Source organism: Canis lupus, chromosome 17 (genome assembly GCF_011100685.1).
Source record: "Canis lupus familiaris isolate Mischka breed German Shepherd chromosome 17, alternate assembly UU_Cfam_GSD_1.0, whole genome shotgun sequence".
Classification (NCBI taxonomy): domain Eukaryota; kingdom Metazoa; phylum Chordata; class Mammalia; order Carnivora; family Canidae; genus Canis; species Canis lupus.
Window position 1 is genome coordinate 54,210,089 of NC_049238.1, and position 135,922 is coordinate 54,346,010.

The following is a 135,922-nucleotide window of genomic DNA, read 5'->3' on the forward strand; positions in this document are numbered from 1 at the left end:
TCTCTCTTTGACCATGATATCCAGAACCACGTTCATAATTGCAGCCAGGTTCTGGAAGTGCAGAACATACCAGAATGGTGATCTGGATCTGGACCCGCACATTCTAGAAATGCAACCTAAATTTATGTCCTTTTAAAAACTTCTTCTCAGACTGTTGACTCATATTGAGCTTAAAATAAACTAGAACCACTAAATCTTCTCTTCAAAGAAGTGATTTAACCTATCTTTTACTTTTGTGGATTATTTTCTGAAACCAACTAAAAGAAGCTACACAGATTCTGATTTATTCATTGCGATTCATCATTTCATATTTTTTAAAAAAACAATGAATGTGTAAACCAATGTATTCTACATTGCTTAGGGTTGTCATTTGCAAATTAAACTTGCCTCTTTGGCTTTATTCAAATCCTTGGTTAAAATGTTGACTAGGATTGGGCCAAGGGCAAATAAACCTCTCTTCAGAAGGCCAAGGATTTTTTTTTCTGTGTAAGAACCTTCAGCCAACTATGAATCCACCCACGGATATACTGTCCAACCCACCTTTCTCCATCTGGTCTCCATCATGAGAGATTTTTTCAAACTCCTGAGCTGACCTAATTAACACATTAATGATATTGTCCCTTAGCATTGGAGAAAGGCCTAGACCAACAGACATGGGGGGATTCATTTTGTGGAAGCAGTGAGAGGGGCAGCAGAATGGGCCCTGCAGAGGGAAGATCAGACTTACAAAGAGACCCTGAATGCTTCAGAGTTGGGAAGCTTTTGAAGGGAGATTGGAGGAAATTAGAACACAAGGGTGTCCCATTCACCGTTTGTCCAGGCAGGTCTCATCAGAAATACATACTAGATCTAACCACTCAGCACACAATTATCTAGTCCTTCATAGTGCTGATACACTCTGGTGTGAGCATAGTGCTCAAAGACGGCTGCCAGAACCAGAATCAACATACCTCCCTGAGAGGATTTCAGGCACATCTTAAGACTCTCTCCTAAGCCCTAGAGCCTGTGAACTTGGGTAGATGAGAAATAGTGCTAAACATCCTTAAAAGCTGGGGTGTGGGGCTCAGCTGCTTGAGACTCTGTCTCCCTCTCCATCTGCCCCTCCTGCCTGGGCACTCTGCTCTCTCTCTGACTCTCTCTCTTTCTCTAAGATAGATAGATAGATGATAGATAGATAGATAAATTTTTAAAGTGCTCTGTAAACTCTTAAGCCCAGTAATGGATGGTTCTTGTCTAGGGACTCACTGGGTAGTACTCTGAGAGATTGTTGAGCCCAGAGTATCTGGCTAGGCCCTCCATGGGGACTTCATATCACTGGAATTTGGATTGATGATTTGGGTGTTCATAATTTTCATGTGGAATATTTGTGAAAAGATAGCATCTCAGAATTCTATTCATTTCATAGCCACACCGTAACAAATTACCCCAAACGAGATGACTTAGAACAGTAGAAATTTCTTCTCTCACTGTCTTGAGGCAGAAGTCTGAAAATATGGTGTTAGCAGGGCCACGCTTCCTTTTGAGGCCCTGGGACAGAATCCTTCCCATACCTCTCTCCTAGCTCCTGGTGACTATAGACAATCCTTGGCATTCCTTGGCTTGTAGTCATATCATTCCCATCTCCGCCTCTGTCTTCATGTCACCTTCTCCTCTTGGTGTCTTCTCATCCTCTGTCTCAAATTTCTCTCTGCCTTTCCATTATAAGAATCTTGGTCAGCTGACTTAGGGCTCACTGAATGATCCAGGATGATCTCGTGTCAAGATTCTCTTGAAGACAATTAAATCCGTATATATCCTTTTTCCAAATCAGGTAGCACTCACAAGTTCTAGGGATTGGGATGTAGACATATTTTGGGGGGGTTATTATTCAACCAATTGTAAGAATCCACCTCAATTTTTCTTTTGATGGTAACAAATCACTCTCTCGACCAAGAGCGGTGATTTTCCTGCCAGAAGTCATCAAGAGTTGCAATTGGAAATGAGCAGTATATGTACTACCACCTATGGATGGAAACATAGCACAATGTTTGCTGGAATCTGGAGAAAGAACACACACATACACACAGGAAACATTTTATTTTAAGCCTCCAACATCAAACACAATCTTACTCTCTATTACCAACTAAAGGAACTATAAGTACAATTTGGGTACGTGTGTGTGTATTATGTGTTTTAAAAAGGTCATTTGATTTTTATTATTTATCCATTATTATTTATTTTTGTTGCTTTTGCTTTTATCTAATTGTATGATGCCTACCCCTTGTTTATCCTCAGATCATTAGTTGCACTCTGGTGCCTAGCTGTTCCCACACCAACCCTGGATCTTTGGTGGCCAGCAAAGAAATGATTCAGGGACCTCTTCCTCCTGTGGCTAAACTGGACTCTGCCCCATTCCTACTAGCTGCTCTTACCTATTACTGTAATTCCCCAGTGACTGCTGCTGGACAGGCTAGCACTTGAGGACCCTCAAGAGGAGATCAGGGAGCATGATAGTAATAGTTGCACAGGGTCATGGCCTGAACAGTTATGAGCTTAACTCATTCATTTGAGTAGATGTCTCTGAGCGCCTGTCCTATGCAAAGTACCATTCTAGGTCCTAGGGGATGGGAGCAGGTAAAGATGGTCCCTGCCTCAAAGCACTTAGAGCAATTTCATTACATCCTGTCTTGCAGACTAAGAGATTGAATCCAAAGCAAGGAAGAAAAAGCCATGTCACATAGAACACTGTAAATATCTCACTCTTTTGGTTCTTTACAAGCAGCATTCACACACATCATCTCGTTAGAATTAATGCCATCACTCTGGTGAGGTTGGTAGCCTCTGAGAGTTTTCAGAGGAATAAGCAGAGATGCAGGCGGTGCATCATTTGCCTCAGGTTCCCTGATGGTGGGTGGCAGGGCTAGAGTCTGAGTCTAGGAGCTCTTTTCACTCCTCTGTGAAAGTTTGTCTTTTCTCCTGTCTCGATTTCTGGGCCACTGTTAGTCTTCCTCCCTTCTCTCCATGGTGCTCCTGGGGCCCCCATGGCCTTCGCAGTTCCCTCTGCCTTCCCACTCTGAGATTCCTGGGGCTCCTTCATATCTTTATCCAGGAGCTTCGCAGTTCTCTAGTCTGATAAGTTATGCTAATGGGTAAAAATAGGTCAAACACAGCAAATTTCCAATCCTATTTTAAGCTTCAGGGAGAAGAAGCTCTAATGGAAAATGAATACGAAGACTGTTTAATGGACCTGCTGGCTGAGGATAAACTACTTTCAGCATCATGCAAACATTTATCCAGCACTTATCATCTTGGAGCAAATAAGCTAGGAAGTGCATGGAGGGTCTGATGCAGTTGCTTCCCCAGGGCCATGACACAGAAACCTTGGAGTTGGGAGCCAGCTGGAGCTCTGTGTGAGTCCCTCCTGTGAGATACTGGGCAAGCAATATGCTCTTTGAGCTTAGTATTCTGTGAAATAGAGGTAAAAATATCTACTCACGAGGTTCTCATCAGAATTTGATGGGCTAGAGTAGATAGACGTGCCTTACAGGTGTTAGGAGTTTAAATGTTTAATATGTTGGTTCCCTGCCCTCTCAGAGAGCTTACATTCCAGTGGGGTCCATAATGTCATTACCATGAATTGAGTAGAGATTAACTACACTCCAACAGTTTCACCCTTCCTGAACCCTGCAAAAGAGATACATACTCTGGAGAGGTGGTGAAAGGACAGAACATAGGTGAGAAGATGGAGCACAGGTAAGAGGGCATGGTACAGATGGGAAAATGTGGGAAAGAAGATAGAGGACAGCTGAGAGGGCAGATGAGGTACATGGGTGAGAGTAGAGTGGGGAAGGCAAGGGCACAAGTCTATGGCCCAGCGCGCAGGGTTTAGGTTCTGGGAGCTCCAGGCATTCCTTATGTTGGGCAACGTAACTCCACTCTGCCTCTGTCTTGGTCTCTGTCACTGGTTCCATCTGCATTTCTCTTAGACTTGGGCCCCACTCTAAATTCAGGATGATCTCATCTCGATATCCTTAAGTTAATTACATCTGCAAAGGCCCTTTACCAATGCCTAATGAGTGCCCCAGATCTTATTCTTAAAGCTCACTGAAGCCTGCTAAGGGAATGTAAAATGGCACAACCACTATGGCGGTTTCTTAAAAAGTTAAACATATGTCTGCCATTTAATCTAGCCATTCCATTTCTATGAATTTACCTAAGAGAAAAGAAACCAGATGTCCACATAAAGAGTTGTGCACAATGTTCACAGCAGCTTTATTTGTAATAGTCAAAAATTGGAAACAACCCAGATGTCCAACAGGCGAATGGATAAACATATTGTACTATATCCATACAATGGAATCCTACTCAGCAATCAAAAAGAATGAACTACATAGCAACATGCATGAATCTTAAAATAATTATGCTGGATGAAAGAAGCAAGAATAAAAAGAAAATAATATACCATATGATTCTATTTAATAAAACTCTGGAAATGCAAATGGATCTATAGTGACAGAAAGCAGATCAATGGGTCCTTGGGGATGGAAGAGACTGGAGGAAGGGGGCAGAGATACTACAAAAGGACATAAGGAGGGGCAACTGGGTGGCTCCATGGTTGAGCATCATCCTTTGGCTCAGGGCATGATCCCAGGGTCCTGGGATTGAGTCCTGAATTGGGATCCCCACAGGGAGGCTGCTTCTCCCTCTGCCTATGTCTCTGTCTCTCTCTGTGTATCTCTCATGAATAAATAAATAAATAAAATATAAAAAAAAAACCACAAGGAAACATTTGGGGATGATGGCTACTATGTTCACTCCATTGTTCATGGTGATATTTATGCATGTGTTAAAACTAAATCCATTATATAATTTAAATATCTGCAGTTTATGGTATATTATACCCCCAAAAAACAATTTTTAAAAAACCCACTACAGAATTTTTAACAAAAGTAAAGACACGGCCAGATTTTCAAAGGTCTTCCAAGTGTACAGAAATGGAGAAGACACCAGACATAGGAAAACAACCTAAGGCATAATTATGTATATAGTTAGGGAAGAGAGGAAGTGCTGATTCATTCAATTTAATTGCTATGTCTATTCCATTGTGGAAATATACCATAATCTATCCATTTGCCCATTGAAGGATATTTAGATCGTTTCCAATTGTTTATTATTACAAAAATGCTTTAATGAATAGTATGCCAGGTTTCTCCAAGTACTCACATGTGATAATGTCTCTAATGAAATACCTACAGGTGCAATTACTGAATCAGAGTACAAGTGCCTTCAAGTTTACTAAGTTTTGCCAAATTGCTCTCTCCAAAGTCATTGCAAAAATATGCACTCCTGTCAGCATTTTTTAATGAAAGTTCCCATTGTTCCACATTCTCAACACTTGGCATTATCAAAATGTTAAAATTTTTATGCGTGTACAATGGTATCTAATTTTTCTAATTTGCATTTCCAAGAGTTATTGGCGAGCCTGTGCATCTTATTACTCTTGGCCACTGAGGCTTTCTCCTCTTCGAATTCTATGTGTATCTTTTGTTTGTTTTTCTAGTGGGCCACTTGTCCTATTTTATTGACGTAGTTCATCTTATATTCTTGTATCTTAATCCTGTACACTGTATGCTTTGCAAAAACCTCCCAGTCTGTAGCTTATCTTTTCACTTTGTTATATGGTGTCCTTTGTTACATGATGCATTTGTGTCCTGATGCTCCTGTAACAAATTACCACGATCTTAGTGGCTTAACATAACAAATTTATTATCTTATAAGGTCAGAAGGTCAGAAATGGGTTTTGCTTAGCTAAAATCAATGTGTAGGCAGGGCTGTATTCCTTCTTCAGGCTCTAGGGGAGAAATTAGTTTCCTTGCCTTTTCTGGCTTCAGCACCCATTTCTTGGCTTGGACCCCCCTTCCTCTATCTTCCAAGCAACCACAAAGTATCTTCAAATCTGTCCCTCATTTTGACATTCTTATGACCCTCTTGCAAGGACCATGGATCAGCTTAGTTTATTAAATAGTTCACTTTCCCTATAATCTGCTATGCCATCTTTCCTGTATAGCAAGCTATCAGAAATGCATGGGTTTGTTTTTGGGCTCTCTATTCTCTTCTTTCAATTATTTATTCCTTTGCTTCTCAAAAGTATAGTCTGAGGACCAGCAGCATCAGCACCACCTGGTAGCCTGTTCAGAATGCAGAATCTCAAGCTGCATCCTGTATTTTCTCAGTTAGGGCCTGCGGTTAATAAGATCCCCCAGGGGGCACCAGGGTGGCTCAGTGGTTGACTGCTTTGGCTCAGGGTGTGATCCCCGGGGTCCTGGGATCAGCTCCCACATGTTGCTCCCTGCAGGGAGCCTCCTTCTCCCTCTGCCTGTCTCTCTTCTCTCTCTCTCTCTCTCTCTGTGTGTCTCTCACGAATAAATAAAATCTTTAAAAAACAAAAACAAGATCCCCCAGGAGATTCCTACGAGCAGTAAAGTTTAAGAAGCCTTAATCTACTCAATGCTTTGGAATCTTATGTCGTGTCAAGCATTGATATCTGGTAACTCGAGTTCCATTTTTTGTTCTTCATTAAGTTCAATTAATGGTTTGGGGAGGATTGGAAATTTTACAATAATCACAGTTCATGAACTTGCCATATTTAACCTAATTAATTTAACTTAACTTGGGGCTTCTTTTAAGTCTTTCGGTAAACTTCGGTCATTTTCTCCATAGAGGTTTTGTATACTCTTTTTGAAGCCCAAAGTCGTTTTTTTTTTTTAAGATTTTATTTATTTATTCATGAGAGACACACACACATAGAGACAGAGACACAGGCAGAGGGAGAAGCAGGCTCCATGTGGGGAGCCCGACGTGGGACTCGATCCAGGGTCTCCAGGATCACGCCCCGGACTGAAGGCGGTGCTTAACCGCTGAGCCATCCGGGCTGCTCCAAAGTCGGGTTTTTGTCCACACCAGGGCTACTCTGAGCCTCTCGCTGGGCAGGGTGTGTCTGTACTGCAGTTACTCTCTGTGTTCGAGACCCTGGGGTAGAGCCAAGGCTGTACCTGCCCTTAGTGGACTGGTTCCCACTGGGCACGCGAGGAGAGGGAAGGGGAAGCTCATGCGCAGCAGCTCTTGTTCCTCATCAGTTGTCAGGGTTGCTGGAGCAGGTGTTCAGCTCTCTTCGGACCATGGGCTCCCTCACCAGTTAAGTACTCCCAATACCTGTTTAGAAAATTTGGCACGCTCAGCGGTTGTTCCAGGCACATTTGCGGGACAGTGTGCAGAGCAAGACTGTGCAGACAAACATGTCCTGGTTGCACTTGCCAACAGAGAGAAGAGAGCTGGGTTCTTCAACCATGCATCTTGCTTCTCAGGTGTGGCTTCTGCCATTGGTTCTCCCCCCCCCCACCTCCCCACCTCCTCACCCTGCCCCCAGCACCCTGAAATGACAGGGAAAAAAAGCCACTCGGTTCCAGAAAATTTGGAGGCAAATGGAGGCTCCAAGTACCCTACTCAGGACCCTGACGTGGGAAGCATAGGAGCAGATCCAGTATTTATATACGTAATTTGCAGAGTCCTGGTCAGTTTCCAGACTGGCTGAATTTTTGATGTCCATACCGGTGTGGTACCCAATGTGCAGCTGGAACAAGCAGGATACAAAGTCCTTAAAAAAGCTGGGCTCACCCGATGCTCTAGCAGTTCCTAGGCTCGCTCTGGGGATAGCCTTGAAAACCCTCTCTGCAGGCCACTCTATGTATCAGGCTCTTTTCTGATGCCAAGGGATGAAGCCCCATTCAAAGTCCAAGGTCACAACACAGTTTTGAGAGGGATAGAATCGAGCACTCACAATATAGATACATCAAGGAGACAGAGGGAGGGGATAAAGGAATCTGGTCCCGGAGGAGAGTTCTGCACCTGTTGGCTGCAGCTCCAAGTCATCAGAGCTGCAGAAGTACTCTACCATGATTGTGAGGGCACCACAGAAACTAACAATGGTGGATTGCCATGTGATTGGTAAGGGAACCATGTGTCAGCTCCCCCACCTGCTGGGCTCTCTGTGTCCCTGTCTCTTTCCCCCAGCCACAGTGCTGGTCCCTCCCCTGTTCATAGCCGGCCTGGCTCCAGGTCCTCCTCCAAGTTGGTGGCACCTCCTTCCCACTCAGCCACTTGAGCAAACTCCAGACACCTCCTCTCCTGACTTCAGCAATTATGGCAAGGACCATTAGGCTCCCAGCAGGACTATTTTTAGAGACCCTGTGTCTGTCATGGAGACTTTTTTCCCTGTGTGAAGATATCCCTCCCTCCATCTGCAGCCACCACCACCATCCCTGCCCCCCATTAACCACCTCTCCTCTCTCCCTGACCCAGAAGGGGCCTTGGTCCACTCAGCGCTCTGCCCCCATTGCTTGAGCCCAGTGGGAGCAAGAGGAGGGATGCTGGCTTGAAGGAGATGCTTGCACTCTGCACAGCCATAGCTCCTTAATTAAAAGTGCACTGCTGGTTTATGAAAAGAAAGAAGAAGAAGAAGAAGAAGAAGAAGAAGAAGAAGAAGGAGGAGGAGGAGGAGGAGGAGGAGGAGGAGAGGATAGGGAGGTGAGAGGAGGTGGAGGGGAAAGTGGGGGTGGTGAGTGGTTGTTTTAGGTTGAGGCGAAGCCCATTCTGCTTGCGTAATCGCCGGAGAAGTCTCCTTACTCCGAAGGGAAGGAAGAAGCCAAGAGTGAAGACAGAGGAGCCTGGTGACCAGAGCTTCAGTAGCAAAGCAAGTCCAGAAGGGGTGAGAGTTCCTTGCTAGCAACTTTCTGTACAGAATTTGAGCTGGAATGTGGCTTGCAGAGATGCCACTTGAAACATGGCTAAGCTTAGCAAATCTACTTGAAGGTGCCTGGATTTCTGTGTATGGACTATACATCTTGGGATAGGAGGCAACTATTAACCTGGAATGTGGGAAGAGAGCTACTGGGATTTCAATCTGACAAAGAGCAGTGGACTCCACAGGGCAAATACTTAGAAGTGCAGGGGGCAGGGCGAATAATGGACTGGGTAGGTTCCAGCATCCTGAAGCATTGCTCCTGGTTTGATCCATGTGGATCTTTAGTACTCACCATTCTTGTGTGTGCTCTCTTTATTTTGAAACCAGGTGGTGTTGCATATGTTATTAGGACTTTCTGTGATACTTGCAATATATGTTTGAGAAGAAAGGGAAAGTATGCCTTCTGACCTCATTAAAAAAAAAAAGAAGTAAAAATCGTAATTTTAATTTCAGTTATCTAACATACAGTATTATGTTAGTGTCAGGTGTATGATATAGTGATTCAACAATTCCATACATCATCAGGGCTCATCATGACAAATGCACCCCTTAAACCCCATCACCTACTTAATGCACCCCTGTACTCCCCTCCTCTCTGATAACCATCAGTTCTCAATCATTAAGAATCTGTTCCTTGATTTCTCTTTTTCCCCTTTGTTTTGTTTCTTAAATTTCACATATGAGTGAAATCACTCTAACTTATTTTACTTAACATTATATTCTTTAGATCCATCTTTGTTATTGCAAATGGCAAGATTTCATTTTTATGGCTGAATAATATTTCTTTGTGTGTGTGTATATATATAAATGTATATGTGTATATATATATGTATATATATCTAAACAAAGCAGCAGAAGCATACACCCACACACACACACACACACACACACGCCACATACCACATCTTTATCCATTCTTCAATCGGTAGACACTTGGGCTGCTTCCATATCTTGGTGATTCTAAATAACGCTGCTATAAACATAGGGGTTCATGTATCCCTTTGAATTCGTATTTTTGCATTCTTTGGGTAAATACCCAGTTGTGTGATTGCTGGATCACAGTTCTATTCTTAACTTTGTGAGGCACCTCCATACCGTTTTCACCAGGGGCCGCATCAGTTTGCATTCCCACTAAGAGTGCGTGAGCGTTCTTTTTTCTCCACGTAGTCGCTAACACCTTTTTTTTTTTTTTTGTCTTTGATCGTAGCCATTCTGACAGGTGTGAGGTATTATGTCATTGTAGTTTTGATTTATATTTCCCTGATGGTAAGTGATGATGAGCATCTTTGCATGTGTCTGTTGATATCTGTATTTTTTCTTTGAAGAAATGTCTGTTCATGTCTTCTGCCTGTTATGTAATTGGATTATTTGCTTTTTGGGTGTTGAGTTTTATAAGTTCTTTATATGTTTTGGATACTAGCCCTTTACTGGATATGTTCTTTGCAGATATCTTCTCCCATTCTATAGGCTGCCTTTTAGTTTTGTTGATTGTTTCCTTTGTTGTGCAGAAGCTTTTTATTTTGATGTAGTCCCTCCCAATAGTTTATTTTTGCTTTTATTTCCCTTGCCTCAGGAGACATAGCTAGAAAAAGTTGCTATGGCCCATGTCAAAGAGGTTACTGCCTGTGTTCTTATCTAGGATTTTTATGGTTTCATGGCTCACATTTAGGTCTTTAATCCATTTTGAATTTATTTTTGGGTATGGGGTAACAAAGTGGTCCAGTTTCTTTCCTTTGCATGTTGCCGTCCAGTTTTCCCAACACCGTTTGTTGAAGAGACTTTTTCCCATCGAATATTCTCTGCTGCTTTATCAAAGGTTAATTGACCATATAGTTGTAGATTTATTTCTGGGCTTTATATTCTATTCTGTGTATCTGTGTGTCTATTTTTGTTCCATCACCATACTGTTTTGATTACTACAGCTTTGTAATATAGCTTGAAGTCCAGAATTATGATGCCTTCAGTTTTGCTCTTCTTTTCAAGATTGCTTTGGCTATTCGGGATCTTTTGTAGTTTCATACAAATTTTAGGATTGCTTGTTGTAAATTCTGTGAAAAATGCTGTTGGTATTTTGATAGGGATAGCATTAAATCTGTAGATTAACTTAGGTAGTATAGACATTTTAACAATATCTGTTCTTCTAAGCCATGAGCATGGGGTGTCTTTCCATTTCTTTTTTTTTTTTTTTTGTCTTTCCATTTCTTTGTGTTATCTTCAGTTTCTTACATCAGCATTTTATAGTTTTCAGAGTACAGGTCTCTCACTTTTTTGGTTAGGCTTATTCCTTGGTATCTTATTTTTGGTGCAGTTATAAATGGGGTTATGGTCTTAATTTCTCTTTCTATTGCTTCATTATTGGTATATAGAAATGCAACAGGTTTCTTTTTTTCTTTTTTTTTTTTTTTACTTCAAGGCACATTTAATTTAATATCGAGAGTGCGATACAAAAGGCCCAAATACAATGAAGGAAACACATTCCCCCATTAACACCAACGACAATGCGCTTTCAACTTGTGCCTGTTGAATGGAATGGGGATTTAATTTTACTACTGAAAAATATAACACAGTGAGTCTCATCACAGCCAATATCCTTATACAATCTAGTAGTGAAATGAATGTTTATAATGCTTCAAACAGTTTTAACCTGAAGTTTGATACCACACCTTTATGTTTGTTTGTACAGTCCTCAGTAAGATTATCTACAGCATTAGCAACCATTCAAAGAACAAACCATTGATTAAAACCACATTGATTTAAGGCTCAATCAAGTAATATAGAGCCCCAACTAAACGGTTAAACATATGAACTACTTGTCCTGACATCTATTATTTGATTCTCTCGTGACTATTAAATTGGTTATTTGCAAATAAACCCTTTAAGGGCAAAATTCACCTCATTTGAGTTTTGACCCAGAAGTTCAACAACAGTCACGAAGTCCACAGTCTTATTGGCAAACTTGAGATACAGTGTCTCTAAGTCACTGTGCTCAAGGTTAAGAGTGATGCATTTTACTGGAATTTTACACGTTCAATTCATGATTTTAAATCTCTAGGTTTTCATTCCTCCAAACTGTCTGAAGACACAGTGCGCCACAGACTTAAGACTTCTGTTTCTCCCTCTATTTTCTTCAAACAGAAACATTTCTCAAGTGTCTACATATTCTAGAAGGGGAATTTTTCGAAGGTGGCCACTTCTGTGGAATAGTCCAACGCCATCAGGCCTCTGAAGCAAGGGGAGGGGGAAGAAAAAAAAGCTGAAACACAAGGTTCATCTGGTAAGTTTTACATTAACCATTACCAGCTGGATAGTATAAGAATGTGGCTCTTTTTTTTTTTTTTTTTTTTTTTTTTTTTTTTTTTTTTTTTTTTTGCTCAGAAAGTCTGAGTCTTGGTGTGAAAACAAGTACTTGGCTGTCCCACCACAGCTTTCTCGTAGTGGGACTGTCAGGGAAGTCTTGACTGGGGAGTATGATTTGTTTACCTATCAGGCACAAACTTCCAGGCACCCAGTTCATTTTGGGCTTGTTCCAGTTTGTCTTTAGTCTCTTCCAGTTCACCTTTCATTTTTAGGAAAAACAAGTTGATCGTGGGTCTACCATTGTTGATCTCAGTTGGGCAACCCTAGGCTGCTGGACTTGCTTGAGGTACTGGATTTGAGTAGTACACTCTTGCATCTCTTGCTCCTTGGTTGCTAGTCGCACTACAAGGATGTTTTCCCTGCGGGCAGACTCTTGTTGCTTTAGTTTTTCTTCAGACTCCCTTAACCCAGTTACATCATTAGAATTAAGATCTGTGTACTTGCCCCCCAAGGCTTGGACATATGCTTCATATTGTTTCCACCTTAGAATGAACTCATCTCGTGCCATGACTTTGAAGTTTGTTTCACTCAGTCGAACCTTTTTGGGAAGAGGTTCCTCGTTGGTCATCTTGAATCCTCTCCAGACGGAGGTCGCGCCGGCGCCACCCAGTCACATAGGCCGAGGCTCCACTGCCCGCTGGCACCCCAGGCCGCACTACCCTGGCCCCCGCGCTCCTCCCGCAACAGGTTTCTATGCACTGATCTTGTATCCTGCAACTTTACTGAATTGGTTTATCAGTTCTAGCAGGTTTTGGGTGGAGTCTTTAGGGTTTACCTAGTATCATGTCATCTGCAAATGACATGCAAACAGTGAAAGATTGACATCTTCCTTGCTGATTTGGATGCCCTTTATTTCTTTTTATTGTCTGATTGCTGAGACTAGGACTTCCAGTACTGTGTTGCATAACAGTGGTGAGAGTGGACATCCCTGTCTTGTTCCTGACCAGAGAGGGAAAGCTCTCAGTTTTTCCCTATTGAGGATGATATTAACTATGGGTCTTTTGTATATGTCCTCTATGATGTTGAGGTATGTTTGCTATATCCTTACTTTGTTGAGGGTTTTTTTTTTTTTTTAATCACGAACAGACATTATACTTTGTCAAATGCTTTTTCCGTGTCTACTGAAATGATCATATGGTTCTTATCTTTTCTCTTATTGATGTGATGTATCATGTTGATTGATTTGTGAATATTGAACTACCCTTGATACCCAGGAATAAATCCCACTTGCTCATGGTGAATGATTTTTTTTAATGTATTGTTACATTCGGTTTGTTAGTATTTTGTTGAGGATTTTTGCATCCATGTTCACCAGGGATATTGGCCTGTAGTTCTCTTTTTGTGGTGTCTTTAACTGGTTTTGGTACCAAGGAGAGCTGGCCTAGTAGAATGAATGGTAACTTTTCCTTTCTCTTCTATTTTTTGGAATAGTTGGAGAAGAATAGGTATTAACCTTCTTTAAATATTTGGTAGAATTTGCCTGTGAAGCCATCTGGTCCTGGACTTGTTTGTTGGGAGTTAAGATTATTGATTCAATTTTTTGGTGGTTATCAGTCTGTTCAAGTTTTCTATTTCTTCCTGCCTCAGTTTTAGTAGTTTATATGTTTATAGAAAAATTTCCATTTCTTTCAGGCTGTCGAAGTTGTTTGCATTTGTTTTTTCATAATATTCTCTTATAATTGTGTGTATTTTTGTGGTGTTAGTTGTTATTTCTCCTCTGTCATTTGGATTTTATTTATTTGGGTCCTTTCTTCTTTCTTTTGGATAAATCTGGATAGAGGTTTATCCGTTTTATTGATTTTTTTCAAAGAACCAGCTCCTGGTTTCATTGATCTGTTTCTATTGTTTTTTCAGTTTCTATATCATTTATTTCTGTTCTAATCTTTATTCTTTCCTTCCTTCTGGTGGTTTTAGGTTTATTTTTTTCCAGTTCCTTTAGGTATAAGGTTAGGTTGTTTATTTGAGGTTTTTCTTGTTTCTTGAGGTAGGTCTGTATTGCTGTAAACTTCCCTCTTTGTACCACTTTTGCTGCATCCCAAAGTTTTGGACTCGTGTGTTTTAATTTTCAGTCATTTCCATGTTTTTTAAATTTCTTCTTTGATTTCCTGATTGACCCATTCATTGTTTAGTAGCATGTTATTTAATTTCCATGTGTTTGTGGTCTTCCCAGATTTTTTCTTGTGGTTGATTTCTAGTTTCATAGCATTGAGTTCAGAAAAGATGCATGGTGTGACTTTGATCTTTTTGAATTTTTGAGGCTTGTTTTGTGGTCTTACATGTTATCCATTCTGGAGACAGTTCCATGTGCACTTGAAAAGAATGGGTATTCTCTTGTTTTAGGATGGAATGTTCTGAATATATTTGTTAAATCCGTCTCTTCCAGTGTGTCATTCAAAGCCACTGTTCCCATGTTGATTTTCCATTTAGATGATCTACCCATCGATGTAAGTGGGTGTGTAAGTCCCCTACTATTATTGTATTATTATTGATTAGTTTCTTTGTTTGTTATTAACTGTTTTATGTACTTGGATGCATAATCATTTACAATTATTGTATCTTTTTGTTGGATTGTCCCCCTTATTATTATGTAGTGGCACTCTTTTTTCTCTTTTACAGTCTTTGTTTTAAAATCTACAGTGTTTGGGGCTCAGTCAGTTGAGCATCTAACTCTTGATTTTGGCTCTGAAGTCATGATCTCAGGGTCATCAGATTGAGCCTCATGTTGGGTTCTGTGCTGGATGTGAAACCTGCTTAAAATTCTCTCTCTCCCTTTTTCTCTGCCTCTCCACCCCTGACTGATGTTCCACCCCACACAAAAAAATCTACTTTGTTCAATATAAGTATTGCTGCTCAAGCTTTCTTTTGACATCTATTTGTGTGATAGATGTTTCTCCATCCCTTCACTTTCAATCTGCAGATGTCTTTAGGGCTAAAATGAGTCTCTTGTAGGCATCATGTGAATGGGTCTTGTTTTTTGTTTGTTTGTTTTGTTTTGTTTTATTTTTTGTTTTTGTTTGTTTGTTTGTTTTGTGTTTTTTTTTTTTTTTTTGGTATATCCTGTCACCCTATGTCTTTTGATTGGAATGTTTAGTCCATTTATATTCAAAGTAATTATTGATAGATATGTACTTACTGTCCTTTTATTATTTGTTTTGTGGTTGTTTCTGAAGATTTTCTCTGACTCTTGTTTTTGTCTCTTTCATGGTTTGCTGATTTTCTTTAGTCATATATTTGGATTTGTTTCTCTTTATTCTTTATATGTTTATTAGTGGGTTTTGATTTGTAGTTACCATTAGGTTTGTAGTTTGAACCTATTCTTTACTTGTCTCTTCCCCATGTGTTAGGTATATGTTGTTATATTTTATATCATTTTGTGAGTTTCTTGACTGATTTTTACAGAAATATTCATTTTTACTGGCTTTGTGTTTCCTACCTTTATACTGTCACTTTTGATCTCTTTTTTACTCAAGACTCCCCTTTAATATTTCTTGCAGGGCTGGTTTCATGATCATGCACTCTTTTAGTTTTTGATTGCCTAAGAAACTCTTTATCTCTCTTTCTATTCTGAATGATAGCCTTGTTGGATAGGGTTTTTTGGCTGCAGATTTTTCCCATTCAGCACTTTGAACATACCACACTCCCTTCTAGCTTGAAAGGTTTCTGCTGAGAACCCCCCTGCTAGCCTTATGGGCTTTTCTTATAAGTTACTGTCATCTTTTGTCTTGCTGCTTTTAAAATTGTATTTTTCTTTATCATTATATTTTGCCAATTTAATTACAGTATGTTTTGGTGTGGATCTGCTTTTGTTGGTTTTGATGGGAGTTCTCAGTGCCTCCTGGATCTGGATATCTGTTTCCTTCCCTAGATTGGGGAAGTTTTCCACTGTTATTTCTTCAAATAAATTTTCTGCCCCTTTTTCTCTCTTCTCCTTCTGGGACTCCTATAATGTCGAACATTATTACATTTGATGGAGTCAGTGATTTCCCTAGTCTAGGCTCATTTGGTGTAATTCTTTTGTTCTCTCTTTTGTTCAGCATGATTACTTTCCATTACTCTGTCTTCTAGGTCATTAATTTGTTTCTCTGCTTCTTGTAGCCTGCTGTTCATTCTATCAAGTGTGTTTCTTATTTCATTCATTGAGCTCTTTATCTCTGCTGTGTTATTCCTTATTTCTGTGGTAAGAGTCTCATTCATGTCTTCCACTTTTTTCTCAAATCCAGTGAGTATCCTTATAATTATTATTTTAAATTCTCAGTCAGGCATGTTACTTGCAACTGTTTCACTGAGATCTCTGGCCATGGTCTTGTCTTGTTCTTTCATTTGGGATACATTTCTCTGTCTTTGCATTTTGCCTAAGTTTCTGTGCCTGTTTCTCTCTGTTAGGAAAGTCAGCTATGTCTCTTGTTCTTGAGGGTAATGGCCTTGCAAAGAAGAAGTCCTTTAGTGCCATGCCATGTAGTGCCCCCTGTTCCCCAGGCTTGGCACTTCAGGGAGTGCTCCAATGTGTGCTGCTTATGTTCTACTATTATGTCCTGGCCACTTTATCCTCCAGGCCAGTCATCTGTGGAAGCTCTCTTTGCCTATTGAGGGAAGTGTTCAGTCCCTGGCCTGAATATGATGCATTTTAACTAGGTGTGCTTTAGTTTGTTTGTGAAATGAGACCTGTCACCACCACCACCAGAACCAAAGTTCTGCAGAACTCCCAAGTCAGGAAATGTAGGGTTGGCAGAGTGGTGGGCCAGTCTTCTAGAGGAGGGAGTCCACTGGACTGGGACTGATGCAAGGGTGACTGAGAGGGGCAGTTACACTGGGCATGGGATGGAGATGGAACTTGGTGTAAGCAAGTAAGATTGTGAGTCTGACCTTCATTTACTTCTTGATTAATGAATACTAACATCTCTGGAACAGTTTAGTCAATCAGTTGTTTTCATTATGGGCAAAATAAAATACATGTAGCAGAGAAGAAAGTCCTAGGGGCAGGTTAACTTTTTATAAGCAGTTAATCTTAATATCTTTGAGCTGCAATTATCTCATTTGTAAAATGGAAATAATAACAGGACATTCTAAAGGATTTCACAATGATTAAGATGCTTTTGACTACAAGTAATTCAATTTAAACAATAAATAAACTATATTTCATCACATAAAAAAAAAGTCCTGATATTTCTGGAGTGGTTACCTCAGTAATCAGTGACACTATCAAAGACATAATTATTTTCCATTTCTTGGTTCTGACGTTCTCTGTCTCCTTATTCCGAGGCTAATTCCCCTGCTAATTGTAAAATGATTGCTAAAGTTTCTGGCATCTAGAAACTGTTGAGAAGCACCTCCCCACTCATTAGACTTCTTTTCATATCTCACCGACTAGAATTTTTTTCACATGTCCATACTGAAACCAATCACTCTAAGAGAAATAGGATCACAGTAGTTGGTTTCAACCCACAGTAGTGGGTTATAGCTTTCTTTGAATTGTAGGCATCCGAACAAAATTAGAGCTCTGTCAGCCATAAAGAAGGGAACTGATTGTTTGGTATGCAGCAGGAGTGTCTACTACAGGGCTGTTCCAAAACTGTAATAAGATCATTTGTAGAAAGCTCTTAGAATGGTACCTGGTGCACAATAAGCTCTCAAATCAATGTGAACTAAAAATATTTTTCCTGTGCTTCATGATTAGGTTATAAATTTAGGCAAGTTTTAAAAATTTTTTTTTTTTTTTTGTTATAGTGTTGCTATGGATGTAAACAATGTGATCACAGGAGCACAGAGGAGCCCCTAACCTGGTGTGGCGAGAGGAACTGTGGGAGAGTGAGAATGGGAATGACTCAGGAAGGGCTTCTCAGAAAGAGATAGCTTTGAGCTGAGTCCTGAAAAACAAACAGACATAAGAAGACTCTTAAAAAAGAAAGGATGGAGTGGGCATGGGGCAAAGGGGCAGGGACTAGAGACTTACCTGTCCTCTATGCATCTGGAAATGCTTGGGGAGAAGGAGGCTGAGAAAACCTTTGCAGTTAGTTGGGCCCTGAGAGCAGGGTGATGTCAAAATATTAAATGTCTTAGACAAATTGATCTTGAGCATATGTCAAAGTTAATTATCTTGGTAGCAAAGAAACCAGCAAGGTGACAAAAGAGTGTGCTGTTTCAGAGAAGGGATATATAGTTAGGAGAAAGTGTCTTACATAAGTAGTCAGGTTTTAAAGGGGAAAGATTGCACCATCATTTCCTAAGGTCATAACATTATCAAGTGCATATTGACTGTGTGAAAGTGATTGAAGGAAACCTTATTTAAAATGGAGTCAAGGGGTACTTGAGGGGCTCTATGGTTAAGGGTCTGCCTTTGCCTTTAGTTGTGATCCTGGAGTCCTGGGATTGAGTCCCACATCAGGCTCCTCACAGAGAGCATGCTTCTCTCTGCCTATGTCACTGCTCTCTCTCTGTGTGTGTGTGTCTTTCATGAATAAATAAATATCAACCTAAAAAATAAAAAAAAAAGAAAAGAAAATAGAGTCAGGAAGCCAGAAAGGGGCAATCTCATCCTCTGCCATTCCCAGTCAGGTGCAGACCCAACAGGAAGAGAGTATTTGCATTCCCAACAGAAAGAAGCTTACTTTATTACCCTAGCAGGAGGAAGATTTTCTCCTTGCCTGGCAACAGCCCAGCCAATAAGAGATTGTCACAACTCAGCCAATGAGAAGCCACTACACTTCAAACTCCTAGTTTACTCCAATGGACTTTTTACTTATAACAATCGCTCCCAACTCCCCACTTTCCTCTATAAAAAAGCATTCCTCTCCTCTGTTCTCTGGACTTGCCTATGGTTTTGACATGGTTTGCATGTTCCAGATTGCAATTTTCTGCTATTCCTGAATAAACCTATTTTTCTGGTAAAATAACTGGCAGTTTTATTTTTAAGGTTAATAGTAATACCAAAGGGCAGTTGTAGCAGGACAATCTAAGATGTTACATGTGCTGACTATCCATCAAAAGAGGGGGAGGAAAAAAAAGACCTGGCACATTTAAGAAGCAAATGATACGGATTCATTGCTCTCTGCATTTGGAATAGCAAAACCATATATTCCCAGCCAACTGACAGGTAATCAGGAAATATAGTCAACTAGGAGGATGAGCAGAAGCATGGGAGTGAGGGGAAGGTCAAAGTGGGGTTTAAGTTCTCATTTTAAACAGTAGTCCCTGACGATTTGTTACATTTGGGCCACAGAGATGCAAAATACAGTTTGCTTGCTGCTTGGTTTTGGATACCATTTTTCCCTGTTGGAAATGAGTAGCAGACTATAAGGCAATGCTGACGGTGGGGGGAATCAAGGGGAAGTAGGGGAGTGGGGGAGTTGAAATTTATTTTGGAAGTTGGAGGGAACCACTGATGGGTTTTAAGCCTCATCCTCTGGGATCTAGTCCCTTTCTCCTGGGCATGGGAGTCCTATGATAACACCCAGAAAGAAGAGAAATGAAGATAAATGACATGCCCACTGTTGCATTTTTTTCTCCATTTTGATGAAGCGTTATGTCTATGCTTTCACACTCCTGCATGTAGAAATCTGATGTGTGCAATTAGCTTTCAATAAGAACCTGCAAATAACTCTATCTTAGCCAGTCTTGTCAAGTCCCTTGCCTGCCTCCTGCAGGATCAGCAACTACAGATTCCTCGCTAATTTTCTGTGGTCCAGCTTCCCTCCAAAGACAGTAGCCACTAGAAAGCACCTGGACAGTAATAGTGTCTACCTGAAGCTCAGTTTGCTCTAAGCCAGAAAGGGCAGTTCTTTCTGAATGATCTCTAAGAAGGAATGTCTTGCCAAGACAGAATGTTCCAACTCTGCTACACCCAGAAGATATAAAACCACCAATATGTTTGAGAAAAAAAGCAATGAGGGAGGGAGGGAAAGTAAATAATTTTCCACTTTGTTGGTTGGCTGGAAGTCGAGAAGGAAGCGAGAATGCCCTCTAGGCCTTCCATGGAACTGTGGGCCTCTGCCAACGCTCTGCCCCCACCTCTGCTGTGGAACCCTGTGTGGTCCCTCACCTTCTGCCACACAGTCAGCTGCCCCTCTGAGCTCCTGAGGGCACTGTCCTCTGTGACAAAGGCCCTGCTGTATTGGTAACCAGGGGCTCAGATCCAAGGCCTGGAGAAGAACTCTTCCCTCCTACCCTTCCCCTGCTTTCAATCTGTGTCTTTTGCCCAAAGGTCAGAGTAGAAGGAGAAATTGAGAAGAAAGTAAACTGTGTAGCTCAGTTGTCACAACTATGACATCACATCCCACCCTTGGGTGACTCAGGTCTTCTTGTTTTCCCTTGGGATCCCTCCAACCTGCAACGTTCCATTCACACTGGTGTGAATGTGGGCACAGGTGCTCCTCACAGTTTCCTGACTTCCCTTCATGTGAAACTCATCACTCTGTGCCAAAATTACTGGTTGTGTGTCTGCTCCACCCTGCGACCTTCTCAAGGGCAACTGAGGATTCTTATGTGTATTTGTGTTCCAGGCCCCAGCCTCGTGCCTGCACAGAAAAGGCTCTGGGAAATGTGCTCTAGAGAGTCACTGGACACTAGTGGAGGGATGCTGACTCTAGGGCCAGGACCGCCCAAGTGCCCCTGCCCTGCCTACTTGCTTGCCTGGGGCCGCAGCCAGGATATGCCAGCGACAAACCGGAAGCCAGGTTCAGAAGGCCCTGCTTGGCCTTTCCCTCCCCATCAGCTGCTGAATAACAACATAAAAGGAGAGTCTGTCTTTCCACAAGCCTCTAAATGCTGGGGCAAAGCTCTCTGTTCCTCCTATTGTTGGGGCTTTTCTGTTTCACTGCCACTTGGGAGGAGCCGGGCCATTTGGCAGGTGGATTCTTTTCAACCTTGGGCACGGCTCTGCTCTGGGTGGTGTATTTATTTGAACTCATTTAGCAAATTACACTTCCCAGAGGCCTGCAGACTTGCAACCAAGGCTGATTTCCCTGGTGAAAGCACCTTACAGGGTAAATAGCAGGGCCGGGCTCCATGAGCAGAAAGACATTTTGAAGAACAGCTAATGTTTCTTTCTGCCAAGGTAATAAACACTACTGTATACAAAAGGGCCCAGAGGGGAGGAAGAAGTAACCTTGAACTTGAGAAAAAAAAGAAAATCTCTAGAGCTTATAGATCCTGGTGGTCTCCCAAGCCAGCTCCAATCCCAGCAACGGCAGATGTGGAAGTTGAACCCAAGGCTTCTCTCATTAATGGCTGTGTGCTTCCTATGACTGCAGTAACGTCAAACCTGTGCTGGTTCTCATTTTCTCACTCCCTTCCTTCAGGCTCTCTCCTGCCTCTCTGGTTTTCACCCTCCTCTTTCCATTTTGTCTTGCTTTTATAACCTTATCCCATCTCCTTCAGCATGCACACAGAGAGACACACAGTTCCAAACAGCTCTCCTTATGCTCAGAATTTTTTGAAGTTTTATGTTCTATTTTTTAAAACATATTAGAGTATTATATTCTTCTCCATGATATATTTATTTTGAATATTATATAAATATATTTGAAACCACTGACTGGCAAATATAATTGAAATCTCAGGAAAACATTCCTTGTTCGCCCTGTGGCTCCTTATACCCCTTGGGGCACCACTGACGCTCTTGGGGGCATGTGTAGCTTGTTTGAGAAACGTAGATCCACAAATTGGTGCATTTTTCTTTCTTATTTGCAAGCCCACTAACTCACCATCAATGATATAGGTGACACGTTCACATTTGGTGTAGGTGCTATTGAATTGTACTACGTGGTGAAAAAGTTAGCAGCTGTAGGGATCATCAGGTATGGTTGGCCCCTCTGGAGCTCAGAGAAGGTAAATGACTGGTGTAAGGCCACAGAGCAAGTTGGTGGTAGAGTTGGTCCTTTCAGTCGAGACTCTTCCATTTGTCCTTATCTTCAGCCTTTCATGCTTTTGAAGATCCCATTGTGTTCTAAAATTATGTAATTCAAAATAAGGGCATAGAAGTTAATCCCTGTGCCCCCTTCTCTTCTTAAATACATTATTCTTTATCACTGACCTTTGTCCATAGACTCCAAGCAGCTTTATATCCCATCTTCAAGACTACATTTAGGTCCTAGACGAATCGAATTAATTAATAACCTGAATAAGTCTAATCACTTTCTGTGTAGGATTATCCGTTGTTGGTGGGGCTTACACTATTGGCTCCAGTGTTATTTTCAATAAGATATGCCCTTCCTCCAAAACCTACAGTGGCTCCCTGTTACCTATGGCATCAAAGCCTTCCCCACCTCCTTCACCTGCTGCTCTGGGATTCAGGGTTCTGGACTGGGCATGTTGTGTTACTGTGGAGGATAAGCCAGGCCTATTTGGCTCTTGACACATGATTTGAAGACTAAACAAACAAGGTGTTGCCAACAAGTGAAGAGGTCCTAGCTAGGAATGCAGGAAAGGGAGTAGACAGGGGTGAGTACTGCAGGTGGCCCTGGGAGAGGGTTCCTCAGCAATCTGTTTCAGTTTTCCTGTAGCCTAAGTCCACCCCATATGCTTCCCCTTCATCGTTGGCTTCTTTTCTCCCCACATGATGTGCTGGCAGCTGCCCAACCTCTGCCTGTACATTCCAAAAGTCCTCATGTCTCCTCCCAAGAGGGCCTCCTATCCTGGACTCTTCCCTTCCAATCTTCTCACTACACAACTGCCAGACATGATTCTATCTTCTTGGTTCCCTCTGCAAGTGTTTTCCACCTCTTGCTTAATCCATGAAGTCCAACTGCCTTAGTTGGACCTCCAGAGTCTTTCAGTTACCATCCTGTCTCTAACTACTTCATTTCTTGCTGTTCACATGAAGTCCTCCATGAACAAAATAAATGTTTCTCATGTAGCAGCAGACTCAGCTCCTCAGGGGTCTGGAAAATCAGAAGAGGTGATCCTCAGAGGATAATATCTTGCTTTCAGCAGGTTGATTTTCTTCTTAATTTTCTATACCAGATGGAAGAGGCGGAACGGACCAATGTAACATGCTCCCACTTACCTGACATGTGACTGTAGTAGCTAGGATAAACACCACGCTGTGATGACAAAGAGAACCCAAAACTACCATGGGGGAAGGAAGGGACACATTAACAGTCTGAGTGGCCCCTGCCTGTTGGGGTCAGCCCTGTTCCATAACCTCAATCAAGCACCTGGGTTTCTTCCATTTTTGTCCCATCTTCAGCCACAAGTCCACAGCTGCATTCCAGCCAGCAGAAAAGGGAAAAGAGAAGGCAAAGAGGGAGTAAATTCAGCCTTCCAGAATTGGAGTTTGCACATATGATCCCTGCTCATATCCCACTGGCCAGAGTCTAGTCACATGACCTCTTAGATGCAAGGGAAGCTGGGGAATGTAGTTTCTTGATGGGTACCACCTGCTCAGCCAAAACTCAGCAGGAAGCAGGAGAGTGGTCCCTAAAAGGAAGAAGGGGAGAGGAGATCTACTGGAGACTGTAGCAACCTCTGCCATAGTGATTTCTCCCCTCAGCCCTCACATCTCTGTTACACCTGTTACACAAGGGTAGTGATTTACCCTCTTTATTACACAGAGCTACCTGGGGGATAAAATGAAATGGGGTACATGAGGGCTGAGAGGAATATTTTTTAAAGGTTTTTTTTTTTTTTTTTAAAGTGCTGTGCTAGAATGCAAAATTCCATAGCCACTTAAGAAAACAGTCTGTCGGGGGCGCCTGGATGACTCAGTCAGCTAAGTATCCAACTCTTGATTTCGACTCAGGTCATGATCTCAGGGTTGTGAGATCGAGCCCCATGTCAGGCTCTGTGTTGGGTGTAGAGTCTGCTTAACTTTCTCCCTCTCCCTCTCCTTCTGTACCCCCCTCGCTCTCCCTCTCCCTCTCTAACAACAAAAACAACCCCCCAAAACCCAGAAAAACAAAACAAAACAACAACAACAAAAACCAGTCTCTGTCAATGTCATACAGTTAGACAAACACCTACCATATGATGTAGCAATCCCACTCCTAGGTATTTGCCCAAGACAAATAAAAAGTTATGTTCACACAAAAATCTGTATACAAATGTTAATAGTGGTTTAACTGTGGAAAAAATCCAAAAAGATGAAGAAACTATGACATACACCCATGGAATGAAATGATACTTTCTCAGCAATAAAAAGAAATGAGTTACTGAATATAGGAAATAAGCCAGGTAAATCTCAGTGCATTATGATAAGTGAAAGAAGCCTGACTCCAAAGGCTTCATGTTGTGTTATTCCATTTGTATGACATTCTGGAAAAAAGTAAAACATATAGGGGCAAAAAACAGATCAGTAATTGCCAGGGGGTGATTGAAGCAGTGATTGCCACCTCTTGGGGATGTGAAGAACCCTTGACCACAAAGAAGCGTCAGGGAATGGCGGTGGTAGGACTGTTCTATATCTTCCGTGTGCTGGTGCTTACACAACTGGATGTGTTTGTCAAAACTCACAACTAGGGGTGCCTGCGTGGCTCAGTTGGCTAAGTGTTTTCCTTCAGCTCGGGTCATGATCTCAGGGTCCTGGGATGGAGCCCTGCATCGGGCTCTCTTCTCAGCAGGGAGTCTGCTTTTCCCTCTCCCACTGCTGCCACTCTCCCTGCTTTTGCTCTTTCTCTCTCACTCTATCAAATAAAATCTTTTTTTAAAAAGTCTCACAACTGTACATTATAAAGGACACATTCATCAATTTATACCTTAATAAATGACCAAATCAAGTGCTATTCTAATGCAAGTTATTACTGAGAATCATCTACCTAACAGTTCAAATGACTTAAGTTCACATTTGATGAGATAATCCAGTTTATAACTTTGTTTCTTATACTTTTTTCACAAATGACTCCCATAGCAGCCCTGTGAGGCAGCAGGGCAAGCCTCTCTCCTCTTTACCAGATGAAGCTCAGAGCAGTTCAATGACTTGATAATGTCATGTAACCAATAAGTGGCACAGCTGCCATTTTAACTCAGTTTTCTAAATTTTATTCTTTCTTCTTTCAAAACCATCTCGCTGTTTAGAAGTTTTAAGTAATATCAGACAAAGAGCCCCCAAAGTAAAAAAAAAAAAAAAAAAAAAATACAATAAAAATCTACCGGTTTGAAGTGGGAACAACATCAGACCAATGGGTTTTTTGAAACTCCTGATTTGCCTTTCCCTAGCATCCCATGCAGGATCCTCTGAAGTCTTCCCGTCTCAGTGAAGACTGTTCTCTCCTCCCTGGGGACCACAGTGTGACTCAGGCAGCAGGATGGCGCCCCTCTGGCTGTGGGAAGCCAACACAGAGACTTTATGACTTCCAGAAATTGGCCCCCTTGCAACTCACCAATAGTACCCTTCCCCCAAGGCAATGGCAGTGGTGGATGCAGCCACTAGAACCCCACACCAGGACAAACAGCAGAAGAAGTAGGATGATGAGACTCACCTAATCAAGAACGACTGCCTTGGGAAACAGGTGCAGGTGCTGAGCAGTTGAATACTTCTTTGTCTTAATCTGTGCATCAGAAAGATTGGGCTGATTCATGTCTGTCTCTTTCCAGAGCTTAACAGTTATTCATATCTGTGTTGCACTTTAGGATGAAGTGTTTTCACATTGGTGAGGTGGTTTGATTCTCCTTACAGAGAAAATGATACTCCTATCATCCTTATCTGCAGGTGAGAAAATAAAGACCTGGAGAATCAAGTTAAACATAGCTGTCTGAGTCAAGCTAAGATCCAGCTAAAAATTGGTGGAGTAGGACTTGAACCCATCTTCCACAACCAAAGTCCACCATTCTTCTTCTTTTTTTCTAATCCACATTCTTTTTTCACATTGCTCTTCCTCTTATTTTTACTCCCAGCAGGCACAATACCTGCCTGCGCCAAGCACATGGACTGGGGAAGCATCATGAGCATGTTGCCAATAGTAGTGAATCCAGTGGTCTGGGTGTGCTACCAAACAGCTCCTCACTGCAGCTCTTTTTAATAATGTACTTGTCATTTATAATTTTTTTAATCCTCTTCACCTATTTTTCCCACCCCACCACCCACGTCCCCTCTGGCAACCAACCAGTTTGTTCTCTGAATTTGAGAATCTGTTTGTTGGTTCATTTGTTTTATTTTTTAGATCCCACATAAAAGTAAAACCACCTGGTACTTGTCTTTCTGACTTATTTCACGTAGCACAATACCCCCTAGGCCCATTCATGTTGTTGCAAATGGCAAATGGCAAGATTCATTCTTTTTCATGGTTGAATAATATTCCATGGTGTGTGTGTGTGTATATATATTCAAGATACACCACATATTCTTTATCCATTCATCTGTCAATGGATGCTTGGGTTTCTTCCATACCTTGGCTATTTATAAATAATTCTGTAATAAACTTAGGAGTGCATCTTTTCAAACCAGTGTTATCATTTCCTTTGGGTAAATACCCAGTAGTGGAATCACTGATTTATATGGCATTTCTACTTTTAATTTTTTGTAGAACCTCTATACTGCTTTCCATAGTAACTGCACCAATTTACATTTTCATCAGCAGCGCATGAGGGTTCCCTTCTCTCCACATCCTTGCCAACACTTGTAATTTCTTGTGTTTTTGATACTAACCTTTCTGACAGGTATGAAACGATATGTCATTGTGGCTTTGAGTTGCATTTCTCTGATGATGAGTGATGTTGAATATCTTTTCATATGTTCATTGGCCATTTTTAAATCTTTTTTTTTTTTTTGGTGTTGGGCTGTATAAGTTCTTTATATATTTTGGATTTTAACCCATATCAGATATGTGATATGCAAATATCTTCACCCATTCAGTAGGTTGCCTTTGTTTTGTTGGTCATTTCCTTTGCTGTGCAAAAGCCTTTTATTTTGGTATAGTCTCAATAGCTTAATTTTGCTTTTGTTTTCTCTGCCTGAGGAGATATATCTGTAAATATGTTGCTAAGGGTGATGTCCAAGAAATTACTGCCTATGTTTTCTTTTAGGAGGTTTATGGATTCCTGTCTCACATTTAGGTCTTTAATCCATTTTAAGTTTATTTTTGTGTATGGCACAAGAAAGTGGTCCAGTTTTCACGATACTGTTTATTAAGACTGTCCTCCCCCCATTGTATAATCTTGTCTTCTTTCTCACAGATTAATTGACCATATAAGTGCAGGTTTATTTCTGAGCTCTCTATCCGATCCCGTTGATCTATGTGTCTGTTTTTGTGCTAGTATCGTACTGTTTTGATTACCACAGCTTTGTGGTAAATCTCAAAATCTAGGATTGTAATATGTTTGGCTTTGTTCTTTCTCAAGACTGCGTTGGCTTTTCAAGGTCTTTTGCGATTCTATACAAATTTTAGGATTACTTACTCTAGTTCTATGAAAAATGCTATTGGTATTTTGATAGAGATTGCACTGAATCCATAGATTGCTTTGAATAGTATGGACATTTTAACAGCATTAATTCTTCCAATCTATGAGCACAGTATATCTTTCCATTTGTTTATGTCATCTTCAATTTCTTTCATCTGTATCTTATAGTTTTCAGAATATAAGTCTCTCACTTCCTTGGTTAAATTTATTCCTAGGTATTTTATTCTTTTTGGTGCAATTGTAAATGGGATTGTTTTCTTAATTTCTCCTCCTGTTGTTTCATTATTAGTCTATAGAAGCACAACAGATTGTTTTAGATATGATTTTGCATTCTGTACATTTACTGAATTCATTTATTGGTTCTAATAGTTTTTTGATTTAGTCTTTAGGACCTTCTATGTGTAGTATCATGTCATCTGCAAATAGTGAAAGTTTTATTTATTTCTTACCAATTTGGATGTCTATTCTTTTTCTTGTGTGACTGCTGTGGCTAGGACTTTCAGTATTATGGTGAATAAAAATGGTGAGAGCGGCCATCCTTGTCTTGTTCTTGACTTTAGAGAAACAGCTTTTAGTTTTTCCCCATTGGGGATGATGTTAACTATGAATTTTTTCATTTATGTCCTTTATCATGTTATATTTCCTCTAACTCCACATTGTTGAGAGTTTTTTTTTTTACCATAAATGGATGTTGTATTCTGTCAAATGCTTTTTCCGTATCAAGATGATCATATGGTTTCTATTCTTTTTCATTTTAATGTGATATATCACATTGGTTGATTTGTGAATATACCACCCTTGCAGCCCTGGAATAAATCCTACTTAATTGTGGTGAATGCTTTTTTTTAAAGATTATTTATTTATTTATTCAGGAGAGACACAGAGAGAGAGAGAGAGGGGCAGAAACAAAGCAGGTTCCCCGCAGGTTGCCTGATTAGGAACTAATCCCAGGACCCTGGGATCATGACCTGAGCCAAAGGCAGATGCTCAACCACCGAGCCACCCAGGTACCCAGTGAATGATTCTTTTAATGTATTATCAAATTCAGTTAACTAAATTTTTCTTGAGGATTTTAGCATTTTTGTTCATCAGGGATATTGGTCTGCAGTCCTTCTTGTATCTTTTTCTGGTTTTGGTATCAGGGTAATACTATCCTCATAGAATGAATTTGGAAGCTCTCCTTCTGCTTTAATGTTTTGGAATAGTTTGAGAATAGGTATTAACTCTTTCTTAAGTGGTTGAATTAACCTGTGAAGCTATTTGGTCCTGGACTTTTATTTGTTTTGATTATCAATTCGATGTTGTTACTAGTAATCAATACTAGTTCAAATTTTCTATTTCTTCCTAATTCATCTTTGGAAGATTGTATATTTCTAGGACTTGATGTCAATTTATTGACATAATTTTTCCACAGTATTTGATTATAATTCTTTATACTTCTATGGTGTCAGTTGTTTTTCCTTTTTCATTTCTGATTTATTTATTTGAGTCCTCTTTCTTTTTCTCTTGAATCTGACTAAAGGCTTATCAATTTTATTTATCCTTTCAAAAAAACAGCTTAGTTTCACTGATCTTTTCCATTTTTTTCTCTATTTATTTCTGCTCTGGTTATTATTATTTCCTTCCTTCTACTAGCATTGAGTTTTGTTTGCTCTTCTTTTTCTAGTCCCTTTAGGTGTAAGGTTGCATTGTTTATTTGAGATTTTTATTGTTTCTTGAGTTAGATCTGTATCACTATAAACTTTCCTCTTAGATCTGCTTTTGTTGTGTCCCAAAGATTTGGACCATGGTGTTTTTATTTTCTTTTGTCTCCATGTACTTTTTTTTTTTTTTTTTTTTTTTTTTTTTGTAATCCTTGGTTTCTTTGTTGCTACACTGATTGTTTAGTAGCATGTTGTTTAGCTTCTATGTATATGGGTTTATTCCAGCTTTTTCTTGCAATTGATTTCTCGTTCCATACCATTGTGTTTGGAAAAGATGCTTGATAGGATTTCACTTTTCTTAAATTTACTGAGACTGGTTTTCTGGCCTCACATGTGATCTATCCTGGAGAATGTTTCATGTACACTTGAAAAGAATGTGTGTTCATGAACCTCTTAAACCGATTTTTATTTATTTACTTAAATCCATTAAATCTTTTGGAGGAAGTAAGCTCTTCAAGTATTACCCTGTCCTCTACAAAATGATATTTCTTTTTTTTAATTTCTTTTGAACTGACCTCTCCGAATTCCAAATTGCAGTAATTGTTCCCTATTCCTACTCTTTCAGGTTCTATGAACAAATCATTCTAGTCAGGCCCTCCTGGTTCTCCATCACAGCATTTGATTTATTGTGGGTTCACATTGGTCCTTGCTCAAAGAAGGTAATTTTGCTGGGAAGACCTCAATTCAATGTGGTACCATATCTAGGGCACTCCAGTGCTGAACCAGGTGCTTTCAGAAAGGCTTCAGGGAAGCCTTTCAGAGGGTCTGCGAGGCAGTATATAATGATGTTTCCCTTTGATTAAGGATGTCGCTTTCTCGAAAGAGAAGGGGTGTAAACTGTACAACAGTTTGATTCTTCCAAACCTGCCTCCTGTTGCATTGCATTTCTTCTGTGTTCATTGTTTTCCCACACCTCACCCCAAATAACCCTGATCCGTTTATCCTCCTACAGGCTGGGGCAGGCTCCCTCCCAGTGCCCCTAAGAGCAGGAGCTTCCTTATTGCCTAATTACCTGCCCTACAGAAGCCAGGAGGGGACTTGCCACAGCTAGAGCCCAGCTGTAAGGAGATGGAATATTAAGACATTTTCCTTTCTTCCGAGTCCTTGTTAATTCTTCCTGGTGGTGATTAGCCAGTTATTTTTAGCTCCCTCTAAGCTTCCTGGTTAGTACTCAGGGCTGGTTTAGACAGCACAGAGGCACACTCAACATGTTAATGCTCTGATTCCATTTGGTCTCGTTGAAGTGGCACAAAACCAACTTGCAGGGTGGCCCATCCCCCAGGGTGCAATCTCCCCTGCTGCCCCTTGAACCCTTGGCTCCTGTCCAAAGGGCCTGTCACTCTGGGGCCAGGGACAAAAGTCTTACAGGAGAGAACTGGAAAATGAGCAATGTGGAAGCCAGATGAGGAGATGGAAATAGCACTGCCCTGGGAATGAGGAAACTAAGGTTTTCGTCTGGACTTTGGTGCCAGTTCGCTGTGTGTGTGGCACTGGGCGAGTCACCTGCCACCAGTTGTATGGTGCGGCTGGACCAATTGGCCCTTATGGGCTTTCCAGGATGGAGATCCTATTGATTCAGCAAGTCTGAAACCATAGATGAACATGAAGAAGCCCAAGCCTGTGTGAAAACGTCTTGAAAGTGAGATGCTTATGCCTTTTTCTCTCTTCCTTTGGTCCATCTGGCTCTGCTTTTTGAGAGCTAATTCTTACACGAAGAGTTGCTCTCATACCATGGCCCTGCCTCCTACTCCTTCCCCTCTGCATTAACCCCTGGTGTTCGTTGCCTCCCACAGAACCCCTGGAGGTGCTGGGTGAGCTGGGGAGCCTCTGTAGGATGCAGCAGAAAGCACATCTGAGGAAATTTGGGCCTCAGTGCAGTTGTGAACGAGATGGAGGAAGCCACTTGACTTAAGAGAGCAACCCCATTCTACCCCATTTAACCAGCTGAGGAATGATAAATTCTGAAGTATGGCTCTTACTATACTTCCTCAAGCAAATGTTGACTCTAAGCCAGTTCAAAGGGATGCATCCATGGTCATTTCCCCAGCAGTTCATTTCGATCTTGGTGCAGTGGCAAGGCCAGCCCTCTTGCTGGGATGCCCTTTCTCATTTGTAATGCGGATAAGAGCTGCCAGGCTAGTAGTCATAAGGACTAAATGTTATGAATTCATAGATGTAATCTGGCCCAGAGTCTTGTACATGGTAGGTGTTCCTCTGTTTTTTTTTTTTTATTAGCCCTGGTTTGAAATTAATTAATTAACAATAGCCAACTTTTCCTGAGTGTGCACTCTAGGCCAAGTAGTGTGTGGTGTACAAGTGTGTCCAGTGCTTTACAACAAAGACTGCTACACTCCATTTTATGGACTAAAATTTGAGACCGGCTGGAGGTAAGCCATTTGCACAAGCTCACAATGTAAGTGTGAGACTGGACTTGAACCCAAGCTCTCTGAGGCCAGAGTCTGAGCTCTCTGCCAAACACACACACACACACACACACACACACACCCCTCATACACAGCTCTGAATATGGAGAAAGGACTTTTTTGTACATCCTTGAGGGTTACACTCACTTTTAAAATTCCCATGAGCCCTGCACAGAGTAGATTTTAATAGATATTTTATTGCTCAGTCAGAGCTATGCCCAGTCCCTTCTCATACTTTTAACCCCTTCATAACCAACCACACATCCTGTCATTTCTCTTGTGCAGTCTCATGACAAACTTCTCTACATCCCCAACACAGTTCTGCATTTCCACCATGTCATTTTCCAGTCCATGGGTTGTCATATCTGCACAATTTTTGTGCAAGCCATGTTGGCTATGTACCTCACCAATAACGGTTCGTTGGGTTCTCTTCCAGTCAAAGCCTCAGGCTCTCCTTTGCTGCCCATCTCCCCCATCCCAATCCCTGACCCCCATCCCTCCCACGCTTCATGTTGCTGTTGGGAGCTGGGGTTGCAAGCACTTCTTGGCCTCTCTCATAGTCTTCCTTGAGGGCATACCTCTCACTGGACTGCCCTCTGGCTTCTCCATGACCAGATCATAGTATGGAAGTCACTTCTGAAGTCCCTTGAGAGCATAACAGGCAAGGGACAGTCAAGTATTACCGGCCTGTGGTTCTGAGGTGAACACTGGAGTACATGTTCTGCTCACCTTTAAAAGGTTTCCACCTCTTTCTACTAGGGCTGTGTCTCCATTGACTAGTAATCCCTCAGGGGGCAGTTAAGATACCTGTGCTAGGACAAGGACTTCAAGTAAAACAGACTGGCTGCCTCTGCAAGCCTCGGTCAGGCAGGACCAGTCCTCTCCGGCTGGGATCCAGGGTAGCCTTACCGTGCCTTACCTCCCACTTCCTCCCTCTGTACCAAACAGGGGCTCCGCCCAGCTACTGCCAGGGGAAAGATCTTGAAACTGCTGCTGTTTGCACATAGGTCAGGCCAAGCCAAGCCCAATGCATTTTTTAATGATTCTCTCCCTTACTTAAAGGGACCCCAGCTGGTTGACTCTTGCCTCTCCCTCTCTGAGTTTTGGAATGGAAGGAAACTCCTGTAAATCTTCTAATGCTTGGAACTGCTACCTACTTTACTGGAATCGTGAACAGCATACAATGCCACAGCAGGTGCACCTAGGCGTGTGGTTAAATAATAAATGCGGTCTGCTTTGTTTCCTCTTCCCCTAGCCTAGCAGGCCCCTGAGCGGCTGAGGGAGGGGCAGCAGAGCAGAAGCCAAGGGTTGTATTGCTTCAAGAGAATCAGACAGGGAGTGTTCTCACCTTGGACTCAGGGAGTACAGTGTGGGTATTGATGTACACAGTAATTTGTCCACACCTGCATGTTGTGGGGCCCAGTTCAAATACCAGTTTTCTAGCTGTGTGCTCTTGGACAGATGGCTTTACCATTCTGAGTTTGTTTTCTCAACTGTGCAGTGAAAGCACTCGTATTTTAGGGTAATTCTGATGAGTGATTAAATGGAGGGTGCCCGTGCTCCCTCTGTTAGAACTTGGCCCACTTCCCTTAGGGGATGTTGGAAAGTCTGCCTCTGAGGCCTGTCCTGCGTCAGAGAATCCCTGAGGCCAGGGATAAAACAGAGTTATGGATTACCTCACACCCACAAGGAGGGCTTCCTCAGAAAAGCAGGAAAGAAGTATTGACGAGGATGTGGAGACATTGGAACCTGTGTGCACAGTTGGTGAAAACGTGAAGTGTACAGACATCATGGAAAATGGCATGGCAGTTCATCAGAACATTCAGCATAGAATTACTGTATGACCCGGCAATTCTGCTTCTGGGTATGCATGTTTCCCCGCTACCCGAAAGATGTGTTCCTATAAAAACTTTCTTAAGCTGAAATGGCAGAAAGCAAAGAGGTAGTTACCATTAATTTATATGGAAAATTTTGTAGAATTCCCAGATCCAAAAAGTAACCTCTCTTAGGCTCCTCTGATGACTTCAGATACATCTTGCTAACAATGCACAAAATAAATCAAAACAAATCACAGATGCTCATGGACACAGCTCAAGGCTATGGCAGCTTGATGCTGAGATACTGAATGTAGTTCCCGGGGAAGGAGCTCCAAGGGGCCACCCCTGCTCCTTGCAGGTCACCTGCGTCTGTCTATAAAGGCTTATTGTAAAACAAACACTGAATGCTTTTATTCCTCTTTACCTTTTTTCATAAAAGCAAACATCTGGGATGCCTAGGTAGCTCAGTGGTTGAGCGTCTGGCTTTGGCTCGGGTTGTGATCCCAGGGTACTGGGATTGAGTCCCACATCAGGCTCCTTGCAGAGAGCCTGCTTCTCCGTCTGCCTGTGTCTCTGCCTCTCTGTGTGTCTCTCATGAATGATTAAATAAAATCTTTTTTTAAAAAAAGTAAAAAATGCTTGGAGCACCTGGGTGGTTCAGTTGGTTAAGTGTCTTTCTTCAGCTCAGGTCATGATCCCAGGGTCCTGGGATCAAACCCCACGTTGGACTCTCTAGCAGGAAGTCTGCTTTTCCCTCTGCCCTTCCTCCTGCTTATGCCCCCCCAAATTAATTAATTAATTAATTAATTAATTAATTAAAATATTTTAAAAATAAATAAATAAATATAAATAAATAAAAGTCATTCAAAGAAAAGCAAAAATCCTCTTTGGATTTCTTTGGGTTAGCAAAAAACAGGTACTAATGTAGGTCTTTTGTAAAAACCAAGTGGCCTAATATGAAGTTTGAAAAAGTGGGGCATACCTGTATACCCAAAAGAATTGAAATCAGGGTCTTCTTTAAAAAAAGATTTTATTTATTTTTTCATGAGAGACACAAAGAAAAAGGCAGAGACATAGGCAGAGGAAGAAGCAGGCTCCCTGCGGGGAGCTCGATGTGAAACTCAATCCCAGGACCCCAGGATCACAACCTGAGCTACAGGCAGATGCTCAAGCACTGAGCCACCCAGGTGCCCCTGAAATCAGGGTCTTGAAAGATTTGTACACCCATATTCATAGTAGCAGTAGTCATGACAGTCAAAAGGTAGAAGTAATCCAAATGTTGATGATGAATGGATAAACAAAATGTGGCATATGCATACAATGGAATATAAAAAGGAAAGAAATTCTGACACATGATACAGCAAAGATAAATGTAGAGGACATATGTCAAGCAATACGCCAGTTACAAAAAGACAAATATTGTATGATTCCCCTTATAGGATGTACCTTGATCAGTCAAGTAGAATGGTGGTTAGCAGGGGCTGGGGCGGGAAAGAATAGGGAATGGCTTAATTGATACAGAGCTTTAGTTTTGCAGGATGAAAAGAGTTCTCTTGATTGATGTCACAACCATGTGAATGCAGTTAACACAACTGAACTATATGCTTACAAATGGCTAAGGATAATTTCAGTGTTGTGTGTATTTTACCAGAGAAACAGACAGACAGACTGAGTTAACATTATGGAACAAGCTAATAAATACTAGAGCAGAAATAAATGATACAGAAACTAAACAACGACAACAAAAGTGATGGAGAAAAAGGGTCGCGATGGTAGTGACCAGTAACAGGTTCTTCTGGTCAGGATGGGCACATGAGTGAGGTCCTCATCATTCCAAACTGGTGCCGGTGGACTGTGGTCAGTTTTGTTGGCCGAGTTCTGACCTCACCTTCTAGAATCTGCAGACAAAACAGGATGCATGTATGTGTGAAATTATAGATCTTTCATTTGTTTTCTTTTCTCTTCTATTTACTTGAAGATAATCATAGTAATTATAATATTAAATGCTATTAAGCATTAATCTGGACTTTGTACCTATCATCACCTTCAATTTTTCCAGCAATCTAATTAAGTAGGTGTTCTTATCCTCAATTTACAAGTGAGGGATGCAGAGTTCAGGGACCAGGTCCAAATGGCATGTGTTCTGTAATCAGCTAGCTGGTGCTGGGCACATAGCTTTAGCTGTCAAGATGGTGTGCGCCAGGCACTGGGGGCACAGTGTGTCTGGAGCTTCCCTGGGGTCTCTGCAGACATACACAGTGACAGAGGCTCAAAGCAGAGTCTTGAAGTTAGGGAAGGGGCATCACAGAGACTCGGGAGCTCATGAAAAGAGAGGGCACTGAATTGGTAAATTAGGGAGAAGTGAAAGAGGCCAAAGCCCTAGGAGACAAGAGGTAAATGGTAGATTTAAATGGAAAAACTGTCTTCGTTATGGGGGAAAGGGAAGAGCAGTCACGAACAAGATTTTCAAATGTGGATAAAAGGTGATCAAGCTGGGGAAACCCTCTGGAGGGACTGCTACCGTAAGCATATTTAAACCCACATAATAAGAGGTAGTATTTATTGAGCCCTGATCGTGTGCCAGAACCCATTCTCAGTTCTTTATGCACAATGGTGCATTTAGTCCTTGCAACCGCTCGATGAGGTAAGTCCTGTCCATTGTGCTCATTTTGTATATGGAAAAATCGAGGCTCTGAGAAGTGAGGTGACTCTAGTCCTCCATCACAGAGCCAGCAGGGCCAGGACCTGAATCTAGATGGTGTGACTCCAGGATGCAAACACCCGGTTCCCACGCTGTGTGGCTTGGTGATACAAAGTAATCATCCAACCCAAATCATTTTATTTAGCCATGGTCGTAAATACCAGTGTTGTTTGGTCAGAAATTTGTATTTCGAGACTGGTTGCTGGCATTCATGTTTGGTGCACCGTACGGGTTGCAGATGAATGCGGGGGCTATGACTGGGGAGGAGGGTGCAAGGCTTGGGATGGTAATGACGCTAACTGTTATTTCAAACAGTAAATCATGACTTCAGCCCTGCCCAGCCTGTATTTACCGCAGAGCCGGCAGACATCATGAGGGCAGCTCACAGAGATCAGAGGGACCTGAATTAGGCAGGAGCGGGTTTGTTTTTAAGTGATGGAAACCCAATGCAAAGTAGCTTAAGCAAAGAAGAAAATCCAGTGGCTCATCCAACAAGCTTCAGGAATGGTCTGGAGCAGAATTAGCTAAAAAAACGCAGGAACGGTCATTGAGACTTCAGGAGGCACCGGTCTCTAATTAAGGCCCTGCACTAACCTTAGGTCACTCTGGCTTAAAATTTGGCCACAGGTCAGTTGCATGAGAATCACTTGGACAGTGAGGCAGAGGAGCATGTTAAAAGTGTAAATTTCTGGAAGGGAAATTTGAGACCTAGGAAATCAGACTCCCTGGGGATGCGGCCCAGGTGACTCTTGCAATTCAAAATTTGAGAACCAGTGGCTAGGTTACAACAGCAACAAAATGTGTCATGTGACCCGTTCCTGTGCCAGAGTGGCCCGTGGAAACCACGCTTCACCATAGTGTGCTTCACTGAAAACCGTTCCCCCCCACCCCCGGACCGTGGGCTTCCTGAGATCAGGAACCACTTCTGTTGGTACAATGCCCTCCATCATACACTCCCATTGGGCTAAACTCAGTGTCTGGTGCATGGTGAGTGCTCAGCAAATATTTATTGAGGGAGTGTGTAAGTGAATGAATGAATGAATGGCTACGATGACTTATGGTCCACCAAGTACTCCCAAGTACTTTGCTCATTTAATCCACACAATGATCCCCCATGAGGGAGGGCAGTGTAGACATTATTATTTCATTTCTCAGGTAAAGGGAGAAAGTGGCTTGCTCAAGTCATGCACAGAGTACATGATCCTCAGCTCTCATCCTGGGGTCATCCAACAGGTTCATTCAGACAGGGCTGTACAGGGTCCCATGGAGCTGGCGGCTCATCACAAAGATGTCCCCAGAAAGGCAGAGGTGCCACTCGCAGTGCCATTCCCCAGCTGATCCATGGGCCTGTTTCCAGGGTGCTCCTTTGAGTTTATTTATCTCTTCCTCGTTCAGCTCAACTTCTATTGCATGAACCCCTCTCTGCAGGGCTCAGGAAAGAAACTCAAAGGAGAAAGTAATCAGTAAGAGAAAGAAAACTCCAGTTGCCCAGAGACCTGTCAACAGGTCTGACCTGCAGATGATGGACAAAGAGCCTCACATGACCCTGAAACATCCCAAGCCCCAGTCTGTGTCCCCCGCCCCCCAGATCGGAGCTACCCCCACATCTAGCAGTGGAGGGGCACCAGCCCATGCTGCCATTATGGGGACAGCAAGTGGCAACAATCATCTGCCCAGAAGAGATGGAACTCCTAGGTGTTCCGTCATTTAAGGTGTCAGAAAGTATCCCCCTGCACCTCTATCCACCTAGCACTTCTCGGGCTCAGCACCTCCCGCGCTCCTAACAATCTGCGGAGCACAGGGGAGGGAAAATGAGAGTATAAGACTCAGAGGCTGGCCCAGAGGAGCACATAGTGTCCTCCGTGTCGGGGATAATGCAAGTTTACGGCACAATAAGAGAAATCAGAGTATGTGTTACATGCTGGTTTTAATGCCGTGGGAGATCAGAAGCGAGCTGTTTGGGCCAGAGGGCAGAGGAAGTGTCATGGAAAATGTGACTGAGTCTGGAGACAGTTGTAATTTTGAAAGGCTGTAGACAAGGGGAACATTCCTGAGGAGGCAAGAATGAGCTTACAGAGGTTCTGGCCGGCAGGAAGAGGTCAGCGAGATGGCTGTGTGCGTGTTCCTTCTACGCTGGGTGGGCTCTGCCCCTCCATAGTTTGTGCTTACATCACCTCTCCTATCGAACGGGAGACTCATGATGACTATAAAAATACTTTGAAGTAATAACCATCTCAATCATCTACTTCGCAGGAGTGTTGTTGTAAGTATTAAATGAGTTAATATAAGGAAAGGGCTTTTATTTTTGAAAGAGAGCGTGCTTGGGCAGGGGGGAGAGGCAGAGGGAGAGGGAGAGAGAGAGAATCTCTCTGAGATTCTCATGAAGCAGGCTCCATGCCCCCGCTGGTTTCGATCTCAGACCCTGAGATCACGACCTGAGCTGAAATCAAGAGTCAGAGGCTAAACCACCCAAGCCACCCAGGTGCCCCAGAAAGAGCTTTTTCGAAGTGCCAGGTTTAAATAAAGAGTAGTGACCATCATTCAACAACATTCCTGGAACATCTGCTCTGCAGCAGGCAGGCAATGTAGGAGGGGTAAGGGACAAGGTCCTTCCTCTAGAAGATCACCCGGGAAGGAGAAGAGAAAGCCAGGTAACCCAAATACGGTACAAATGCAAGCACCAACTACATGACAGAGGAAAGCACAGAGCACTGTGAGACTCAAGGACAGTCACCTCTAAGCCTGCCTAGGGGCATCCTGGGAAGACTCCCCAGAAGAGGTGATGACTCTGGACTCCAAAGTGAGAAGTTTGTCAAAGGAAGATGGGAAGAGGGAATTACCAAATACTAAGAGTACCCGAACGCAGTGCAGAGGCTGTGTGGCATGGGAATTTGACCTGGAGAGTTAGGTCAGTGAGGGTCTGAAGGACCTTGAGTGCCAAGGGAAGTAATTCCAGGGCTTAAGAAGAGGCTGGTGGAGGCTGCATCTGAGCATGCAGTGCCTTCCTGGGCCTAGGTTTTTTTTTTTTTTTAACCCAGGTAGGAAGCTGGGAGAGCCAACCCCTAACTCACTCTGAGAACTGATGAGCATCAAGCATGTGGATTCCCTTCCCACTGTGCTCCCCCACTCTCCCCCTTGCCCACCAGATGTATACAACTGCCAGGCCAGCCACTATGCTGCACAGCTTAATAGACATGTTGTTAAATCCTTTATTTGACACATCTTTATGGAGGACCTGTGATGTGCAGGCAGTGGTGAACAAGGGCAGATGAGGTCCTAAGTGCTGAGCCCAGGCTCCTAAAGATGGGACAAGAAGGGGCCTGCAGAGTGCACGCGGTGGCCCTTGCCTTGCAGCTGAGGCAAAGATAGTACCCACATCTGTGGGCAGAAGGGATGCTGCTGTGTGCAAGGGCATGTGCCTTAGAGTGGGCTGGGGTGGGGTGGGACTGGGGCTCCCTCCCACCCACCCTCTTGTGGAGGTCTGTCTCACCTATCAGCCTTCCTGTGAATAGAGATTTTCACAACTTGCAATGGAAACAGGCATGCAGTGGAGTCTGTGGGCAGAGACCTGGCAGGACGGGTGGGAACCCTGGCATGGCCCCAGGCTCCCACAAGACGGGCAGACTAGCAGCCTCAATAGTTTGTAGAAGTTTAGGTAAATATAAACTCTCTCGTTGCTGGGCTCTAGAAATCCTGATCTATCAGTGCTCTAAAACCAGCCTGCTGGTTTACACGGGCATCGTCCCGTGTAAAGGAGTGCTTTCTCTGTGAAATCTTTTAATCCTGCTGTCTCTTATCTTGCCCACTCCCCCACATTCCCACAGATTCCTAGGGAGCCCTCTCTCTGTTCTGAGGCAGATTTATCCAACCGGAACCAGCTCAGGTCCAGGAACAATTGGAAAGTAATGGGCTGGAGGGGTTGCTGTCATTTGCCCAAAGACAAAAGCTTAACATGGGCAGAGCCTGGCGTCGGGACTAAGTTCCACAGACTGTTCCTGGGGCTGCTGGCTGAGATACCCCATCCTAGCTCTCAGTTGTTCCAAGGACCTGGCCTGTATGAGCTCAGACCCTTGCTTGCCCATCACAAAATTACCCACCAGCTGTAGGTTTGAGGCTATGTGAAAAGTAGGGGGTGACATCTTGCTTGGTAACCTTGGGATTCATCCACTCTTTCTTCCCAGTAGTTTGACCTTCAGTCAACAAAAATGTTGAATATCTACTATATGCATAGGGCTGAGTTAAACACTGTGAGACGTACACCAGAGGTATACTCCACATGCTTTCTACACCTTAATCAATCAACTAAAGAATCAGAAAGTAGGTATTACAGGCTTACTCTGTGCCCAGAATCATCTAGGAACAGTGACAAATTACAATCTGCACAGAGTATGATACCATCTCATCCTCCAAGACTCTTACTCTGAGGAGATAATATATATCACAAGAAAAGGTAAATTATAAAGACCTAATGGTACTTGAGAGAACAAATCCAAAAACCACACGATGTGCACAATTCACTGCTAAATGGTAGGGATGGTCTAGCAGAGAGGAGCACTCAGGCTAGTCTTCTGGGACTCAGGAGGCCAATGGAGAGGTGGGAGTGGGGCTGGGGATCCCCAATTTCATGACTGGGGTTTTGACTGTTGGGGTTGTTGTAGTTGCGGTCCAGAGAAAAGGCTAAATCATGTGGCACGGATCACACTAAAGATCAAAGACGGTGGGGTCTGAAAATTGAATAAGACAACATCTTCTGTCCCTTCGCTGCTGAGCGAGCTGGAACAAGTGACTTAACTTTTGTCTCATTTTCTGCAAGCAAGAATAACAGTAGTTTCTACCTCATGGAGTTAGAAAGATTAAAAAGATATTTTCATATAGACATAAAGTCAGGCACTTACATATCAAGATGTTAGCACTTGTTATTATTGATAATACAAGGAGAAGTTATGGGGACGCCTGGGTGACTCAGTGGTTGAGCGTCTGCTTTCGGCTCAGGGTGTGATCCCGGGGTTCTGGGATCAAGTCCCACATCGGGATCCCCGCAGGGAGCCTGCTTCTCCCTCTGCTTGTGTCTCTGCCTTTCTCTGTGTCTCTCATGAATAAATAATTAAAATCTTAAAAAAAAAAAAGAGAGAGAGAGAAATTATGGTATTGGTTTTCTGGAAATGCAACGCAGCATACTAAGCCTTGAAAGTCCTCTTGTGTGCTAGGAAAGACATAGCAACTGCTACTGTATGTGAATTCAACTTTTTTTTTTTTAATTTTAAAAGATTTTATTTATTTATTCATGAGAGACAGAGAGAGAGATGGAGAGAGAGAGAGAGAGAGGGAGAGAGGCAGACACGAGCAGAGGGAGAAGTAGGCCCCATTCAGGGAGCCTGATGTGGGACTCCATCCTGGGTCTCCAGGATCACGCCCTGGGCTGAAGGCAGTGCTAAACCGCTGAGCCACCTGGGCTGCCCGAATTCAACTTTTTTAAAAATGAGTTTTCTTTTCTTTTCTTTTCTTTTCTTTTCTTTTCTTTTCTTTTCTTTTCTTTTCTTTTCTTTCTTTCTTTCTTTTTTTTTTTTTTTGTGACTTTATTCGATTTGGGCATATAAAACTCAAGCCACTCAAGAGAGGAAAACTGAGTGCTTCATTTATCTTAAAAACCCATTTTCTCCCATCTACCAGGTTCTGGGTAAATACACATGTATGTCCTGGGTCTGCAAGACAGGGCAGCATGGGGCACACCTGCCTTCTCAACCTGGCCGGTCTTGGCCTGGGACCTGACTCCAAGGGGGTGAATTTCAATCCTTCTATTTCTTCTCCTGGCAAGACTTAGCAGAGGAGCTCAAAGAACACTAGGTAGCTGTCTCTTACCCACAGTAAGTGGGAAGGAGCTTAGCAAGGTTACTCAAAATCCGTATTCCGCTTAACCTTCTGCTTAAACAAACTCTTTACTGGGATCTCACAGGCCCTGACACTGATAGCTCTGGAGTTCTCCACCTCTTCCCACACCAGTGGGTGTATCCACAAGAGCCTAAGGGCAGAGGGCGAAGAGGAGGGAGGGAAAGATTGAGGAGGAGGAGGAGGAGAATGTGCAGATTAAACCATTAGTCTCTGAAAAATGGGAGAGTTGCCTCTATTTGAAAATTGATTTTGATAATGGTTTGGCCAGAGTGGGGGCCCCAGAGACTCTTCTAGCCTCATCACCATAACCACGGGACAAAGGACTAGGCATGCAAGGTGCTTTCCTAAATGGCAACAGCTGTTGCTACCATTACCCAGAGGAGGGTGTTTCAGGGGGGCAGTGGCCCCCGTGAGCTCCTCCAGCCATATCGTCATGAGTGGAGAAAGGCTCCGAGTCCAGGGCCCACGCAACCCCCAAGGACAGTGGTCTTCCTCCAATGAGGTCTACCAACACGGGGAGGGACCACTGAGCTGGGCCTTTGGCTAAAAGGTCCTGAATTTTGGAGCCTTGGGAAAGGGTTCGCAGCTTCATTCAGCTTCCTTTTCAATCCTATTTGACAGGCTTTCATGGGAATTAGGATCAGGGCAGGACTGGTATGTGCCGCAGGTAGGGACTCGCCATCTCTCTGCCATGTTGGCACAGAGCCCCCATTGTGAGTGAACCAGAGGGCTGGGTCATATTGCATCCGTGGGGGTGGCAAGCTCAGTCTATCTGAGCACTCAATCTGTGAATTATCTCGAACCCAGGAGTTGTGATGTTCCACGTTGTTCTGTCAACGGAGGGGATCCCCAGTATCTAAAGTCTTTGAGGCTTTGCCCCAAAGGACAAAGAACACTTCCCTGCCTCTGAAAAAGAGCCTCCCCCAATTCAAAGCAAGGGAAGCCATGGGGACCTCCCCTGCCACGACTTGGGAAGGTCAGATCATGAACATTGGGAGAAGACAGCATTTCCCTCAGGCAGCCAGAACCCAAAAACTGAACTCAAGGGATGCCCAGAATGGAGAGCATTCCTTCCAGTCATTTCTCTGGCTGATTTGTGAAAAGCCTAGAATGCAGAGCACATTTAATGGGACAGGTGCTAGGGGCTTGAGGACAGGGTTTGAGAGGGCAGGTGCCTTAGCCCGACTGACCTTCTGGAGAGGGAGCTTTTTTTTTTTTTTTTTTTTTTTTTTTAAAGACTTATTTATTTATTCATGAGAGACACAGAGAGGCAGAGACACAGGCAGAGGGAGAAGCAGGCTCCATGCAGGGAGCCCGATGTGGGACTCTATCCGGGTCCCCAGGATCATGCCCCGGGCTAAAGGCAGACACTAAGCCACTGAGCCACCCAGGGATCCCTGGAGAGGGAGCTTTAAAGAGACAGTGAGTCAGGGCGGGCAGCAAGAACGTCTCCCACTCCCGATGTACCTGAGTGATTGTTTAATTCTTCCAGTTGTTGGGCTTGTGGGTAGCTGTGGCCCTCGGCCAAGAAGAGGCAGGGGGATGAGAACAGAGGGTGTTGCTGAGAGATGTATGGGAAGAGGCGGCCCTTGTGTCCTGCAGGCTGCACAGGGGCCAGATCAGAGCAGCCTCTGCCTGGAGGGTGGCATCAGATGGGCAGTCCGGGCTCCTCCGGCCATAGACCCAGTCCCTTCCCTCTCCCTGAGGTGCTGGGGAGGAGGCAGCCCTTCCTCCAGACCAGACCCCCCTCCCCCGGCTCCCCTTCCCCCGGGGGGTCTGGCTTCCAGGGCTGCCAAAGCAGATGAGCTCATTTCTAGAACCCGAGAGGAGGCTCTGACCCCACCTTGCCGGTTGTTGCTGGCGCCAGGCCGTTGAGCCCGGGCAGGGCATCACGCTGGCACCGGGCCAGCCTGGAATCAGGCGAATCTGCTGACTCATCTCCCTCTTCCAATCAGCCCTGGGAGTTGGCATTCGGGAAGCTGCATGGAGGAGGAGCCTGACGGCTGGTGATGGGGGCCACCGACGAGGAGTGGGGGGGCATCGGCCCTCTGCAGGAGCCGTCACCCACCTGCACCCCAGTCCCACATCCCACTGGCTGCCACTGGGTGGAGGCGGGGGCAAAAATATATGCTCACCCGAGGATCTCGGGGCTTCTTTCTCCAGCAGAAACAAGCAGAACACGGGAGCAATGTTATGCTTTGCATGAGACAGCTGGATTCCTTGTGTTGGATAATCTCCAAAAACTAGGCTTGGTGCAGGGTCAGGCCTGGCAGTGTCTTTAGGGAGAAGGGACACATGGTAGGGCTTGAAAAATTAGCATAGAGAAGTTTGAAGACTAAAACAGACGTGGCCCATCGGCCCCTCTCTGCCACCCCCAGGGAGCATCTAGATGACCGATGAATACAAGCGTTGGATGAGATAATATACGTGTCCAAAAAGGTCCAAAATAAAAGCGAAAACTCTCACCTGCCCCCACCCCCTGCTTATTTTTCTCTCCCCAAAGGCAACCACTTTGAGAACTTTCTTTAGCTTCTCTCTCAGGGGAAGAATGTTTACCGTACAAAACTACATATCCATCGGCGCTTACATGTTTTTAACACCCAAAGAGCCTCAAGATAGCACAACTCTTTGGGACACCAAGCCCGCTGCATTCTTGGGTGCTCCGAGCAAGGGCTGCATTCCCATAGCACAGAACATGCATGGTGCCCACCAGAGTTATGCAATGTGGTAGGAGTGTTGTTTCCACTTTGTAATGTACCCCACAGCTCTTTCCAGATCAACACAGAGATTTATCTCTTAAAAAAAAATCTGACTTCACAGATCCCACACTTAGAGGTACTATAATTTACTCAACCAGTCCCTATAGACGGACAATTTGTTCTTCCCTCCCCCCACCCCAGTGGCAAAAATGCTCCAATTAACATCCTTTGTGAATGTCCACAGAATAAATGCTTATCAGCAGGATTCCTAAACCCACGGGTACATACATTTCAACTTTAAAGATTTTATCTAATCAGTAACTTCTGTAAATAACAGCTACTCCAAAGGCCAAAAGAGTTTTCCTGATTGAATTCCTCCCTGAAATAAGGTGAAAAGGATTGACCGGACATTGGAATAGGACCCCTTATTACTACAAGCCACCCTGAAGGTATGTGTGCGCACAGATTGGGTGAATAAGAGGGAGGTGAACTGGATGAGGGACAAGAATGAAAGAAATCCTCCAGAATTTAAGAAGGGCTGTCATCCTAAGCACTGATAAGGAAAAGACTAGACAAAGGGTTATAAAGGTCTGCAGGTAGAGTCACTGTGCTCTAGCTACGGAGTAGCCCAGAAACAAAGTGAGAGTTCACCTTGGCTGGAGGTTTTTACAGTGTTTGCTAGGATTTCCCCAGAGGTGCCGCCGTTGGATGTGTGATTCAGTTACCAAGTGTAGCTATCTGGAATGATTCATTATTGTCTCTCGTGGTCCTGTGGAATGATGGGGTGCAGCTGGGTGCCGCTCACTTGAGGTGTCCCATGGAGGTGTGCTCGTAGCGGGGTTGTTGTTTCAACTGGAATTGCCCAAAGGACTTTGTGATCTCTCCCAGTTTCTGGTAGGTTACTTACTATCCTCTGGACGAGGGGAACCATCCCTCCTCTGGTTCCTCCAGAGGCTTGGCCATTCCTCTTCTGGTTCCTGAGGGGCCAATCCTCAACTCACAGTGACTTGGAAGAAAAGGAGGATTTATTGACAAAAGTACCTTAACTATCCAAGAGGGTTTCAGGAATAGCTGGATGTGGTTGTTAACAGAATGTTCTTAGGAATTTGTTTCTCTCCATCTCTCAAATTCCCTTTTCTCTCTCTTGATCTCTTTCTCAAATAATGCCACCAAGATCTCCAGGCTTATGGTTAGCAAGAAGCCTTTTTTCTTGCAGCAGCTTCAGCCCCATCCTGAAGCTGTCGTTGGGCTGGCTTGGGTCACAGGCATGTCCCTGAACAGATCACCATGACCAGAGAAGGGACACACTGACCAAGCCTTGATCTCACACCATCCTCTGGGTCTGGGAGGTGGGGTCAGACTTACCCAAATCATGGAGACTGAGACTCAGGCTGAGGATGAATGAGACTGGTTCCTTGAAGTGAAGGTGGGAGAAAGGAGACGTTGGAGACCACCGACTCTAGTGCAGTGATGGAATCCCTTGCATACCACCTGTGTGAACACTTAGGCGTGATCACTGGCAAGAAGCGTGCTCACAGCCTCTGACTGTGTTCCACTGCCCTAACAGCATTCTGTTCCACTATAGGGCAGCTCTGAGTATAAATCATTATAAAGTAAGATAAATACCAGCTTTCTAATGGTCCCTGTGTATCAGGCACTGGGCTGTGCACTTTATATGCACATTTCAGTTTCTTTCTATAACATCCTGTTAAAAGAGTTACTCTTATTGAACCTGCTTCACAGAAGAAGAAATTGAGACCAAAAGCCATTGCATAATTCAGATATTTCAAAGAAAAATCTTCATGGTAAGTCTCCACACGACGAAGGTCTGCCCCACTACAATTTTTACCCCATTGACCTTTTGGAGTTCATTGGCTAAGTTCTTCAAATAACTGTAGATAGATATTCCATATGTCCCCAGATTTCAGGCTTCTCTGGTAAGCATCCCCAGCAGCCTTGTAAATTCGGAATGTGAAATGGTTTGCAAAGATCGTCCTAAACCCGCTTGTCTGGGCATGCTCAGTGTCCCTCAGAAAATGTGCTTAAAACCAACCTACTCCCATTGGGGTCCCACCAGTGTAAAATACTACAGGATCTCCTTCTCAGTTACTGTACATTTGTCCATGCAACCCCAGATTACCCTCAGGACTTAAGGAGCCAGGCCTGCGGGCAATTCAGATCAAGGGTGGAGTCCTCTCCTATCCTCAGGGCTTCATCAAAGCCTCTGGGGAGTCTACTCCCAGATTTTAACAGGGCAGTTAACTTATTGAGCCTCAGGGGCAGGGCTTTACTTTCATCCTTATTCAATCACCCAGTTCGTTTGATTGGTTGTCCCAATCACTTCTGGGAATTCTCATTCTGTCCTTCCACACTTCACTCAACTGTCCCAGTTTAGGTCATTCTGAATCTGAAATTAAAAGAACATTCGACCAAAGAGAGTCATGGAAGGAGAATGCCATTGGAGGCCTTCTTAGGGACATAGTCATTGGTCAACAAATCCCACCAACTATACTCTCTCTCACCTTTAGTTCCTACTTTCTTTATAAGAGTTTAAAAGATTTTGTCAAATACCATGATGAACAAAATACTGATAAGCCATGCCCAAGGATCTAGTACCCTCTTAAAATATTTCATGTGGAAGAGAAATTTGTTTCTCATTCTTTTTTTTTTTTTTTTTTAAAGATTTTACTTATTTATTTTAGAAAAAGAAGCATGAAGTGGGGAGGGCCCAAGGAAGAGGGAGACAGACTCCCCACTGAGCGGGGAGCCTGACTCGGGCTGATTTCAGGACCCTGAGATCATGACCTGAGCCAAAGGCAGACGCTTAACCAACTGAGACACCCAAGTGCTCCTGTTTCTCATTCTTTTGTCCATTCAGTTATCTCGTATTTATTGAGCAAGAGCTCACTCTTGGTTAGCTGAGAAGCTCTGGGCAAGTTGCTTAACCCACCTGCACCTTGATTTTCTAATCTGTTAAAAACAGGGACCCTAGCTTCACAGAGTTGATGTAGAACTTGAATGAGATAACCAAGCTAAGTTGCTTAAAATGGTTCCTGGCATATGATAGATACTCAATAAGTATAAAGAGTCCTGCTATGAACCCATTAATGCTTGCTCTCTCTGGGTTCCCAGATCAGATTCCCTTTCATGTTTGAATTTTGTCCCTTGGCCCTGCTTGCCTACAGACTGCTTGCAAGTACCCTCCCCTCCAGCAATCCGAAGCTCCCGCAGGATGCTTGGCCAGTTCGGATGAAAATCTGTGCCTTCTCTTTTCTCCTCACTTTGGTTATTTGTGGTTTGATAATCTTGGTGGCATTTTTAAGCCCCTCCTGCCAGGCCTCCTGTCAGGGCTGGAAGTCCTTCCTGTCAAGTGCCTGCAGTGGCCCCCTCTGAAGGCTTTATGACAGCTGCCCACAGCCAGAAAAGTGCTTTGCGGTCTCCTGTTGTCAGCAGTGCCCTGAGGAGACTGCCTCACATCATGCAGACTTCTAAATTGGAAACCATAACTCTCCTCTCCCTTGTTTTCTGTAAGCCCTGAATATTAGGATCCAGGAGGCTCTTTCCCATTTCTTTTCTTGCAACTTTTCATGTAAATGGATTTAGGGTCTGAGCATTGGCCCACCCCAGTTCCCTACCCCACTCCCCTTCCCGGACCCACACAAACACACATACCCCTTATAAAAATTGGGGTAATTATATGATCAAAGAAGTTTCCTCTCCACCCCTGTCTTTTCATTCCTTCACATTCTTAAGGCCACCCCAGGGCCGTCATGACACCCAACCCCAGCAGAAGCCATTTCAATAGAATACATGACAAATGGTGACCCCTTGCATTGTGCAACACAGCAATATGGCCCAGCTGTCTCTGGACCTGGGTCCTCCTGTCTTCTATTCCATCTCTTCTGATGGGCTCCTAATTCTTGGTAGCAGAACATGCTGCTAGCTTAGAACAGTGCACTAAGTTACTGATATGGGTAGGTGGGGGAGAAAACCACCTTGCTGTCACAGAGACAATGAAGAAGACAGCACTTGGCATGCCCATTGCTCATTGTGATGCTTGGCCACCTAAGGGGAGGGACAGTAGGATGAACCTAAAGGATCTCTACCCCTTCCCAGCCCAAGAGCCATAGCCTCTTCGGCTCCTGAGCAACATGAGTGAGCAGAAGCCCGTGGCTTCACAGTTGGAAGTCAGGCAGACCACCCCATTTCAAAGAAGAATCTAACAAGGGGAAAGGATGCTGGACATATGTGTGTGATATGGTCGTGTCCAATTCTGAATTAATAGGGCCACCCAAGGTCCTCTCCAGAGAAGTTCTGACTCCCAGATGGCTTGGGGGGGGAGGGGCGCGGTGCGGGGGAAGGACTGGCAGCCATTCAATCTTATATTTCCCAAGTGTTTTGATTGGGCAAAGGGCTGACCCCCCCCAGCCTTGGCTCTCTTGACAGGTTCCTTTCTCGAGAGAATCATGGCCCAGGGATCTGCTCCAGGCACTCCCTCTCTAGTCACCCACTCTGAATTTTCTTTATGGTACTTCCACTGGCTAGAATGTAAGCTTCTAGAAGACAGGCCTCTGCCTCAGAGCCTAGAACAGTGCCTGCCCAACCCAACGTAGCACTCAGGAAAAAGTCTCCGAAGGAATCAGTGAATGGGTGAGGGGGAAATAGCCCAGTCCCACTAAGTGAATTGGAAGCAACTCCAGAGATGGTCTAATCTTTTCCTCTGATTTCTCTTGGAAGGAAACTAGAAGTAGTCCAGAGATTTTAAGTGACTTCTCAGATTTGACACTAGACCTGGATTTTTGCATTTTTCAAGGAGCTCTCAAGGCATACTATCCATATTTGACTTTTTACATACTCTGTGGGGAATGTCATGAGGGTGGAGCGGTGGCTGAGAGAGGCAGAGGCCGCTGCTCAGGGTCACATAGCCAGAATTTAAACCCAGGCATGTCTGACTCGAGATAGGCTGCTTGAAACCGTCAGGTTGGGGATAATGAATATGTTATGTTTGAGGAACCAAGCACAATTAACAGGGCAGGCTCCCGGGGGCCACCATTTTGAGGAGTCTGAGGCTATATCCGAGTTCAGAAGGCAAGAGTGCATGATTGATTAACCACATCTGCCATGAGCAGAGGGGCAGGAGGGCAGGGCCCGCCATCCTCAGGACTGGAAGATGTTGCAATTTTGCAACATTAGGCTCCTTATCCAGGATGCTTTCTCCCTTACTATACTGCTTCTGAAGCCAATATTTCTACAGTTCCTGCCCCAACAATGAGAAGCCTATGAGAAGGCTGTCAAGCCCTGCCAAGTTGGAAGTGAGCTGAGCACTGTTAGAAAGGAACTGAATGCATATGTGGTTATTCCAGAATCTTCTACCCATCCCATAGGGCTCAGTGTTGCCTCCATGGTGGAAGGGCATAAGTACGTTAATGACAGGAGGACAGATCATCCAAAATCACTTGTATCTACTTTTGGAGGGAGTCTGTGACCTTTTGGCCTGTAAAATACCTCACCTCACACCGCCCTGTAACAGGCACAATGATGGGCATCTGCATTGGCTCCCATCTGCCTGGACACGGTCTGCACATGGCTCCTGAGTTCAAGGAGCCTCCACCCCAGGTAGAGAACAGAGGGCAGCATAGCTGTCAGGAAGGCATGCAGTGTGCCCGGGGGCTGCTCCAGTTTTATCTCCCCCATTCTTCACAAACAGCCTATCTGTATACAAAACATATTTTCTTGGACTTCCCCTGATATTTTGGGTTGTCTCACAGCTCCATGCCTTTGCAGCCTCTCCTAGGCTACCTGGCAAACAGCTCTTCATCCTGTCTGTGCCCCTCAGCAGCTCTGAGGACCTGGACAGACTGAATTCTGCACTTCTATATCATAATAATCTCACCTGTAAAAATTAAATGAGTTGATACATAGTAAACACTTTGAAGCATGCTTGGCACTTGAGCCCTGGACATGAGTAGTCAGTGATTATTATTACTCATCCTTCAAGACTCAACTTGAACTCCACCAGGAAGTGTTGCAAAAAATACCCCAAAGACAAAAGATTGCCTGGAAAAGATACTTGAAACACACGATGAGGGACAAAGTTCCTTAGTTTCCAAGGAACAAGTACAAATCTGTATATCATCATTCCATGGAAGAAACGCCCAATAAACAGGAATGTGTGTCACAGAAAAAATATACACGTGGTCAGTAAGCAAGAAAAAATGCTTGGTTTCACTCCTCACGTGCAAGACATTTTTCACACATCAGATTGACAACATTTTTAAAGTTTGAGAACATTCAGTCCTTGTCAGCCAGGGTGGAAAAGCTGACAATTTGCATAGGTTTGAGAGGGCATATTGATTTCTGCAACCATTTTATTCATTTATTTATTTATAACAATTTATTGATTCATTAGAGAGAGAGAGAGAGAGAGAGAGAGAGAGAATGATTGAGGGTCAGGCAGAGGGAGAGAGAATCTCCAACAGACTCTTCTCTGAGCAAGGAGCCTGACAGGGGGCTCAATCTCATAACCCTGAGATCATGACCCGAGCCAAAACCAAGAGTCAGATGCTTAACCCACAGAGCCACGCAGGTGCCCCTGCAGCAATTTTAGCAGACATTCTGAAAATATTTCTCAAAACTAAAACTGCACATTTACTTTAGTCCAGCAATTTTCCCATTGACTTTGGGAACAAAGAACACCCACGTCTGTCACTAGCATATCCTGGGTTCCTAGAACTGTGCCTAGTGTACAGAAATGCTCAATAAGTATTTGTGGAATGGACACAACCAAAATGTTCATTATAGCAATGTTTGTGATAGACAAAAACAATGCAACTCTGCTAGCAGAGTGGACTTTAAGTACATAATTGGAGAAATCTACAGTTGGTAAAGCCAATGTCTTACAGTTGCATATCTGGATTCAGGGAGGTTGCTAAGATATAAGATGAAAAAAAAAAGCCACCTAAAAACATCAAAGTGCAGGGGTGCCTGGGGGGCTCTGTTGGTGAAGCATCTGCCTTCAGCTCAGGTCATGATTTCAGGGTCCTGGGATTCAGCCTCACATGGAGCTCTCTGCTCCATGGGGAGCCTGCTTCTCCTTCTCCTCCTGCCTCTCCCCTTCCTCATGCTCTCTCTCCATCTTTCTCTCAAATAAATAAATAAATATTTTTAAAAAAGAATCAAAGTGCAGAACAATAAACATTGTACAAAATCATTGGTGTTAATGAGAAAGCGTACGCATATATATATATTCAAATATTATAGTGTATGCATTGTTTTCCTTGGAAAGATACCTTGTAATCCGTTTTTAATTCCTTTGTGGAGAAGGATCAGGCACAGGGAGGTGGGAAAGGAGAGAGAATTTTATTTTTTATTTTTTTTAATTATTTATTTATTTATGATAGTCACACACACAGAGAGAGAGAGGCAGAGATATAGGCAGAGGGAGAAGCAGGCTCCAGGCACCGGGAGCCCGATGTGGGATTCGATCCCGGGTCTCCAGGATCGCGCCCTGGGCCAAAGGCAGGCGCCAAACCGCTGCGCCACCCAGGGATCCCAGGAGAGAGAATTTTAGATTCATTCTACATTTTTATATTTGGGTGGCTCAGTTGGTTGGGTGTCTGACTTTTGATTCAGCTCAGGTCATCATCTCGGGGTCATGAGATTGGACCCTGAATCACACTCCCCACTCAGCACAGAATCTGGAGCCGGATTCAGATTCTCTCCCTCTTCATCTGCCTACAGCCCACCTTGCACATGCATGTATGTGCACACATGCATGCTCTCACTCTTAAAAAAAAAAAAAAGAGAAAGAAATGTATTCTGTCTTTCGCTGCATAGATATTATAAATTATTAAAATAAATCAATTTTAAGATTTTATTTATTTATTTGACAGAGAGAGAGAGAGCACAAGCAGAGGGAGGGACAGAGGGAGAGGGAGAAGTGGACCCCCAGTTGAGCAGGGAGCCCGATCCTGAGGGGCTGGATCCAACACCTTGTGATCATGACTTGAGTTGAAGGCAGATGCTTCACTGACTGAGCCATCCAGGTGCCCCAAAATAAATATTTTTAAATATAAATATTTAAATTATAATAAATTACAGGCTAAATCAACGAGTGTGCCTTTTGTCTTGAAGTAGCTGACAGGACTCTCTAAGACCTGCCTTGTCTGTCAGCCTCCTCCCGGCCTCCCGCTCCAGCCTCCTGCTCCAGCACTGCTGGCCCAGGCCACTCCCTGCACATCCTCCACGGGCTAGCAGGCCCCTCTGCCTCCTGTGTTCCCCTTCCTCCACTTACCGTGCTCTTTAGGGCATTACCCCCATACCCCATTCCCAGGTGAGGCTAGTGCCCTTGTGGGGTCCTGCACAGTGCCTCATGCACACATCTATCCCTGTACTTCTCCACTGCCTTGAAATTCATCTGGGAGGGAGCAGTTGGAAGAGATCATCAGGACAGAACCGTACTTCACTGTCTCTGGCCTCTGCTCTCAGCACAGTGCTCCTTACATGTAAGGCTTTCAATCCATGTTGGAAAGATGCATACTGGGGGGAAGAGTCTTGTCTGGAAAATTGTGGAAAAAATCCTCTTAAGCCTTTTAATGACTAACACTAGAGTTCATACATAAGAAGAGGACAGCACTGCTTACAAAGCTGGATATTCAACCAAAGAGACCTGCTTCTCCAATAGTAGCTTTTTGTCAAGAATAATTTTATTTTTCTTTTTATTTATCCATGAGAGAACACAGAGAGAAAGGCAGAGACATAGGCAGAGGGAGAAGCAGGCTCCATGCAGGGAGCCCGATGTGGGATTCGATCCCAGGGCCCTGGAATCACACCCTGAGCCAAAGGCAGACACCCAACCACTGAGCCACCCAGGTGCCCTGTCAGGAATAATTGATCCCAGTGCTAGAAAACTGACCCCCAAATCGAGCAGTGTCTTTCTGGGTCTCCTTTACTTCTGTTGGGCTGTTCTTGCTTCTGTCCACAGGCCCATCCAGGACGGCCCTAGCAAGGTTGCTGAGTCTTAGAGGAGAAAAGGCATCTGTAGTTTATTTGTCCTGTAGCAGTTACATAGTGACAAAACCCCTACCCAGTGGTACCACCCAGGAGGAGCTGGGGGAGGTTAGAAGCTGCCCCGAGAACTGGATGATGCTGGCAAAGAATCTCTAGGTACAAATGGATTTCCAGGGAGGATAACCACTCAAGAGAGGGAGAAGGGACAGCTGGTTAGGATAGAGTGGAAAATGTTTAAGGCCAAAGGTGCAAAAATAATAGAGTTAGTTAAATTTTCAAAGCTGCCCTTAAAGCGATTCCCTGGCAATTTCATGGGACTTTGTTCTTCCATGAAGGGAAAGTCTACAGCATATGGATTGGATGAGTCAGGATTCTGAGGTCCCCAGACATCTGTACATAGATGCAGGTGCTGTAGGAGGAGGGGGGACCAAGGGTAGCGTGTGGGGAATGGGGTGAGGAGGTCAAGTTGAGAAAGGCCTATGGACCTGTCTCTCCATTTTCTTGAGCAATGTGCCATCTTGCCCCAGCTCCCTCCTAGCTCTGTTCTAGCCCTGACTTCTAAACAAAGGTCACTGTGGCTTTGGCACCAACAGCCTGAGTGGATTCAGTCACGTGGCCCAGGTACTCAGTGAGGTGAGGTGTACAGCAACAGTGAAAGCGTGTACCCTAAAGGAAATAAGTCCAACGGCCCCTGATCCCAGCTCTACCGTTCACCTGCCGTGTGACCTTGGGTGGGCAGCTGATCACTCTGTGGGTTAACTCAAAAAACTGTCTCTGAGACTCCTTCTGTGTGAATATTCTCTACCGAATTCTAAACATGACATGTTTTCCAACACTCTGAACTTCCAGAAGTGCTGGAGGTAACCCAGAGAGCATAAAGGTTTGCTGAGTGATGGAAATTCAGCAAATAACATCTTTCATCTCTCACCAGGGATTTTGTAAGCTATAACTGGACCATCTCACCCATAGGTTATGACTTAATCATATGACATTTATTAAAGGCTTGTTATATGTTAAGCAGCTGGGTTAATATTTTGGAACAACCAGTGAAAATAGTAATATTAATAGCCATATGTTGGATACTATTCTGTATGTTACATCAGTTCCAGGGAAGTAGGCATCATCATCCCCATCTCTATAGAAGAAAACAGAAGCTTTAGGAGATTAAGAGTCCTGGCCCAAGGCATACCGTGAATAAACAGCAGGGCCAAGAGAAAAACCCAGTGGTCCGACTCCAGAACCCGAGCACTTTACTAGGATTTACTGACTCTTCTGGAAATAATTATAAGAGGCTTAAGAAGAATAAATAATTGTTCCATGAACTGACACAACAAATATGCTACTGCTCTAAGCACTGTTCCCTCTTCCCTCACCAGGTTTGTTTTCCAGGCAGACTGGAACTTCCCACCAGCAGCCCCTAACTCGGCTGCTCACCTGATTGCTGTCACACAACTCGTGACAATGGCTGGATGGCCTGCCCATCTGGCAGGTTTGTTTACCCAAATGCCTGACACCATATTCATTCTCTTTATGCAGATTGTTATAAGCAGCCTTTCACAGGAAGGGAAATGGACCCATTTCACAATATTTCCCAGAATTTGCATATCACCTGCTGAGCTCAAGAAACCTGACCAAGAGGCCTCAGTTTTGTTTTGTGGTTGCTGTTTAAAGTCAAGGGCGGGATGAGCACTGGGTGTTATTCTGTATGTTGGCAAATTGAACACCAATAAAAAATAAATTAAAAAAAAATAAAGTCAAGGGCTGCTGAGCTGCTTGATCAGACAACGGGACAGATGACAATTTAACTTCCAAAGGTCTGGGTGCCAGGAACCAGGGAGTTCTTGTCTGAGCCTGGGACCCTGGGATAGAAGGGGAGTCTCAAGCCACGTTGGGTGGCCCTGGAGGCCCGTTGGTCCCTGTAGAAGGCCTGGAAGCCAATAGAGTTAGTTACCTCTTGAGAGCCAAGTGGTGGGGACAGGAGGAGAGAGGTCTGGTTTAGTATCATGAGTTTACAAACTGCTGATCTGAGGCCCCAAAACAACATTCTGCTCACAGATGTGGAGCAAAACAGAAAAGTGTAATTGGTGGAAGCCATTGGTGGTCGTAGGTAACATAGACTTTAACACATGCTCAGGGAATGCAAAGCAGCTCTTGAGAGAGAATAATAGAGTCAAACATAGAGTGGACATAAGGGCAGATCTTGCAGACTGCTGGAAGAGAAGTGCCATCTGGGTTAGTGGCCTCCTAGGAGAGACCCAGGAGTGAGGTGGTAAGGATGTCTACTGAGAGCTACCTGTTCAAGAATTCTAGAATCACCACTACTCAGAGGACCTCAGCCAGGTTCCACATTGCAGATGAGGAAGCTGAGACCCAGGAGAAGTGACTTGCCTGAGGTCACGTAGTGGAAGAGAGACTATTACCAGCCTTCCCAACTGCTGTCTCAATTGCCCTGTCTTCTACCTCCCACAGTCTCAGCACCTGACTGGCTCTCTCTCTGTGGCTTCCAGAAATGGTTTCACAGTTTCTCATTGTTTGTGTATGACTGCGGTGACCATCTTGGTATGCCAGCACTGTGTCCTAGTGATTCCACCTGAGTGGTGGGGACAGAGCTTGTCATGTCACCTGTAAGTTATTTCTCCTGTATGGAGCCGTTAGAGGGCCCATGAAGGTTTCACCTAAAGGAATGAAGGGATCAGACTGACAGGAGGCAAATAGGAGGGTCTCTGCAAGGGACAGGGAGCAGGGAAGGGTGGGCTCCCCTGGCCCCGGATGCACTCAGACAGAAAATAGGACCATCTGCCAGGAGAGGTGCAAGGCGAGCTGCCCATGAGGACAGCACTGGGTGACGTTCCCCCGAAGGTCTCAGCTCCTTCGAGACTTTGTGACAGTTTTTACATGATAAACAAGCCAGGAAACACAAGTGTTACCCCTTTCTAGAATGTAAGGTTCACACAGACAAGGATTTTTGCCGGTTTCCTCTTTCGGCACTGTAAGCCCATGCCCAGCACTGGGGCACAGCTCATGAGCTCAGTTCGGCCTTAGCCCGTTTTTGTAAACAAGGTCTTATTGGAATATAGCCATGTATGGTCAACAACTACTTTCACACGACAATGGCCGAGTTGAATCATCACGAGTGACCATATAGCCCATGAAGCCATCAATATTTACCTTCTGGTCTTTTCTAGGAAAGTTTGACAACCCTTGATCTACAACATTGCCTCCATCAGATTAAGCAGATGCTTAATCAACATTTGGTGAATGAATGAACCATTTTCTCTGTTGGTGTCACAGAGGTGCAGAGACCTTAGTTTAGAACATACAGGTACAGGGATGCCTGGGTGGCTCAGCAGTTGAGCATCTGCCTTTGGCTCAGGACGTGATCCTGGAGGCTCCAGGATCGAGTCCCACATCAGGCTCCCTGTGAGAAGCCTGCTTCTCCCTCTACCTGTGTCTCTCCCTCTCCTCTCTCTGTGTCTCTAATGAATAAATAAATAAAATCTAAAAAAAAAAAAAAAGAATATACAGGTACAAAAGAATGGGCATGGCATTCAGAGCTGATGGATTTGGACTCGAACCCCGGTTCTCCCACCTGAGAGTGGTGTGACCTTAGGCAAATGATTTATTCTCTCTGCGTTTCATGTGCCTTATTTGTAAAAAAGCAATGGCTTTTTTATGATGAGAGTCCAAATCACAGGGCACCTGGGTGGCTCAGTGGTTGAGCATCTGCTGCCTTTGGCTCATGGCGTGATCCCAGGGTCCTGGGATCAAGTCCCACATTGGGCTACACTTAGGGAGCCTGCTTCTTCCTCTGTGTCTCTGCCTCTCTCTCTGTATAAATACATAAAATAAATGTATTTATTTTCTTTCATGAATAAATACATAAAATCTCTCATGAATAAATACATAAAATCTTAAAAAAAAAAAGGGCCAAATCATGGACTGCACAGAAACCAAAAAACCTGATTTGTGTAATTACAGAATATGTTACCTAGTTATTAATAACTTGGAGAGGTCTTCCGAGTGAGAGGCTGACATGTGACCCCGTTGGACCCTGGGGAACAGAGTCAGTCATCAGAAGGCCTGCGCTCACCACAGGATGAGGGGCAAGGGCAAGTTCAGGAATGATTGTCAGGCAGTTCACCATTTAAACTTGCAGGAAGCTACGAGTCAGCCAATTTACACACGATGAGATTTAAGATAGTGAGTGACTCGGCAAGACTTAATTGGTTATAGATTTCAGGTGTTTTTCCAACAGTGAAAAATAATGATCCATCCGCGTTCTCTCATCTAGTTCCCTGATGACCAGTTGCAGACACTCGGCTGGAGGCAGGGCTGGGCGGCCTGAGGTCACGGGCACCCAGACCAGGACCCTCCGCACCGGCTGGCCGTCGAGTTCTCAAGGAGGGACGCATGTTCTCATACAAACACAGGTAGACCCCTTCGTGCGGGGGACGGTGTTATTTTTACCTAGGTCATTTTTTTCTAGCGGGAACTCTTAACGTGCCCGAGGAACTGTGGCAGAGTCTCCAAGCTCTCTGATTCCCCAGGCTACACCAGAAATAAAAGAGTCCCGGGCAAGTGCAGATCCAGCCTCGCAGGAGTGGAGTCAGAGACACGCAGGGACTTAGCACGGAGACTGCCCGTGTCAGTGGTCTGTCTCCCCGATCTTGAGATTTTGCAAATTTGCCCCACACACCCGCTTTCAGTAATACATCAGTACTTGGGTTTTCTTCACTCACATTGAGACACACACGGCAATTTCTACATCCCCTCGGGACTGGCTGGCAGGTGCATGTTCCTGGGGGAGAACTCACCCCTCTTTCTCTTTTGCAGGCATTAAGTCCCGATCCCCAACTCTCATTCAACACTGCTCGTCTCCCCCAGGTAGAATTCGACTACGGGCCTCCCTAGGGTCTGAAAATAGGCTGTGTGTGTGTTCTGAGGAATACGGGTTTAGTGAAAAGGAAGACTGAAGTGGTATCATCCAGATTGACATTTCTTTGTTTTTATCTTCTTATGTATCAGGACCCGGACAGTGTAATCTGCTGAGAGTTTTCTGTCTTCATGGTTTTCTCCTGGGCCATTTCTCTCTGACCTTCAACGGTAAACACCAACTATCAGCTGGTAACTAGACCGCCACCTGCCACCCAGCACATTCCAAAATAGCCACCCATTTTGTGTGTCCCACCATTAATCGAGCATGCTTTTACATCCTTCCAGAAAGCACAACACATGGCCCCGGTACTCCTCTAAATATCCAGAGACCAATTTCAAATCATGTGAGGAGAGCTTGATGGCTGATAGGTAGTGGTAGGAACTTTGGATGAGAAAGTCTGGAGTAGTCCCAGGTTCCACACTCATGTGTGAACCCATGATCTGCATCTTCCTTCAGGGATTCTTTCCATCCTCACGTGGGCCACAGTCCCATCTCCCAAGGAATTGAACTTTGAAGTATCTTATACTTAATATTACAAAGACTTAGCAAAAAACATAGATGACCCCCAATCCAGGAATGCCCTTCGTTAAAAAAAAAAAATCTTCAATTTCTTTACAATGCAATAACGAAGTAGATAGCATTTGTATTTGTCCATGTGAAGAAAGACAAGACAGAGGGCTGGCGAGGACTGGTTCCTCCCCTCTGACTCTACTTGCTCTCAGCCACCCACTGAACCATCTTGAATGTGGACCAAGATCAAAGACATGCTAACTCTTAACAAGAAGGTGGCTTTTCTTCATAAAGTGGGACGTCCCTATACAAGTCTGGAGGGTTTAGTGATAGCATATGGAGTTGCAAGGCTTTACAGAAGCCTCCTGCAATACTTCTCACAAGAGCTGAAGAAGAAATTAGCAGAGCCCTTCTGGATGTAACACTATGCCCTGGACTAGAGGGCTGGCCTCTTCAGTTTCCAAGAAATACCCAAACCTGTGAATCTGAAGGCTTGTTCTGCTTAGCTTGACCCAAACCTAACCAGCCCCACCCTGTCCCTGTCACCACTTCAGTCCAGGCATTGGCCTCATTTTTGGTGGAGTAGAGCTCTTTCTCCCTAGATAACCCACACGGCCCTCCCTGCCCTCTCTTGGTGTCCTCACCTAAATCCAAATTGTGCCTCTCCACTGGTACCTGGATTATGTCCTGGAGCTCTCCTCTGCTTCCAAACTGTCATCTTTTCCCCATTGGCTTGATCCTTTCTGTCCTGGGCTCATTTCCAATAGTTCTCCCAAGTCATCTGGCCAATTCTCTGTGCCCTGCCCTCAGCCAGGTATCCATTTTCCATTCTTCGGCTGCCTCCGGAAACACCTCCTCCCCTCTTAGGCTTTCCTGGGCAGGTGAGAAGACAGGTAAGTATGTTTTCCCTAGTCTACTCCAGCTAATCTCTTAGACTGCACTCCCCACATGGACTTACCTGAGGAAAAAGCCAAAAGAACATAAAGGAATGGGATTGGAGTTGAGAAGGAGTAAGATTGGTAGGAAGGGAGGGAGTATATTTCTGCACCTGCGTCTAGCACCAGAGCCAAGCTACAGGGAGACGGCCTGAGAACTTGGTGAACCTCAGGAGGGCAGGAAACAGATGCACACGTAGCTAGAATGCCCCTCACTTAAATCCACCCATTCATCAAAGAGACCCCAGGAGGGTGATGCTTGATTGTTTTTTTTTTAAGATTTTATTTATTTATTTATTTATTTATTTATTCATTCATTCATTCATTCATTCATTCATTCATTCATTTGTTAGAGAGACAGCACAAGCAGGGGGAGAAGCAGACTCCCCACTAAGCAAAGAGCCCAACATGGGACTGCATTTCAGACCCTGGGATCATGACCTGAGCCAAAGGCAGATGCTTAACTGACTGAGCCACCCAAGTGCCCCTTGATTGGTATTATTATGGTCTTGAGGTGTTGGTCCAGATTGGTTTGTCTGTCTTAGGCTCTAAACCTCTGGAGGACAGGACTGCATTCCCACCTAGCACTGTCCTGTGCTCCATCAGGCATGAAGAACCTATTGCTGGCGACAATGAGCGTAGGCGACTCTCTGTTCATGGGTTTGCTGACTGGCTAAATGACTTGATTCCCAGAACTTGAAGGTGCCACAATACGACACCATGTTTTTTTTTTTTTAATTTTTATTTATTTATGATAGTCACACAGAGAGAGAGAGGCAGAGACATAGGCAGAGGGAGAAGCAGGCTCCATGCACCGGGAGCCCGACGTGAGATTCGATCCCGGGTCTCCAGGATTGCGCCCTGGGCCAAAGGCAGGCGCCAAACTGCTGCGCCACCCAGGGATCCCGACACCGTGTTTTCATTCGTTGTTTTGTGTTTGTCTCCAGAAAGAGCAGAAAAGGCCTGAGCATTATTCATTTTTGTATTTCCAGAACTTAGAACCATTCTAGAATATCATGGGTGCTCCAGAAATATTGATTGAAGGAATGAGTGAGTGTGAGCCTAGAGAGTGGAGTCCAATCCTGCCTCCACCCCCAGAACCCCCTGCCTCCTGCGGCATTCCAGGCAGGTGCCAAGCCTTTGACTAATCGACAATACAGAACTCCCTAACCCCTAGCTCCTGTGGGCATTTGAGTTTGCAACCTCTCAGGTGAATACTATTATAATTCCAATTTTGTGAGTGTTAAAACTGAAACCCAAAACTTTGCAAATCTGGGTCGCTTTGCTAGCAAGAGATAGAGCCAACACTGGTCTCTTAGGACCCAGAACCCATGTTCTTAACTACCAGGTGAATCCCCTACAGGCTTACTAGCTGCAAGACCATCACTTAAGTGTTCAGGCTGAAGCTTCCTCATTTGTAGACATAATAAACCTACTTAGAATAGTTGTGAGGGACGTTTGGGTGGCTCAGCGGTTGAGCGTCTGCCTTTAGCTCAGGGCGTGATCCTGGGGTCCAGGGATCGAGTCCCACATCGGGATCCCTGTGAGAAGCCTGCTTCTCTGCCTGTGTCTCTGCCTCTCTCATGAATAAATAAATAAAATATTTTTAAAAAATTTTTAAAAGTTGTGAGATCCAGATGATATAAATGCAATGATAAGCAGAGAAATGGTAGCTACACTTTCCAAGGGACTGACCCTTAAAATTTGAAGGAAAGAAGCACATGGAGGGTTTTTGTATCTAAAACAACTTAGGTAAGAAGTTATATTCAGGTGGAACCTCCTCCTTGAACTAAAATAATGACCAGTTCTTCATCTACTTACCCTTCGGCAAATATATCCCAAGGGCCTTCCATGTGCCACTTGGTACCAAAGGATGGGAAACCCTCATGGGAAAGTGAGCTTTGAGTTAGAAGGCTTAGCCTGAAGCCTCCCTCATATCTCTACCGGCTGAGTGAATTTGCACAAGTCACTTAATCTGCTTGGCCCTTGGCTTTCTGAATTGTAAAATGGGGATGAGAATAACTAACCTGCACAGCTATGAGGTTTAAATGAGATTTATATTCAAAATATGGCCAGATCCATTGTCTTACAACACACACACACACACACACACACACACACACACACACACACCTATCACATTGTAACTACTATCTCCATCGTTGCCCAGCTAAGGATGGTATCGTGGGAGCAGTCCAGGTAGCTCAACAGCAGCCGTAGCACTGATTTCAACCTCAGATTACCATATTATTTATTAGAGAAGGGAAGAAATATTTCACTACCGATAACCCCTTAGAATTTCCAGCACAGTATAATAATAAAAAAACAAAGCGACTCTTAATCTGTCTGATTATTGTTTTAAATTTCCTCCAGGCAATGCGCTCCTTACGACTGCACATGAAACAGACCACTCCGAGGACCAGCCGTTGGTAAGCAAATGAATTATAACTGTGTGTCAAAGTGTTCAGGTGATAATCCGAATTAATTGGCAGTTATAAACCACATTTATAGTAACTGCATTAGATTCTGTGCATAGAATCAATAGGCTTTGTCAGAAAGCAGTAAACATCTTAGTTAATCCAATCAAAAAGTCCTTGGGCTTTTTTCTATGCTAAAAATTTTGACCAAAGCATCATATAAAGAAAAGGATCATATATCACTCAGCTTGCTGAATTCTCAAAGAGTGCACTCACGTAGCCAAAATCCAGATCAATAAACAGAACATTGCTAGTACTCCAGAAGCCTCTTCATTGCCGCTTCCAGTAACTACCCTTTGCTTTCCTTCAACACCTCAGAGATCTTTCTAGACTGTGAATCTGATCATGTCATCCTTCTCTTTAAACCTTTTGCAAATATTTTCAGTGCCCTTAGATTCAAATCAAAGCTCCTTCACTTGTCTATGTCTCTGCTTCATGATCCAGCCATACCAAACTTCCTTCCTTTTGCTAAATAAACTATGTGCCTCTCTCCCCTTTGTCTTTTCAAAGCTATTATAATAGCACAATTGGGATATAATTCTTATGCTGTGCAATTCACCCATTTAAAGTGTATAATTCAGTGGTTTGTAGTCTATTCATAGGGTTGTGTACCAGTTACCATTCTCAATTATAGAACATTTCCATCACCCCAGAAAGAAATCCAATGCCCATTAGCAGTCACTCTCCATTTTTTCTCAACAGTCCCCCCCCCCCACCGCCGCCCGTAATCTACTTTCTGCCTCTGCAGATTATCTGTTTGGGACATTTCATGCAAATGGAACCATACAACTATGCCTCCTTTGTTTGGATTGGCTTCTTTTCATTTAGTGTAACATTTTCAAGGTTTATCCATGTTGTACCATCTATCAGGACTTTATTCCTTTTTGTTCCTGAATAATATACCACTGTAGCAAGATGCCATATTTTCTTTATCCACTCATCAGTTGACTGACATTTTAATTGTTTCTACTTTTTCACTGTTATGAAAAAGCTGCTATGACTGTTCACGTACAAATTTTTGTGCAGACATATGTCTTTGTTTCTCTTGATTATACACCTAGGAGTGGAATTGCTGGATCATACCGTAACTACCATATGTTTTGACCTTTTGAGGAACTGCCAATCTGTCTTCAGAAGCATTGGCTCCATTTTACATTCCCACCTGCAGTATATCATATTTTCTATAACGCGTGTTATTGCCAGTCCTCTTTATTATAGCCAACCTATTGTGTGTGTGAAGCGGTATCTCATCACGGTTTTGCTTTGCATTTCCCTGATGACTAATGTAATGATGTTAAGCAGCTTTTCATGTGCTTTATTGGCTATTTGTATGTCTTCTTTGGAGAAATATCTATTCAGATCCTTTGCCTATTTTGTAATTGAGTTATTTTTCTTTTTCTTATTGACTTGAAAGAGTTCTTTATGTAGTCTAGATAAAAGCCCTTTGTCAGCTATGTGACTTTCAAATATTTATATAAAATAGAAAAACTGGGGGAGAGATTACTGTGGCTTTTAATTCAATGCCCAGGTGAATCCCAATGTAGTGGGTCACACTTAGAAGAGAAAGGAGTGAGGCCAAGAGCACTCAGGGACATCTTAAAGAAGAGGCTTTCCTGAGATGCACCTTGAAGAATGGGGCAGAGTATAGGATGGGAAGATGCACTGCTGAGGTGCTGAACCTCTTATCACTCAACAGTGGGTCAGACAGACCTTATCATCCATGCCCATCGGGTCCACATTATTTACTGAGGACCCATGCTCTGCCAAGCACTCTTTCAGAAGCAAAAAGAAATAAGACAGTTCCTCTCCTTCAAGGGGTTCACAGCCCAAGTAGATGAGAAAGACACATGAACAGACATCAGAATTTACAATTCAGTGTGCTAAGTACAATTGCAAGTGTTACAGAAGCACAGGAAAGGGAGGTTAGTCTTGACCGCTCTGGACTTTCAGATGATTCGTTCAATCAGGGAGGCTTAGTCTGAGGCCTCTGAATAGAATTCATGGGACTGTTTATTAGGATGAGAAAAAAAAAGCCTTTATTTTTGGGCGCCGGGGTAGCTCAGAGATTAAGTGCTTTTGTTCGGGTTGTGATCTAGCGGTCCTGGGATCGAGTCCTGCATCAGGCTCCCCACAAGGAGCCTGCTTCTCCCTCTGCCTATGTCTCTGTCTCTCTCTTTCTGTCTCTCATGAATAAATAAATAAAATCTTTTTAAAAATCTTTATTTTTAATACCCAGAATTGATATTTGGCATTCTCTCTATTTATGAGTATAAGGAACAAACCATAGTTTTATTCACAGCAACCATGACTTGGTCATTATAAAAAGCACAGATATTTAACAATTCTATTAAATTGTTATTGATCTTGAGGTAATATTTATGCTCATCACTAATTCAAAATCATGATAGTTATTAGACTTACCAGTAGATCTTGTTATTTAACGTGTGAATAAACTATGTAATATGTTATTATAAGCAAATTTGATTTCTTAAGATTTTGATTACTATATTTCAATATAATTGATTTTTCCTTGGTAATCCTGTATGTTTCCTTTTATGTATTTAGGAACTGAGAATGGCTCCATGAGCTTAGTCAAATGCCAGAGGATAGATGGCACAAAAATGTTAAGAAATTTTGTATTAAATAATTCTTCATTGAGGCTGGAGATTGCACTGAGCCCAGAAGAGAGACAGACAAATAGCAGATAATTTCAGTATGGTAGTAAATGTATGACAGAGGTCTAGATAAGGTACTATGGGAGAACAGAGGAAAAAAGGACAAATTCTTTCTAATGCTTTCAAAGAGGGTGACAGGTGACATTTGAGCCCACTCTTGAAAGATGAATAAGGTCGAAGAGCCCCTCATCCATTGGATCCAACCCTACATCCAGCCCTCGAGTCATCTCTATGGCATTGTGTCACATGGGTCCAGCCTCTGCCCAAAACACTTGAACCTGAAGGCATGCATCCAGAGGCTACTATAGTTGGAGGTGGAGGGGAGAGGAGGATAGGAACTTGACAGATGGAGTCACATGGCAAAAGACAGGCTTGTATTTGTGGTACCAAAAGAAGACCAGATGGACAAGAAGAAGTAAGACCACCAGGGACTATGGGCTGGGGTCATGCAGAGAAAAAAAAGAAAAAAATAGACCCTGGCCTTAGGAACCAGTCCAATCAGGATTCTACTCTAAAATGGACAACTAATAACCTGTGTGACCTTAAACAGATTATTTAATCTCTTGGAGCCTCTGCTCTGTCACATGTAGATATGAATTAATACCTATATTTCAGGGTTGTGAGGATCAAGTAATAGAGCATATGGAAAAGTACTTGGCACAGAGAAGGCAATCAATAACTGTCAGAGCCTCTTCCTTTCAGTTTTACCCAAAGCCAGCCTTTGCTACCCTCTTCCCCGCAGATGTTCGTTTGACCTTGATTACTCATTCTCTAGACCCAGTGATGACTAGATTTATTAACTTCTATACTATAGAAGTGCTTAACCTTGTGTTGTACATTGTCTCTTGTCATCCTCACAACATCTTATCAAGGTAGGAACCTCTATTTTACAGATGATGAAATTGAGGTTCAGAGAAATCAAACAATATAATTTGCTCAAGGTCCCACAGGTAGGAAGTGGTAGAACTGGAACTTACACCCAGATATGACTAACATTAAAATCTATGCTACACATTATGCTGCTTCTAGAGAGACATTTGGAGATCCCTCTGTTGGGTTAACCTTTAGTTTGTCTGTCAACATTTGACCAAAGTTCTAGAAAGCCGGGCTTTAAAAACCAATGCCTATAAACACCAAAATCAACAAAAGCCAAAAAGTAGGTTGGACAAGTGAGAATCCTTTAAAGGGAGATAATCTAACTAAATACTTCTAATAATAACAGCAATTTCTTGGGCACTGGAGAATGTCACCATTATTCCCAGACAGCCAAAGGCAACAACTATAAGATTTGAGGTCCTGCAATTGTTCTTTAGGGTCTTGTGATTAGTCACCTGGAACGATGGTAATATCTTCACTCACAAGATTGTGATTGTCCACCCTGACATCAAGGTATGGAGATCCCGATCACAAAGGCCGATATTTGCATAGTGCTTATGGTTTAGTCAACATTCTCATTTACAGGGTTACTTGCTGACACAACCCTAGGAGATACATAGGGCCAGGGTTTTTGTATTCTCAGAATAGGAACCCAAGGCTCAGAGAAGCAAGGTGACTTGCCCAACCAGGGCCAATGGGCTAGTAAGACAGAGTCATGATTTTTTTAAAAAGATTTTTTAATTTATTTATTCATAGAGACACAGAGAGAGAGAGAGAGAGAGAGAGGCAGAGACAGAGGCAGAGGCAGAGACAGAGGCAGAGGCAGAGGCAGAGGCAGAGAGAGAAGCAGGCTCCATGCAGGGAGCCTGACACGGGATCTCCGGGATCACACCCTGGACTGAAGGCGGCGCTAAACCACTGAGCCACCAGGGCTGCCCAGAATCATGATTTAAACTCCATCCTCTGACCCCTTCTCCAGGGCAATTTCCACCTCCACTGGCATCTCCATCTCCAGTCCAAATTAGACAGAAGAATGAGGATATTTGGAAGCACACCTCTAGACTCCTGCAAACTGTTAGATGATGGGTTAGAAGGAAACAGAAGACAGTAATCACAATAAAAGCAAAAATCTAGTGTTTCTTGAAATAACGTTATTGAGAGATACATCACATACCATAAAATTTGTACTTTTAAAATGTATAATTCAATGGTTTTTACTATATTCACAAAGCCTTGTTACCATAACCCACTAATTCCAGAACATTTTTATTACCATAGAAAGAAACCCATAGCCACTGCAGCCACTGGCCATTCCAGATTTTTTCACTCCCTGGAAACCACTTATCTACTGTTTTTATGTATTTATCCTGATGGATATGTCATATTAATACAATCACTCAGTATGTGGCCTTTTGTGTCTGGATTTTGTCACATCATGATGTTTTCATGGTCCACTCACATTGTAGTATGGATGGTACTTCATTCTTTTTGTGGGCCAAATAATATCCCATTGTGTGGATATACCGCATTTTATTTATCCATTTGTCAGTTTACGGACATTTGAGCTGTTTCCACCTTGTGGCTCTTATGAATAAAGAATGAATGCTTCTATGAACATTTGAGTGTAAGCTCTTGCATGGACATACACTTTCGTTTGGGTATATACCGAGGAGTGGAATTGCATAGGTAACTCTGTGTTTAGTTTTTTGAAGAACTGCCAGAATAAGGCAGTTCTTTATTCTATTTTGTCCTTTATTCTTCACCTTACTATTCTATTTACAGCATTTCCAAAGTGGCTGCACCATTTTACACTCCAACCAGTGGTGTATGAAGGGTTCCACTTTTTCCGCTTTCTCTCAATACTTATTAGTATTAGTAGTATATATAACCATCTTAGTGGGTGTGAAATGATATCTAATTGTGGGTTTGATTTGCATTTCCCTCATGACTAATGATATTGGGCATCTTTTCATGTGCTCATTGGCCATTTCTATACCTTCTTTGGACAAATGTTCATTCACATTCTTTGCCAACTTAATTGGGTTGTTTGTTTATTGTTGAATTGTAAGAGTTCCTCATACATTCTAGGTACAAATCTCTTATTGGATATGATTTGCAAATATTTTCACTCATTCATTGGGTCATCTTTTCATTTCCTTGATAATACCCATTTAAGAAACAAATTTTGATTAAGTACAATTTATTTTTTTGGCTTGTATTTTTAATTTCATATCTAAAGAAATTATTGCCTAATCTAAGATCACAATGACTACACATATATTTTCTTTTCAGAGTTTTATACCTTTAGCTTTTGCTTTTTTTTTTTTTTTAAATTTTTTATTTATTTATGATAGTCACAGAGAGAGAGAGAGAGAGGCAGAGACACAGGCAGAGGGAGAAGCAGGCTCCATGCACCGGGAGCCTGATGTGGGATTCGATCCCGGGTCTCCAGGATCGTGCCCTGGGCCAAAGGCAGGCGCCAAACCGCTGCGCCACCCAGGGATCCCCTAGCTTTTGCTTTTAATTCCATGATCCATTGAGTTAATTTTTGTGTACAATGTGAAGTCAGTATCCAAATTCATTCCTCTGCATGTAGATCTCCAGTTGTAGCATCATACTTTGTTAAAGACTAGTCTTTCCCCCATTGAATTGACTTGGCAATCATGTAAAAAATCAATTAACCATAAATGGATGGATTCTCAGTTCTATTTCATTGATCTATATGTTTATCCTTATTGCAGTACTGCACTATTTTGATTACTATAGCTTTGTATTAAGTTTTGAAATTTTGGAGTTTAAGTCATCTAGCTGTGTTCTTATTTTTCAAGATCACTTTGGCTATTCTCAGTCCTTTATATTCCAACATTACACGTTTAGGACCGGCTTATCCATATCTGAAAAAAAAAAAAGGCAGCTAGGATTTTGAATGGGATTGCAATGAATCTGTAGATCAATCTTGGAAGTATTACCATCTTAATAATATTAGTTCTTTCAATCCATGAACCTTGGGTGCCTTTCCATTTATCTAAGACTTCTCTAATTTCTTTCAATGACTTCTGTAGTTTTCAGTATACAGTCTTGATTTGCTTTTGTTAAATTTAGTCCTAAGTATTTTATTCTTTTTTATGCTAATATAAATAGGATTGATTCCTGTGGTATTATGATTTATATGTGAAATATGTATTAGATCCTCATCCCCATTCTTAGCACACAGTTCCTAAACCCTTGTAATTTCCTAAGTTATTAGAGCAATAGTATCATATTTTTTTATAACATTTGGATTTTGTCCTCAGTTTCTGAAACAGCTTCAGAGAAATAAAGATGAAATGGGTATCTTATTATTTATAACAAGCCCCTTTCAACCGCACTTGAGTTTATGTGAATGAGGGGACTTTGGGAAAGCCTCTAAAGATGGGGGCTGGTTTCCAGGGAAACCAACGCTGATTATAGGGTTGGATTTTTCAGTCCCATCTCTCACCCTCTGGGGAGAGGAGAGGAACAGAAGGTTGAATCAATCACCAATGGCCAGTGATTTATTTAATCATGACTATGTACTGAAGCCTCTATAAAACCCCCCTAAAATGAGTTTCAGAGAGCCTCCAAGTTGGTGAATACCTGGGAGTTCTTAGAGAGTGGCAAGCTTAGGAGGGCATGGAAGCTCTGTGCCCTTTCCTCAAACTTAGCCCTTTGCACCACTTCCACCTGGCTATTCCAGAGTTGTATCCTTTCATAATAGGCTGGTGATCTCATAATTAAAATGTTTCCCTGAGTACTGTGAGCCACTCTAGCAAATTAATCAAACCTGAGGAAGAGGTCATGGAAACCTGCAATCTATAGCCAGTTGGTCAGAAGTACAGGTAAATAATGTGGACTTCCAACTGACGTCCAAAGTTGAGGGCAAGGGGAGAGAGGTATAGTTTTGTAGGACTGAACGCCTAACCTATGGGATCTGATGCTATTTCCAAGTATATAGTGTTAGAATTGAGTTAAATTATAGGGCATCTAGCTGGTGTCACAGAATCGTCTGGAGTGCAGAAACCCCCTACATACTCACTTGGTGACCAGAAGTGTCAGAAGTAGTATGGTGCTAGCATGAGAGTAAAGGAGACACGCAGAAGGAGTGTGATTTCCCTTCATACTTCCTTAATTTTATTTTTGGATCATTCATTGCTATTGTTTAGAAATATAATTTATTTCTATATATTAATCTTGTATCCTAACAACTTTGCTGAACTTGTTTCTTAGTTCTAATAATTTGTGGGGCTTCTTTAGGTTTTTATGTACAAGTTTATGCCAACTGCAAATAATAATTTCACTTCTTTCTTTTCTATCTGGATGCCTTCTATTTCTTTTTCTTTCTTAATTGCTCTTGCTAGAACCTCTAGTACAATGTTGAATAGAAGTGGCAAGAACGCTTGCCCTGTTCTCAATCTTAGAAGATCAGCATTTCACTATTAAGTATGATGTTTGTTGTGGGTTTTTCCTAGAAACATTTTAATAGGTCAAAGATGCTCCCTTCTGTTCCTACTTTATTGAGTACTGTTATCAAGAAAGCATGTTGGATTTTGTTAAATGATTTTTCTGCATCTGTTGAGGTAATTATGTAGTTTCTTTCTTTTATTCTATTGATATGGAGTCTTATACTATTTTTTTATATACTAACTTTTTATATGTTAAACCATTTTTGTATTCTTGAGATAAATCCCCCTTGATCATGTGTATGATACTTTTTATGTGGCTAGTTCAATTTGTTAATACTTTGTTCAGGATTTTTGCATCTATATTGATAAGAGATAATGGTCTGTGGTTTTCTTTTCCTGTGATGTCTTAGTTTTAGTATCAATGTAAGACTAGCCTCATAGAATGAGATGTGAAATATTCTCTTCTTTTCTTTTTTTCTTTTTTTTTTTTTAGCGGTGGAGGAAGAGTTTGTGGATGATTTGAGTTAAATTTTCTTTAAAGGTTTGTTAAAATTTACCAGTGAAATCATCTGGGGCTTGGCTTTTTTGTATGGGGAAGTTTTTAAATTAATAATTTAATCTCTTTACTTATAGATCTACTTAGATCATCTGGGTTTTGAGTTTTTTGTTGTTGTTAGTTTCAGTAGTTTGCAACTTTCTAGGAAATTGATAATTTTGTCTTTGTTATCTGATTTTTTGGCATACAATTATTTATAGTATTCCTTAATCCTTTGTATTTCTGTAAGGTTGCTAGTGATGGTCATTCTTTCATTCTTTTTTTAAATAATTTGAGTCTTTTTCTTGCTTAGTCTAGCTATAGTCTTGTCAATTTTCTTGATCCGTTCAAAAAGTCAAATTTTGGTTTGATTGATTTTCTCTAACACTTTTCCATTGTCTTTTTCATTAATTTCTACTCTAGTATTTATTATTTCTTTCCGTTTGTTTTGAGTTTAGCTTGTTCTTTTCCTAGTTTGTTAGGATGGAAGTTTAGGTTATTGATTTGAAATGTTTCCCTTTTTTAATACAGACACTTACATTTATAAATTTCTCTCTAAGCACTGCTTTAGTTGCATTCATAAGTTTTGGTATGTTGTGTGTGGGTTTTTTTTTTTTTTTTTAGATTTTATTTGTTTGAGAGGAGAGAAAGAGAGAGAGAGAGAGAGAATGATGAGAGAGACAGAGGGAGAGGGGGAGAGAATCTCAACCACATTCCACGCTGAGTGCAGAACCCAACACAGGACTCAATCTCATGATCCTGAGATCATGACCTGAACTGGACCAAGATGCTTACTGGTCAGATGCTTAACCAACTGCACCACTCAGGTGCACTGTTATGTTTTCATTTTCACTTACCTCAAAGTATTTTCTAATTTCCTTTGTGATTTATTTGATCCTTTGGGTATTTAGGAGTCTGTTGTTTAATTTTTGTACACTTATGAATTCCCCAAATATCCTTATGTAGTTGACTTCTAATTTTATTCCATTGTTATCAGGGAAATACTTTTTATTGTCTTAATCCTTTTAAATAGATCATGGCTTGTTTTATGGCCTAACACATGGTCTATTCTGAAGAATGTTTCATGTGCACTTGCGAAGCAGGTGTATTCTGCTATTGGTGTTTTAGTGTCTGTTAGACACTAAAATGAATGTTTTATTTTAGAATGTTTTAAATAGAATGTTTTAGTGTCTGTTAGTTCCAGTTGGTTTACACTTTGTTTAACTCTTTTATTTCATTGTCGATCTTCTGCCCAGGTACTTATACATTATTAACAGTGGTGTATTAAGGCTTCTAATCCTTAAATTGTTAATTTCTCCCTTCAATTTGCTCAGTTTTTGCTTTATGTATTTTGAGTCTCTATTGTTAAGTCGATATATGTTTATAATCATTATGTTTTCCTGATGGATTAATCCCCTTATTATTATAAAATGTACTTATTGCCTCTAGTAATAACTAATTTCAAGTCTACTTTGTCTGATATTAATATGGCCACTCCAGCTCTCTTTTGGGCACTGTTTGTGTGATATATCTTTCCCAACCTTTTACTTTCAAGCTATTTATATCTTTGAATGTAAAGTATCTTATAGATGGCATATAGTTAGATGGAGGGTTTTTCTCCATTTTTTCAATCTCTGTTTTTCTGTTGTAGATTTAGTCCATTTACATTTAAGTAGTTACTGATAAGGTAAGATTTAATTTTTCCTTTTGCTACTTTTCCCCCCTGTGTGCCTTATGGATTTTTTTGTTCCTCTATGACTTCATTACTGCCTTCTTTTCTAAATATTTTCTAACATAGAACATTCCCTTGCTCTGTCTTTGTATATACATATATCTATATATATGTGTGTGTGTGTGATGTACATTTATGTGTATTATATATGTATGTGTGCATATATAAATGTATATTTTTTTCTTGGTGGTTGGCCAGAAGATAACAAGATCTTAAAACAATCTAGTTTGGATTTACACCTTGCATTTTTGTAGTACATTTTCATTTACATTTTTTTTTTCATTTAATTCTAAGAAGGGAGAAAGTAAGAAATCTGGGCTAGAAATCCTTTTCTCTACTTTGGCCCTAGGACCTGTTTGGAGCAATGTTACTCATGCATCATGCTCCTCTGGGGGCAAATTATATCCATGTGAGAGAGATCCTTTTCTGATTCCCAGGGTATAGATTTTCAGGGTTATCATAACAACTTTGTATGGACTTTCCAGCTTCCAAAGTGCATTCATATACATCAGTGATTCTCAAAGTGTGGTCTGGGGATCTCTGAATATCCATGAGATGCTTGCAGGAAATCCTCAAGGACAAGACTATTTTCATAATAGTACCAAGATGTTATTTGCCCCCTTTTAGCTCTCATTCCACAAGAGTACAGTAAAATTTTCTAGAGGTTACACAGCATGTGGTATCACCACACATTGAATGCAGAAGTGGATATGAGAAATTAGTGTCTCTGTTAAGCGAGGCATTAAGGAGATTGGCAAAACTGTAAAACAAAAACTTTTTCTCTAAGTTGCTTTTGAAAATTTAGTGGTATTTCACAAAATATGTTGTTTATATGAACATAAGTGGTTTATTATTGTTAATTTTAAATGAGTTATTTTTCTAAATTTCCCAGTTTTATTATATAATGCAGGAAATATTGATATAACATATTTTAACAAAAGCTTGTTTGCATTTTTAATAAACTTTAAGAGTATAAAGGGGTACTAAAACCAAAAATTTTGAGAGCTGCTGACATTTGTTATCTCATTTGACCCTCACAACAGCACCAGATGGAAAGCAGGACAAGTTTACTCACATGCTGCTTTGGCTCCTTGGATGGAGAAACTGGACTGGGTCTAGGACTATACCTGGAAGGACTGGATTTAATAGAAGAGCAGTCTATGATTCTGAGACTAAAGCCAAACAATTAACTGGAGTGACACTTTCTGGGAGTGATAAACTCTTGGTGGCCATTGACATTGTTGGTCTCTCTCATGTTCTGGATACTCTCTCCACACTGGCTTCCATGACAATGTTCTTAGTTTTACAAATGGCTCCTCTTCTTCCACCTGCCCCTTAAGTATTGCTATTACCCCATGTCCTATCCTCAACCCTCTTCTGGTCTCCCTCTAGGGGCTCCCTGGATGCGTTCACCCACCATTATATATGATGATTCCCAAATGTGCGTCTTCAGCTCAGATCTGTCTCTTGAATTTCAAAGCTAAGTACTGGTTGTGTCTACCTAGATATCCCTCAGATGTTTTAAAACGACATTCTCAAAACTCTCTAATCACTAGGCGCATTCAATATATTGTAGTAGGCTCTGTCACATCACCTGTGATGTGACAGTGAGCAACACATAGTTCCTCTTCTTAAGGAAAGAACAATCTAGTAGAGATAACCAGTTTGTCCAAAACCAGCTTTTGTATTGTGGAGTCTGGTTTAGAATTACCACCACTAACCCAGTCACCCAAGACTTCCGCTTCTTCACCATTCCCTCCATCCAGGGAGTCCCCAAGTCATGTGCATTTTGTTTCTGTAATGTCTCTTCAGCCTTTGACTTTCTCTATCACTACTGCACACCTCCCTCAGAAAGATCTTCTAACTCTTGTGAATGATTGCAATAATCTCATAATCACTCTCTTGACCTCCTGTCTCATCTCCATCTAATTCATACTTCGTATTGCTGCATGAGTTGTCATTTTATAACCTCACATCTGCTTTCCTTACTTCCATGCTAAAACTCTTCAATGATTCCCTCTTCTCTGGAAAATAAAATCTGCATTCGTTAGCCTGCCTTGTAAGGCTCTCAAGGAACTGAACTTTGCTTCATTTCCTATCGCTTCTTTGAATGTATCCACGATATTTCAAATGGTGTTTCTGATAGCAAGAATGTCCTCCTTAATTACCTAGTCATCCTTTATGATCTTTCTAAAGTGTAAGGTTTTGTTTTGTTTTTGTTTTTGTTTGTTTGTTTGTTTTTACCTTTTCAAGGAGTCTTGGTTTTTCTCCCTTTTGGTATACCACTAGATCTTGCACAGATCTGTCTTCATTACAATACTTACCAAAATGTATTATAATTTTTTCTTTCCATAGCTATTTGCCTCTCTGGACAGAACACCTCAATGGAGGAAATTATCTGGTTCATCTTGGTATCACAAGTCCTAGCCCAGTACCTGGTATAGAATGGGTACTAAATAAATATTTATTGACTTAATGTTGAAGGTCTATCAAATATGGATCACACTCAAACTTCTTCCTATTTTCTAAATTTAGAATTCCCTTCCCATTTTCCATCCAATCACCCAAGCCAAAACACAGATAACTATTATTAGGGCTCTTCCTTATTCTCTATCTCTAATTAATCACCAGTCCAGCTTATTCCGCTTCTCTAATCTCTCTCCAGCATGTTAGGTGCCTTTCATCACCACCCTTAGAGAAGTCCTCCATCCCTTAAGAATATTGCAACCACATTTTCAACCTCAAAAATTGGGATATAAAATTTTTGTGTCACTTCCAGATATGAGGCATTCTGATAAGCAGAAGTAAGTTCTAAAAGGTTGAAGTTCTCTAAATGTTCCATTGATTTCTAGGGATGGCAGTAGAGAATATTGGAAATCATAATGCCACGAAGAATTTGGGTTGGGTGGTCATTTAGCCTTGGCTGCAAGGTTCATGGGCCTCTATTTTAAGAGTCTCAGGCCTTAAGCTATCTATCATTCAGGTAACAAAGGACAAATGCACAGACAAGAATAACTAAAAATACAATATTGCAAGTACCAAATAAATGAGTAATTAATTGAGGAGAGAAATACAGAGGAGATGTGATCTGAGCTGGGCTTTAGAGTCCTTGTAGGTAGAGGCGTGCCAGCTAACACCTAAAACTGCCCATGCAGAAACACTCAACTCCAGCCCCCACTGAAGGAAATGGATTCTTGTCTACCAGCCAGGGTTGACTGACCAGAGAAAGTTGATTCAAGGGTGTTTCATCCTTGGGCTGTCTGAGATCTGTGACTTGGACCTACATAAGAAGATGAGCTGTGTCAATCAGATTTCTTTCTGGAATCTGAAATCGGGAAACTAAAATAGGAGATCTGGTAGCATAGACTGGCATGGAAAAATTGGCTTCAAGTGTTACCTTCAGGTCAAGTTGGAGCTGGAGAGTCAAGGGCCCACCAAAGTCAAGTGTAAGTCGGAGTCAGGAAGAAATAGAAACCATGAGTAGACAGAGCCAGTTGGTCTGTAAAGGAGCCAACATTCATTATAAGTGGTAACAGCATGAGAAAAAGACCGGGCAACTGAAAAGAGAAACTTGGAGCTGCCAGTCCTCGGATCCACCTCGGAACTTGATGTCTTGCAGCCTCCAGGCTTACAGCCACTCCTAGCCTTCTTTCCTTGGTGAGTGAATGCTGTTCCTTGCAACCTAAGAGCTCAACTGAAACAGATCTGATCAGATGGAGCACAGAGGAAAAGAAGTCCGGGAGCCCAGGCCAGCATAGATGGGTGCTCAGAGACTGAATTTCCCATGGACTACTTAGGGACAGGTAGAAAGGAATTTTTTTTTCTGTGAAGGTAAAAGTGATGGGAACACCTTAAATTTTAAAAGAAGCCAGATTGGTATTTGGCAAGTGACTGATTGCATGCATGCGTGTAGGTTAAGGCCAGAAAGTACACAAGTTTGAATCATAGGATCACAACTGTAGTCTTGATCCCATGGGCAAGGGAACGATGGCAGTTTGCAACAGGAAGAAGATACCATCAGTGTGGAATTCGAAAAATCATGAAGGTCTTGGAAGACATTCCATTTCCCAACCTTGAAGCATGCTTGGCCCAGCCCCGCACAGATGGACTTTGGGTAATGTGTGGTGAAGGAAGCACATGAAAGCAGCCTGTGGTTGTGAAGCAGACCTGCTGATTAGGGTCGCTTCCACTCCAACAGCCTAGAAGCTAGAAAAGACTGCCAGAGACCTCCAGCCTGGCATGCAACCGGGGCAAATGCTGCTGCTCTGACAGATTGGCAAGAGCCTGGGATCAGCAAAGGTCACCTCCATGTGCAAACCCACGCCTGATCAGTTCTAAGTGGGGCCCATCAAGACCAGGGCTGTCTGGGCCCCCAAGGACTTCCATGTAGAGCCCAGATGTCAGCTGTCCTCTCGTCCTCCGAATGGGGCAGTTACAGCAGTTGTCTCTTTCACACCGCATCCACACCGACGCAGCTCTCAGCAACTCTTGAAACGCCCCCCTCCCATTCACATTACAGTAATATTGTCCACTCACATTACAGTAATGCGCCGCGGAGCATCTCCTGACAGTTTCTGGAGGGAGTGAAAGTTGCACAACCCACGGCGAACCATCTCAGACACACAAACAAACAGCCAGACGTGTCTGTTCTGCAAAGCCTTCCTTTGCTGGACAGCCTGCCAGGGCTTTCTTTTCCAACCCAACCCCCCCTCTGCCCCCATCCAGTCTCCGGGATCCTCTTCCTCCTGCCCAGATTCCTTCTGCTCTGTTATGCAGAGTCATTCTGTGGTGCCCTGACTGCTATCCCTAAATTTGCATACCCAAACCCAAACACAGCTTGGACCAGTAAGCTGATCTATACTGGTTCTAGGACCCACCGTGCCCTCCTTAAGGAGACAACTGAGGTTATTTTTTATTTTTTATTTTTTTTTTATTTTTTTATTTTTTTATTTATTTATGATAGACACACAGTGAGAGAGAGAGGCAGAGACATAGGCAGAGGGAGAAGCAGGCTCCACGCACCGGGAGCCCGACGTGGGATTCAATCCGGGGTCTCCAGGATCGCGCCCTGGGCCAAAGGCAGGCGCTAAACCGCTGCGCCACCCAGGGATCCCTGAGGTTATTTTTTTAAAAAGATTTTGTTTATTTATTCATGAGAGACACACAGAGAGAGGCAGAGACACAGGTAGAGGGAGATGCAGGCTCCCTGCAGGGAGCCCGATGTGGGACTGGATCCCAGGACCCAGGATCACGTCCTGAGCCAAAGGCAGACGCTCAACCGCTGAGCCACCCAGGCGTCCCAAGGTTATTTTTTTAAAAAAAGCATTTGGTTGTTGTCCATGAATAGCAATAAGGATACAGTTCAGGCACTGGTGGGTCAGTCTGGGTGAATCCCATCTACCGCCCCGCTCTGTTTGGACTCTCTGTGGAAGGCGAGGCGGGGGTCAGAGAAGCCAGCTATTTAAACTCCAGCTTTGGGGGACTGGGGTGGGGATGGGCATGGAAGGGGGAGGCGGGGCGAAGGGGATGGGGTCTGCAGGCAGGTTCCCAGCGGCAGAGGACATGAGGCGTGGGGCTGCCCGCAGGGCTGGCTGTCCCTCCAGCAGGCACGATGCAGCCCGAATGCAGAGCAAGGCGAGAAATGACTTTGTCTCCGCAGCCGCCCACGCTCTGACTGCATTAAGACTCTCACTAGGCCCATGATGACTTTTTGATGAAGTGGATGCAGCATCCTGCAGGGGCCAACGGCCTTGCCTTACGGAAGGGAAGGGCTCTGCAGAAAGCACACCCAGCATTGCAATATGCTCTTCTCCTGTCTGCCCTCTTCCTTAAAGCACGTTTTTCTGGATGGCGTTTTCATTCTTAGCTCTCCTAGCTTCTCATAAGCAGGGAATGCAACAAATCCAGGAACAGTGACAGCCCAGTAGCTAGTTTCTGTGGGAACACCTATGGATGTCTACTGTATTGGGCAAAAACAGAACAAAGTCACTTTTATCTCCAGCTTTCCTAAAGCCTTTGTGTGCTGTAGAAGCTGGTTATTGTTGCATTATTAAAGGCCCAGCGAGCAGCGCCAAGGCTCAGATACGCTAGAGCTGTCCCAGGCAGCTTCAGCTAGTTCAGACTTTTATCCTGTGACCCAGCGGGGCTCCTGGTTCCCCGGCATCCCAGGGAAGGGGGAGCTGGCATGCAGGAGAGTCCAGGCTCTTCTAGAAGGTGCCCTGGGCTTCTCACCGAACTGGTCTGTCCAGTTCCCAGGAATCATTCTGAGCATGATCCATTTTGCCAATATTGTGTTTCCTAAGGCACTAGCAGTGTAAAGTAGGGGGCAAACTGTTGCATAAGGACATATCTAAAACCAGATTTTCCCGGGTTTCAGCCAGTACCTTGTTCAGGGGAGGCTGAGAGGACCAAGTGTTTGGGTTTCTGTGTGTCTGAGACTGAGGGTTGGTGGTGACTGAGAACTGAGGGTTGGGGTGGGGACAGCCTGGGGCATAGTTTGCTGAGGGTAGGTTTGAACACAGGTTTGATCCAGCTTGTCACAGTGTCCGAGTCACAATACCTGGGAGCTTTGTCAACTGTCCCAACCCCCATTTCACAGAGGAAGAGAGGAAGCCTGAGAGGAAGCCCAGAGAGGCAGGGTGACTCATCCAAGGTCAGTCCCATGAACGGGTGTCCTGCTGAGGTACCCACCACCTGGACATGCTGAGCATGCATGAACATTCACTCTCCACATTTGCAGCCACACAGGCCCTTTAAGAGGCAGGGCCAATTTAATGCTGGTGTGGGGCAGATAAATCCCAGGAAGGCATGGGCTGTATTTTTCACTAGGTTTTATGTGGCACACTGCAGGGCTCAAGCATAGTTAGGAGCTCATGCTTCTTGACCAACCCTGAAAAAAAAAAAGCAAGATCACATCCTCCAATCCGCTCCCCTATGCTTATTCTCCTGTAAATGTGGGAGAAATCTAGCTGGAGAGGGTGCAGCAGGACAGGACAGCCAAGAGCCACCACAAAGGGCTGTGCAGCCCATGCACTTCACAAAGGGCCTGAAAGTGGGCCACGCGGTGGCCAAAACCCAGCCTGGCTTCCACTCACCAGGGCTCAGCCCTAGCAAAGTGCTCCTCATCTTTGTGGTCTCATGTCAAGTCTATCCTTAAGTAGAAAAACCTTTCCTCCCTGCTGGCCCTTCCTCTGTACTTCCCTCCTACTTCATTCCTACTCACTAAAACCTTCCCTTTGTTTGTTTTGTCTTTTTAATGTATGTTTTCAGTTTTACTTTTTAAGCTACAACCACCGAATTAGGGATGACCCCTACCTGCACTGCATGGTTTGAAGCCCCTGAGCCCATCTTCAGGCTGTCTGTTCCACCTTCTGGACATAGCCTCTTCCCATGAGACATCAGACTACCACTGTGCCTGGGCCACTGCTTCCAGGAAATCTTTCCTGACCATTACCTTCTCCCCTAAACATACCACCCCAGGGTGTGAGGCCCATCACCCACAACATCCTAGGCACACCCTATGGAAGCTTTCAATATGTTTTTCAATGTTCTATTTACAAGTCCATGTTGCCCTTTTATCTGCCCTGTCAACTATTTTAGCTGCTGACTCCATGTGGCTACTGAGCCCTTGAACTGTGTCTAGTCTGAATAGAGATGTGTTGAAGTATAAGATGTACACAGGATGCGAAACATTTAGTATGAAAAAAATGATGTGAAATATTTCATCAATCATTTTTATATTGATTACATGTTGGAACGATGATGTTCTAGATTAAACTAAATGTCTGATTAAAATTAATTTCACCTCTCTCTTATGCTTTTTATATGGCTAGAAAAATGTAAATCACATTTGTGGCTTGCATTGGATTTCTGTTGGACTTAGACTATAAGCCTCTACAGGTCAGAGACCATATCTTAATCGTCTCAGCACCCTCCCCGCAGGGATCCCCTCTAACTGCTGACTTTTTAACAAGTCTGCTCCTCATCTTAGAGACTGCTATGCTAGCCTTGGGAGCACCAACCACTATCCATCCCTCTTGCTGGGCCAGCTCCTCTGCTGCTTCCTCTGCCTTAATTCGGGAAGGTCCATCCAGGTTGTTGTAGCTACTCTGCTTTTAACCTGCCTTTAACGTTTCTATACAATCTGTGGTCCCCAAGTAGAATTAAAGCAAGATTAAATTGGGGGCACCTGGGTGGCTCAGTGGTACTGGGATCGAGTCCTGCGTCAGGCTCCCGGCATGGAGCCTGCTTATCCCTCTGCCTGTGTCTCTGCCTCTCTCTCTCTCTCTCTCTATCATAAAAAAAAAAATTTTAAAAAGTCAGCATTTAGAGAAACCATCCTGGGCGATGCAAATAAACACAGGGCAGAGGACAGAGAAATAGAAACTACCATTCACATCAGTATCAGTGAATAGCTCAGCCTGTCCCCTTAGGTATTTGCCAATATGCTGTGAATCTCAACCTTTAAAAATCTTTATATATATGTATATTTCTGAATATAGAAATAAAACTGGCTCACTGTAAAGAAAAGACCAAAAACCACAAAGATTCCTCTGTGATTCCACTCTAAACAGTAACCCAATAACCACTAATAATAGGTTGCTGTTACTTCCAGGCTTTCCCATCATATGGTTACTTTCTTTCTTTTGGCTTTTTTTTTTTTTTTTTTTTTACATAAATGAGATTATATTCTAAACATCGTTCTGCATCTTAGGGTTTTTTTAAAAGATTTTTATTTATTTATTCATGAGAGACACACAGAGAGAGGCAGAGACAGGCAGAGAGAAGCAGGCTCCATGCAGGGAGCCCAGGATCATGACGTTCAACCGCGGAGCCACCCAGATGTCCCTGCATCTTAGTTTTTAAATGTTTAGATATATTGTTGACATTTCTTCGGTCAGGTTGTATAGATCTATTCAATTCTTTTTTAGCTGTAGCAGAATGTTCCACTTATTTAAATAACTCCCTTATTTCTGGACACCAGTAATAAGGATAGATATGTTTTTGCTCTTGCAAACAGGCTGCAGTAAACATCCTCAGGCAGGTCTTTGCAACTTTGGTGTTTCCATAGGAACAAAAACAGTTTCATTCGTGTCCTAATGAAGATGGTGCCACTAATCAGAATGGGACCACCCGTATGTTTAAAAAAAAAAAAAAACAGTTGGGGTGGGGAGTGCCCACCCCCTACCATGCAAGGGGTGGTGATGGTAGCAGTGGATGTTTGGCTTGGTTTGGGGATTTTTGTAATGATGAAAGCAGAAGTCCATTTACGATGAGTCTCATCTTCTAGTCTATAATTCTAAACTATTGCTTTTAAATTTAATCCAAATACTCAATTTTGAATCAGACTGGGCAAAGTTCAAGGACATTACCCTACCTATATACCACTGAGATCTGTAATTGGATACATCCTTTGGTCTGGCATTCACTGGGTCATTTTCCACTTTTTCCTATTGAGGGACTTACGGGTTCTTTAATTACACAGGTAGCTAGTGGTTTGAAATTCAAAACAACAGCATGTCTTTCATAATTCTCCTGAGAAAGAAAAGTCCCAGTGGTAAACAATGCCACTACGGTCTCTCCTCCCCCAGTAGTTGCCTCTAGATGCCTTCCTGGCTCTGCAGTGTAGACAAGTCACTAATCTTTCCCAACTTGTGGAATGGTGCTGCCTACCTTGAATCCTTGTTGTCAAGATTGCAGATAATTTATGTAAAGCACAGAAACAAGGTCCTTGTTCAAATAATGGCAGCTAGCATTAATTTCCACTGAAACTGCTAAGATTAAGTAGCAAGCAAAAGATAGAAAAGTAGAATCCAAGAAATTTAAGCAGTCACTTTGGACATTCTTATTGGCTAATGTCAATCAAGGGAGTACTGTCTGCCAAGTTCTATGCAAATGACTTCATCTACATTGCTCTTAATTCTCATGACAGATTTAAGAGGAAAGTCATCTTTTCCCATTTTACAGACTGGAAAACCGAGACCCGTATTTTATGTTTAAGTGATTTTCTCAGATTTATCAAATGATCAAATGGATAAGCTGATATTAACACTGATCATTTTGTCCCAAACGTATGCTCGTCCAGGTTCCAGACAGCCGTCCAACTGTACCAGGCTGTCTCATGAAGGCTTGGCAGTTTCTGGTCTTCTGCACATCTTTCTTTCCTGACCTCACTCTGATCATGGCAGCAGATCCAGGGCCTGCCTCCTCCTTGCCCTATATGATTCTCTACGGTATCAGTCAGGACTCTCTCAGCTGCAAGTCAAAGAAAGCCACTTAGCACATCAGGAACAAATTGGATCCTGCACATGTAAAGTCTAAAGGTGGACTTGGGTTTCAGGCATGGCAGCACCCAGGAGCTCAGAGAGTGACAACGGACTCTGTCTCTCCTGTCCCTCTGGGTTCTGGGACTGGCTTGACTCTCAAAGGGCTCCCTCCTCCAGCCAGAAAACATATAGCCCATGACCCCAGGTGCATGTGTGGGGAGGGGGGTGAAGAACACCCTTTATCTCTCCTAGTGTCTATATTGTCCACATATAAAATCTTAAGGAAGTCACATGCCCATTCTTTAATCAAACACTGTGGCTTGAGGTGTGGTATCCTGTTGGCCAGACTCCCCTTTCAGACTTACCTCTGTGACTCAGAATTTGGGGGTCAGCCTTACTTGAGTCACAAGGAATGATTCCTGCTAGGATGTATGATTCTATAAAGAAAGGAAGGGCAAAAGCCGCCCTCACTAGACCAAAGCTATGGATGTCCTCTAAGGAATTCTATTTTTCACTCAACAAAAACTCATAAACCCTGTTTTGTGCCTGAGAAAAACTCATACTTTAGATACACAGGGGTTCCATAATGGCTTCTCTTTTAGCATATTTCTCTTGCATTATTATGCATGGTCCCTATATGACATCCACAAATCCCACTGGACATGATGTATCCTGGCCCCCTCTTCCCACAAGATTCGCGTAACAGCACTGTCACTTCTGATGCTTTTAGCTGCAATTACCGAAAGCCCTACTCAAAATAGCTTCAACAAAGGGGAAAATGTCCTTTCCCACACAGAAGGAAGGAAATCCCCGGTAGGGCAGCTCCAGAGTTGCCTGAGTATGGCTTACACTCTTTCCATCACCTCTGCCATCTTCAGTGTGTCAGCTTTGTCCTCACTGTGCTCCTCTAAAGGCTGTGGGATGGCTGCATAGTCCCGGGCATCACACCCAGACATGACAGCATCCTGCAGAAGACAAAACTCTGGCTGCTTGGTATTTCCCCTGCCAAACGTGAGTCACCTGAGTTAGCTGGCCCGCGCTGTCCAATAGATGAGCTCTACTGAAGTTTACGTTTTAATTCATCAGAATCCGAGAAAATCCAAAGGTCCTCAGTCACACTAGTCACATTTCTGTTATCAGAGACACACTTTTCTTGGATACCTCCCTTAACTGATAGCCAGCAAGGAGAAGACAATTACTATGACTGTTAAGAAAACCATCAATAATGGAGTCATCATTGATATTTACCAGGCTCTGGTTTTGTGCCTTGACCTTGCATGGGGCTGGGAATGCAAAGGTAGGACTTGGTTCTTATCCTAAAAAATGTTCTTCATAGAAGGAGCGATAGCCATGTACAGACAACCACAGTGAAGGGTGACTTTCTTTAATGTCGAAAGACCAGAACCACCCAAAGGGCTGAGTGTCTACTCCAGGACAGATCGCTCCTGGGAAAGAGCAGGGAAAGCCATCTCTAGAGCACGTATGTGGCCACAGCATACAGGGGAGACTAGAGGTTGTTACAATTGTTCTGACCAGCAAGAATGAAGCTTAAGAAGGCCTGGAAAACAGACCTTGAAGTATGGTCTGGGCCATACTGCCTTAAAGAACCCGAGTCCAACCCAAAGTTAAAAACCAGAATGACTTTGTGAAAAATCAGAATTTTAGAATATCTTAAACAATTTGTTTTAGGTCTCTTTAAGTTTGTAGTGAAACAAATCATTAGGATACATTGTAAAGGGACTCCCAGCCAACAGCCCTTGGTGTGGGATCTGAACCCTCCAGGAGAATTTTACCTTGCATAAGGCTTTCTTCCTTTGGTCACCAGGCTGTCTCCTGTGTTAGCTGGTGTCTGGGGAACACACATGTTTGTTATGATGCAGTCATCCAAATTTAGATTTGAATGTTATGTTTCAATTGTGACAGATTGGTTTTTAAGGATGTCATTTCAAGGAATTACTAAGTTCCTTTTTTTTTTTTTTTTTTAAGTTCCTTTTCAATTGGGCTCATGAATGGGCTGCGGTGGACCAAAGACATGATCACACCCTATGAGCACCAACTGATCGTTTCTCCCCAGGAACCCAGTGCTTGCTACTGCATGCACCTCTGCTGGACCCCGCTGATGAAACCATTGGCCCTCCCTTAGCCAGGCAGGGTAGACTCCTTGCTTGTCAGTTTGCCCAGACAACACTCCCACCTCCATCCTTGTAGACATGTGCCACACCTTGTCTCTAGTGTTCAGAGCTAGAACTCTCTTTCCTGTGCAGCAGAGACCTCTCTTCTACCACAAAGTCAATGCAGCTTAATCTTCAGGACTCTCATTTGTATCAGCACCTTCCAAGGCCCTGGAGGGTCCTACCAATGTGTTTACATGGTTACCTGTTGTAAAATTTGCAAAAGCGGTACATTTTAATTGCAACGGATTGATAATGCTGCTTCTTTTACTCAGATTCCCACTCTATCACATAACTCTTCAGGTGGGGCAACATTGGAGGGATTTTTGGAATCCAGTTAAGGGGAAGGTAAGTGAAGGATAAGTTTAGGTTGGGCCCAGGAGCACATATTTGTGTAGGTCACAGTCACTTCCGTGTATAGTTCTGTTACTATCATGCTATACTCATCCCAGAGAAGGAATGGCTTTCCAGAACACTCCTATCACCCACTGTACTGACATGTCCACTATCTTAGCATGTGGATACAGGGCCCGGGATTATACATGAGCATACCCTGTAGCCCCTCCACCAGGTATATATGAGGAGTGGGAGAGAAATGAAGTTTGAAATTATGAAGTCAGAGATAATATATGGAAAATTCTTCCCAACGTCAGATATGGAAAATTGTTAAGTGAATGGTTCAGTTTGACAGCACTGACTCAGACAGGAAGCCCTCTCTCATCAGAAAGATGTGTGATACTGTAGTGTCTACAATTACAAAAAAATCCCCTTCTGTTGCTGTTATTTTTATTTTTTATTTATTTTATTTTTTAAAAGATTTTATTTATTTATTCATGAGACACACACAGAAAGAGAGAGAGAGAGAGAGAGAGGCAGAAACACAGGCAGAGGGAGAAGCAGGCTCCCTCCCTTCAGGGAGCCTGATGCGGGACTCCATCCCAGGACCCAGTGATCACAACCTGAGCTGAAGGCAGACGCTCAACCTCTGAGCCACCCAGGTGCTCCTTGTTGTCTTTTTAAAATGAGAATTTTGGGTTAGGTGAGCTAAAAGTTCCTTTCCATGTTTCTGATTTTAACAGCTAAGTCTTCCTAAGTGAAGGTATTCCATGACTTGCTGTGGAGAACTCAGAAGGATGACATGAATTTTTAATCTGCAAATGGCTGCTGCTAACTTTGTGAAACCTGATTGTTCTCATATGTAGGTTAAACATATCCCTCATGTATTATTTGCATTGTTCAATTATTTAATGCATCCTTTTTTCATAACAGTGCAAAAGTAAACTTTTGCACTGACCCTTCTATATAGTCACAAATTCTGCTTAAGTAAAATCCAAAGCACTGATGCTTTCCTATTAAAACTATACCACCATCTTCATTTTTGTTTATAAATATGATTATATAAATAGTATAACTACATATAATTATATAATAAATCATATAAGCTCTTATATAAATATATTTATAAAGATTATTCATTCTAATTTTTGTGCTATCCTTATATGTGATTCTACTTTATCTCCATCAAATTCTTAGTGGGTACATGGAGCAAGGGACAATTATCTCCATTTAACATGTTTGAAAACTGAGACAGAAAGAGGCAAAATCATTTTACTATTGGCTTTAGTTGACCAGAGACAGAAACAACAGGAATCAGGTCCCCTGATGCCCACTCCTGGTATCAAGGTCAACATATAAAATATATAGAAATAAAAGTCTGGGACAAAGAGGAGGACACTGCTTATCAGTTCCTGGCTTATATTAGCCAAAAGGTGTGTGTTTTCATGACAATCGGAATGTGGGTAGCAGTGGAAAGGCCATGCAATGTGGGCATGGTATTGATCTATTGTTGAGGGGCAGATCTGGAATTCACTTTAAATACTAGAGAAAAGGCAAGTGAGACTAGCCAGTCCTGGAGGTAAGTGAAACATTGCCCTGAACCCCCTGCTGGCCCCAGGGCATAGCTGAATGTGCTGGCCAGGCTACGAGAACCATCAGATAGCTCCAAGTCTGTAGAACAAGATAGCACGTCTGGGCACAGGCTGGCTGGCTGGCATGGGCCCCTCCTTGCCGACGTGTTCTCCACTGGGTGCTTGAGATTAGGCAGTGTGTTCTAGCATTAGAGAGGCCACATGAAGGCGAGGACGTGGGCACTTTCTGCAACTGTGCACCTCACCAGGAGCACCTGCTCAGGGGCCTCTGTTCAAATATTGATGACCAGGAGCTTCATCACAATGGTATACAGCCAGTGCCTCTCTGCTCCACCCTCTCCGTGAAACGGGAGTCCCCACTGAAATGCAGGCCACTAGGGAGACAGCAGTTTCTAAGAGGTGGCCCTCTGAGAGCTCAGCTTGCAAGGTAGGACAGCTCAGGTGTGTGTATGTGCACAAGAGCCTTCGAGATGAGTTTGGTGATTGGTTGTCTTGTAAGAGTTGCCAGCTGTTTCTTTTCATGTCCGTATATATTCGAAACCAAACTCATTCTCATCTTGTGGGTGATACAGAATGCGACCCTGGGCCTGAGCCTATCAGTCCACAAGGCCTGTGGTTACCAGGACTCACACTTTCATGGGGCCTGTCCAACCTAAGTGAATGGTCTCTGTCCTTCACGGCTACCTCAGGCCACTGGGGATGCTTGAAGTTACCCGTGCAATCACAATTTCAGCCATTAACACAAATAAAATCCAAACCTAGTTAAAACAGGAAACTGCAGTATCTAATTGACGATTCTGGCTTCTCAGAGTTTTTTTTCTTTTTTAAGATTTTATTTATTTATTCATGAGAGACACAGAGAGAGAGAGAGAGAGAGAGAGAGAGAGACACAGGCAGAGGGAGAAGTAGGCTCCATGCAGGGAGCCCAACATGGGACTCGATCTGGGGTCTCCATGATCAGGCCCTGGACTGAAGGTGGCTCTAAACCGCTGAGCCACCGGGGCTGTCCTTCTCAGAGTTTTTAAGGGAGGAAAACACATCTTGGTTTTATTATCTACCCAGACACTGATGTGTAAGGTCTCTTCCTACCTGACATCTAATAGCACTGGTAAAATTATATTTTTGTGTGTTTTCTGTACATCTCTGCCATTCCCTGGCCTTTGTGACAGATCATCGACAGCCATGAGAAAGGAGGACAGGGATGGTGTAGGAAAAGAATCGCATACTTGAAGAACACCATCTGAATGGCGAGGTGTGTACAATGTGTATGTCTGATATCTCCCTACAACCTTAGGAGGGCAATATCTGAATCCCCATTATATAGATGCATATACCGAGGCTCTTACACATTAGATGATCCACTCAAGGTCGCTCAGAGAATGGATACTGGCCTGCTCAACCCCTAAGACCTACCTCCAAGTGCCCAAATCTGTGAGCCGTGTTTATGACAGCTAACAATTTGTCAACTCAACAATTTGTCAAGGACTCTTTGTCCTTCAGCAAATGAAATCCATATGCATATGTGAGGTGCTTAAATGTTCACAAGTCTGATACGCCACCACGTAAAATGTTTGATGTGGCAAAACTGCTGATAAAGGCTGATCTTTGGGACAAGACCTGAAGAACAGGCAGGCCATTATTTTTCTAACTGTTCCTTAACATTAATGGACTTTGGTCAATGTCTCAATATAAAGCATCTGGGAATTTAAACCAAAAAACTTGCTCTTCAACTCGATTATAAGGTGATCTTAGTTTTAGCATTCCACTCTGCTCTGTCCTACTACCTTCTTTATCTATAAAATAAGCACGATAAATTGCACTAAAGGTGTAATGAGACCGTATATATTCATGAAAGCTCTCTTCAAAACTATTACTCGGGCCGCTCAGATTTTGCCTAAGAAATAGAAGCAAGATGTAAACTAGACGCACAGTTGATGAATTGCCAACGTTCATTGATTTCTCTCTGTGTGCTGGCATTGTGCTTAGCCTTATGGCCATCATTTTTCCTAATCCTCCCAGCACTACAAAATGAGGTCTAGTGTTTCCCCATTTTGCAGATGAGGAAAACAAGGCACATAAAAGTAAGAAACCTTTCAAGAAAGTGATGGAGTCATGTGAGATTCCATTGCCATCTTGGTATGTTGGCCATCTTGTATCTTCAGTACCTCATATCACCCATATCCAAACATGTCCACAGCAAGTCCTTGAAAACTGCTAGACAATGGGAACTTGGATTGGATCCCAGAACAGATAAGGACATTATAATGGAAAAATAGGTGGAATCCAAATAGTCTATAGGTAGGTTAATAGCATTGCACCAACTTGAATTTCCTGGTTTTGATCAACAACCATAGTTATGTAAGAGAACCTCGAGGAAGCTGGGTGAAGGTTATATGGGGACTCTGTACTACATCTTTGCCACTCTTCTATAAATCTAAAATCATTTCAAAATAAAAAGCTAAAAAGTTTTAAAAATCAAGCATTAGATGACTTTGTGGCATAGTGTTTAAGGCCACCCTTTTGGGGTCAGACAGACCTAAGTTAAAATCCAAATTCCAACTGATTTACTACACATCCTTTGTGATCTTAGGCACATTGGAGTCTGAATCTCATTGTTAAATGGCCATAGTGCAAACAGTCAATAAATGATGGTTGTGTTGCAATAAGTATTATATTCATAATAACAACATGTTATTGCTATAAGAATATGTTAAGAGGAATTGCCCGAACTTTCCTTTTCAAACTTACTCCCACTGTACACATCCCAGCATCCTGATGTGTACCCTATACTGAAGCTACATTGTCTACTCAACAGATATGACTGAGTGTTCTTGCCATTGTTCTGACACTGAGATCCAGCAATGAGCAAAACCGACAAGAATTGCTGCTGTAGGGGGGGCACTTGACGGGATGAGCACTGGGTGTTATTCTGTATGTTGGCAAATTGAACACCAATAAAAAATAAATTTATTGTAAAAAAAAAAGAATTGCTGCTGTACGCCACTTACATTCTAGTAGAGATAGGCAATAAATAGTAAGATTCAGAATGCACTGGTTCTCAGAGCCTCCAGACCAGAGGCATCAGCATCACGTGGAAACTTGTTAGAAATGCACATTATCAAGCCCCAGCCCAGACTTACTGCATCAGAGACCTTGGGATAGTGCCCGGCAGTTTCAACAAACTTTCCAGGTGATTCTAGTAACTACTCAGGTTTAAGCACCACTAATATAGCATGTCAGTGACAGTAAATATTTTTTAAAAATTAAAGTAGAAAAAAAAATTAAAGTAGAAAAATTGGGAGGTGTGCCAGGGTGGGGAAGGGGGGTGCAATTTTAAGAAGGCTTGTCAAAAGCCTTACTCTGAAGGTGACATCCGCTCAGAGACATAAAAAAAGATGAGGGAGTGGGCTTCCAGGATATCCAGGGGAGGAGCGTTTTTAGGCAGAAGGAATGGCAAATGCAAAGGCACTGGGGCAGGAACAGGCCTGGAGTGTGCAAAGAACAGCAAGAGGAGGCCAGTGCAGCTGGATTAGGGTGGGCAAAAGGGAGAAAGCAGAAGAGGCAGGAGAGGTCATGGGCTCCAGACTGCATTGGAACTTGTGAGCCATTGCAAAGAGTTTGACCTTTACATATTGGGCTATTAAAACACTTTACCTTTTCCTATTAGGCTAGAGACCCCCATCCTCACCCCCTAGTCCACTGGTTCTGCTTACCCTTCATGTTCTAACCAATCCCTTCTGTTCCTTAGGCTTCCCCATCCATGCTGTCAGAATGAGCTCTCCCATCCCTAACTTCTACAGCCACATTGATTGATCCCAAGCTATACTATACCATCAATATGGGGTTTGCCTATATTCTGATTGGATTGTGTACACCTGAAGCATAAACTCCAGCCTTTTCCCCCTTTAGTCCCACACCTATCACAATGTCTCTGCTTTGCAATGCTACATAAATATATACTGAATATACTAACTTTCTCTTAAGGCTTCAGGATGGAAACCAACACATTATCGGCACTCAATAAGTATCACAAATGTCGGCAATGATTCTGCAATTCCCATGTCAGAGGTAATAAGAGAAGGAGCTTATAGATTGATTCTCAAACCACTAAAGCATTTTGGATGCATCTGTGGGACCCACCCAGCATGTGACTTAAACCAGCACAGTCATCCAATATCCACAGCCTCTCTCTCTTGGGCCTAATGGCCTAACTACTGTGTTGACTAAGGCTCTGAGTATTACAGAGAGTATTACCAATTTACTCCAGCCTCAGGCCAACATGGACCAAGGTGGGAGGTAGTATGAAAAAAAATTGATTATCGGGATCAATGGAGCTGGGTATGACTTTCTGCTCCACCTTCAGGAGCTCTTCCTTTTCTTTTCTTTTTCTTTTTCTTTTCTTTTTTTTTTACATCATGAATCTAGTAAAGCCCAAGGGCCACTTCCCCATATGAGGTCTTTTTCATGCATGCACTCTAGAAGATGGCAGAGGAAACAAATTTTACTGAACTATAATTGAAATGATGTTCAAAGTTTTAATAATATTTAAAAGTAAATTTGTTGCAGCAATATTTTTGCTTCTTTGTTAGTACATTAAGTAACAAGATCAAGAGGCAAGTTTAATAAGTGCCTAAACTTTGTTGGAATGGTGAATATAGAGGACATTTCCAGATATTCACAATGACCAGAAGATGAGAGGGAATGGTCTGCAACCTCCATTACTGACACATTACTGCCAGACTACAGTGGTTCATGGCTCACAATCATGATTGAAGGAAATGCCAGAACTGGGGATGATTCTGAGTCTGTTCGAGCTTAATGGGGGAAAATAGACTTTTTCCCTCCTATTTTACTCTGTGTGCTATGCCCCAGAATGTAGATTGGGATAAATTGCCTTACCTCTCTAAATATCTGTATCTGTATCTGTAAAATGATGCCTATTAGGTGCCAGTTATTTATTTTGCCTTTTCAAGCAGTGATGATAAATAATGACTCCCCGCATTTGTCTGGAATATACTCGGGGCCACTTCTTTGGCCACAGCCAGAGTCAGATCTCCAAGTTGACCCATTTGGCAGTCTTTTTCAGTTGGGGATTCCTCTTTGCCAAATGTCCCTTGCTGACCTGAAATTTCACCTTTAGAGAAGCTTGCGTGCCATTGGTGCCATAAGGCTTTCAGCTTCAAGAGACTCCTGACACACTGCATTTGTATCTTTGGGGTGATACAGATGCAGTGAAAAGCCGAGACACCTGCACCCCAATGTTTATAGCAGCAATGTCCACAATAGCCAAACTGTGGAAGGAGCCTCGGTGTCCATCGAAAGATGAATGGATAAAGAAGATGTGGTTTATGTATACAGTGGAATATTACTCAGCCATTAGAAAGGACGAATACCCACCATTTGCTTTGACATGGATGGAACTGGAGGGTATTATGCTGAGTGAAGTAAGTCAATTGGAGAGGGACAATCATCCTATGGTTTCACTCATACAGGAAATATAAAAAACTGTGAAAGGGATCATAGGGGAAAGGAGAGAAAATGAGTGGGAAATATCAGAGAGGGTGACAAAACATGAGAGACTCCTAACTCTGAGAAACAAACAAGGGGTGGTGGAAGGGGAGGTGGGTGGGGGGATGAGGTGATGGGCACTGAGGGGGGCACTTGATGGGATGAGCACTGGGTGTTATACTATATGTTGGCAAATCAAACTCCAATAAAAAATATACAAAAAAGAAGCAATAACCATAAATGTAAAAAAAATAAAGTGTACATTTTAATGAAAAAAAAAGAGACTCCTGACAAAGAGTAAGTACCCCTGAACTGTCCCCCAAAGTCCAACTGGACCCCACTCCAGTTCTCTTAGAGAGTTGGATATTTGCTAGCCCAGGGGAGCTGTGGGTGGCTGAAAGAGAGGTGATATCCACTTGGGACAACCTATCCCCACTTCACTCCTTTCCTGGGGATCCTTTAAGACTAAACTGCTAGACAAGATCACATTTGTCTGCAGTCATGGTCTTAAAGAGGATTTTCCTAAAACTCAGCAGTATGTTTAATGTTAACTCACATGGGTTTACTTAATCCTGGTGCTCTAATTCATTCGCCAGGTTATTTCCCTCTTCAAATTATATCTTTACTATCTTTGAGAGGCACTGAGTTGGTTTTCAAGCACTTGAAATAAAGGTGCTCTCCCTTGGGCCAACCCCTTCTAGAATTGCCCTAACTCATAAAACCATGCAATTGCAATGCCTCTCAAACTGCACTGTGCCTTAGAATCACCCGCGAACTCTTGCAAATATTTTGTGTCATCCTGTAGGTTGTCTTTTGGTTTGAGGTGATGGGCATGAAGGAGGGCATGTGATGAGATGAGCACCAGGTGTTATATGCAACTGATGAGTCATTGAACTCTACTTTTGAAACTAATAATACACTGTTAATGAATTGAATTTAAGTAAAATTAAATTTAAAAAAATAATCACCTGAGGACTCCTACAAAGCTAAGTGCTGGGTCCTGCCCCCCGGAGGTTCCAATTCACCTGGCAAGGGATAGAGCTTGAGAATTCGCATTTCTGACCAGCTCCCTGATTTCTTTTCCTCTGTGAGCCCAGTTTCTCTATTTTAAAAAAGATATTATTTATTTATTTCAGAGAGAGAGAGAGGAGAGAGGGCACAAGCATGAAAACAGGGAGAGGGCAGGCTCCCTGCTGAGTAGGGAGCCCTACTTGGGGCTCAACTCAAGCTTGATCCCAGGACCCTGGGATCATGACCTGAGCCAAAGGCAGACCCTACACCAAATGAGCCACCCAGGCACCTCCCAGTTTCCCTATCCTTAAACTAGGGCAATAATGCCTTATTTACAGGGCTGTTGAAAAAAATTAAAAAGATGACATATGTGAATATATTTGGAGTGCCAAGCCCCTACCAGAATTTAATACCTACTAATTCCCATGGTGGGGCATTGTTGTAGAGAGAAGCATTTCTGGAAATGACACCAGAGCAGACTTAAAGAAGCAATAGAAACTAGCAGGGGATGAAGGGAATGAAGGGTGTTCTCGGCATTTACAAAACCTGTCATAACAGTATGTACAGGCTCAGTGCACCAAAAAAAAAAAAAAAAAAAAAAAAGGAGCTAATTCAGAAAGCTTCCAGAAGTGACACTTGGCTGAAGCAAGCTCAAGGATCACATGTACAGATTCAGGGACCTGATGACAAGGGCCTATTGTGCTATACAAGAAAGTTTCAACTCCATTCTGCAGGAGATGGAAAACCACTGAGGCTGCTTGGTGTGCACAGGGACACGAAGGAGAGATGGCACTGGGAGGAGGTGAAGGTTTCACCTCCCGACAGCTACGTTTCTCTCTTGGGTTTATACGTGGCTGATGATGACACACATCCCGCTGGGAGAAATACTACAGAAGAAAACGCTGGCTGGGGGAGGACAAAGAGTTAAATGTCAGATGTGTTAAAGTCGAGGCAAATGTAAGACCCTCCCACATGGAGATGAGAAGGGGCAGGCAGGTATGGGACTCTTGACGTCTGGAAGAAATCTTGAAACGTAGATTTACCAGACCTTCCACACTAAGGTGAAAATTAAATCCATGGGAATAGATGAAATAGCCCAAGGAGCATATAGCTTTAGAGAAATTTTGAGGACCTCATTCTGGAGAATTAACATTTATGAGCAATCTCTAATGGAGCTTGAGTCAAGGTTAATGACAGCGGGCAGGGCCCTTGTTTTCTATTCTCATAATAGCCGAATACAGTCAAACTCTGGCTTAAATGGACATTGAGGTTAGCTTCGGTGAGTGGTGCCCACAACATCCAATGAAACACTGGGGTGGTGGAGCAACGCCAGGACCCCTCAGCAACAGGCCACTGGGAATATGTAGGGAGTTGGTTAGAAGGAATCGTAATTGGGAGGTGAATGTGATCCCAGCACTGCCCCTCCTCATCACTCAGTTGCCACGGTCCCCAGAAAACTGGGTCCAGGAGCAATTGGCCCCATCGGTCATCCTCTAAAGATGGGTCTCTTCTCTAAGAAAGTTTACATAACTGAGATCTCTGAAAATTGTCAAAGCTCAGAAATCATCTGCTGAGAGAAAGCTGTTAGGAACCATGAGTCGTGACAAAAATAAATCTCGTTCCCCTTCTTCCTTAAGACAAACACGACACCCACATGAATCCTATTTCATACTGCCAGAGCCATCCTGCTGGGCTTGGCCAAAGCACCACAAACCAGCAGGATCCTGTACCAGTGCAGCTCTGAGCACTAGCCTTTCCTGCTGCAGGTTCTGAACAATCTGACCCACAATGACAAACACAAAAGTCTGCTCCACAGGCCCAGGTGAGAGGAGAGTTAATGAACCCAGAGAGACAGAAGGGAGTCTAAGCTCTTCCTACATGGGACAGAACAACAAGGAACAACTGGAAAAGTTCATGGGGAAAGGCAAACGTTCCACCTTATGCACGAGGTCTGTGATCAGACCATAGTCCAAGGGCAGCCACGTGTGACCTTGTCACCCATGAGGGAAGCGCAGTGCTTGCAAAAATCCAAACCCATCAGATAAATTGGGGCAATTCCCAATGCATTTTTTGCTTTTCTTTCTCCACTGAAAGAGTGGATTTAAATTTGAGTTCATCCGCTCTCATTCTCAGGAAGACGTGATGCAAAAAATGAGACACGCTTGCTTGCATCCGGGCCGAGCTAACCCCAAATAATTAAAAAGCCTCAGTTATCCTCAAAGCTATTTTCTTTTCTTTCTTTTTTTTTTAAGATTTTATTTATTCATGAGAGACACACAAAGAGAGGCAGAGACACAGGCAGAGGGAGAAGCAGGCTCCCTGTGGGGAGCCCGATGCAGAACTTGATACTTAGGACCCCGGGATCATGACCTGAGCCAAAGGCAGACACTCTTGAGAGGACAGAAGCCCTGTCCTGATGTCATGGAGCTGGGGCCTGAGATGTGGAGGTTCAGGAAGGGGACTGAGGCTTTGGTAGGGTTGTAACAGGCTAGGAAAATACAGGGACTGTATAATCAGAAGGAATGAAAATGTAGTATATGAATAGAAATCTCATCTCCCTGGACCTGTCCTTATTATATAGCTAGGGGTTGGGGAAGCAAGTCTCAAACTGCCAGACTATTGAGACAGAACTGGAATGGGGCAAAAAGCCTTCCTTGAGACAGAAATGGCACTCAGTAAACATCTGTGCCTGGCTAGGAGCTGTGGGATTCAGGCTGGTGAGTACCTTGGGCTGGAACATTCTATTTTCACAGGCTGTACCCGTAAACTTTATGAAAGAAATTGTTCCAATTGCGATGACTCCTTGGATTGTTAAGCTTTGGCCCTGGGTCTGCAGAGATCATCTCCCCAGGCAGTGTCCCATAGCAAAAGAGAAGGGAGAGAAAAGTCATAACTGGCCTGGTTCCCAAGGGAATGAGGGCATTGGGGTCAGGAGTCTCCCTCTCACCTTCATCTCTGAGCTTCCTCCAGAAGTTCGTGGGTGGGTATGACCACCGGTCTTGACCACCTGTTAACACCCGAGCCAAACAGTAAGAAAGGCTTCTCACTGGGTTATTTTACAAAGCAAATATATCTTTACAGAGAAGAACGGCTCTTACAGGTCCCTCTGCCACCTGCTATGGCAGGTGGAACAGAGCCTGCTCTCCTCAGGACGAGATGCTGATTTATTCCCTCTTGGTGGAATTAGGTAAGAATCCCCTTCGGTGGGTGTGGCAGAATTGTTTTATTTGTTTGCCACAGGACATTTTCCTACAGAAAACCTGCACACGGTACAGAAGTCCAGCCTCTCAGGTCCCATCAGAAATAGGCTGGTTCCCTGGCCTGCTCGGTTCCTCCTGCCCTCCTGACGCCCCCTCCCATCTGCAGACCCCAGACTCCTCAGACCTCAGCTGGGAAGCACACTGCAGTCAGTGTTGAGAAGTTAGGGCCCCTGCTTTGGATTCCCAGGCAAGGTAGGGCAGAGCAAGCAGGGTGGCTGGCTTTGCAGCACAGCCTAGCACACTTCAGCTGGTTTGCCAGGGTGCACCTGCTGCTCCTGGTGCCTTCAGACGCCTCTGCTACCAGGCTGGAAGGGAGCCCTTTAGTAAACTGGCAGCTTCCACACCAGCCCAGGGACCTCTTGGTATCTGCGCTGTACAAGCCCCGGACCAGTAAGAGATTCCTCTACTATTCTTTGTCAGGCAGCCTGAATAATACCTAAGTAACAGAATTGCACCATCGGACTAAATTAACCTTCTCTAAAATGAATGTGTCCTTCATACTTGCACCAAAAAAAAAAAAAAATTGCTGCATGCTGATCTGGGAAAGAGAGAAGGTTACCTGCTTTCCAAGCATCTTGTGTCAACAACCCGCTTCAGGTTCCATGCTTGCCATTCCTGAATACTAAAAGTCAAGGTCATACATGTCACTGAAAGTACTTATAATTAACATGCAGGTGTAAGCAGTAGGCTCTCTAAATTCATTCAGATTGTTCTCAAAAGGCGGGTAGGAGAGAGAGAGAGCTCAACCTAATTTTTATTTAGGAAAAACAGCCTTTTGTGTTTTTAGAACATTTCCTTTTAGAAAGAGACCATCACATTTAAGGTAAACTCAGCAATGAAGTGACACAGCAGCCGTCCTATAGCTGGACCTTGCAAGGTTTTGAGACAATAACAATGTCATGACCCACGTGGTAGGTAATGGAAGCAAGTTCCAATATTATCAAATCCTACACCGGCGTCCTTTCTACAAGGAAGGAAATTGAGGTCCAGGTGGTGAGAGAAACTTTATTTCCCGAAGCTAGCCAGCAGGCAGACTGAAACGAGAACCCCCATGTTCATGGCTCCAAATGTGGTACTTTCCCTGCTACCTCGTGGAATAACGGCAAAGCATCCATTCAGCGACCCTCTCTCTGAGTTGCCATGTCACTTACAGTGCAGTTCAGTTGGTGTTGGTCAGACACGGTTGGTTACATGCAGCGAACAAGGCTCCCCTACATCGGTGGTGCCCCGCACACTTTTGTTATGAAAGGAATGATCTGTAGACTTTCAAACGTTGCTCTCATGTGTTGGCCCCTCCGTGGACAAAGTGGCAGGATTGGGCATTTCTGAAAGGCCAGAGAAAGCAGGTGGAAGGCCAGAACCAAGGGGTGGTACTTTAACAGGAAACGGTCAGTATGGTGTCGCCAGGTGGTTCTTGACCCCAGATGCGTTCGCATCACTCCAACGTTTAAAGTACCAATGTTGGGCCGCGCCTCTGCCTCTGGAGATGCTGACTGATTGGCCCCCTCAGGGAGCCCACACGCTTGCACATCACCCAGATTCCTTCGGTGATGCATGTGCGTGTGTGTACACACGCATGCATGGGCAGGGAGGGTTGAGAAGCCCTGCAGAACAAGGCTTTGGTGTCCAGCCCAGGCTAAAAATCCCAAACCCTGACACTTGGAGTACCTATTCTCTTTGAATTTCCCTCATGTGTTGCAGAAAACAGAAAAAAAATCCTATCCCATTGAGCAGCTGTAAGCATTAAATTAGATTAGCATATAAAGCATATAGTAGTTCCTCGATACATTTGACTCTTCTTTCCTTTCGACATTTAGAAATGGCAAGAGCAAAGAAGTCTGAAGTCACCCAGTGAAAGGGCGCAGGTGGTGTGAAAGGTGTTGGGTATGGGATCAGTGTATCTGAATTGTGTGTTGCCTTCTGCTCTCCTTTCTTGCTAGAAAAAAAAAATCTATGTAAATTAATAGCTGGGCACACTTAATCCCCTGGACGTGGTTCTATCCGCTGAATGATTTACATTGCTTTGTTCAGGTTGGGGAGCTTCCATGTACCTTCTGCTTGTATAGGTTTTCTGTTCATGAACATTAAGCCTGCAGGAGAATCTTTTTTTGGGGAGTGGGGTGAATGCAGGACGAAACTGGCTCAGGGAAGACCCATTTCTCCTCCCTGTCAGACACACTGTGTGCCACTTCTACCTGAGTGAGGTGATTCTCTGCCAACCCAACCCCTATAAGAGGCCTCGTTGGTTGTGCAAATAATTCAACATGGTCCTTCCCAGGAGCATCAGATGCCATTTCCTTTCTCATCTCTGAATACACAGCATATGGCAAATTCTGGTGCCACGAGGCAGGGCATGGAGCTAGAGTCTGTACCAGAGCAGTAATTGCTGCCTTTGATTCTTGAAGCCACCCTAGTCACAAAAGCAAAAATCATACTCCAGGCTTTATTCCTCTTGCACTTCACAAGCTGAAGGAAAAAGGAGAAGAAGGAGAAGGAGAAGGAAAAGGAGGAGAAGAAGAAAGAAAAGAGAAGAAAAAAGAAAAAAGTCAGAGCTCTCTCCTCCTGGACACTTGATCCTCTGCTGGCACCTTGCCCCGGCCACCGTTGGGCATCAGCCAATGTCCAGTGGTGGCACAGTTGGGGCACCCCCACACACCAGCCAAGGGGGCTGTCTCTGCTCTGTTGGGGGTGTTGTGTGGCCTTTCATCCTCATGTCTGCCTTTGTGCGGGGCTCCTGCCCAGGCCCTGGTTTCAAGTTCTTTTCCATCACCCACACACTTTGGGCTCCCATTTTTCCCACCCAGGAACTGGGTCTCCTAATGTTCAGGCTACAGGAATCCCAGGCAGGAAGCCTTGTCCTCCCCCAGCATCACAGTCCAGCTCTGGTGGGAGAGACAGACAAGAAGTGCGCTAAGTGGAGGCGATGATGGGCTTTGCTGCAGCCCCTTGGCCAGGGAACTGCCGGGCCACCGTCCGGCTACCTCCCGCTACCAGCTTTATCAGGCACCTCTACCACTGCTGTCCAGAACATTCAAATGGCTGGGAGACTGCAGACAGTCCAGCACAGGCATTCTCCGACCTTCTACCTTCCTCTCTCCCAGATTTCCCAGCCTTTTCCCCTGCAGTCATCAAGCACATGAGCTATTCAAGTGTGCAGCTATTTTTACTAGAGTGTGAAGGATTCTCAGCACAAACTATATTTAACAGGAGGTTAAAGTTCACATTACACAATCAGTGGGGCACAGGATTAAATCATTAAACAGCCTGTTCTGGGCTCTTCCTGCTTTTCTCCTCTACAAGTGGGCTTTCAGTCCTGAACTTTCTTTCAGTTCACCCTGCAGAGACCTCGAGTTCTTGGTTTTCTGTGAGAAAGAAAGTCCTTTTCTTCTTAGGCCTTGACTCCCTCCCTCAGCCACAGAGACAGACTTTCTTATGGTATCAGAACCCCTGATGTAGCAGGAATCTATGAGGAAATGTTAAGGGAAACCTTTCCAGTGTTGAAACACCTAGCCTAGAAATTCTTAAAAACACAACAAGCTATCCACCTAGGGGCTCTGATTCTCACTGACAACCACAGTTGGCTTTTCAGGCCAAGGTATGAAAAAGGAACTGTGGTCAATGGTGTTGATCTCAGCTTGGAAATGAGGAGGAGGGGCTTAAGCTAGCTCACCAGAAAGCTAGCTCCTGGCCTGAGTGTGCAACATGACACACTACGCACATGGTCTTTCAGCTGCTGGTCCTACCCGCAAAGAGCCTCAGCTGTCAGTCTTGGGCAGGAAGGGCCTCAGCTGAAGAGTCACCTCACTCAAGGTGACACCCCCTACCTGGAGCCCCTGGCATCCAAGGACCAGTCAAGGTTGCATTAGAAAGACTTGAGCCCCTGCACTTGAGCTCAGGATGACTGGAAAGCATCATCCCTGCTTCAGAGCTCCCAGGGGGGTTAATAGAGCATCCTGTACGTCCTGCCTGATTCCACTGCCTCTGGCACAGGTGCAGGTCTCAAGAGCGCTTCCCAAAACACTCCTGCATGCAATCTGAGTCTCAGCATCTGCTCCCCAGACAGCCTGACCTGAGACTGTGACCAGAGGATTTAGTAACATGTCTTAATCTGTGTGATATTCCCAGGTCTGCCTTTTTGCATTACCACTGCCAGTGGCAGAAAAGCTCTTCAAATGCTTAAGGGGATGAATGCTCTTGGGCAGACCCAGCAATGGGCATCAGTAGCCCAGGTGAGAGTATCATAAGTGCAGGTGCTCACTCCCCATCCCCGACCAATGCAATGAGAACGTGTATTTTGACAAGATCCTCAGATGACTCATATGTATGTTAATGTTTAGCAAGCACAGCCTACAAGCTACCTGGATGAGAAATGATTGAGCGGAATGTTTACTGGTAGCAAGGCAGTGTCCTGCTCCCTTGTTTTCTGCCCAAGAAGAGTCATCTGGTTTTAGTTCTGAAGGCATTTTTCCTACTAAAAGAACTTAAAACCCCATTACTTTGCCACAGTCCCATTACAAACAAAAGGGCAGAAAATAGAGGCAGATGGTCAGACAGCAAATTGCTCAGGTCAAAGCACCGCGCTGGCATATTGAGCAAACAAGGGGAAAGCATGTGTGTAGAGTCTGTATGCCAAGCAGCAGCACTTCTCAGAGCGCAGAGGAAAGAAGAGCCGCTCCGTGGCCATAGAGTAGACGAGCCTTGAACTTTCCCAAATGACCACACGGAACGTGGCATGAGACAGCCTCCCCAGGGGCAGGCACACGCGCAGGGGGACAGGGAGACACATTCTCACCCCTTCTCTTAGCCACACTGTCTAAAGGATGTCACCAGTTCTTCAAGGAGAAGGAACTGCTTTATACCAGAATGAGCAGAGTCTGTTGTAGGAAACTCGCTGCGGTGTTAAGGTAGCAATGGAGTGTTCCATGGCTCTCATTTCAGAGGAAGGATTCAGTCATTCTCCACAGAGGATGCTGAGGCTCATAACTCACTGCGGTAAGCTGTCTGTCTGGATTTCTTTATAGGTAGATGTCTAGAGTGAGCTTGAGCTGTGCATGTGTCTCCTGATAAGAGTCCTAGAAGGCCAAACAGGCAAGACCAGGCGAGCGGTGCTCAGAAAATGTGGCTTCACCGTGATGGATGGATGCAGCTTTGGCCTGTTTGCATTTAGGGGCAGCAAGAGAGGGGAGCTATGGTCTGATCAGGACCCCAGAAGAAAAGTGTGAGTGTCAGCAGATGCCAAGGGGAGACACAATGGTGGGGGGCCGGCGGTCCAGTTCTGGATGAAATGGAGTCAACGCATTGCAGCCTCTTGGTGAGCTAGAAAACCTGAGCAAAGCATGCAGAGCAGCTTTCGGACGCCCTCGAAAGTAAATGGCAGCAGGTGGGCCGGGGAGAAAGACCAGAAATTGAAGTGCCACGGAACCAGCAGTGAGTTTCCCACTCGTTTTTTGACAGTCCCCCCGGTCTGGATTTGGGGCAGCCCCAAATGTAGAAGTGAACACCCCACATGCAGATAGAAAGAGCTCCCTCTAGTTCTGGTTCCAAGTGTAGTTAACCCTGGGGGGCTGTTCTTTTGCCCTCTTCTCGCCATTCTCTCCTGCACATGGGGTCCCCAGGCGATCAGAGCCATGGCAGGGAGCAGTGGGGCCTGAAGGGCCCACAGAATAGCCTTCCTCTCTGCTCGGAGGACCTGTTCTCCCATTCCTTTTTACTCCTCCTGTTTCTCCCGGACCTGGCCCTGAAGGTGGACACACACATGGGAAGCACACAGCACAGTAAGGCAAACAGAGCACTAGCTCTCTGTCCGGAGGATGGACAAGGACAGCCAGAGTGCTAGAAAGTGCTAGAGAGATCACAAAAAGGGAGCACCTTGGGCAAGCTCTTTAAAAACTCCTGGGCTCAACCCTATGCCGGGCGTGGGCAGATCTGCTCCTAAGCAGCACCGCCAAGACTCTGAGAGCTGACCACCACCCAAGCTCCAGGGTGGCACCCACCTCCCGCCCCCATGCCCCACCCAGGGCACACAGGGCAGGGGTAGGGGAGTGGAAATCATAGTAGCTGCGAAGATTCTGAAAACAAAACCGACATGGAAACTACAGCCCACAGAAGGCTGGCAGATCTCTCAGCCTGAATCCATCTGGGTTGACTGCCTGTTAAAACACAGATACCAACCTTTATATAACGTGGAAACAAATCCCGGGGTCTCAGAGCATATTATTCAGAATATCCAGGATGCAGTCCAGCATTACTCAGTGTATTAGTTTTCAATTGCTGCTGAAACAAATGTCTACAAACTTAGTGGCTTAAAACAATACACTTTTTTTTTTTTTTTTAAAGTTCTGTTAAATCAGAAGTCCAAAATCAGTCTCACTGGGCTAAAGTCCAGGTGTGGGCAGGGCTGGCTCCTTTTGGAGGCTCTGTGGGAGAATTGTTTCCTTTCTTTTCCCAGCTTTGAAAGGCTGCCCACATTCCTTGACTCATGGACCCCTCGCTCCATCTTCAGAGCAAGTGACCTAGCATTTCTCCGACCCTCCTTCCATTGTCCTATCCCCTTCTGACTTGAGCCAGGAAATGTTCTCTGCTTTTACAGATGCTTGTGATTCTATTTGGCCCACCAATAAATCTTTCCATCTCAAGGTCAGCTGATAAGAAATTTTAATTGTGTCTGCAACCTTAATTCCTCCTGCCACATAATGTAACATATTCATGGTTTCCGGGAATCAGAACAAGGACATCTTTGAGGGAGACTTTCTTCTGCCTACCACCCTCAGCATATGAAGAACCATCAAATCTCAGCTCACATGAAAACAGACAATCAACAGATGCCCCACCAAAATGATGCAGATGTTGGCATTTTCTGACAAAGGCTCCAGAGCAGCTATTATGATACATTCCAATATATTCTAAGAACTAAGAAAGAGGAACTCTTGAGATGAATGGAAAGATAGAAAGTCTTAGCAGGGAAATAGAAAGTTTAAAGGATATTCAAATGTAAATTTTAGAATTAAAACATACAACAACTGAAATGTTAAAACCTATTGGCTATACCAATAGAAATTATTCATTCTAAACAACAGAGGAAAAAAAAATTGAAAGAAAGATGAACAGAGCCTCAGGAACCAGTGAGACTGTACCAAAATGTCTTAACTTCTGTGTCATTCCAGTCCCAGAGGAGAAGAAAGAATGCAGGGCAGAAAAACAGACTGGAAAAAGTAATGACTAAATATATAAGTATATATAAATATATACAATATAAAAAGTATTTTAAAAATCCATGTCTGGGCACATCATAATCAAAGCGCTAAAAACCAAGATGAAGACAACTCTTGAAAGCAGCCAGAAAGATGACATAGAACAGAGCAGTTCAAATGACTGTGCATTTCCTAGCAGGAATCAGAACCATGCCAATGTAAACAACTGGCAGATTTTTGCTCATCAGATAAGCAGAAATTTTAAAAATCATTACTATCTGGTATTAGGATGAGAGAACATGTTAGTGGGAAAAGAAATAGGAACACTTATGAAAGGCAATTGGGAGTCATGTATCAAAATTTTAAATCGACACATCTTTCTGGAAGTTCATCCCAAAACAATATTTGTACATGTGCTCCAAGGTATTTATCGTGGCATCACGTGCAGTGGCAAATAAACACATTAACTAATAAAACATTATCCATTATTAACAGATGAATCATATTTAAGTAAATTATAGAACACCATACTATGGGATGTAATGTACCTTTTAGAGCAATTACACTGGAGCCAAGTCTGCTGGCATAGGAAGAGGCTCTGATGTACTGGTAAATGATAAAGACATTTGTCAAATAGAACATCCCCCACCACACACACAAATCAGGTTTTATTAGTGTGCATGTGATAATAATTGATGGCAAACAGAAGATCTGGAAGGATAAAAGCTAAACTGATACCAGCAGTTGCTTCTGAGGAGTAAGATAGGAAGGATGATGGAAAAGTTACTTGCACTTCTTGTTTTATATGTCTGCGCATGTGTATGTGTGCGTGTGTGTGTTCACAAAGAACAAGTATTATTTTGACATTTAAAAAAAATGGTAGAAGGTGTCCCTATGCAAGTTTCATAACAATACCCTCCAATGTCCTGAACCTAGAAATTCACTACCTAGTCTCTGTTTTCTGAGGGTTTGACATTTTATTCACTTCCTTTAAGGAAGCCCAGTCATCTCATTCGGCATCTCCTGGTGTGTCAGTTTCTTACTGCTGCATGATGAGTTACCTCAAGGTTTACCAGCTCAAAACGCCTAAAAAATATCTGGTCTCATTTACTTTCTGAGGCTCAGGAACCCAGGTGCCTCTGGTCAGGGTCCCCATAGGTTCCGGTCAAGATAGTTGCTGGGGCTGCAGTCATCTGGAGGCTTGAGTACGCCTGGAGGATCACATACTAGTCTCTCACCTAACTCCTGGCCAGAGAATTCAGTTCCTCGCTGGCTGGTGGTGAGAAGTCTCAGCTCCTCTTCACACATGCCCCTTTGTAGGCTGCTCGCAGCACGGCGTCCAGCTTTCCCTAGAGTGATTGGCCAAAGAATGAGATAGAGTGGCCAAGATGAAAGCGGCAATGACTTCTATATCCTCACCTTATAGGTGACATACTATCACTTCCCCTGTAGTCTTTTGGTCACACAGACGGACCTTGGTACAACGTGGGGGGAGAATACACAAGAATGTGAATACCAGAAGGCAGAGATCACTGAGGACTATCTGGAAGACTGGCTACCACATTAAATTTTTTCCCGACTCTCATTCTCTTCTGCTTGCCCAAGTTCACAGACTTTCTCAGAACTTGCAAGCTGAAGCTCTACTCTTCCACCATCGCTAGTGCACTTAGAGGTCCGGAAGCATCCAATCCTTCATCAAAAGAAAACCCTATGGACAAATAGGAAATTGCAATTCACAGAGCCCCAGTCTTTTCCTGTGAACAAGAGAATTTTGATTTCCCTCAAGTGTGATGATTAAGGAGTGTTGAGGATACTGCAAATATAAATAACTGATCAAGGAGAAAAAAGCATGGGGAATACATTGGGGTCTCAATGAGAATCTCTTCAAAAAGGACTCGTGTGACTTGTTCCCAACCTGTAGCCCAACCCGTAATCCTCATAAGTCAGGACAATCATTTCATCTCCCAAGTGGAAATTACCACAAGTCATGGAGGCAAGGAAGTAGAAGTGCTTGCCAACTCATAGAACAACATAAAGGCTACTAGAATCATTCATTACTGAGAAAATACTGGAAGGCATTCAATAAAATCTGAGAGTTACAGGATATCTATGTCTCTGCACAAAAACAATATAAAGAACACCAAGGCGTGGCATATTTGAGAATTTGGAAGAGAATTTCCTGACATGTATATGTACCTGATTACAAAAGATGTGTGTTAGATCCCAAGAAGTATAATTGGATGCTATTATTCTATACAGCTTACATTCAGCCAAGCATTCAAGTCTTTCATGATATGCTTGTAGATAGGATGGAGAAATAAGAGTTGATTCATCATAGGTTAAGCAATCCTTATGCAAAGAGTGTCGATTAAATCATTATTGTCAACTTGAAAGAAGTAACGAGCCTCTGGGTTTTGAATTCAGTCATGCCTCACTCAACATTGATATAAACTATTTAGAAAAAGACAAAGAACATGTGCTTATTATGTTTTCAAGTATTATAAAATTAGACAGGAAAGCCAAGAAGTTGGATAATAAAATCAGAATTCCCAGAGGTCTCCAACAGGATGAAATGATAGGCCAGAACTCACTACATGAAAATGAGTGGAAGTGAGCTGCCTAACATCCTGCCCAAGTGCCAAATGGGAGAGCCCCGGCCTGCTCCAGTTAATAGAGCTTTAGGTGAGCTACAGATCTGGTATGAGTCAGCAGTTTGCTGGTGCTGCCAAAAAGGCAATGCCAAAAAACTCAGTCTGCAGTCGTAACAAATGCAGAGCTCGGAACCAGGGAGATCTTGATCTGATGAACCCCACACTGTGAATATCTGGATCCCTAGAATGATTTACAGCATCCTCTGTGACTAGATGTACTTGCTCACTCTCAGATTATACAGTTCTCTGTAGCATTCCCCTAAGTGACCAATCTAGGTATTCTATCCAAACAAACAAACAAACAAACAAACAAACAAAAGGAAATGAGTTTGTTTTACTCTTTACTTGTTCAAACAATATTTATTGAAAAAAAATATTTGCCAGGTACTCTGCTAAAAGCCATTAACACCAAGATGCTTGAGACACATACACCTTCTGGCAGTTATTCATTCAAACGCTAATAAAAAAGTACTGTTGTGGAGAGACTTGGTCAATGTATTTAAGGTTCCAGATCAGTTGATCTTAAGATAGGGAGCTATCTGCTTGGGCCTGACCCAATTGCAGGAGCACTTTAAGAGCTGAGAGTTTTCTCTAGTTGGTAGCAGAACAGTGAGGTGGAGGTTCAAAGCATAAGAAAGACTCCATGCATCATTGCTGTCTTGAAGACAAAGGGGGTCACATGGTAGGAACATGGGTGGCCTCTAGTTGCTGAGAGGGACCCCCAACTGAGAAGTCAGCAAGAAAACAGAGACCTGAGTCCTACAACCAGAAGGCAATTAATTCAGTTATGAGAATTGGCTCACAAGAGGACCCAGAGCCCCAGAGAAGCAGCACAGCTCCAGCCAACACTTGTGCTTGGGCCCAGTGAGCCCCTGAGCACAGAATCCAACCACACCACGCCCAGACTTCTGACCTAAAGAAACCGTGGTAATAAACCTGTATTGTTTTACAATACTTTGGGGCAATTTATTATACAGCAATAGAAGGCTAGCACAGGGGATAAATAAACTACCGCCACACAATGAGGTAAACGCCCTGATGGAGCAAAGTTGCAGTGTACATGGTTGGCTGTTAATTCGGGATTTGTTTCCCCCTTCCCTTCCCTTCCCCTTCCTTTTTTTTTTTTTTTTTTAAGATTTTATTTATCTATTTATGAGAGACACAAAGACAGAGAGAGAGGCAGAGACACAGGCAGAGGGAGAAGCAGGCTCCCTGTGGGGAGCCTGATGCGAGACTGGATCCTAGGATCACGACCTGAGCCAAAGGCAGAGGCTAAACCCCTGAGCCACCCAGGTGCCTCTCCCCTTCTGTTTCCTAAGTGAATCTCAGTTTTGTTCAGTCTGCATCCGTACATGCATATATTGCCACTGACTGCCCTCTAAGCCCCGAATGTTGGGTCAGTTAATCTAAAACAGGGGTTCTCAACTCTGACACTTTACTTTTTGGCCTGGTCTTTATCGTGGGGTGTTTTCCTGGGCATTACAGGATGTTTAACAGCATCTCTGGCCTCTACTTACTAGATGCCAGTGGCACACACTCCCCTGCCTCCCCCCTTCATGATAATCAACTATGTCTCCAGATACTGCCAAGTAATGAGGGTGAGGAGGGATGGGGAGCAAAATCACCCCCAGTTGAGAGCCACTGATCTAAAGTTTCGCTCACCGCCTTGCTAATGATTGGTGCAAGCAGGTATGTGACCATTTTGGGAAAATGAGGTATAAAGAGAGGGCATGGTATAGACAGTGGAGTTCTCACGGTGAGAGGGGTTGCAGGAATGGGGGTGAAGGTGTCCCAGAGGAAGACATCAGTGAGGAGACTTAGATGTTGTATGGTGATGAGCATACAACTGGCTAAGCAGGTGGGCACCAGTGTGGTGCACTTTCATACTGACTACTATTAGGGCCCCATCTGATGAAGCCTAAGGACAGCTGGGTGACATGCATTTAGTAGATGTTCTAAGAGGAAGAAAAATCACCAAAAACTAGGGCTACTCAGCACAAGTTCCAGAATAACTTTAGACTCTAGAAAACAATGGAGGAAAGAAGTACAGAAGAATTAGCAAAGAAGAAAAATGGGGAAAGCCCAAGAAAAGACCCAACTGGAGTGATTTGCTGGAAAAATGAGCTTACATATTTTGGAGTGGTTACGGAGGTGGGTGTATGGAAACCCTTCGACCCTTAGCTCAAAGGCTTGAACTTTTGCCTGGGAAGGGTACTTGTCCTACTCTGTCACTGTTGGTCACCTGAAAGCCAAAGCAGCTTTGCTTGTGGTGCAGCTTGTACAGCCCAAACCCCAAAGACAGAGCCCAGTAAAAACCAGCTTCCCCGGGCTCCATCTGCATCCCTTTTCCTAATGCTGCGGCTCTGTCGGAGTAGGCACAGACCCCTTGCTGCTCCTCCAGTCTTTGTCTCTATTTCTAGAAATGATATCAGCCACCAGGTTTTGACTGCTTACTTGATCAAAGGATCTGGACTGTCCCTGAAGTCCTCGCTTCATCTACGCAGATGCTTCTCTCAAGGTACTGAAGTAACAACCCCCTCCTGTCTTCGTCAACCCAAATCAGAAGCCCTTTGAAAATGAGCCCATGCAAGTCTGTTCCTCTGGCACCCGGCGTGCAGACACACACTCGGACACACTGCATGTGCTATTACAAATCATGGTTAACCCGTAGTGAGTGCTTGCTGTGTGCCAGACGCTGTTCTAAACACTGCGGTATTAGTAGATTTAACCCTCAAAATGACCCTGCTTTGGTAAGAACGTTTATCATTCCCTATTTCACCGATGAGAAAAAGCAAAACAAAGCAAAGGCACTGGCTGGTTAATTAATATGCCTGAGGTCACGCAGCTAATAAGAGGCAGAGCTAGGATGAGGACACAGGCAGTCTGGTGCCTGACTGAGCCCATGCTCCTGCCACTCTGCTACTGATTGTTGAGTATCTACCATGTTCTCGGGGTGCTGGACTGAGTCATCTGCACACATTTTCTCTCATCTCCTCAGTGTTCCTGCAAGAGAGCTATGTCTCCAGTTTTATAACCGAGGAACCTGAACATCAGAGAGAAGAAATAAACTTGCCAACGATCTTGTTTAGTAAATGTAAGCATCCAGATCCTATCGGGTCCAATGATGCGGCGGAAAGTTATTTGTCTTTTCACACGTGTGGTTTTTCCCTCTAGCCCAAGGAGTTTCCCTAGTCCATCTTCCCCGGATCTCCCTGAGAGCTATAGCTCAGGTCTGTGCTCTGGGCATAGAGAGAAGGAGGAGGGAAATAAAAGAAGGTGGTGGCTGCCAGCTGCTGCTTCCAACAAAATATACCCACATTTACAAAGGCACCAGGGCTGGTTGCCTAGCAACAACTTTCTACCTCCCTAACCTGCTCCACCCCACCCCTAACCCACCGCACATTGCAGAATCCCCGTAGGCCTGCAGTGCCCTCAGAGACATCCCGCTTCGAGGCGGCCTTTGCTCATTTTAACCTGATTTGCTGGGCAAATGCCTGCAGCTTGCAACTTGCAGGGAGTCCAGGAAACACGCAATTCGTGCAGCAGATGGCCCCAGGGCAGGCCGAACAGAGCCGTCCTCCCTGCAAGGCCCAGACCTTGGCGCTCACAGGGTACCTAATGCTGTGGGAAGAAGAAGGTCTCATTTCAGGCTCTTTGTCAGCTCCCTGAAGGTTTAAAAAAAGAGTTTTGTGTTTCACATATGTCAGGTCCTTTAAATAGTTCTTTGAAATAAAAGTTTGATTGGGATAGAACGAAAGTAGACTGTCTGGATTTCTTTTTTCATCTTATCTCCCATGTTTGAAGTTAGAGCCTCTTAAATTTAAACTTATCTTCAGTTCAACCAATCCAAAAGGCCTTTTGGCTATTTTTGTCCTAGAGTCTTAAAGGGAGGTAGGACAAGGCAAAATACACAGTCCTCTGAGCTCTTCTTTCAGGCATAAATGAAAAGGGGCAAGAGTAGTGCAGTCCCCGGGAAGTCCAGAAGTTTCTTACTTCTCGGTGAGGTGACGCTGACCTGGAGAGCTGGGCTGTGTTATCACTCTCGGGGGCTTTAGGCACTTTTGTGATCAAGGGTCCCATCATCCACAAAGAAAGAAAAAAGAATAACAGTTGTATTTTACAACTATATTGGTATAAAGACAAATATGGCCCATGCTGGAATCATTAATATATACCCATTGTTTTCACTGTGCTATGTGCATCCTTTCTCTAATTTCAAATGAAATTAAAATTTCTTTAAAATCTCCCTGGACCCCTGAAAATGTATGGGTCCAAGACACTGCACCTGCTGTGACAAATTGATTAGACGGCCCTGCTGAGAGCAGACCAGCGCATGGCAAACATTACTGAGACACTGGTACCCAACCTGGGCTCAGAGTCACAGGGTTAGGATAACAATAAGATGTGGTGTCTGAATCCAAGAGGCTTCCATCCTGGCTAGGGAGAAAATCAAACGCAACTACCGTGATTACTGAACCATGGAAGCTCAGCTTGGTCACCACCAAGAAAATCATCAAGGCCCCTTTCTTATTTAGTTGCATCACATTCCCATTTGAATAAATAATACACTTGAAAAACAGTGGATCGAGACAAGTCCAGAGAGGTGGGAAGTGGCTCCAGCAAATGTGGTGATGGATTGGATATTGGAACTAAAGAATAGTAAAGGAAGATTTCTGGGTTGGAGTCTTGAGTGGCGTCTTGACAGACAAGAAATATAGAAAGAGATAATGAGTCCGGTGTCGGGCAGGTTGAGTTTGAGATAACTTTGTTAATTAAAGGCAGAGACTAGCACTGTTACTCCCCACTAGAGTCCCATCTTTTTGTAAGTGAGTATCCGTAGAGAAACCTAGTGACTTGCCTGTATGTGTCCGAGGCCCAGAGCAGATACCTGGACTATAGCTAGAGACTGGGGTGTCATAGCAGATGCTGGCGCTTGACATTCACTCTCTACCTGCAGGCAGCTTATGTGAGTACCTGCAAATCCCTGCCTTATTCCAACCTCAGGAATAGATTTGGCTTTTACACAGGATTAGATGGAATTGCGAGAGGGTTAATGTCCTAGAAGCAGCCCTCAGCCAGTGATAGGCAGAGCGTTGGTAATCTATACCCAACTTTGTCAGTTGTCCTCCAGTTGGGGTAACTTTGAGGCAGAGTTGATACTGAATTCCCCCATGAGGTTGAGCTTCTAGAGCCCTGGGTAAGGCTGGAGGCATCCTGGCCAGACCTTTTGGGAGTAAGTGGTTTCTCTGGGTGAAGAAGGGCTATCTAGTCAGCTCCACGACTGTGCGCATCCGAAAAGGAAGGGTTCTTTTTTTTTTTTTAATTTTTTATTTATTTATGATAGTCACAGAGAGAGAGAGAGAGAGAGAGAGAGAGGCAGAGACATAGGCAGAGGGAGAAGCAGGCTCCATGCTGGGAGCCCAATGTGGGATTCGATCCCGGGTCTCCAGGATCGCACCCTGGGCCAAAGGCAGGCGCCAAACCGCTGCGCCACCCAGGGATCCCCCGAAAAGGAAGGGTTCTTAACATTCTTAACAATCACCAACTCCTGGCTGACTATTTCTTGCTTAGAAATAGAGAGCTTGCCAACTCAAAGACAGCCTCTTTGATTTTCAGGTGGATCTGGTTACTAGAAAGTTCTTTCTTAAAATGAAATAACGCATTATGACCTCTACCTTTTAGTTGTTTTTCTTTTCCAAATTAAAAGCTTTCCCTTAATTAAAAAAAAAAAAGTGTATAACCCAGTGGTTTTTCATATGTTCACAGAGTTGTGCAACCACCATCAATTTTCAAACATTTCAACACCTCAGAAGGATACACCATACCCACTGACAATTCTCAGGCTCTCCTAATCCTTCCAGCTCCCTCTTAGTCCTACGTAACCACTAATCTATTTTCATTCTGTATAGATGAACTCATATAATATGTGGTCTTCTTTGAGTGGCTTCTTTCACTTAGCATAATGTGTTCAAGTTTTGTCCGTAGGGTAGATATATTAACACTTCACTCTTTTTTATTGCCAAATAATATTCCATTCTGGATAAATTATATTTTATTTATTCAGTCAGCAATGAATGAACACTCAGGTTGTTTCTACCTTGGGCTATTATTAAACAAGGTTGCTACACACATTTGTGTGCATGTTTTTGTATGGATATGTTTTAATTTGTCTTGAATATATCCGGAAGTGAAATTGCTAGGTCATATGGTAACTCTATGTTTATCTTTTTGAGGAACTGCAGACTGTTTTCCAAAGTGAGGAGCACCATCTTATGTTCCAGTCAGTAGTGAGTGAGGGTTCTTCTTTATCTCCATATTCACCAACAGTTGTTATTTTATTTTCTTTTTATTTACAGTAATCATGGTGACTATAAAGTGGTATCTTGTGGTTTCGATTTGAGTTTCCCAAATGACTGCTAAAGTAAGAATCTTTTCATATACTTATTGGCCATTTATATAACTTTTTTGGAGAATTGTCTATTCAAATCCTTTGCCTATTTTTAATTGAAATATTTGTCTTTATTGTTGAATTGTAAGACTTCCTTATGTACTCTAGATACAAATCCCTCATCAGATAAATGATTTGCAAGTATTTTCTCCCATTCCATGAGTTGTCTTTTGACTTTTCTTGTTTGTTCCTTTTGAAGCACCAGAGTTTTAAATTTTGATAAAAGTCCAATTTATCTATTCATTTGTTGTTTATTCTTTTGGAGTTTTGGAGTTATATCCAAGAAATCATTGTCTGATTCAAAGCCACAAAGATTTATGTCTATGTTTCCTTCTAAGAGCTTTATAATTTTAGTTCTTATATTTAGGTCTATAACCCATTTGAGTTAGTGTTTGTATGTGGTGTGAAGTAAGCGTCCAACTTCATTTTTTTTACATGTGGATATCCAGTTGTCTCAGTACCATTTCTTGAAAAAAAAAAAAAAACAACTATTGCTTCCCTTATTGAATTGTCTTGGCATCCATGGCAAAAATCAACTGACCATAAATGTGAAGGTTTATCTCTAGACTTTCTGTTCTATTCCATTGATCTGTCTATCCCTATATCAGTACCACACTGCGTTAATTACTGTAGTTCTATAGCAAGTTTTGAAATGCAGAAGTGTGAGTGCTACAACTTTGTTCTTCTTTTTCAAGATCACTTTGGCTCTTCTTAGTCTCTTGCCTTTTCATTTCCATATGCAGTTCAGTTAGTCCATATCTGTAAAAACAAAATGAAACAAAATAAAACAAAACAAAAAACCCACAAAGGCATCTGGGATCTTGAGTGGGATTATGCTAGATCTGTAGGTTAATTTTGGGAGTATTGTCATCTTAACAGTATTAAGTCTTCCAATCCAGAAACCTGAGGTGCCTTTCCATTTATTTATGTCTTCTGCTCCTTTTGGTACATTTATTCCTATGTATTTTGTTCTTTTTGGTTGCTGTTATACATGGAAATGTTTTCTTAATTTTATTTCAATTTTTGATTGTTCATTGTTACTATATAGGGAATACAATTCATTTTCGTATATCAATGTTACAGCTGCAATATCACTTATTAATTCCAAAAGTATTTTGGTGGATCCTTGGGTTTTCTACATACAAGATCATAACTTCTGCAGATGGATATAGTTTTGCCTCTTCCTTCCAATCTGGATAACTTTTACTTCCTTTTCTTGCCTAACCGTCCATGTTTAAATCTTCAAAGTTCAACAGTGTTGAATAGAAGTGGCGAGAAGAGACATTCTTGTCTTGTTCCCAATCTTAAAGGAAAGCATACAGTCTTTTGCCATTAAGTATAATGTTAGCTGTTCGTTTCATAGATACTTTTTAACAGATTGAGGAAGTTCCATGCTATTCCTAGTTTGCTAAGTGCTTTTGTCATGAAATGTGATGGATTTTTGTCAAGAGCTTTTTCAACTTTGACTGAGATGATCATGTAGCTTTTGTACTTTATTAATATAGTGTACAAAACCAATTGACTTCTATGTGTGTTTAATGAAGATTGCATTCCTGGATTAAATCTCACCTGGTAATAATGTTGAATTCCTTTGAAGTTGCTGGTTTTGGTTTGCTAATTCTTCATTGATAATTTTTGCTCCTATATTTATGAAATATATTGATCTGCAAGATTTTTTTCATTATCTTTGTCTGGTTTCAGTATTAATGTAATATTGGCCTCATGGTATAAATTGGGAAGAATCCTCTCCTCTTATTTTTTGGAAGAATGTATAAATGATTCACATTAATTCTGCTTTAAACCTTTGGTGTAATTCACCAATAAAGCCATTTAGTCTAGGGTTTTTCTTTGTATGAAGTTGTGAGGGCTTTTCTGTTTTTTTTTTTTTTTCTTTTGTTTTTAACTGATTCTATCTTGTTACTTGTTATAAGTCTACTCAGATTTTCTATTTCTTTATCAGTTTGGTGGTTTGTGCCTTTCTAGGAATTTGTTCGTTTCACCTATGTTATCTAATTTTGGGCATACAATTATTCATTGTATTCTCTTATAATCCTTTGTATTTATAAAAGGTTGGCAGTGATATTCTCTCTTCCATTCCTTATTTTAGTAATTTGAGTCTTTTCTTCCCCTCCTCACCCTGGTTCCTCTAGCTAAAAGTTTGTTAATTTTGTTGATTTTTTTCAAAGAAACAATTTTGGCTTTGTTTATTTTCTCTAATACCTTTCTATTCTTTATTTCATTATTTCCCACTCTAGTCTTTATTATTTGCTTCTTTGAGATTTAGTTTGCTCTTCTTTTTCTAGTTTCTAAGGTGAAAGAATAGATTATTGACTTGAGGTCTTTCTTCTTTCCTACATTTCTGAATTTCTAAACACTGCGTGAGTTGCATCCATGAGTTTGGGTATCTTGTGTTTTCATTTTCCTTCCTCTCCAAGGAAGAAAATTTGCTAAATTCTCTTGTAACTTCTTCATTGATCCACTGGCAACTTAGGGATTTGTTGCTTACTTTCCACATATTTGTGAATTTCCCAAATTTCTCGCTGTTATTTATTTCTAATTTCATCCCATTGTGATTGAAGAACACACTTTACATGATTTGGTTCTTTTCAATTCTTTATGACTTGTTTTATAGTCTAGCAGATGGTCTATCCTGTAGAATATTCCAGAATACTTGAGAAGAATGTGTATTTCTGTGCTTGTTGAGTAGAGTGGTCTCTAGAAGATCTGTTAGGTCTAGTTGATTTTTGTTTTAGTTTTTAAAGATTTTATTTATTTATTCATAAGACACACACAGAGAGAGGCAAAGACACAGGCAGAGGGAGAAGCAGGCTCCCTACAGGGAGACTGATGTGGGTCTTGATCTCGGACCCAGGATCATACCCTGAGCTGAAGGCAGATGCTCAACCGATGAGCCACACAGGAGTCCCAAGTCTAGTTGTTTTATAATGTTGTTCATGTCTTCTGTTTTCTGTTGATTGTCTGCCTAGTTCTTCTATCCATTTTTAAAAGTAGAATATTAAAGTCTCTGATTACTGTTGTTCAATTTCATTTTTCAATTTTGTCCATTTCTGCCTCATTTATTTGGGTGCTCTGTTATACATAGAAAACACACACACATATATGCATGTATATTTATGATGATTGTTATACCTTCCTGATGAACTGAGCTTTTTTCATTATAAAATGTTCCTCTTTATCCCTAGTAACATTTGAAGTTTTCTTTTGTCTGATATTAGTATAATCTCTTGTGTGAGTTTCCTAATGCCTCTCTAAACAAATTACCCCAAATCAGTGGCTTAAACAACACAAATTTATTACCTTACAGTTGCAGGGATAAGAAGGTGTGAAAAACCAGAGTTTGCAGGACTGCATTCCTAATAGAGGCTCTAGGAAGGATCCATTCCCTCCCCTTGTCCAATGTCTCAAGGCTGTCTGTATTCTTTGACCCCTTCCCTCATCCTCATGATCAGTATTTCAATGTCTTCAAATCTTTCTCTCTCCTTCCCCTTCCACACCCTGGCCACCATCTCTTCTGCTTGTCATTGTGTCTCTTCTGTGCCCGATTATCCTGACTCCCTGTTATAGAAACCTTTACTTAGGATTCTATTTGACCAACCTGGATAATCAATCCAGGATAATCTCTTCATCTCAAGATCGTTTACTTAGACACAACTGCAAAATTAATTTTGCCATGTATGTGGCTGTTCACATGATATATCTTTCGGGTTTACTTTTGACATCCAGATATAGAGTTATATGTGCTACTTCTCCTTAACCTTCTCTCCAGATGAACCATTCCGGTGCCCATTGACTATCTTTGAATGCCATGGTATTGGATTTTTCATCATCCTAGGTTTCCCACTCTATGTCCCTTAAAGATATTGGGGTAATAATCACTGTAAATCAGTAATAAATACTGAATGCTTGCTCTGTGTCAACTCTTCTGCTGCCCTCTTTATAGAATTGTTTCATTAATCCTTACGACAAACCTGTGAGACAGATATTATTATCAACACTGGGTATAATTGAAAGGCTGAGGTGTAGAGAAGTTCAAGAACTTGCCAGGGTCTTATAGCGAGCAAGTGGTTCTGATTCAGGAGCCTCTTTTCTTACTTGTCTTGTCTCTTAAAAATAACACTCTTATTTCACTAACATCAAGCAAAATCTGATCTAACGATCGAACTGATAAAAATAGCACATATGGCATAATACAATTGTGCTAAATTATTTCTCTCCCATTACTTATCTCTATCTTCTAATGATTGTCAATGGATATAAAGTGATATCTAGAGTACTGCTTCCCAAGTGTTGACCATGGTTATTTCCAGACAATAGAATTTGGGGATTTTTGTTGGTTTATGTTTTTTGTTATTGTTTTTTGTTACCTTCTCTTAACTTTTTTTTAAAAGATTTTATTTATTCATGAGAGAGAGAGAGAGAGAGAGAGAGAGAGAGGCAGAGACACAGGCAGAGGGAGAAGCAGCTCCATGCAGGGAGCCTGATGTGGGACTCGATCCTGGGTCTCCAGGATCACACCCTGGGCTGAAGGCAGGCGTTAAACCGCTGAGCCACCGGAGGATTCCCCTTCTCTTAACTTTTTATGTTCCTTGAGTTTTTATGATAAACATGTATTACTGCTTTTGTCGTTTTCAATGGCTTTATTATTTATTTTTATTTTTTAAATAGATTCTGTTTATTTATTCACGAGAGACACACAGAGAGATGCAGAGACATAGGCAGAAGGAGAAGCAGGCTCCTCACAGGGAGCCTGAAGCGAAACTCAATCTCTGGACTGCAGGATCATTTCCTGAGCCAAAGGCAGATACTCAACTGCTGAGCCACCCAGGGGTCCCTTTCAATGGCTTTATTGAGATATCATTTGTATACCATGAAGTTCACTCATTTCAAGCATATACTTCAATGCATTTTAGGATATTGACAAAACTGGACAACCATCACAACAACCTAACTTTAGAACATTTCCTTCACCCTGAAAGGAAACCTTGAGCCCATTTATAGTCACTCCCCATTTCCACCTTCAGCCCTATGCAAACACTAGCCTACTCTCTGTCTCTTCATGTTTTCATATTGTAAATGATTTGTGTAAATTAAATCTTACAATACGTGGTATATGGCATCTAGCTTCTTTCACTGAACATGATGTTCTTGAGGTCCACCCATGTTCTACCATGTACTGGAACTTTGGTCCTCTTTATTGACAAGTGGCATTCCATTGTATGGATATATGTACACTCTTTACCCATGCATCAGTTTTTTTAAAAATTAATTTTTCAGCTTTATCGAGTTATAATCAACACATAAAATAGTATGTGATTAAAGTGTACATGATAATTTGACACACATATGCTTTGTGAAATGATTGCCACAATCAAGTTAATTAGCACATCTGTCACCTCACACACTTAGCCTTTTTAAAATTCACTCACCACCTGATGGACATTGCGCCATTTCCATCTTTTGAATAAATAATATCGTTATATATATCTGTAAGCAACTTTTTGCATGGACATGTATTTCTAGTTCTCTTGGATAGGCATCTAGGAGTGGAATTGTTGGGTCCTATATTTATGTTTTACATTCTAAGAAACTGCTAAACTGTTTTTCCAAAGTAATTGTATCATTTTACATTTCCACCATCAATTTATGAATGTTTCCATTTCTCCACATTCTTGCCAACACTTGTTACTGTCATTATTTTTTTATAGCTACTTTAGTGAATGTGAAGTGATATTTCATTATGGTTTTGATTTGCATTTTCTAATAACTAGTGATATAGAACACCTTCTCAATAGGTGCTCATACCAATCATTTATATATATTTTTAGCAGCATGTATCATTTTTATAACAAATGAAGGGTTTTTTTTAGAAGATTTCAATATTGGGATGCCTGGGTGGCTCAGTCGGTTAAGCGTCTGCCTGAGGGTCATGATCCCAGGGTCTTGGGACAGAGCCCTGCATTGGGCTCCCTGCTCTGTGGGAGATGTTTGCTTCTCCCTCTCCCTCTGCCTGTCGCTCCCCCTGCTTGTGCTCTCTCAAATAAATAGAATGTTAAAAAAAAAAAAAGATTTCAATATCTTGCACTGGACACATTGATCCCTTTGATATCTGACCAGCAGAGAGTAGAGTAAGTATGGTTGCCCGCGACTTATACTCTATAGTTATACTAATGCAGGCAAAGCCTTAGGCTAACATTTTTAGCAGACACACTACACGGTAGCCTCAAATTAAGCCTGTGGTCATTGGCAATATCCCAATTCCTGTTCTCATTGATTATTGTAGAGCTAGGTTTTTCCCATTCTCTATTTGGGCAATTGATTTTATTGAGCCTAAATGCTGGAACTAACATTTATCTATGTTGAGTTTTAACTTGTCAGCTGAGACCTAATATTGCCATCTATAAAAATAATATTTTATCTAAGTCTATCACCTCAGTTCACTTACCTGGCAATCCTGTCTTGATGTCAAAATATCCAAGAAGGTAGATTTTTTTTTTAAATCATTATGGTTTTGGGTTTTTTGGAATCAAAATGAATTCGAACACTTACATAAGCAATATGGAGCCTCAGTTACAATGTGTGAAATCTGTTTAAAAAAACCAAGCACCTCCAAAATAAAACTAATATAGGAGACCTACAAAACTCCATATTTTTATTTGTCATAATCAACACAGGGACATATCTCTAGTATATGAAAAGTTGTTAAAAGTAAGTACTGCCATTCAAATCTGCTTCATAGTAACAGGTACTTTTGATGAATTTATGTTTTAAAACTGAAATGGATGAGGGGCACCCGGGTGGCTCAGTCAGTTAACATCTCCCTTGGGCTCAAGTCATGATCCCAGAGTCCTGGGATTGAGGCCTGCATTGGGCTTCCTGCTCAGCGGAGAGCCTGCTTCCCCTTCTCTGTTTGCCCCTCCAACCTGCTTGCACTCTCTGTCTCTGTCTCTCTAATAAATAAATAAATAAAATCTTTAAAAAATGAGATGGAAGAGAAGAGAAAGTATATACAATGTCATGGAAACACAAACATTTTCAGATGTAGGGTATTCTATTACATCTTGAATCTTTCTAATTATACTCTCAGTGGGAATATTTTCTCGAAATGCTGGGAGTGATGTACTGTCATTTTATGTGCTAATTACTATACCCAGAACCCCTTCACATCCCACCTCTTGAAAAATCTTTTGAGTTTTTTTTCAAACCACAAGGATCTTACCCCTTCTCTGAAGTTTCTATGCAGAACAGAATTACTCATTCTTCTCTGTCCATGGTATGTCCTTCTTGGTTTGTGCACATGGGGGTTGATGGGGGTGAGGGTGGGTGACGGGGTGGGAGGATGCACTTTGCTTTCTTTTCTCCCTATCACCCTCATGCTTACTCCTGGTTTCCCTTCCTCTTCCCTAGCACACATTCTGGTGTATTTAATGTACATCCTTCCAGTCCATCCTGTATGTTTGTTCTGAGAAATGTGCAACCATTTTTAAAAGTGTTTTCCAAGTCTATGTTTCAGAATCACATAAATAATATCATGCTATACATGTTATTTCTTTAATCCTCCCCCTTTATGTTTTTGAGAGATACCCATATGCTACACGTAAATCTAGTTTTCACATTTCTGCCTGCTGCATACTATTCTATCAAATGCACACACCAACTGGACTCATCCATGTATTTCAGGATATGCCCTCAAGCTGCTGCCCAAACACTTCTGTGAACATCCACGTAAATTTCCTTGTACTTAAACTGTTCTCCATGCTGGTCAGAGCCACAGTTCCTAGAGGGACTTGTGCAGTTTTTCTTTACAGAAAATTTCTCCCAGGCATGTGCCCAGGAGGGAGATTGCTGAGTCATAGGATCATGAAGACGTAATTTCAATTAAAAAATCGCCAGATTGCTCCCTAGGAGAGCCGCAGTCACTTACCTTCCCACAACCAGTTGCACAATGTTTTGTTTCAACTCATCCTCACCAGCACTTGGTATTGTCAGACTTTACAGTTTTTGCCAATCTGATGTGAAATACAATCTCACTGGGGTTCTGTTGGGCTCTACTCTGACTGCTGGTTGGGCTGAACTTGTCTCTTCACATGATGATCAGCCACTCGGGATTCCCCATTCTATTGAAATGCCTGTGCATAGCCATTGTCCTTTTCTTTCTCTTGTTGTTTCCATTGTATTATTGCTGATTTGCACAATTTCACTTTACATTCCAGCTGTTAACACTCTGAAGTTTTAGGTATTGCAAATACCTTTTAGACTGTCACCAGACACCTGTCACTATTAGCCTCAGGGTGTCCCTCACTGAGCCCAAGCCTTCCATTGTTTATTACTGTCATTCATCAATTGAGCTCAGTATTTGGAGCTGATGAGGTTTTTATTTAACAATTTCTCAATCACCTAAAGGCAAATAAGTATTTTCCAATGTTTTCTTTCATTAGCTTTATAGTTTTACTTGCCCATTTTGAAATGACTGCATTTTAAGGTACTTCTTAATGCATCAAGATTGGGATTCAATTTTATTTTTCTCCATTTAAGAAAGACCGTCTTCTCCAAAATGTTCTAAATAATCTATCCTTTTAGTATATATAGTCATTAAGCTGTCCTTATCATCTGCTTGCTTCTTATAGCTGCATAGTTTTATTTGGGGACTCTTCACTCTTTCCGTTGGTCTATTTGCTGGTTCTGCACATCAGCCTTATACTTGTGGTTTCTACATCTTTCTCAAATGTCTCAGTTTCAAGTAGAATGGTTCTGTCCCTTGGTCCTTCTTTTTCAAAGTTGTTTGGTTACTCAAGAGCCTTTATTCTTCCATATAAAATTTAAAATCAGTTCATCAGAATCCCTGAAATTCTTGCTGTGATTTTGATTGGATTGGTAATGAACTACATAGCAATCTGGGGAGTAGAATCCCAAATACCTAGAATTATCTGTATTCAAATGCGAATGCTGCACATATTTAAAGGTATAGTTGAGATACATAGGACGCTCCCTTTTCGCTTTGTGATTGTTCACTTTTGCCACTGGGCTAGAAATTCCACAGGAGCGGGGATGTGGTCTGTCTTGTTCATGTGCTTAGATTGGTGCCCAGCACAGGACGGACACTCAATAAACACTTTTTGAATGAGCGAAAGGAAGCCAGATCTATCAGAAATGAAGTAATAGCTCCTCTGGTCTCCATACATTACACATTTGCATCCACCAACCTCCGTGGCAGGAAGTCAAGTTACTAGATGAAACATGCTATAAAGTGCTTTGATGGTGCAAACAACTGACCAGTGAGGGGCCGTCTCAAGGGGCACTTTGAACTGATCTGCCTGGAGTTTGAACAATAAGAAGGATGAACCCACATTGCCCTGACCTGGCTTAACCCTTCAGTTCCAGTGAATCCACACATTCCTGAGTTTATCTTTCTGATAAACTGAGTAACCTGAGATATAGAGCCCATGGCAATGGTCTTGAATGAATGAGTAATACAACAAGTTACAAAGTTCTTAAAAGAAGGCTTGAGGATAGCTCTTCCTTGTTCTCCTGGGCTTCTCCAGCCTTTGTGCATTGCATATAGTGGGTGGACCTGGGGGCTAATTTATATAAAGTAATAATCACTTGTTCTGTTTTTCTTTTGTTCCTACTCCTCTCACTTTCTTTTCTTTCTTTCTTTCTTTCTTTCTTTCTTTCTTTCTTTCTTTCTTTCTTTCTTTCTTTCTTTTTGAGGGAGCAAATGAAGAAAATAAGGCTGGAAAGATAGCAGATTTCTAATGAAATCATAATTCTTTCTTTCTTTTTTTCTTTTTTTAAGGAAAATGATAACACTAAAACCATAAGGCAAACCAGTAGGGGGTGTTAAAGATAAAATTACCACTCAGAAGTCAATGGAAATGCAGTTATAGACAATTATTGCATGTTCTCTGTGTCCCTTGTAAGCGAATTGACCTTTAAAAATAAAATTGCTCTTGATTGTTTTTTAAATCTCATTTTCTGTGCTTCTGAGATGGTTTCCAACTGTTATCTTTCTGTTATTTTTAAAATCTCCAAAGGTACCATCATAAATAATAGTGATCAAAATTTCTTGGATTATTAACTTTCCTTTGTATTTAAAAAATACTCCTCTTGCATATCTGACCATGAATAAGCAAATCACAATATTGCCATCAAATGGAATATTATGCAGCCATTAAATAGTATTTTAAAGAATTTTGAGATCTATGGAAATGTTTATTATAAGATCATCTTTTATTAAATAACAATATACAAAACCACATCTAGAGAATATTCTTTATTTGTATTTTTTAATGTTTAAAATAATGATTATGGGATTATAGGTTGGTTTTATTTTCTTATGTGGCTCTTCTATATAATTTCCAAATTCTCTTAATAAATGCCACTCTTATAATCAGGAAAAAATCATATAGATTTTCAGATATTCTTCTGATTGAATTTAATTTGTCTTGAGGGTAACTTTTGACAGGAAATAGACACAATTTTTCTATTTTAAAGTAGATTACTGAGGCATCATGAAGTGCGTTGCCACAAATCACAGAATTCATGACTAAGAACTAGAATCTGAAAGAGAAACCAACTTCTTGGATTTGGTCCTGACCCCACTTACATAAACCTGGTGAGAAATGCAGAGGGCTGGTCCCTTCTCCAAGTCTCTTGGTGGCTGGTTCTCAGGACATCCTTCCTCCCTGTTCAGACTATATGTGGAGGAGACCCAGAGACAATGCTGAGGCTCCCCTTCCCAGGTCAACTCCCTCCAGCCTTCTGCCAAGAGAAGGGAAGAATCCTGAAACATATCTCTCGATTATCACAATTTCCAAGTAACTGGCTCTATCTGATTGAGATTACTTCAGATACAAATACTATTGTCAGCAAAGAACAACATTTCCATTTTCCTAAATTACCAGAAGCCTAACTTTAGACACATTGTGCCCTTCTCTCCTTGAACACTTAAGAACAGAGACCGTATCTATTCTTTTCCAAAGGCTCCTAGCCAAATTCCCAATACAGAGACGTTACACTTGTCGTGTAATCTTGCTAAATACTCGTTAACTCATTAACCATTGGCCTTAGAACATTGTACCTTGAGGGCACTAATTCAAATTCAGACCTGGTGGACAGTGTATAACGTCTTATTACCTTGCTAGGATGACTCATTCATCAGCGTGGGAGCTCTAAGTTTCCATTCGGAGAATCGATAAATCTTATGACGTACTTTCAAGTGGCTCTTTTAATTTTTTGAAGTGTCAAATGACAATTATTTCTTTCTTTTGGTCACAGTTCTTGATATATCAACAACAAAAAAAAATGATTCCCTGGGCTCACCTATAGAGATTTCACTGCAACTGATCCCCAGTGGAGCCCAGGCATTCGTATTTTTTTTAATCTACTTTGATAATTCTAATGCTGAGCCAGGGTTGAGACTATTAATTTAAACTCTGAATTTTTGACTCTATGACATATTTAGAATCTACGATTTATTGGATGGCAAGTCTTTGGTCAAGAATGCAACATCCAATTATAACACAGATCCCACGGGTAAGATCAGATTTAGGATTTTCCATGTGGTTTCCAGAAATGTATTGCAGCAACAATCAAGTATTGTTGGATACTTTATATTTGTCTGGTACCCTCAAAAGAAGCACTCTCGAAGAGAAATGTGTTTTCTTAAATCTATAGTTCAAGCTAGGGAGAATGACTTATTTTGCAATCTTGAGTCTTCCAAACCATGAACAATCTTTCTTCTTGAATTTACTTAGGTCTTGTATCAGTCAGGGTTCAGTGAAGAGACAGAAACCAGACCCGTCATTTGCATAGGGAAACTTTAATATAAAAATGTGTGACTTCATACAACCAGTAAAAAGATAGAAATCTATTTAAAAGGGTAGAGGATGACTCTGAAGGGAACAGAAGGAGCAATTGCCGAAAGCAACGACTCCCTCTGGATTGTGGGGATAAGTGATAATATGGGATAAGTGGGGATAGTGGGATAAGTGAATAAGTGAAGACCCTTGGAAATGTAAAAGGGTCCCCTTCCCCACCACCAAGGCTGAGATTCAGCCCTCCCTGGAGGAGTGAGGAGGTGTGGCTGCCATGGGAACCTGCCATCCACCAGTGATAGAGAAACACGGAGAGCTGGGCTGAGCTGACTTGCAGGAGTGGCCAAGTACAGCACAGAGGAGGAAGTTACCTGAGGGCACGGGCTGAGCAGCTGACTGGGCAGGACCGGACCTCTGCAAAAGTGGGTGGGCATGGCTATCAGTCACTCACTCCCTGCCTCAGAGAAAACTGCCAATATTTCACCAGATCTGTTTTCTTCGTGTTTTTAGAGGCTGGGGACAACATATAGGAAAAATCATGAAGCAGGCCTCTTATAAAAAGCCAAGCCTTTGTTATCAGTGGGAGATGATTACGGCAAGAAGGGCAGCCTTTAAGAAGGAAAATGCAGTTACCAGAGGAATCTCTGACACCTGTGTTTAAAGGGAAGCATTTTTCTGCTGAGGCCAGCAACCCTCACCCTCAGGGCGCTAGGGCTCCCAGGTGCCTCCAGCCTCCCTACAACAGGATCTAGAATCAGCACTTCTCTACCACCAGCCCTCTCTTCCGCAGTGTGGGGATCTCATCTTCTGCACATCATGCATGGATCCAGATGCTGGAAGATGGAGTCTTTTCTGAGTAGTTTTCAGAGGAGCCAGGGGCAGAGGCTGTTCTGTGTAAAGGCGGAGACGTAGCAGCAGAGAGAGAAATGAGAGTGGGTGAAGGAGCAAGGAGATTTGAGACATTGTCCTTTTGGCAAGAAAGGGGGGCGTAAAAAGATGATAATACTTCAGGGGCTGTAAACTATTTATGATTCTAGGTCAATATCAAAAGAGCCCTCTCAGAAACTAGTTTGGAAGAGGAAATTGGTGAACTTAGCTACTTCAGGACAGGATATTGTGGATAAAATAATCTTATGGCACCTTTTCAGATTTAGGCAAGCGCCATGTGAGTGGATTAAGTAAAGAGATCTGAAGCCAAAGGCATATAAGTGAGCCTGCTGGGAACTGGAACAGGCTACTTGAGGCTGCCTTGACACCTCAAACGCCCTCACTCCACACTCAGTTCCTGGCCCCTAGATACCGGCCTCCATATTCTCTTCAGAATTTTCCTCCTCTGTCAGCCGGCAGAGGGAGAAGAAAAGTCCTAGGACATTGGAGCCCATATGGCCATGAAGTGTTGCTGGGCGACATCACCTCGTAGCTTGAGGAGACCCCACACAGGTGCGGCACAGGGCTCAAGGGACTGTCACTGGAGAAAGAAGAGACCTCCCACGAAAGAAATAGAGGGGGCTCTTCTGGAGCTAAGAGGCCTGCAAGAGATTTTATTTGAATGTTCCCTCGGCGCCATTTTGCAAAAGGGAAGAAGCTTCCTTGAATTCTCTGAAATTCCAAACAGTTACTGTGAGGATGTGGGTTTGTACACGTGTGTGCACGTGTATACATCTCTGTGAGGGTTTGTGCGTATGTGTGTGCTCAGCTACGGCTCCCTTGAGAAAAGGAGGAAAAGAGGTCAAGTGGGGTTTGTAAGATGAACCCATATGAGTACCCAGGGCACCATGGAGAACTCTATTTTGAAAGGGCTGTTCCTTTAAATTACATGTTTGGGATAACCCTCATTTTTTGTTTTGTTTGTTTGTTTGGAAGAAAAACATTTCTGTTCTTAGAGGTGACTCTTCTAGCGGTCCTCAGCCTTGAGAAACAGCACAGTGTGGCAGCAGTGGAATGGGCTGGGGTTCTGCTTTGATGTCAGAGCGGGAGCCCTGTGAGGCTGGGAAGGCACACACACCCTCCCAGCCTCAATTCCACTCTGTAAAAGAGGAGGTCAGACCAGGTTATTTCTGGTGGAGAATTTTCATCCCTAAGCTCAGTGGCCTTTGGAAAACCCAGACAGCCTGTAAGCAAGAACCCTATCCACTGCGTTGCTCCTCCACCAACTCAAGAACCAAATGTTGCTCAGTTGCTCTCAGTTCTGTTGTCGACATTTCAGATATGTGGGAAACAGGCTCAGGAAAGTCCAGGGACTTGCTCAAGACCACCCCAAGTTCCCAGTGGTTCTGTGTCTTCCCATATCTGGTCCTTGCCAGCCCTGCCCCTTAACACCAGCTCTGTCTCTGCACATAGAGGACACAGTTGGCCCATAGGGCCCTGGCCTCAAGGTGCATGCAGTGCTCCTGCTTCTTTTTCTCTTGGTATGCAGGGGTCTAAGGTTGGGGAATAGGACTGCGACTCAACGGTGTCCTCCCCCTTTGGGGAATAAAAGTGGCTAGCAAATCAGAAAGCTGCAGAGAAGGATAAGATGTGGCATGGGGCCCATAGGTAGACGCTGGGCTTTGCTCCCAGGCTGTACACCCCTCTCTCCACCATCTGAGGAGTTGGGAGCAGTCTCCTGAGTCCTCCAGGAGAACAAGGTGATTTCGGTCACACATATTTCAATGACACGGATGTCCAAACAGGAAACCAAAGGGAACAGGCTTTTCGGTTTTTGTTTTGTCAAGGCAGCATGGGGTGGGGATAGACCAGACCAATGATACCGCTGTAATTTCAAATGTCTGCAGCCCCAGAAATCCACCATGCATTGAGGTAACCTGATATAAAACGACTTGCACTATTTAGAAAGCAGCGCTTCCGCACTGTGCCTGGACTGTGGGCCTGCGTTTAGAAGTCAGTGCGGGACCTTAGCTGACACTTCCATACCTGCCAGGAGTTGCTGATGTGAACCAGGTGGCCTGCTTCAAGCAGAATTCAATTACCCAGATGGCAACTGTTTCTTAATTCAAAACTTTAACAACATGGCCTTCTTTTTATTTTTTTTCCATTATGAAAAATGAGAGGGGGAGAAAATACATTGAGTTTGAGCACTTCTGGTTTATGAGATTAGAGGCATGATAGGGAAGTGGATCCCTGGCCGGTGCCAGCTCCCCGCAGCGCTGGCTTGCAGCACAGAGCCTGGCTGACTCGGCTGCTTATTCCAGGAACAGGAGTGATGGTCCTGAAGCCCTGCCTCCTCCTGGGTCTGTTCTTTTTTTTTTTTTTTCCCCGGGTCTGTTCTTAGCAAGCTATAAGAACTCTCCTTTGCTAATTAGCGAGTGCATTAGCAGATGGTATCTTTCTCTCTCTCTCTTTTTTGTTTTGTTTTGTTTTTGTTTTAAGGAAAAAGGAAAAATAAGAAAAGGAAAATTGCATTTGGAGACAATGCCTTCTTTTTTCCTAAGGAGGCTATGCTGTATCAGTCCCTGCAGCTCAGAGCATGGTTATTCAGGCTTATTATTCTGATGGTGAAAATGTCCCTGCGGGGCTGGTGCTACCATGTGTTAGTGGGCTCATTTGCTGGTCCTCACCTGTGGTTTGGGGGGTAGCCAATTCAGGCAGGTGGAGTGGTGACTGACCCCCTCCCGCCCCACTCCTGCACTCTGGTTGCTGCCACAGGCTGGCTGTGCATCAGCAGACAGGCCTGTTATTGGGTAAATGAGGTGGGCAGGGGAAAGAGAAAAGCCAGCATCAAATAGCTTTTGTTCTCACTCCCTTCTCGTCTCAGCAAATTTTTAAGGATGTCTTCATCCTTCTTTAGGTCTTGTTTCTCCCAGACTGAATAGGAATTTGAAATCAGGACAATTCCATATGTTTTGAACAGTTACTATGTGGCGGGCAATGTTTTAATCATTTAAGTTTCATGTCAAATGAGCCTTGTGGCAGCCTAGTGATAACAGTTACTGATACAAAGATTTCAAAAGTTTCATGTGAACAAGGAAAATGTTGTTGCTTAGAAGAGGCATTTGATGGGGTCCTGTTTTCTCATCAACTTTCTTGATCTAGCACCTCTATCATCTTGCCAAGTGCCCCACCACCACCACTACCTCCCCTCCACCACCTCCAGTACTCAACTCTTCTCCTGCCATGTCCACTACCAGATGCTAAATGTCAGATGGACAGATCTGTGCAAAAAAAGTATAAAGAGCTGAGATTCGTTTATACAGGAACATCTTTTACTTGAATTATCTGGACAATGGAAGCCAAAGCTTTCATTAACTTGGCCTTTTTCACTGTTCTCTTTATCTTCTCTTGTATCCATCTCTACATGTGGCATTGGGAGCCAGGTAGCTTAACTTTTCTTTAGTCTGGGGAATTGTTCCAAGAACTGGTCTATGACAGGGGCACCTGGGTGGCTCAGGTGGTGACCCTGGGTCCTGGGATCGAGTTCTGCATTGGGCCCCCCACAGGGAGCCTGTGTCTCTGCCTCTCTCTCTGTGTCTCTCGCGAAGAAATAAATAAAATCTAAAAAAAAAAAAAAAAAAAAAAGAACTGGTCTGGACAGAAGTGGAAGCCAAGCAAGTCCTCGGCTTATTTGGAGTTCAAATTTACAAAAGCCACTAGGAAAACGGAGTGAGATGCCTGCACCTTCCCAGCTAAATGAGGTATCTTCCAGGGTTGGGTTGTCGTGTGCTAAGAGATTGTTAGAATTATGTCCAAATCCCAGTTTTTGTCATATCCAGCAATTTTAAAGTTCCGGTTTGGGGGGGAAGTGGTGGATAATGGGAAGTATTATGGGAATTAAGCATGCATATGTGTGCACAAACAGGAAAGAAAATAAAATTAGTGTGCCATCTCAACAATATATGGGGAGACATAGATGTCTTGGAAATCTGAATTCAATAATACAATCAGAAGAGCTTTGAGAAATGGCCTGATTGTGAAGGCTTATCCCAGTGTCCTGGGGCTGCCAGAGAAATCTTTCCAAAGCACAAATCTGATCATGCCACTTCCCTGCTCCAAACCCTGCAGTATCTCCCCATGGTCTACAGGATAAAGTCCAGGCCCTTAGACTGGCGTCTAAGTCCTCCAGAGTCTGGACCCTGCTCACCCTCCAGGCTGCTCTCCGGCTGCCGTCTCCCTCACTACCCATGCTCTAGCCATTTTAAACTACAGGCCTCCAACATACTAAGTTCGTGTCCCAAAGGGTTTTTGCCTATGCTGCTGCTTTGCTTGGAACCACCCTCCTACATCCACCCCCATCCTCCCCAACACATACTGCTCCACTTCCTGAACTCCTCCCCATCTTCAAGAGCCAGCCAGAGTAGCCTTTCCACCTCTGCAGATAGACCTGACCACTTCTTCCCTGATAGATACATGCCGCCCCCCCACCCCCCCATACACAGATAGGGCACCTCTCACCGTGTTACTAATATCTCTGTGTGTCTTTATTTTATGGCAGTTGGTGAACTATTTGAGGGTAGGGAATGTGTCTTGGTCATCTTTAGACATGAGCACCAGTCACAGTGCTGGGCTCAGAGTAGATGCCCAATAAGGGTTAATCCGGGTGTTTTCATGAACTAGCTCTTTCTTTGGTTAAACAGTGTAAACAAGGTAGCAGGCCAGAGGTAGGGGCTGGGAGGGATTCTTTGTGAGATGGGGAGAAAGAGAGGAAAACCTGCTTAGGAGCTTTTCTGTGGGAGTCCACATGTGGAGGTCACCCATCAACCAATATGGCAGCCTCTAGAGTAAAGCCTGAGCTGCTAAAAATGAATTAAGCTAGTTACTATTTTTGTACCTGACCTACTTTTTTGGTTACTTTCTACTGCTGTAGAAAAACTCTGGAAGTTCTTGTAAATGAACCAAACTACTTTTCGATGGCCTTATATTCTTCCCTTTTCACTCTACTGTAAGGAAAATCTGCCAAGTCCCTGAAACCCAGTTCTTAGGCCAAAGCATCTAAGGAAGAGTATTGTTCTCAGTAGAACCATCTTCCGAAGAACTTTCTCAATTGTTTTTCACGGGAAGACTTAAAGGCCAGGAATAGCAAATCTGTCCACCCCAATGATAGCGCTTGTGACTGTATCCCCCTGAGAACAAGTAGAGTTACACAGCAGTGATCTCCTGCTGCCTCCTCTGGGGCGGGCTTGCCCACACTGGTTTGTAAGCCTGCCGAATGCCACAGCTCTGCTGTTTCAGTGCAGATGGGACTCGGCAATTGGATATTTTCCGGTCTAGATCCTTCCTCTGTTGCCATTTTTTTGCAATGCCCCAGTGATTGTTGATTTTGTCAGGATATTGTAACAGTCAGTAGGTTTTTGCATTGGAGTGAGGGGACAGATGTGTATGGGGAGTGGACGCTGAATTTCAGGATTCTGTGTAAAAGCCACGGAAACCAGTTAGCATCCTACTTACAAAGACTGCTTCATAAGAACCACTGATTTAAATGGCAGTCGAATGAAAGGGATGCTGAAGGGGAAGAATGAGGATTTGATGCTGCGTGGTTGATCATAGCTCCCAGGACAAGCACCAAGGAAATGCTGACTTTTCTGAATTTCCAGAAGCAAATTTTTGAGGGCTTCAAAAATCATTAACAGAAGGAAGTCTGTTCAGGAGAGTACTAAAGAGCCTTAAAAGGAAATTAAGAGATGAGCAGAAAACAGAGGCCGGGAGGAAAAAAAGTTGAGGGGGGAGGGTGGTCAGATGTATTTAACCTAGAGATTGCAGATGTTGGTCATGTGCACAGAACTGTGCTTTAAAAGGAGGAGGTAGGGGTGCCTGGGTGGCTCAGTTGTTGAGCATCTGCCTTTGGCTCAGGTCGTGATCCCAGGGTCCTGGGATCGAGTCCAGCATCAGGCTCCCTGCAGGGAGCCTGCTTCTCCCTCTGCCTGTCTCTGCCGCTCACTCTCTGTCTCTCATAATAAATAAATAAAATCTTAAAAAGAAAAAAGCCAGGAGATAATCCGCTGCTGGGCAGGAGAAAGCAGATGTGCAATAGTGGGACAGACATGGTCTAGGAGGAACTTTGGGACAGTGAGAAGGGTTGGCTTTAATGTAGTGACAGTGGCAGTGGTGGCTAAGTGGCTTTCTAGGGGGACCTAGGAAATAGTGAGAGATGAAGATGCATGCTCACGATTGTTTCCACACTGGCTCTATAGTGCAAGCTGAGCCAAAAAGCCTTGTCCTTCCAGATCCGTGGCTCATTGATCTACCCCAATTTCTGCTCCCTGTGGAAAATGCTAACTTGGTGTAGGCTCCAACTCATGTTCTAAAGCCCTTAATTGCAATGGTGTGTTTATTCAATTCAGCAAGTGCTTGTTCAAAGCGCTAGCATTCTTGGCTCAAAATACCCACTTGCATCATATTTTTCATACATCTGCTGACTCGATTCACAATGGCTGGGCCAAGCCTCCATGGTTGTGTCAAATCCTCCTCGAGGCCATCCGCACTTGGCAGCCTTGGGTCTGTGCAGGCTGAGTCTCTGGGCTGATCAGTTTAATTATGTCCTGAGCTGGGAGCTTAAACAGAGCTGATAGGACAAGAGGCAGATAGAATAGAGAGTCAGAACTTGCCCCGCCCTCTCTTCTGGAAGTATTGTTTATCTGCCGCACTGCTCTGGGAGCTGGAAAAGGTGCACAAAATTCAGCTGCTCTCCCAGGACTGTCCAGTGTCAATGACTCCCTGGGCCTTGGGTTCTAAAAAATGAGTGGAGTGTTCGATCTCTAAGATTCCGTTCAGAATCCTCTCCCAAGAGGAAAAAAGAAGGCTTTCCCAAGGAAAGGACTCTTCCCCTCTTAGTCACCTATGTTTGACGACACCTCTCTGAAATCTGAGCTGCCTACACCTCAGCCCTGCTATGCCGGCCGTTTGTCTTCATTCCATCAGCCTGTCCAGGGCTCCATATTACAACCAGGCAGGTATTCCTTCCCTCGCTCTTTCCCATTAGACATCTGCAACTCTTGCCTCTTGACCATATTTTTTCCCTTCACCTCTTAAAATTAGCCATCAACCCGTGGCAATAACCTTTACTCTGAAAAACACCCCTGAAGACTGCCCAGAAGTCCCTAGACCACAGTACTTGGGAGTGGTCACCCAAGTTAAGAAAAGCACCAACTTTAGAGGAGTCATAGTGAAGCCATTCCTGACATTCTGAAATTGTTTTATTGGATTATGTTTCTTTTAACAAGACTGCAATGGAAGATGACACTATCAAATACCTGGAAGATGGAATAGGATTTGCCTCTGGTGGGGGATCAGGCGGGTCAGAACAGGGGTGGGGGGTGGCATGTGTTGACCTACATAGGGCATTTCTACAGAATAATGGTTCTCTGCCTTAGATGCCACCCAGCGGACTATAGAGGAGTGAGGCTGGGGGAGAAAAGGCTCTAGGGGAGGTCTTCTTGGTTGCAAGAGGAGAAGCATGTAGAAAGTGTGAGGATAGCAGTGTTGGAAGCAATTGCTCTTCCCCCACTGTTAACTTCCTTGGTTCTCTGCTCAGAAGTAGGAAGATGGCTCCCGTTTTGCAATTTTGAGCCAGGCTCCCTCAGACATTAACTGAATGGCTTTGTGAGAAGGAAGTCCCTGAGCCTCCAGTTTCCAACTCTGTAAAGTATACCTAGAACCTTTTACCCTCCAGACGTGTGACAGTCCAATGGGCTGTGATATGGAAAGGTGCTTTGTGAAGGCAAGGCAAGGCAACCTACAGATTTTAGTTAACATTTCTTATATTTGTATGCCTTTTCCCCTACTCTGGAAGACAGCTAGAACTTTGAGGCCCTCCTGGAGGGATCTTCAGCAATATTCCAGCGGCCAAATAAACAGGTCTAGAGACAAAGAGAAATGCGTTGACCTATTGAGGTTATATTCTTGAATGGGGGAAAAAAAAAGGTAATTTTACTTAGGAAGGGAGAGAAAGGAGATTCACTGGCAAGAAAAATCTACAGTGTTCAGATTTTTCCTTTCTACAATGTGTTATTTTGCTGCACTTTTTCCATTCAGACCAGGGCCTTAGAGATGATTAATCTTAAACAAGTCAAGGGATCTTTAGCAAGCAAAGGCTTTCTAGGGGTTAGCAGTAATGAGGGTGCTATAAGGGATCTTGAGCGAACCACTTTCTAGACCCCTGGAGCAGAGCCCTGATAACACCCTGCAACTGTCTTTGAATTAGCAGCATAGGGAACTCTGATCTGGACTCAAAGGCTCTTTCCCCAGCAGTCATGAACTTGAATCCAGGTTACAATTCCTCTGCTTTTCGTCACCTGGAGTGATGTAACAAAGCCTGAAGATGGCTGGAGGAGGCACTAGCCTCTAACAATGCATTCTGGGGAGAGAGGAAGAGACTCATGTAAGAAACAGTATCTTTTGGGAATAAGAATTACCCGAACGTTTGAACTGATAATAATACACTTGCTATTTCTTTTCTTTTCTTTTCTTTTTTCTTTTCTTTTCTTCTTTCTTTTCTTTTTTCTTTCTTCTTTTCTTCTTTCTTTCTTCTTTCTTTCTTTTCTTTCTTTCTTTTCTTTCTTTCTTTCTTTCTTTCTTTCTTTCTTTCTTTCTTTCTTTCTTTCTTTCTTTCTTTCTTCTTTCTTTCTTCTTTCTTTCTTTTTTTCTTTCCTTCCCTCCCTCCCTATGTCTTTTAAGCTTTGTATCTTTATTTGTTCAATTTATTTATTTATTTATTTATTTATTTATTTATTTAGTTAGTTAGTTCATGTTAATACTTGAGAGTTCACAGGGTCGGCTTTAACTTGCTTAGACAATTAATATTTTCCTTGTTTCTTGTAGGAATTCCCAGAGACTCCTAGTGACTTTCTTCTGCGAATCTCGTGCTTTCCCAGAGTATATCTGACTTCCTGAAAGCATTGTTAATAATAATAATACTTTGCTTTCTAAATGCCCTTCAACCACAGCAGCCTCTGCTAAGAAGCTGTAACGGGAGGGAAGACCCACATGGCAGCCAGGCCGGGGCTCTCTGCGGGCTCCCGGGCTTATCATCACACAGCAGGCCCAGAGTCCCCCAGAGCACCCAAGGCTGCGCTGGCAGGTCAGGTGGGAGGCACCGACAGGCTCCAGACGGGTCCTCGGACATCTCCCCGTCAAGTCAAACCCTTTTGCTAAAGACAGGGTTTTATTCACACAGTAGCGTGAATAAATTCATTGGAAGTCCTGTGAGGGGTCATCAGGGTCACGAAGAGAAGCAGGCGAAGGGCGCCGGGGACCTTCCTCAGGCCGGCTCAGACCCATTCTTCCTGGGGCCCGAGCGGGAAGTGGATCACGCGGATCCAGCCCAGAGGAGGCATCCGGGAGGCGCCGGCGACCGGGGAGCCCATCCGCAGGTGGGCGCCGGGCGGGGACTGCGCAGGGAGGCGGAGCCGTCCCGGGGGCGCGGGCTGCCGCCAGGCCGCACCCCCACCCCACCCCCCCCACCCCACCCCCACCCCCCCACCCCACCCCCACCCCGGCGCGCCCCTCAGCCCCCGGAGGAGCTCGCGGACACGCTGCCAAGGCCCCTCCGCGCCCGGTTCCCGTCCCCGGGCCGCGGAGATTGGGGAGCCCCGCTCCGAAGCGTCCCCGCACCCACCGCAGCCCCCGCGCGGCCACGGGGCGGGCCGGTCACGCAGGGCGGCGGGAGGAGGGGCGCGGGAGCCGCACGGCCGCGGCCTCCCGGGGCTTGGGCACGCGCGCCCCGGCCGGCGCCCTCCCGCCCCGAGCCGCGACTGGCCGGGGCCGGGGCCGGGGCCGGGGCCGGGGCGGGGGCCGGGGCCGGGGGCGGGGCCGGGCGGGGGCGGAGCCCGGCCCGCGGCCGGTGTCAGGTTGCTCCGGTAACGGTGACGTGCCGCGGCGTGGGCGGGGCGAGCACGCAGGTTGCATATTTTAGGAAGTGAGGAGG

The 135,922-nt window shown here is 43.2% G+C and overlaps 1 long non-coding RNA gene and 1 pseudogene across 9 annotated transcripts; one reads left to right on the forward strand and one right to left on the reverse strand.

Annotated features, from left to right (window-relative positions):
• The first annotated feature begins 8,665 nt into the window (after positions 1–8,665).
• Positions 8,666–90,113, forward strand: LOC102156859. Of its 9 annotated transcripts, none has more exons than XR_005372630.1 (9): positions 8,666–8,743; positions 11,915–12,053; positions 57,996–58,134; positions 58,538–58,588; positions 58,730–58,807; positions 62,459–62,514; positions 85,053–85,585; positions 88,335–88,417; positions 89,981–90,113. It is a non-coding gene; the product is annotated as an uncharacterized LOC102156859 (long non-coding RNA). The 9 variants fall into 9 exon arrangements; XR_005372633.1 differs by lacking the exon at positions 8,666–8,743 and adding an exon at positions 59,961–60,043 and having other exon boundaries at positions 11,830–12,053; XR_005372627.1 differs by lacking the exon at positions 8,666–8,743 and having other exon boundaries at positions 11,830–12,053; positions 58,730–58,828.
• LOC100682676 lies at positions 11,811–12,712 on the reverse strand (annotated as a pseudogene).
• Positions 90,114–135,922: the final 45,809 nt, after the last annotated feature.